This window comes from Eretmochelys imbricata, chromosome 3 (assembly GCF_965152235.1).
Source record: "Eretmochelys imbricata isolate rEreImb1 chromosome 3, rEreImb1.hap1, whole genome shotgun sequence".
Classification (NCBI taxonomy): domain Eukaryota; kingdom Metazoa; phylum Chordata; order Testudines; family Cheloniidae; genus Eretmochelys; species Eretmochelys imbricata.
In genome coordinates this window covers 73,104,894-73,249,072 of record NC_135574.1, presented here as the reverse complement: position 1 = coordinate 73,249,072, position 144,179 = coordinate 73,104,894, and the positions used below count along the sequence as shown (strand labels likewise).

Sequence of the window (144,179 nt, the reverse complement as noted above, 5' to 3'; positions counted from 1 at the left end):
TTACTGAGGCTATGTACACACTACAGCTTATATCGCTATAAGGGGGGGAGGGATAACTCAGTGGTTTGAGCTTTGGCCTGCTAAACCCAGGGTTGTGAGTTCAATCCTTGAGGGGGCCATTTAGGGATCTGGGGCAAAAATTGGGGATTGGTCCTGCTTTGAGCAGGGGGTTGGACTAGATGACCTCCTGAGGTCCCTTCCAACCCTGATATTCTATGATCTATGAATCTATGATCTAAGTTACATCACTCAAGGGTGTGAATAAACCACAACACTGAGCAACATAAGTTACACCGACCCAAGTGCCAGTGCTATGTTGGTGGGAGAGCTTCTCTTGCCAACATAGCTACCGCCACGCCCGGGGGCTGGAGTAATTACGTCAACAGGAGAGCTCTCTCCCATTGGCTGAAGTGTAGCCAGAGCCGAAGTCTTTACACGCAGTTTCAAATGGCTTTCCAGGCCCAAGTCCTTCCTTCTTGGGATTCCACAACCTTCCTTTTGGGGCTTGTGCTACTCTTCTCCCTGGTCCGTTTAAACTGCCCTCCACTGGTTCCACCTGGGCTAGCAACAAACAAGAAACAGAACTCAAATCAAACCCTTCAGAACAACAGTCCTTCCTCTCTGCTGGGGTGCAGGCTTCCACAGTCCCTCTGCACCCTGGAACCCAGGTCATACCATCAGACAACCAATCTTCCCCTAGTATATCGAGGATTTCTGCAGGAACCTTCCTTCTCCCTGCAGCAATTCTCATTATGAGAAAAGAGGCAGCTTATATACTCCTCTCTTACACCAGACCTTATCCTGGTTGGCTGATCCTTGCCCCACCCTGTACAACAGGACACCCAGTCCCAGGCCCTGAAAGAGCATGTCTGCACTGCAATAAAACACCCATGGCTGGCCAGTGCCAGCTGAGTCGCAGGGCTATAAAATTGTGGGGTAAACGTTCCAGCTCTGTCTGTGAGACCCATCCTCCTTGTAGGGCCTGAGAGCCTGGGCTGCAGCCCAAGCCCCTCTAGCCCATGTCTGCTGACACAGGCCAGCCATGAGTGTTTTGCTGCAGTGTAGACATATCCATAGTTAGCTGGGTTTCCCCAGACGCTGTTACCTCAGGACCACTTCCTCTCCCTCAGCATTTGCTCCAGAACTACTGGAACAGGGATTGGCTGACAGCAGTCCCTACTACCTCTTAAGGAAGTCCGACCAACTCGTTACAAAGATCAGTTTTTTAAAAGAAGTTTTTAAAAGATAAAACCAACGTCTATATAAAATAAAAATATTCCCAGTTTGGAAATAATATTTCAATAGACACAGTTTTTTAAAACCCCCACACAAATTGAAAGTCTCCTGCCATTTTTGGAAGCCAGAGTAGCCCTGTGCTGTAGCACAGTAACCCATATAGGGTAGTCAGCAATCCTTTACATCAGTGGTTCTCAAACTTTTTTTTTCCACGTACCACTTGAAAATTGCTGAGGGTCTCGGCGGACTACTTAATGATCTTTCCAAATGTTGTTTGTACTGTTAGCTAACTACTGTAAAGTGCTTTGGATAAAAGTGCTACATAAAAAAAACGCTTTAATTAACGTTTTTTTATGCTACAAATAAAAGCACACAACTCATATTTTAATATCAGTAGTCTTACCTTTCTAATGTGATGGATGTGCCCTCTCCCCCCCGGCCATGGCAGCCCCAGAGCTGGGGAAAGCTGCCTCTTTCTCTGGCCATCGCAGCCCTGGCGCTGGGGAAAGTCACCTCTTTCTCTGGCTGCCGCAGCCCTGCATATCCCAAATTCCCCCCACCCCCTCTTCTCACCCCACTGCCCCCTCCCACCTACTCCCTATTCCCCCACCTCACCTTACATGTGGATCTTCTCCAGGGTCCAGGCACCTAATTAGTGGAGCCACACCTGTTTTACATGATTGGCTATTCTATGCCAAGGCTAGATTGGATTGATGGTGTGGTAACAGCGTGCAGCACAATCTGAGTTCCTCTGGCTGGGAACTAGAGAGTGTCAAGGAACTATAAGGTCCAGATGTTCCTAACAACCTGATTTCCCTTTGTGCTATCACTTTACTGTCAGGAGAAAGGGCTACAACTGGAAACTGAAATTGGAAAAAACTAGAAAAAAAATGGAACTGAGTCTATTTTCCTCATCAATGCTGAGAGAAAATAATAATGTACACAACCACACGGGACAGTAAATTAGACCCCAATCCTGATAACAGTTGCGCCCCCGCTTAACTTTATGCACAGGAGTAATCCCTTTGCAGTCAATAGGGCTTTTCATGTGCATAAAGTTAAACTAATGTGTAGGTTTTGTAGGATCAATTATATTATAATTATTTTAGTTTTAATGAATTAAGAATTTGTTTGTATCTTAAGCAAGGAAATATATTTTTGTAATTATATACTTTAGCTTAACAGAGTCCCTTGATATTAGTGAGTGTAGTGGGGCAGCTGCCCCAAATGGCATGGAAGGGGTTAGAGCAGTGGTGGGCAACATGGTCCGCAGGCCGTATGTGGTACATCAGGGTAATCCACTGGCAGGCCGCAAGACAGTTTGTTTACACTGACCATCCTAGTGGCCGCGGTTCACCATTCCCAGCTAATGGGAGCTGCGGGCGGCTGTGCTTGCGGATGGTCAATGTAAACAAAGTGCCTGGCGGCCTGCCAGTGGATTACCCTGATGGGTTGTGTGCGGCCACAGGTTGCCCAGCCCTGGGTTAGAGCAAGCCAGAGAGGCTGCACAAAGTCCCAGCCAATCATGGAAGGGCTTATTGGGAACCAATCAAGTGGAGGCTTGAAAGCAGCCAATCAGGGCCAGGCTGGGCTCTATAAGAAGGCTGCAGGGCAGCCTCTTCCTGGAGGCTAAAGGGAGAAGAATTGCATCTTAGAAAGAGAAGCACCTAAGACAGAGTAGGGCTAAGTCAGCAGAGGCTGGTGATTGCCAGACTGAGGCCCTGACACAAAGGGGTAGAGAAGGTGCTGGGGCTACGGGGAAGTGGTCCAGGGAAGCAGGCAGTAGAGGAGAGCTGGAGGAGGTGAGTAGGTTGCTCCTGCTAGAGGGTCCCTGGGTTGGAGCCCAGAGAAGTGGGTAGGCCAGCCTCCACTTGCCAGTGATGAGAGTGGCTAAGTCAGACTGCAGTTTGCCCTTGGAGGAAGGGGCTACACTGAGGCCAGTGATAAAACCAGAAGCTTCTGGTGCCCCAGAAGGTGGAGAGAGAGCCAGAGGAGTAGGCACAGCCAAAAGGCAGTGTCCAGAAGTGGATGCCGTGGTCTGGGAGTGATGTGGGTCTGACTGTGAGGATGGTGGAGACCAAGAAAGTAATGGAGGGTGAGCTCCCCTAGCAAAGGTGTGCTGCTGAAAGAGCTAATTCCCTAACCAACCCAGAAGGAGGTGCTACTATGGTGAGTCTGACCCTGTTACAGTGAGTAATATCCTCCACTGAAGCAAACTGGGGCAGCTTCACTGAGCTATGCCAAGTTATACCAGCTGAAGATCCAATCCAATGTAATTTGAATTTTTAAAAGTAGTCCTCTTCTAACATGCTTGCTCAGTTAATTATCAAACCTTTTTATGTAGCTAGACTCTGCTGGGGCTTGTGTTGGGATTTAGATTTGAGGAGGTTTGGGGTATTTATTAGTGCCTTTTTAGAAGATTAAGGCCCTCAAGGCATTCATTGGATGGGCACTATTTTATTTTACTACAAATGTGAATGAATAAATAAAAATACATAAATTTACACAGCAATTCTTCACCAAGATATTTTAGTACCTAGCTGTCACATTGTTTACTACAAATTAAAGAGGTCATTACATTGCAGGAAAGCCATTTTAATCTGCTGGGTTTTAGGATATTCCTATAGAATTGCAGTGCACTTTAAAAAAAAAAAAGTTTCTCTAGCTGAAGTATTCTTTTCCTAACTTGCCTTTTCAAAATTAAGTGTGAAGTATGAAATAATAGGTGAATTTCAAAGGGCTTGGAGGTTCCATTTGGTTAAACATCCAAATATGTTAATGTTCCTTTCATTTTTTTCAAAGTCTTTGAGGTCTTTCTCTCTTGCTGCTTCAGCCTTTCATAACCCATTCTTCTGCTTTCCTTTCAACCTTACGAAGTGCTCATTTTATCAATTTTTAAAAAATTAACACCTATAGAGTTAAGGAATTTCAGCAGATGACTATCAAAGGAGCAGGAGTTCTTCTGCTTGTTCATCATTTCCCTCCCATATTAGTGTCAGTTCTATCCAGCCCACAATTTGAAATATGAACTGAAGTTTTCCTTCCTTTTTTAATTATATTCAGACTCTCCTTTGTGAGCAGGAGAAATTCTACCCCTGAATAGCTATGTGGCAGGGAATAATAAATGAACTCCTTTTATCAGGGGATTCCATATATCTACAAGATTGAATTCACTGTTATATTGTTGAGTCATGGAGGAGGACTTTGATAGCAATCTAGGGAGGAAAGGTGATCTGTCTGCTGTGAAATTTAAACATAAATTATAGTCCCCTTTTATATAGTATGGTTCAGGGAATTCACCTTCAGTCAAAAAGAAATCAACACTATAAAATGTGGGTAAATCTACATTAGGAGTGGGTATATTAATTGTCATCTGAATGTTGTCAGTGGGATGCACTGAACTGTAAAACCATAAGATATTTCTTGAATGGATTTATAGCTCACTAGGGGCTAACCATTACTACTACCCAGCTTATGGAAAAAGGATGAATTTTTGTGGATGGTAGGGTGAGAAATTTTATTTCATATAACTTTTTATAAATTTTATAGGTCAAAGACTTTAGAAAAAGGGTGCCTAAAGTTAAGCATCTAAATCCATTCTTTGGTGTCTAGAGGAACACTTTCCAAAGTACCTAAAATTTTGGAGCCTAAATCCTTTTCAAAAGTGACTTAGCGCCTGTGTACACTTAAAATGCTACAGGGGCACAGTGGAGCCACCGTAGCTTCATTGCTGTAGTGCTTCAGTGAAGACACTACCTACACAGGTACAAGGGAATCTCCAGTTGGCATAGGTAATCCACTACCTCAAAAGGAGGTAGCTGGGTCTATGGAAGAATGCTTCCATCAGCCTAGCACTGTCTACACAGGGATGTAAGTCGGTTTAACTATGCTGCTCAGAGGTGTGGAATTTTCAAACCCTTGATGCAGTTATGCTGAGCTAATTTTCTCATGTGGACCAGGCCTTATGCACTTAGTGTCATATTTTCAAAGGTATTAAGACATCAAAAGATGCATAAAGGTGCCTAAATAACTTTAAAAATCTAACCCTAGGAGCCCACTTCTACTGAAAGCCAACAAAAGGCTCCTAAGTGCCTAGTCACTGTTGAAAATGGGACTTAGGCTCTGTCAAGGCTGAATCCCCACTCTGTCACTCCAAGTGTAGAAAGTGGGGGGGCCCCCAAGGATTCTAAAAATTAATACTGGCCACTCCAGGCTTGTATTAAACTCCCAAGGTTACAGCTTTTCTCTGACCTTGGTTTGGTAAATGCTGCCACCACCAAAATGCAAAAAAAAAATCCCTTAGACCCAGGAAGGAGCACTTGAGAATTCCTCCCTGTGGGGTACCCTCAGACCTTTCACCCCACCCCCACCTCCGGGGAATAGCTGAAAAAGAAAACAAAGGAAATTAGCTATTGCCCCCAGCTAATCAAACAGCATATGCACAAACTTCTTAGGACACCAAAAATCCAATCCTGTTCTTAAAAAATAAATTTTATTAAAAACAAAGAAAGAAAATACATCTGGAACTTAGGCTTTTGCTAGATTTTGGAAGAGCAATTCCAAAAACTAAGCACCCAAAACAGCTTTCTTGGGAGTTCAGTTTACAGGTTACAAGCAAACAAAAGCATCTGGGGTTAGCACAGAGGAGATCCACAAGCCAAAATAAAATAACTTGATCGTGTCTACCTAAACATTCCCTATCCAATGAGTCCTGCTAGGTATGTAAAATTTTTCATACCTGGTTCAAACCTTACACAGCATTTCTGCTTATAGCATTGCTGCTCCGTGTTCCTGCAGCCCAGAGAACAACAGACAAAGGGAAAGTTTCTTTTAACATTTTAAAAAGTTCTAGCCTTCCCATTGGCTCTTTTGGTCAGGTGCTCACTGTTTTTTTCTTTACCTGGGGGAATTTAACCCTTTACAAGTAAAGCAAGTAAAGGACATTTACCAAGAGGGATTTTATAGCTGGCTGGCTGGGTGTCCATCAAAGGGAGCTTGCCCCCCTCTTCCCCACCCCCTCCTCCACCTTTATTTATCACAGGCTCTTTGGAAAATTTTACTAAATTGGAGTTTGGCGGTATCTTCTGAGACTATTGAGAGTAGCTCCTGATTTTGCCACTGTACTTTTCATACATTATTTTCCAAATGGGTTGATGACTACTTCTGAGCCTGTGGGCTCTTTGTGGAAAGTTCCCCTTTACTATTAACCGTCTGTGGTATGTTTGGTCACCTAAGCCTCGCTCTAAATAGCAGTTTCCATCGAGAACTATTTGTTTCCATCACTGTGAGCAGCGTTTTGTTTGTATGAAGGCTTGGGTGGCATGGGTTGGCTTGGGTGTTCTTCATAAACTCCCTTATTTGCCATTCTCATGTTTCAAAAATGTCTGTCTCCCAATCGGAACAGAGGGAAATAAATGCGGTGCGCAAGGATCCTCATATGGTTTATATGAAGCAAATGTGGTTTGTAGGGGGAAGAGGGGACCTGGAAAAGGGGTGCCAGTGGAGTGAGAACACTTGTCCCCAGAGAAGCTACAACTGCTGTAGAGGAGTTTAGGGAGGGAATGAGCATGAGGTGGATGCAATCCACCTATGCGGAGGAGAGAATCAGGGCTCTGGCTGATTTTTTTTTTTTTTTTTTTTTCAGCCCCAAACTAGGTTTTTCCTCCTCCAGGGATCTGAGGAACATCTCTCTCAAGCTGTGTGGGAAATGGCTTTCCCATCCCATGAAAAATTTGAGATTTCCAAGATTTTCCTATTCCACAGCAGGACAAAACCAAGACCTTATGAATGTTTGCAGGACCAAAGTTTTGTTGAACCTGACCCTTTCCTAGAAAAAGCTTGGGTTTCAGTGGATCAACATTTTCCAACAAAAGTTTATTTGAAAAATTCCCGACCAGTTCCCCTCTCTTCTCTCTCTCTCTCCTGGTTTTCTCCCTCTTCTGCTTCCTTCCTATCAGTACCATTTTTTCTCTTCCTCTCCTTTCTTTTACTTTTGCAGAAGCAACAGGAGGGCTGGCTGCAGTCACCATTATTCTCCAGCAAGGATACCAGGGTGGAGCTGATCCATGGAGTTACATGAGTGACAGTCTGTTTTTTATCTGCTGCATCTCTGGAGGTGGCACTGTACAAAGTGGTGGGGTATTTTTTTATTAATAGGATGGGACTGATGACAGACTTGACATTGAATTGGTGACAAGTTGAAAGATAACTAGGGAGTGGCTTGGATGTTAAAATGAGGGAGAACTGTGAAAGAAAATGTTGTCTAGGGGATGATAGGTTGGGAGTGGGATATTTTCAAGAACATTTTAAAACTTGAATGCATTGTTGGGCAGAAACACCAACAAAAGTAATTAACTTTGAACGAGATAACAGAGCTTATTAAGAATTTATTCATCTCTCCTGGGGGATGTAGTGTCATTCAATGGAGATTTCACTGCAGCATTAGTACAGTGGAATCAACAATGCCTTGAAATTCATGTTTCTGGACATCACAAGGAATTTTAATTAAATTATGCTAATATGTTATGTTAGGAAAATAAGTCACGTAAGGCTTTGAGGTGGTGGTAGTGTGCTGCTGGGCCAGAAAATGTGAGGAAGGAATTGTCTTGTGGTAGGAATAGGGGATTGGAAGACAAAATGAAGGAGAAGAAGAAGAAACAACAGGAGCTGTCCTCAGGGTGAGGCTAGCAGCTGCAAATCAGTATTGGGAACCTCCTGGGAGTGGAGCCAGGAATTGCTATAGGGAGCAGGACAAAGAATCACCAACAGGTTGCATGCTTACAAATGGGATTATGATTGGAGTTTGGGCGATGAGTCGTTGAGACAACCTCTCTATTAAGATGTGGTCCAGTGTTTTCAACTGCATTACAAAGGTGCCCATTAGCATACTATCTAGGCACTGCCTTGTGACCAGTTTCACAAGCTTAATTATGAGATCAAGAACCTCAGGCCCCAATTCAGGAAAGCATCATGCTCCATGAAAGCTCCTAAGCATGTGCTTTGACTTCCAGGGGACAATGATTAACACTAAACATGCGTTTATAGACTTTCCAGACTAGATATGGTTTAGGCTTCCCTTGTGAAAGATTCACAAGATATCTGGGTTCTGCTGCTGGCTGTGCTGCCAACTTGCCCTGTGACAAGAAGCAACCGCTCTACTTTGGAAAAAGGAGAGAAATACATTTACATAATACAAGTGTTTTGAAGGATATGGTTCTGATCCTGCAAATACTTGTGCTTAATTTAAGCATGGGAGTGCTCCCATTGACTGCAGCTTGACCACTCATATGATTCAAGTTAAGCACCTGCATAAGTGTTTGCAGGATAAGGGCTTAAATCATTAATGCTGTGAGATCCTTGGTTGAAAGGTGTTGTAAGTGCCAATTATTATTATAATAGTGCACACTTGGGCCTATTTTTGCTAAAAAGATCTCCTGCAGCGCATTCCACATTTGTTCACATATATATTTTATCCTAAAGTGTGTGTGGCTCTATAGTATGGTTATCTGAAAACCCAGTGTATATCCTGAAACCCAGCTGAACTGCAATGCACAAATGACACGCTCAGAGTGGAAAATCTCTGCAAAGATTCAGGTTTTAGCTCTTTAATTTTTTTAAAGAGGTTCTGAGTAATAAGTGCCAGAGCTTGTGGGAAAGAGGATGCTTTTTAAATCAAATGAAAGATAAAATTTTTCAAACACAGCATGAAATGTGCTTTGGCAGAGGAAGCTGCAGTTGAGAAGTCACTATCTGGATGACTGAGCTAGTAAAAGTAGTCCCGCAGGAACAAAAGCGGGGTGTATTGAATCCAAATATTTACCTTCTGACAGCAGTTGCTCACCTTTAATAAAAATGAGTATGTAAGGGTGTGATTCACAAAGGTGTTTAGGGACCTAATGCCCATTGATTTCAATGGCAGGCTCCTAAATACCTTTGTGAATCCTATCCTAAATATTTTTCTTAATGTTCTGGTTCTGAGCAATATCTAGTTGAATTTCTAAGCAACAGTTGTTCTGCACTTGGGGCCCAGTCCTGCACCTTTAAGTCAATGGGAGCTTTGCCATGATTCCTGTGAGTGCAAGACTTGGCCTTGTACAATAATCTGATATCTTGAGGCACTTCTAAATAAACTGTTTTGGGGGTAAAACAGCCATTGTGGATTTAATTGATGCAGCATATGGATTACATTGCAATATATTTGTTTGACAAATTATAGATCTAATGAAAAGGCACCTGATTGCTCATGTTTCTCAGTATGACTTCATTTCAGTGCATCTGAGGACTAATTAGATTTGCATTTGGAGACAATGAATGGATAGTGGTGCAAAGCTTTAGGGTTCACGAGGTCAAGAATCGGGTTTCAGAGTAACAGCTGTGTTAGTCTGTATTTGGAAAAAGAAAAGGAGTACTTGTGGCACCTTAGACTAACCAATTTGAGCATAAGCTTTCATGAGCTACAGCTCACTTCATCAGATGCATACTGTGGAAAGTGTAGAAGATCTTTTTATACACACAAAGCATGAAAAAATACCTCCCCCCCCACCCCACTCTCCTGCTGGTAATAGCTTATCTAAAGTGATCACTCTCCTTACAATGTGTATGATAATCAAGTTGGGCCATTTCCAGTGCAAATCCAGGGTTTAACAAGAACGTCGGGAGTGGGGGGGGAGAAGGGGTAAGGAAACAACAAGGGGAAATAGGCTTGAATAGAGACTGGGAGTGGCTATTTCCCCTTGTTTCCTTACCCCCCTCCTCAGACGTTCTTGTTAAACCCTGGATACACATTGTATTACAATACACATTGTAAGGACAGTGATCACTTTAGATAAGCTATTACCAGCAGGAGAGTGGGGTGGGAGGAGTTTCATAGTCTCTGTGTATAAAATGTCTTCTGCAGTTTCCACAGTATGCATCTGATGAAGTGAGCTGTAGCTCACGAAAGCTTATGCTCAAATTGGTTAGTCTCTAAGGTGCCACAAGTACTCCTTTTCTTTTTGCAAATACAGACTAACACAGCTGTTACTCTGAAACCTGTAAAGAATAGGAGTGTTTTGGGGTTTTTTCAAACAGCAAAAATTACAGATGCTTTTTTTCAAAACATATCAGAAGTAGCATAACCTCTTCTATGTTAGGAGAGCACAGGGACTGCAATTTTGCCCGGAACATGCAGAGACACCTGTGAGTAGAAGGCTCCTTCAGTCTTCCCACCCATTCTCTTGTCTCTTGCACAGAATTCAGGTATAGCTTGCCTTGAGTTATTCCACGTGACACTTATTCTGGATAACTCCATTTATTTCAGTGAAGATGTTTCAAATTCACACCAATGCAACTGAAAATAGAATTTGGTCCCATTATGTTTTGCCATTTGCTACTGGGGGAATTTTTTTTGCATATCTATATAAAGATCCTTCAAGTGACATGAATGTTCATCTGTAAAGTAAATCGAGCAATCAAAAAAAGCAAGTATGTACATTAAATTATAAACATTTCATTCATCCTTTGAGAAACACTTAGAGGCTTAGGGCCCTCTGAAGATAACATACACCTGCATTTTCAGAGGTGACTAATTTTGGGTGCCCAACATGAGCACCATAAGGAGGCCTGATTTTTTTTCAAAGGATGGATGCACAGCACTTCCAGAAAAACCATATATGTGCCCAAATAGTTTTACTCACTAACCTACTTCTCAGTCTTCATATTGGGAATTCTGATGACATTCTGAAGAGAATCTTCTTCCTCTTCCTTTGTCTGGAGGTTGGTCAGGACATGCAGGTGAATGACTGACAGATGCAGGGATGGATTTATGCAGGAGGCCACAGCTTTATTAACTTAACACTGGGGGAGGGATGTTATCCACCCACCCTCTCCTAGGCCAGGCATTTAATTGGGTCCAGTACAGGGCTCCCACCCTATAACCAATAACTTGAAGTAAACCCTCTTTGGTTTACCCTAAGACTCGGCTTATTTCTGAATCCTCTCAACTTACCCTAGTTCTCCTCCCTCCACTTCCAGTAAAAAGGCTAACAAGTAACTCAATATGCAAAGTTATCAGGTTTTCCTGTCTCCTTACAGAGAAAAAGTCCACCAGAAAAATCCCCAGTCTCCTTTACCTCTGGAAGCTGTCCCTGTTGTCCTCTAGTCACACTGGACAGCACAAATTTTGACAAACTCAACATTACTATATTTTGCCCAGCATTAAATCCCTGTTCTTACTCCTTCTTACCTAAACTGTGCTTGCAAAATACAACCCTCCAAATCCCTGGCCAATTTATCCCCATAGGAAAAAATTCCTTCATGATCCCAAACAGAGACCTGTCAAATGCACAGTACACTAGAAACACAGCCCACCTACAGGGAGGCAGGGTAGGACATCAATAGCAGCAAGATAACCCCCAGATGCCTGGGAAGGCTGTAAATAGAAAGAAGGGGGAACAAAATAGCCAACTGGTTCCTCTAATCCCTACATGGATAGCTTTTTATGGGAGTTAGACAAGACTCTTCTCCTCCTCTAGTCATGCTCCCATGTGTATCATGAGGGACAAGGCAGGGCTCAGCTCCAAAATGTCTGGGCATGAGCTTACCCCTCTCCCAGGAGTTGGCCACCCCCCTTCTGGTCCAGCCAAAACTCTCACCACTGAGAAAGGGAAGGGCATTTGTCCAGCCCCTTGGGTGCCATTGGAAACTGCTGTGAGGGAGTGTGCCTGCCTTGTGAACGCAGAACTCTGCTGAAACACCTCAAACACAGAGGTGTCCTGTAGAATGGTAACCAAGTCACATGTGACAGCAAACCAAGATATTTGTCACAGATATAACTGGAGCAGTAGTTAACCAATACCTGACATTTTGCTCTTTGAAGATATTTTTTCTTAAAGTCATTTTTGCTTCTTACGTCTCTTTTAAGCATGTGCAGAATCTCATTTATGAGACATGCCTGGAAAAAGCACAGTCAGACAGCACAATTTTGGCTAACATAGGGGACTGAATCAGGGCTACTGAGTTTAAAAAAATGACTCTCTATAGTTTGAGCTAAAGAGCCAGCCTCTAGCACTGGGGCCCATAACAGATTCACATCCTCTGGGAATTGTGCACTGACCACAAACAAGGTACAGCAGAACACATTGTAACAGGTGCTCCCTATTGTTTCAGGGACAAATGCTACTTGTTTTACTCATGTGAGTGTGTTCAGAGGGACTACTTGTATGGATAAGGCTGGGAGGAATTTCACCCTTATTGTTTTCAAATGTATGATCTATGGAGATATAACACCAAAAGCTATTGTTTAAAAATATATATTTTAAACAATAACTTTTGGTTTGGATTTCCAAACATTCTCAGCCTAGGCCCTGCCCACCCCAGGCCCTGCCCTGCCTCTTCCCACCCCCACCCCTGAGCGCACCCCCCCCTTGCTCCGCCCCCTCCCTCCCAGTGCCTCCTGCATGCTGCTGAACAGCTGATCTGTGGTGGGCAGGAGGTGCTGGGAGAGATGGGAGGAGCCACTTGGCAGGGCTGCCAGCAGGCCAGAGGCACGGGGGGGGAGTAAGAGGCATAGGTGCTGGGACGACCGGTCATGCTGGTGCTGCCACACGCCCTGGCTTGAAGTGGTTGCTATCAGATACAGGGTTTACAGTTTGGTTCAGTGGCTCTCAGCACCCCCCACTTTACAAATTGTTCCTGCACCACTGGTGGGAGAAGCTGATGGAGGGGCGGGTAGGTGCTGAGCACTCACTCTTTTTTGCAGGACCTGTGGAGCTGGCATCTGTGGTTCTCAGCACTGGATGAAGTCTGCTTCCATTGCAGTCAAGGACAGTTTAGGCCAACGCTGACCGCTTCTGAAAACTGTACCCGTAATGGATAGACAAACAACAGAAGAATTGTTTATTGGCCCTGATCCAAAGTTGGAGACAATGAAAAAACTCCCATTGATTTCAGTGGTCTTTGGATCAGGCCTTTGAGGAGAAAACTTACAAGAATAAAAACAGAGAAAACAGACATCAAAAATAATCAAGAACTATAGTAGACTTAGAATGTTTCTTTTTATTTTTAATATACCTATTACAATTTGTTAGGCATATATAGAGCACTATTATTTACATATCCAGTGTTTATCCTTTGGGGTGAATTCCAGTGCTAAATAAATAAGCCATGAGTTGCTTGTTAACCATGTAGAAAACAAACTTCCACTAGAATGATTTCACATAATGATGATGTCCTTGATATGGTTACAGTTGCTTGTAGTTTCAGACAGTAGATCTCTTCAGATTGCAGTCAAATGGTGTATAAAATTATAAACATAATTACAGATAATCAGAAGAAAATTATAACAATACAGCAAATTAAAAACAATACTGAAAAACCATCAGCCTCTACATTTTTCACAGTCATTTCAGAATGAAAGTATAGTCTAAGGGCAACAAAGTGATACGTTTTGGTAAAATCCCAATCATGAAATATCTAGCGCCATTTAAGATGTAACCTTTGGGGAAAATAAAGGTACTTCAGTTAGTAATTATTAAACATAAAACACATTTTAAAAGGCCTTCTTTCTGTCATGGCTTCTTAAAAAATGTCTGCATCTCAGGATTATTATTATTTTTACTGAAGTTCCTCTTCAATTATCACAATTTTATTTATATATATATATACACACACATATAATAGATCATACCATCGACACAAGGAACACAATTATCTGGGATCACAAAGCAAGGGTCCAAATCAGTTCCCATTCAATGTTATGCATGTAAACTCAAATAGACAGGAACTGGACTTTGGCCCAATCTTGCATCAAGGTCTGTAAGCTCAGAGCCCTGCAACCGTACAGAGTCCTTTAATCTTCTACTACTAGTATATGGGTGCAGGGTCCCATGCGGATATGTCCTAATGAAGGATCAGAGCTTTAAATCACACAAATAATGGTAGGTTATTTCTCATAATTCTTGTCAATAATATTTTGGAGGTCAATCCTATGACCTGTCATCAAATTGTTTGAATATCTGGGATATTCAACTATAGCACAAAGTAGTGGATTCTCCAAGCTACATAAAAAGACAGAGGATTGAGTTAATAATTGTCAAGCATTTTTCCTTACAATTTTAACATTCCCACATTTATGTTGGTAAAGAACTGGCTTTCTTTACTTGTTGTATCATTTATTATTAGACAAGACATTTTAGATTTTAACTGCACTGTAGTTTGTCAAATGAATTGTTTTGGATTTTAGAAGCACTTTTTGCTACAGATTTCAGCCTCTGGCCTTTTTAAGACACCTGTCTAACTATTAAAAATAATATTTTAAAGCAAAACTGATGTTTGATATAAAGTAACAGTTGTGTTGTTGTAAACATGGAAAAATATTCTACAAAAAACAAGTAGAAAAGTGATTTCTGATTTATGAATATGGTTTATATAAAAATGCAAGTCACTAATCTGTATGCTAAGAATGGTCCTTGCTGGGCAGTGTTGTGATGGTACATCACATTTTCACAGTTTACATTGACACAGTCAGAACCATAATGTGATGACATCCTTAGATCAGAAAAATATTATTTTACGAACTGTACATTTGGCATCTGTTTTCAATTTTATACATATATAAAAGTGCAAAATACAATATGTTAATACAAGGTTTTGCAAATCCTATTAAAAACTTCTGAATTTTTAACCCTTCTGCTCAGTCACTGGAAACAGTTTGGCACATTAGGACTTTTGTTTAGATAGAAAACATCTCCCTTTGTTGCTGTCACTCTTTTCACTGCATCTTTAAATAATTAAATTACTCCAAAGGAATTAACCTTTCCTTTCCCTGCCTGTAACGCTTGAGTGATTAAAACATAGCAGTAAAAAAAATCATAGACGCTAGGGTAACATTCACTCAGCAATATAGAATAGACATGTCTGACTGCTGATTTCATCCACTGTCAGAGGACAGTGACAATACAGCATGTTCTCCAAATACTGACTGCCAAAGTGGTTGGCTGAATATGGTCTCCAGAATCCCTTAGAACTTTATCCTAACTTCAGATGTGCAAGTGCTGGTTAACCCATATATCTTTAAAATTCTGCTATTTGGCATGCCCATGTATTTCAGATTAAACCTAAATCCCAGAAGTGAAATCTGAGCTCCACTAAATAAATAGCCAAACTCCCATTGACTTCAATGGGGACAGGATTTCACCCAGGTCACTTTCCATGGGGTTGGATTCATGGAAAGAATAACAAGTACATATTTTGACTACCAAATGACAACAAATAAAGTGTAAAATTAATTATTTAGAAATATTAGAAAAGTAATGAATAATTCCAATAATGATGGACACTTAGTGTGTGTAGACTGGCACCATACTTTATCAATACTAGTACTGGATTAGCTACACTGGAGACTGAAATGCTCTATTTAATCATAAAACAGTCATAGGTAGAAGCAATGCAAATTACACCATCTTTCTAATGACTCTATGCTCTGATCTGGAGAAAAAGCGCTAGGGGAGACTCCATTCAGTCCTTGGTTTCTTAGATTAATTGTGCTAATTGTATGAAGATTGTTGTGACACGGCCATGGATGCAGTAGGAACTGGACTGAGGTCACCATATAATGTACTGGAGGTTGTCAACCAGTTGTCAGAACAAAAAAAAAAAATTAGCAGGCATAACATAGTACTGTCCCAACAATTTTTTCTTAAACAAATAGGTCTTCTCTGGCTTTTCTAAATTACCACAATTAATAAAGATCTATTACTTTTTCCCCCATTTTCCATGTCTTGTCCGCAACTCAGCCACAATTACTTGACAATCATCCCGCAATTCAGTAGGGCCTTACTAATGGGGTTCCAATATTTCCAAGAGCATTATAACATGCGTCATTCTGTGGCAATTATACCATAAACTCAAACCATCACTGAATATAATTATTTAATCCATTTACAGGCATTTCTATAGCTCTTACAAACACATCTAACAAACTGCCTTTTCATGACAGGTTTCAGAGTAACAGCTGTGTTAGTCTATTCGCAAAAAGAAAAGGAGTACTTGTGGCACCTTAGAGACTAACCAATTTATTTGAGCATAAGCTTTCGTGAGCTACAGCTCACTTCATCGGAAGCTTATGCTCAGATAAATTGGTTAGTCTCTAAGGTGCCACAAGTACTCCTTTTCTTTTTGCCTTTTCATGCTGATTTTTTCTAAAGCTAGAATCAGGAATTAGCTCTGGAACTATTTGTTCCAACACAAATAAGAACTCTATTTATCAGTAACAGTCATACAACAGTCCTCCTCTTCTTTTAGTCATACAACAGTCATCCAGTCCTGAATTCCCTGCTTAGCTAAAACTCCAGTTGGAGTCAACAGGCTATTTGGCTATGTAAGCCATGAAAGATAATGCTGAAATAACTACTTTCTGTGAAACCTACCTGCTCTCTTTGCATTCATCCTACCAAAAACTCGTATTATTTAAAATCAGTCAAATTAAAACACAGCCATGACTGTTAGTCTTAATAGTAACTAACAATCTGCAATAGGATAAGATCCTGATCCAGCAAAGCACTTGAGTATATGGTTAAATACAAGCATGTGAATAGTCTCATTGAAGTCAGTTAAGCACATCGTAGAGGGCCCCAATTCAGCAAAGCACTTAAGAATGCACTTAACTTTAAGCACATGCTTGAATCTCTTTTGAAGTCAACAGGGCTTAAAACTGTACTTAGGTTTTTTGCTGAATGGAGTCCACAGTGCTTTGTTAGATAAGTTCCTAAATCAGGAGTACCTTCAATGAAGTCACAACTTTTGAAGTAATACAAGAATTAGAGCTGATCATGTCAAAAATGAAATATGCATCAGTTAAAGTTCACTCCCCAAACCACAAAAAAGAAGCATAAATGATTTTTTGTCTTTTAATCCAACAAAAGACACAACAGGAGCATTATTAGCTAATCATCGGCAACATTTAGTTCTTTAACTGATGATCGTCAATCTGCCACGTGAGCCATCTGCTCCAGGTAAAGGAAGAAGTGGAATGGAATTACATACTAACTTTTTCTAAAGATTTTGCTTTTAGAAACCAATGTTTATACTCAGTGACACTGACTAACTTTTCACTATGTATTAAACAACACTACCAGTTCTATGTATTCTCTTCACACATTACATACCAAGCCTGAAAACCAGGAATTCCTACTCCATCAGCACAATACTCACTTGTCTGTGTACACAGTACTCTCAGTACGTGGCCTCAGGACAAAATGCAGAGACAAAATTTCTCGATACTTTAAATGATTGCTTCTTGGAGCAGCTGGCACAGGAACCCACAAGGGGAGAGGCAACTCTCGATCTAGTTTTGAGTAGAGCACAGGATCTGGTCCAAGAGCTAACTATAACAGGACTGCTTGGAAACAGTGACCATAATATAATAACATTTAAGATTCCTGCTGTGGGAAGAACACCTCAACAGCCCAACACTGTGGCATTTAATTTCAGAAAGGAGAACTATGCAAAAATGAGGAGGTTAGTTAAACAGAAATTAAAAGGTACAATGACTAGAGTGAAATCTCTGCAAGCTGCATGGACACTTTTCAAAGACACCATAACAGAGGCTCAACTTAAATGTATACCCCAAATTAAAAAATACACTAAAAGAACTAAAAAAGAGCCACCGTGGCTTAACCATGTAAAAGAAGAACTGAGAGATAAAAAGGCATCTTTTAAAAAGTGGAAGTCAAATCCTAGTGAGGTAAATAGAAAGGAGCATAAACACTGCCAAATTAAATGTAAAAATGTAATAAGAAAAGTCCAAAAGGAGTTTGAAGAACAGCTAGCCAAAAACTCAAAATGTAATAACAAAATGTTTTTTAAGTGCATCAGAAGCAGGAAGCCTGCTAAGCAACCAGTGGGGCCCCTGGACGATCGAGATACAAAAGGAGCACTTAAAGACGATAAAATCATCGCAGAGAAACTAAATGAATTCTTTGCTTCAGTCTTCACAGCTGAGGATGTTAGGGAGATTCCCAAACCTGAGCCGTCTTTTGTAGGTGACAAATCTGAGGAATTGTCACAGATTGAAGTGTTACTAGAGGAGGTTTTGGAATTAATTGAGAAACTTAACAATAACAAGTCACCGGGACCAGATGGCATTCACCCAAGAGTTCTGCAAGAACTCAAATGTGAAATTGCGGAACTATTAACTATGGTTTATAACCTGTCCTTTAAATCAGCTACTGTACCCAATGGCTGGAAGATAGCTAATGTAACACCAATATTTAAGAAGGGCTCCTAGAGGTGATCCTGGCAATTTACAGATGGGTAAGTCTAACGTCAGTACCGGGCAAATTAGTTGAAACAATAGTAAAGAATAAAATTGTCAGACACATAGAAGAACATAAATTGTTCCGCAAAAGTCAACACGGTTTCTGTAAAGGGAGATCATGTCTTGCTAATCTATTAGAGTTCTTTGAGGGGGTCAACAAGGGGGATCCAGTGGACATAGTGTAGATTTCCAGAAAGCCTTTGACAAGGTCCCGTACCAAAGGCTCATACGTAAATTAAGTTGTCATGGGATAAGAGGGAAGATCCTTTCATGCATTGAGAACTGGTTAAAAGACAGGGAACAAAGAGTAGGAATAAATAGTACATTTTCAGAATGGAGAGGGGTAACTAGTGGTATTCCCCAAGAGTCAGTCCTAGGACCAATCCTATTCAACTTATTCATAAATGATCTGGAGAAAGGGGTAAACAGTGAGGTAGCAAAGTTTGCAGATGATACTAAACTGCTCAAGATAGTTAAGACCAAAGCAGACTGTGAAGAACTTCAAAAAGATTTCACAAAACTAAGTGATTGGGCAACAAAATGGCAAATGAAATTTAATGTGGATAAATGTAAAGTAATGCACACTGGAAAAAATAACCCCAACTCTACATACAATATGATAGGGGCTAATTTAGCTACAACTAATCAGGAGAAAGATCTTGGAGTCATTGTGGATAGTTCTCTGAAGATGTCCACACCGTGTGCAGCGGCAGTCAAAAAAGCAAATGGGATGTCAGGAATCATTAAAAAAGGGATAGAGAATAAGACAGAGAATATCTTATTACCCTTATATAAATCCATGGTACGCCCACATCTTGAATACTCCATACAGATGTGGTCTCCTCATCTCAAAAAAGATATACTGGCATTAGAAAAGGTTCAGAAAAGGGCAACTAAAATGATTAGGGGTTTGGAACGGGTCCCATATGAGGAGAGCTTAAAGAGGCTAGGACTTTTCAGCTTGGAAAAGAAGAGACTAAGGGGGGATATGATAGAGGTATATAAAATCAAGAGTGGTGCGGACAAAGTGAATAAGGAAAAGTTATTTACTTGTTCCCATAATATAAGAACCAGGGGCCACCAAATGAAATTAATGGGTAGCAGGTTTAAAACAAATAAAAGGAAGTTCTTCTTCACTCAGCACACAGTCAACCTGTGGAACTCCTTGCCTGAGGAGGTTGTGAAGGCTAGGACTATAACAGGGTTTAAAAGAGAACTGGATAAATTCATGGAGGTTAAGTCCATTAATGGCTATTAGCCAGGATGGGTAAGGAACGGTGTCCCTAGCCTCTGTTTGTCAGAGGGTGGAGATGGATGGCAGGAAAGAGATCACTTGATCATTACCTGTTAGGTTCACTCCCTCTGGGACACCTGGCATTGGCCACTGTCGGTAGACAGTATACTGGACTGGATGGACCTTTGGTCTGACTCAGTACGGCCGTTTTTATGTTCTTATGTCTCATTTGTTCTTTAAAAAAAAAAAAAATTGTCCCTGGCAATATCGTGCTTAAATTTAATGTACCTCAGCCAAGCTGCTTGTTCATTGTGACTGTGATCCTCTCCGGATGACAAGAAAAGGGCATTCAAAGAACTGGCAACCCTGGGTTTCTTAGGAATGCGGATGCCTTATGGCATATGAGCTGTAGTGACTGGGACATGAAAGAAAAACTGCTTTTTAAGAAGGATCTAGTGACTGCACTGACTGCACTGATAAAGCATCCCACTATGTAATGTTTTCCACATTGATGAAGGGGAGAACATTGATAGCTCATGGTAAGATAGGAAGCCTAAAAATGTCCAAAAGACAGCCTTGTAATGAATGAGTAAGGCGTGCAGGGGTATGGCTTGAAAATGAAGCAATGTAAAGGATGTGCTTATACTATATAACATTGTATGAAAAGCACATGTTTTGCCTCTTCTCTCTCTTTTAAGCTGGTACACTGAAAAATGTATTTTCAGTGCACAGAAAATAAATGACTGTTGGCGTAACTGGAAACTATTAAGCATGCACCCAGGTTATGGATGACTGGAAGATAAAAGATGCCTGAATGCTTGAATTAAAATCATTGATAAAAATGTGGAGAGTTATCTGGCCAGTCATTTTTCACTTCTCTTTTCCTCTAACACTACCTTCTTCCACCAAATCCTCTAAAGCAGTGGTTCCCAAACTTTAACAACCTGTGAACCCCTTTCACTAAAATGTCAAATCTCGCAAACCCCCTCCTAAAAATGAATATTTCCAGGGATTTTCTCCTTTACCTGAGTATAAATTATAAAAGCAGTGATCTTGGAAATATAGTTTGTTTTTATGACATGCTTATTATACCCTATTTATTATTAATTATTATTTATCATTACAGTATTTTTATTACATTATGAAAATGGCAACACTCTTCCAGGATCTCACTTTCGTAGCTTGTACCACTTTGAATAAGCCTGTTATAAGACAAGGCTCCTATGTTTCATCAAGGAGTATCAGATGTGAAACAGCATGAAGGTATCTAAGAAGCCAACTCAGAGTTCCTCCTACACAAGCATTTAGGTCTGAACAGTCCAGGCAAACAACACATGTTACAACAAAGCTTAAACTTGTTCTTCATAATAATTTAAAAAACAATACTAGCTGTCTATTTAATTTTAAAAACAGCAAAAAATATCCACCTCCCTTTCCATTTCTTATAAGGAGTCTTGAAGATTAAATCTCCTCAGTGTGATAGATATGCTTGCTTTGATCTGCTTAGCTCTTGGAAGTCCAGGGGCTCCGGGCTGCTGGCCCCATGCTGCCCAGGGTTCCTAGGGACATCTCTGTCTGCCATTGGGGAATTTTTTCCCGAGAACAGCACTGTTCTGTGGAAAGCACTAATTATAGCATTAATTGACTGATTTCTTGGAAGCAATTCTTTAGAGTAATCAAGTTTGCATCTAAAGAAAAAAACTTTCACTTCCAAAAGTCAAGATCCACCATCCCAAAAAAGCTGTCATTGTCTGAAAGGAGAGGCACCAACAATTACACCTGCTGCATCTGCATTTTTCCATCCGAATGGAATTGGCTGTCACCAGGCATGATATTAGGAAGAAATATTTCTAATTCCAACCTCTTAGAAGTCGATGAAAGAATTCTCGATAACTTCGATCACACTATGATTAAACCGTTAGACTCTTCTATTAAAGCTGAGATGTCAAGCAGCGCCACTGGGATTGAATATGACAATGGTTATAACAGATGTACTAGCAGCACAAGTGTGCTCCTTAGCTTATTTTAATTTGTTGACCGGTTTTTACAAAGTGGTAAACCTGATTTGAAGCTGGATTTTCATCTTTTGTGGAAGAAAGAAAACTCAGCAACAAGGAAAAAAGGAAAGGGAAAGAAAAAGATCCAGAAAAGGGTAAAGCAAATTTGTTGTTATTGTTAATTAAAAGAAAACATACATTATTAAATATTTTTGGTGTATGGCCACACATCCTACCATGTCCTGCCAGACTAACTCTAGCCCTTTGGTATGGTAACTTAGCAGGCAGAGAATTCTATAAATCTCCACAAAGGATGGAGTGTTTCTGACAGGAGTAATTCAATAAGAGAAAAAAACATTTGCTTTTTTAAAATAACCTGGTTAGCCAGTCCCTTGAAAAATAAGTGACCAAAAGAAATCTCCTCCACATGAGAATTCTTGACAGTGTACATTCAGAAGAAATAGAAAAGAGACCAATTCATCAATTTTCTTCATGTTTCCCCTCCAAGAATGAACACAAAGGGAAAGAACTAAACAAATTAATGCAGCACCCCTGGTGATCAAGGCTCAGAGCCACCACATGCATTGTGGCAAGATCTTATTTAAAACAATAAAACCAAACTGTGTACACCTATATGTGCAATTATATTTAATGGACATAGCAAGAATACTACTGCCAGCAAACAAAAAAGTAATTGTGCCTGATTCTGAGATCTTTGTCAGCGGAATACTCATTAACATCAGTGGGTACTTTGCCTGAGGTAAAATGGCAAGATATTAGGTAATCAGAAAGGAATGTTAACAAGCTCTATGGTTGTAATTGTGAAATCCGACCAACTATTTGTTAAAAGGCAATCACGTACACAGCAGTGTACAATACACAGATATAGACAGTCCCTGCCCCAAAGAGTTTACAGTCTGCAGTGTAATAGAAACCTTAAGCCAATTTTAGAGCATACTGATCAGGTCAGACTCACCGAGCACAAGAGTTCTGTAAAAATATTAAGCTCTCAAGTATTTGTCAAACTACAGAGGAGACTTGGGCTGGTATGGCCTAGCCTGAAACCCTCCCTCCTGTTTGCTCAAAAGGCCTCAAGCCCCTTGCCTGAAGCCATCTCCTTGGAGTTAAGTGATGACTTATTTCCTCATGATTTAAAGGAGGGGCTGTATTGTCCTTGTTGGGTTATTTATGGAGTGCCTGGCTTATCTATGTCCCAGCCTCACCTTTCAGCAGAGCTGGCAATGTATTAGGATAGCGTCACTTTTTAAAGACTTGTGTATATTTTTTGGCTCATTTAGCTCTTTGTTAGGTTTCTCTCTGATTTTCTCACTAACACTCAAGACACCGTGAGAGACCTAATCTGAACGTGAAGGATTGTGTGAAAATACACAAAAGATACAAACTTAGGCCCTGATCCAGCAAAGCACTTCAACATATTCATTACTTTAAGCACTAGAATAGTCCCACTGAGCCTGATCCAACTCTGACTGATGGCACTACTCATGGGCTTAAAGTTAAGCATGTTCTTATGTGCCTTGCTAGATTGGTACCCTATGGTTTCTGTAGCAACAAAACATACACCTTCTTGTCTCATCATTATGGCTTCTTGTTGTTAATATGACAAGTACATCAGCTGAGTCCTGAAGCCAGGGGACTAGTTTTGACTTGATATAAGGGCTTTTAACATGTAAGACAACTTCAATTAGCTGAAAAGAAATAAAAGACTATGTACAGTTCACCAAGGCATAGAACCAGTCAATACAAAGACTCTCAAACTTCAGAATCAGCTGGATCTGGTCACAGATTATTTCAAAACGGTATGGCACATTAAAATGCTGTGAATTTACTTGCCTCCTAAAGAAAAAAAAAAAGATGAAAAAGTGTCCTGGTTTTTACCTTGTAATAGTAATTTGTACACTATAGAAATACCACCCATATATTTTACACGTGGGTGAGTTCTCTTTTTAGATAGTAACTTTCTTTGAGGACTGGATTTCATTCTATCAGATTAATGCACAACATGAGCTGTCCCTTTATATTTCATACTGCAGTACTGGTGAATTTAGGAGATTCACAGTATGCTATAAGTAAACCTTTTAAGACTTAGCAATAAATGGGCATAATTAAATATTTGAATCATGAAAGCAACTTTTGAACTCTTAGGTAAAAGATCAAGTCTAGTTCATAGTTCTATAACCTTTTCATTCAGTGTTCCATGTTATGTTCTTAAGTTTACAGTTCTTTTACACCATTGAGCATTTGTGTTCCATCTTCGATTACAAGGAGGTAACACAGAAATTAACATATCATTCACCCAATGTTTACCATAAAAATCAACTGCTGACATAGGCCCCACTCCAGCAAAGCACTTACACCCATGCTTAAAATTAAGTACGCCCTTAAGTGCTTTGCTGGATCAGGGCCTTAAATATTATTCAAGCTGTACTTTTTCCTGATGTAAGTTTTTATATTTTCTTCCTTTTTCTAAATTTTTGGGTTCTTTCTTCATGCTTTATTTCAGCTGCTGACTACTTTTTAGATTAAACTAAATCTAGAGGGATGCTGCCATTCTGTTTAGGCATAGTCCAAACTTTCTGCCTCTGATTTACTTTCATTTAAGGATGTTAAGTTTGGACCAGATCCATAACCAGTAGCTGTCAATGGAACTGTGCTGATCTACACCAGTTCAGAATCTGGGCCTTGAGTATGTTCCCTTAAAGTTCTCCTTCAACAATTATTTCTTTTCAGGTTCTTATACTACAGTATATCTTATACAGTTAGTATATTCAGATGTACATAGTCAAACCTGACTGAGATCATACCAAAATAAAGGGGCTTGAGTCTAAGAGCTGTCTACAAGTCAGTGGGAGCTGTGGGTGATAAGTACATGTTGCCATCAAGAACTATGTACAGTGGCTTTATCTTAGTACAAAATACATCTACATTATTAAACCACCAGATCTATGATTATCTATAGTATTGGGAGTTTTAATCCTAGTTGCCGAGGTTACTGGATAATGAATCCAAATAATGCACATATTAATAGACATATTAAAAACAATAATGACAAAACTGCATTTCAGAATTTGCTATGATAGCACACATAATACTAGGAACATATTTATATTGAAATCTTGATAATATCCATTGTTCTGATGGGTACTTTTTAAAAATACCTTTCATACTACGTACTTTCAAAACAGCAAGAAAAACCCCTAAAAACAAACTGAGCCTTTGTTCGACCTAGAGCAGGTTGAATAATAATCTAATGTATGTAATTAGTTTCACAATTTTTTTCTAATAAAATATTCAATCAATATTTCTTCACATTATTCACCCACTTCAGGATGCTATCCAGCTGTGATTAAAGTTCAATTAAAGTTGGAACAGACTTTTATAGAGTTGGGTGAATAATTTGCAAATAATCAGAATATATAAAAATTGCAAAATCTTCCAATTTTTTTTTTGAATAATAGGCATATCCAGTGGAGCCTGTACAGCTGTATCAGTAGGATGTCTCTTGCAGTGATTGTGGATGGAAGACAACCAAAGATTTGGTACACAGACCGGATATCAGCAGAGCTCAGAGTGACCAATCTGCATGATAGCTTGGCGTACAACCATGAGTTTCGGAAGAAGGCTATAAACATCGCTGACCCCGAATAGAGAAGTGTTAAAAAAGAAGAAAAAGAGCTGAGCATCTAGTTATAAAGATGAGTGTGATCAAATGAGTATATTGCAATTTATTCAACTGTATTTAAAGTAACATTACCTGTGACCCTGATTCAAAAAAGGACATGCTTAAGTTTAAGCATGTGCTTAAATGCTTTACCAAATCAGGGCTTCAAACACTAACTTGGGAGCTTAATTTTCTCAATTCCTCAGTACTCTATCTTATGGAGATGAGAGCAAATCCATATATTTCCAAGGTATCGTAATGGAACTAACTGTAAGGGGAATACCTTTTTCCTGTTTAAAGCCCAAAGGCTCTCTTATATTGTGATAACTTTTTAAAGCTTATTTATAATACATTTTTTCTGAATCCATATACCCTATAAACAGGAACCACTTAAAGTAATGCAGTGTATTCAATTCTAGAGTGTTCTTAGAATTTAAGAGAGCAGAAATTAAACCATGACAAACATTATTGTCTTTTGAAATGTTACACAAATTTCAAAGTAAACCATTTCAAACTAAACCAATTTCATTAAAATTCTCTATGATATCTTAAGATGTCTTCATTTTCCACACATGTTAAATAGCTCATCTAAAGTAAAAAACACAATGTTAAAAATCACTACATCTTGTGTAAGACTGGGACAGATAATCGACTGAAAACGTGAAAAAACCCTTGAATAAAAACTAAAGTAAACAATAAATTATTCTTCAGTGCACATAATTAGCTATATACAGTATAATTTAAAACTGAGTATTGATGACTGCTGATGCTGAGCTTTTAAAATCTCTGACAAACATAAATAATATACCCCAAGAGGGGACAGCTGATAAAAACTGACATAAAACACAGATTTTTTTTTTCCTTCCCACCTCCACTTAGGCTACAGATTATGTCAGTTTCTTTGAAAAAATGCACAAAAAGGTAAAAAGTTCAATTCCAAAACCATTTTTCTAAATTCCCAATGGACTTGTACTCCTGATGTCTCTTTACATGGTCACAAGCAAGGCATGCATGTGATTCCCAGAACCGAGGAAGATGCACTGAGAAGTCTTTCCTCCAGTTAAAGTAGCTAAGATACAGCTTATTATTTTTGTCAAGCATTAGAAGATATTCTGCTAGCTCTCTTGGGGAGAGGAAATCTTCCACATGAATGAAAGAATCTGCTGGAATATAATTCTCATAGTTTTCTCTGGATGGGCCCAATACAACTGGTACAGATCCAGCCAGAAAAGCATTGTAAAGTTTTTCAGTAATGTAATCTTTGTGGATTGAGTTTTCAAAGGACAGGTAAAATTTACAAGTGGAGATAGTTGGAATCAAGTTTTTATCATTCACATAGTCTCCAAATGCTTGCCCATAGGTATGGATTTCAGTATATTTGCTTAGCTCATTATAATACTTGACTCGAGCATGCTCGGGGTTCCAGTTACTTACAACCCAACATACCAACTTCTCTTTGCTTGGCACTTCAAATGCAAATGGGCTTGTGCTAACCTTCATGAAGCCATAAGGCACTTGAATATCTGAATCACGCCGATAAGTCAGGGTCAGGTTGAACAGGTGTTCAATGCCACTCTTTTGTGGAGTGTGAGTTGGAGACTCCAAGTTCATCCAAATCCATTTCTGGAATGGCGGCCTAGCTTGCTGAGGTAAATTAGTGAGATCCCAGCTGATGTCTCTGTGGTGAATAAGGACGGCATGAGATCGGTTATATAGTGAGCGGTCAATAGTTAGATGGCACCCCTGGATGTTGAACATTGTTTGACAAGATGCAAGATCAAATGTCTGTCCAAATGGCCAAACCCAGATCAGTATTGTTGTTTCATTAAAATAATTGCTTTTGGTAGAAAAGAAGCTCTTCATTTTCAGAACTGAGCTGGCTGATTCTATGGGACCAGAGATCCAGCTGTTTGTTGGTTTGATGTAAATAAGTAAAAATGCCATGAAACAACCCAGCACAATGAAAATAATTAAAAATGGCCGAAAAATGCCTTTGGATGTTGATGTCATAATTTGTTCTGAAAATAAAAACAAGAGGTGTTAATTGTGTACAAGTGTTCCATTAAAGCAATCACACATCAAAATGAATAGCATTTTCAATATAAAAGCCATAAAACTGTGTGGATTTACCCATGAACTTCCAAAGAATTTTCAGTAAAAAGGAAATACCCACACACACACGACAAACAGTGGCACACCACCTTTGCATTTTGTAAGCTAATTTAAATAAACTGAAAGAGTGTTTAGGGGTTTAGATGCATGTGACTACATCAGTATAATCTGCTCTGCCAACTGTATGCCTTTTAACTTGGTTCAGTATAGAGAGTGTAGGCTGAGACTGTAGGCTCAGTCCAGGAGAAAGCAGACAGTCAGACACAGTTAGTTCCTGGACTCCCCTCCTGTTCCTGGGTGAAGAATAATTAATTTACTACACTCCTTTCTGGGTATAACATTCTCCCTACCATGTGTTCAGCTGGCTGTGCTGATGAGTATGTGTCAGGGGCTGTGGGTCCATGCACTTCCCAACAACTTACTCATGGGGGAAGGGTAGACATTATTGCAAATGCAGCCCCTGCCTGATTTCTAGATGGGATGAACATCCATACCTACAATTAAGTACAGCTAGAAAAAGAATCCAGGAATACTGGCTCACATTCTCGTGCTCTAACCCCTAGACTCACATCATCCCTAAGTAAGGGAAAACACGTGATGATGAGATGCCACATGAAGGCTAAATTGTGGTTTTTGTGCCTGGGTAGGCAGCAGTGCAGAGTTACAGTGCCCTAGGAATACCAGAGAGATTGTGCCCCTGTGATATGCCAGTTTTCCTGTGTTACTCCTTAGATGAGGGGATGAGCAGTCTACTCTGTCCATTACTATGGAGTTCATTGCTCCCCATGGTGCACCATATGGGCCCACGTCCTCCCTGTCTCCTTTCTGGAGTCCTGTTCCCCATGGGAGGATGGGGAGATGGAGCAACCATTCAAGGTGGAGTGGCTTGTTGCTTGTCCCTCTGCTACTTAGTGTAGCCATAAAACTTGAAGGCATTTGTAAAAATACATTTATTTAGTAAATTGAGAAAGGGAGATTGCATGACAGGAGAAATGGAGAAGTAGTCAGGTACCCAAGAGGTCAGAAGGCATCCCAAATATACATGCACACTGTAAATGTCTCATTCTGCAAAGCAGTTTGGTTACAACAAAACATTTTCATGGCTTTTATATATTTCTGTGACTTTAAGACTTTGTTATGAGCTGCTCTCACAAAGTTTACTATGGAAAGCCCACATCAGAGTGTAAAAACGCCATTTAAAAAAAAATATTCAAAAGAGTAGAAAGAATTTGAGAAACCTTCAGGCCTCTTAACCCAGTTTGAAAGCTCTCAGTACCTCACCTGTAAAATAAATATTTAAATACAGCATTAACACATGACAGGAAGTGTTTTAAAGATCTATTAATACAACATGCCTTTGGGTGAATTGTGAGGGTAAAGAGTCATGTGTAAATCTGCAGTTCAGTTATAAGAAAAACTACTTGTATGAATATTATGGGTGTCCATTTAACATACATCTTTCATCCCAAGTCCTATAGCCTCACTTGTGGCCTGAGGACAAATAGATTTTTTTTCTTTTAAAAAGGCAGATTTTTTTTATTCTCACGACTGTGCTGTGACATAAGCCTGCCCATTTCACTGAATCCACTCTGCCACACTCGCTATTATGTACCATAAATGACACGGGCTAGCATATGCTCCTCCCCTCTGCTTACATTAGCAGAAACGACCCTTAGTCAGCAAACCAGCCCTGGAGGGAGCAGAAAGGAGCTCCTGCGGTCTCCATGCCATCTTCTCTTCTTCTGCTGACCCATTTATGCTCCTGTATCAGGATCTGGCACTTGTAACATGCTGGCACCACTTGCCTGAAAAACACCTTATCCTGTTAGTAGGTAGCATTTCTGTTGTGAAGATGCTACAGGGGTTCTGCTGAGTCCCTAAGGCAGGGGACTCATACCTCACTTGGTATAAAGGAAGCAGGAAAGACTCTCAGAGAGAGGTGATCTAGAGTGCAGGGTGAACCATTCTGAGGAAGAAACCCTAGGCAGGGGCAAGTCTGGGGAGAAGATCTGAGGTAATCTCCATGTTACTTTATTGTTGTTTTCTTTGCTAATAAATCCAAACCCGAGGCAGGGGGTTAGTACATAAATTATGTTTGAAGAGCAGGTGGAAAGGAGGTGGAAAAGAGGAGCAGCCACTCTTCATGATACCATCCCTTACTGCTCCAGTAGCTTTCCAACTGAAACTCTGATGGGGAGTTAATGCTACCTTCCACAGATACTATGCATAGATTTGTGTGAATCTATCAGTGGCAGCATGGCTCCTGAGGAAGCCCTGCAGCAAAGAAAAAAATCAGAGAAGTCTCCAACAGGATCCCTGAAATCCTCACAGCCCTAATCTCTGCATAGTAGTGGCAGATGGAGTCATTCGAGTCCTTTCTTTCTAAGTGAACCTAGGGGGTAATGTTGGGCCTTTGCTCATCTGTTTCGACAGCTCTCTCATATGAAAATCCACAGGATTCCATTCTGTCTTGCCTCCTTTTAAGGTGTGGCCATTAAGGTGGTTTATGATGAAACATAGTATGCAATGTCTTTAGTACATAGATAATGCCTAGTTCTCCATCTTCTGATCTGGTTAGTCCAGCTGAAGAACGTATTTGGTGCAAACGGAGACTAGGGCCTAGCTGGCTCAGAGTCAACCCAGACAAGATGAAAATCATGCTTGTAGGTTGGGAAAAGCTATTACTGCCTGTGGTTATTTCAGTTTCCTTGACTGAGGGAGTTTTCCGGCCATTTCTGACAGAAATTTTGCAACTTTGGGATTCTATCAGAATTTACTTCTGGATATCTAGGTAACACGAGAGGCCAACAATACTTTTTTTTTTTTTTAATCTGTTACTGGGTAGAAGGTTGTGATCTTTTCATTTAAATGTGGTCCATGTGGGTTACATCTGTACCATGCTAGTCAGAATACAAGTTGCCTACTTGCTTAGCAGCATTTCCTGAAGGAACTCATTTCATTTGTGGCGCTGTGATCTGTACTGGGCCTCCAGTTTGTTTTGGGGGATGATTCAATGTGCTGGTTTAAATGTACAAAGTCCTAAATGGTATAAGACCTAGCTACACCTCTTCCTCCTTTCGATAAAGGCTGTTGAGATCAACTGAGGTGCTTGAGTGAATAACAACCTGCTTTAAGGGCATAAGGGGATGTATTTATTAATACAGATCGATGAAAGGGAATGAACAGAGTTCATGACTTTTTTGTTTTGTTTTGTAATATTTGTTAATATTCTTAATGTACACACCCTTTCTCCTTGTGCCCTTCATAGTGTGAAAGGATAGACAGACATGTTTTAGAAGTCTATCTACCTAATAAATGAATATTCTTAAGTATTCTGAACAGAGAGGTAGCTGGGGGTTAAGGGGTTGAGTTCAGGTAGCAAGGTGACCTCAGTTCTTTTCCTGACTCTGCCACTGACTGGCTTTATGAACTTGGACACTATATAAGTCACTTCATCACTATATCCTTTTCCTTCTGTAAAGGGGAATAATTGTGTTGATTACTCATAATTTTGAGTGAAAAGTGAATAAATGCAAAGTTTTGCTACTGTTATTTATTATTATTTCTCAATTTCTTTGTGATAAAATTGCAATCTAAGCAAATGACAAACATTATGAAACACTAGTAAGTGCTAGGCCATCACAACAAGATGAAATCCAGACACAAGGGGAAAACCAAAGAAACGCCATAATTTTTTTCCCCATTGAGAACCAAGGTTTTTTCAAGGTGACTTATGGGGTTGCAATGCCAAATACATTATTAATACAAGAGCATAGCTACCTGATAAGAAGAATCTTAAAACAGGAACATAAAAGGAAATGCCTTATCTTGGTTTGGCAAACATATGTTAACAAGTCACTCAATAAGCATTAATGAAGTCTTATCAATTTCCAGAAAAAAGGAAAAAAACTACAAGAGAATAATCAAAGTATAATTCCTCACAGGGATGAAACCGAAGGAGCAAAATCATTTGCACTCTACCACAGAGTTATTCACAGCTCTAAGAAAATTCAGAATGGTTTATAATGGAAAATAATGTCCAATGATTGTACAAGAACATAAATAACCAAAAAGGTAAAAACATGACCTAAACACATAAACAAGAATGAAAACTAGAACATTTTCAAACAAAAACAAGTATCCTTTAAATCTCTACTACATACTGTAAAACTAGGAGAAGAAAAAAACAACCCAAAATCTATACTTCAAAGAGAAAACTCTCAGTTGACACCCAAGGGCTGGTATTTCTTGGAATGCACATATCAAAAGGAAGAGTAAAAGAGCAGGAATTTCCAGCATAACAAGTTGGGAAATATAAAAGCTTAACAAAAGAAGTGGAAATCACCAAGAAGTAGAAATTTTATATAGGAAAAAAGAAGCTTTTCTGCAACAAACAAGCAGAACATTCATCTACGGGTATGGGTAAGTACTGATAGTATAATCTAAAATAGTCTGAAAGAAATGCTATATTAGTTATACACACATACGTACTCTTAGAAGGTAAAACAAAGTAGGGGTGATTTTGTTTCATTTTCTTTTCTTTCTGATTTTCCTTTTATTCTGACTACTTATTATCCAGCCTAACATACATTCGGGTATATCTAAGAACAACTGTCAATATCTCATTAAATGGAAGCATTTCTACACATACCGTGGTTAGTGAACTGCACACAGAAGATTAACAGATATTATACTCAGTTTCTATAGACACGAAATGCTTGCTATGGAAAACTACCTTTTAAGGTTAAATATTTCCTAACTTATTCATAGAATCATAGACTTTAAGGTCAGAAGGGACCATTATGATCGTCTAGTCTGACCTCCTACACAACACAGACCACAGAATCTCACCCATACACTCCTGTAACAAACCCCTAACCTATGTCTGAGCTACTGAAGTCCTCAGATCATGGTTTAAAGACTTCAAGGTGCAGAGAATCCTCCAGCAAATGATCCGTGCCCCATACTGCAGAGGAAGGCGAAAAATCCCTAGGGCCTCTTCCAATCTGCCCTGGAGGAAAATTCCTTCCCGACCCCAAATATGGCGATGAGCTAAACCCTGAGCATGTGGGCAAGACTCACCAGCCAGACACCCATAAAAGAATTCTCTGTAGTTACTGGTCTTTTTTCCTCCAGATATGTGGGATAACCAAGAGATATTAGTGATGTGAAATTCAAATATTCAATTTTCATTTTGGTTATTGGACTTTTACTGTTCCAGAAGTATGTTACTTTCAATGTACCACAAAACTGTAAATAATTTATATTGTTCAACTGTTTTCTTAATAGGTTATGTAGAATTACTTACAGTACCTTATAATTGTAATTTGCTAAGTAGTCTTTCCCTCATCTTCAGGGATATATTCCTTTCTTGTTTCTGGTACAAGCCCACTGTACTTATGAGGAAGTAGGAAGCATTTAAGAAGGGAGTGTGGAGGGTGGGGAAATTGAAGAGCTCTCACTCATTCCTACTGTAGCAGTAGACTTGGCAGAATCTGATTTTTTTAAAAATAATGTTGATAGATAATATCTGTGTATTTTTAAGCTTTTTTATTTTTACCTGTTTAAATTTTCAGTCGTGCAAAACAATGCATTTAAAGCATTATGTTCAATTTTAATCTCGGACACTGGTGACTGAATGTCACAACAAAACAGTTGCATTTGAAGGGTAGAGTATCTATCTTCAGGTGAATTTGACCTAAAAATAAAACAGAAACCACTCAGATCAGAATTCTTCAGATCACGGACACACACTTCAGTCCTAAAACACTCTGAAAGTGCATCAGTCCAGGCTTCCTTGACGGCAATAAGTCAGTAATGGAAACTGGAAGATGTAATAAAGATTCAATCAATGCCTCCTTAATCTTGACAATGTAAAATAAATCCATTTCCTTTTTGGAGGCTAAAGTAGAAAATGTTACAGAAAAGCGGAACTTGCTGTGAAATAAGAAAATATCTGGGTGGTGAAATCCTGGTCTCATAGAAGTCAATTGCAAAACTGCCATGGACTTTAATAGGATCAGAATGTTACTCCTGGTACTGAATGCAACACTGCATTTGTGATTAAAGCTCCTTTAGAAAGGAAATCCCAAGGTAACCAAAGATCATGTGAGAGCAAAGAGGGAGAGTACGGGGAGTCTCAGCAGGGGAAGAAGGTACAAATCCTAAAAAATTTACCGGGTAACTACTGCCTAAACTGCTGGTCATGGACAAGAACAGTGACTTAGATGAGAGATGCCACTGAATCCCAATGCGACATGCAGCAGGTACAGCGTGCAATGGAGGGACTATTATTGCCATAATGGCAGATGGGAGCAAGAGAAACAGAGCACAGAATTCAGTGAGACAAAAGGGTGACCTGATGTATGGGAAACAAAACCTTTTTATTTTATTTTTTTATACCTCACCCTTTTAACTCAGAGCAGGCTCAAGGAAATGGCCATCATTAAACAATCCTTAAATTATGAGAGAATCAAATCCAGCAAAATTGAAGATCACTTACAATATTTAAATATTGTACATATATTCTTGGATAACAAATCTGCCTTAAACTTCTGAAAAAATTCCAGGAAAAAAGGAAAGGCAGTGACTCAGACTGAGACTGTTAAGCAAATCTGTCCAAATATGTTGCACCTGATGACATTTTGGGAGGTAAAACAGTATTACTTAAGAATCATGCATTATAAATAAATTTGTTTTCCAAATGTTGTAAATAACAGTTTCAATTATTAAAAACAAAAGCATTTTTAAAATCCACTTTAGGTTTTCACCATCGATGCTCTTTGTTTACTTTTGGCATTTCTCAAGTTGGACAACAAAATCTATGAAGTCAGCTTCATTTTTGTTTATGGTCAATTTTACGTTCAGGTTTACAGTGCTTCCAGGTTTGGGACACAGACATGACAAAGAGATGGTTAATTGTTTAAAAACAACTGTTTTAAACTGATTTTTAAAATATACAAATGATGGAAAACAGGATAGACACATTTTATGTTCTAAAAGCTTTTTTTTTAAATAAAGCAAACACATTAAATTCTGTGCTATACTAGAATGGATACTGATTCTTGAATTTATTATAAGTTAGGAATCTTCCTTTCCGTACCCCTGGTTTTTAGTACTGTCATATTTCTATTCCGATCTGTTCTGTTCAGGTCCTTATTTTACCATGATTATCATCTTAGTCTCCGAGTCCCTGTGATAAATGAAGGGGAGGGTAGCCCCCGTTTATGAACACCCAGCCAAGGAAAGGTCAGCCTTCATCACCCATGTAGGGTTGTATGAATTTAATGTGCTCCCTTTCAGACTGTGAAATGCACCAGCCACCTTCCAGAGATTGGTAGATAACCTTCTGGCTGGATTTGGGGAATTTGCAGTTGCCTACCTCAACGATGTGGCTATATTCTCAGATTCATGGGCAGAACACCTGGAACACCTCCAAGCTGTCTTCCAGCACATAAGGAATGCAGGATTAACCGTTAAGGCCAAAAAGTTTCAAATAGGCCTAAACAGGGTAATGTATTTTGGACACCAGATGGGTCAAGGTACTATCAACCCCCTACAGGCTAAGGTAAATGCTATCCAAAATTGGCCTGTCCCTAAGTCAAAGAAGCAGGTCCAATCCTTCATGGGCTTGGCCGGGTATTACCAAAGATTTGTACCAAACTACAGCCAAATTGCCACCCCACTGACAGACCTGACCAGGAGAAAAACAACCAACTGCAGTTCAGTGGACTGAGAAGTGTCAAAAAGAAAAGGAGTACTTGTGGCACCTTACAGACTAACAAATTTATTTGAGCATAAGCTTTTGTGAGCTACAGCTCACTTCATCGGATGCATTCAGTGGAGTACTGAATGCATCCGATGAAGTGAGCTGTAGCTCACGAAAGCTTATGCTCAAATAAACTGGTTAGTCTCTAAGGTGCCACAAGTACTCCTTTTCTTTTTGCGAATACAGACTAACATGGCTGCTACTCTGAAACCTGAGAAGTGTCAGAAAGCCTTTAACCAGCTTAAGACGGCCCTTATGTCTGACCCTGTCCTGAGGGCCCCAGACTTCAACCAACCGTTCATCATAACCACAGATGCATCCGAGCGTGATGTAGGAGCAGTTTTAATGCAGGAAGGACCAGATCAACAATTCCATCCTGTCATGTTTCTCAGCAAAAAACTTTCTGAGAGGGAAAGCCACTGGTCAGTCTCAGAAAAAGAATGTTACTCCATTGTGTAAGCTCTGCAGAAGCTAAGCACATACATTTGGGGACGGCGGTTCCACCTGCAGGCTGACCAGAATGCACTGAAGTGGCTTCACACAGTCAAAGAGACTAACAAAAAACTTCTTTGGTGGAGTTTAGGTCTTCAAGACTTTAATTTTGAAATACAACACATTTCAGGAGCCTCTAACAAAGTGGCTGATGCACTCTCCTGGGAAGGTTTCACACAATCAGCCAGGTAAAGATGTCCCTGCCTTCTAAGTCAATGTAGTCCTTGAAATGTAAAAAGTACTGTTTAGTTCTTCATGTAATTATTAGTAAAATTAAAGATGCATGAATCCTATTAACTCTGTTTCCTAAACCTCCAGGAAGAAATCCCAGCTGGTGGGGACTCAACCTGAACCAGGCTGGCCAGCACTGTCTGTGATTTGGGGTGGCGGGTGGGTGATAAATGAATGGTTGGGAGTAGCCCTGTTTATGAACACCCAGCCAGCCAGTTAGCTGTAAAATCCCTCTTGGTGTCTGTTCTCTGCTTGCTTTACCTGTAAAGGGTTAACACGCCCACAGGTTAAAGAAAAGGAGTGGGCACCTGACCAAAAGAGCCAATGAGAAGTCTAGAACTTTTAAATTTGGGAAAGAAACTTTCCCTTTGTCTGTTGTTCCCTGGAGAAGGAGACACAGAGCAGCAATGCTGTGTAAGGCTTGAACCAGGTATGAAAATTCATCTTCCATACCTAGAAGAAATTATTTGGATAGGGAATGTTTAGTTAGATACAATCAGGTTTATTTTTTATTTTGGCTTGTGGATCTCCTCTGTGCTAACCTCAGATGCTTTTGTTTGCTTGTAACTTTTAAGCTGAACTTCCAAGAAAGCTATTTTGGGTGCTTGATTTTTGGAATTGCTCTTTTAAAATCTAGCAAAAACCCAAGTTCTGGATGTATTTTCTTCTATTTAGTTTTTAATAAAATTTACCTTTTTTAAGAACAGGATTGAATTTTTGGTACCCTAAGAGGTTTGTGCATATGCTGTTTGATTAGCTGGTGGCAACAGCTAATTTCCTTTATTTTCTTTCTCAGCTCTTTCCCGGAGGCGGGGTGGGGGGTGAAAGGGCTTGAGTGTACCCCACAGAGAGGAATTCCCAAGTGCTCCTTCCTGGATCCAAGGGTTTTTTTTTGCATTTGGGTGGTGGCAGCATTTACCAAGCCAATGTCAAAGAAAAGCTGTAACCTTGGGAGTTTAATACAAGCCTGGAGTGATAAGTATTAATTTTTAGAATCCTTGCGGGCCCCCACTTTCTGCACTCAGAGTGACAGAGTGGGGAGTCAGCCTTGACAGCCCCTTACAGAAGTACATTAGAATAACAACTTATATATTGTTCCAGAATTGTGTTTGAATCAAAGGGATCTGTAATATCACTCCACCAAGACGGAGGAGGGATGTTATAATTATTTATATTACCCGAATGCCTCAGAGCTCTATTGTGCTAAGTGCTGTACAATCATAAAACAAAAACAAAAAACAGTCCCTGCCCCAAGGAGCTCACAGTCTGAGACAAGAGACAACAAAACATAGGTAGATAGGAGTATATGTTTATACTAATTCCACTATATTTTAGTGTTTTATAGAGGTGAAATTGCTCTGTTTGTGTGTAATTGGCTGGGTGCATGTGAGGGGATCTGCACATGCAATTTGCACCCTTTGTACTAGTGAGAGTGGCTGTGTTGGAGGCAAAATTCACTCCCAGGTGAACCCAGGAGGCTGCTCAGGAAAGAGGTTCAATCAGCTCATCTCCTGTTGGCCTGCTTCAAGTGTCTCTGAGACCTTGTAGCAGTGCTGGGGTTATCATCGGCTTGCAGCAATTTGCCCCTCCTACAGCAGACTTACCACCACAGTGCGGGGTTGCAGCGTGTATTCAGTCAAATCAGATGAGGAGCACATTATACAAACATAAAGAAGACACTATCCCTGCTGAGAAGAATTTGTAACTCAATTTTTATAATTCATACTGGAATAAATAATGGCATACAGGAACCCAGTGCTACAACACAGGTGCAGATACTGTGGTGCTGGGAGCTATGCAAGTACACAAATAGATGCAGTGTTCTTGTACTCATGCTGGTCCCAGGATATTATTGGAAACAATTTTTTATTTCAGAAGTTGGAGAAAGCTACTAGGGGAGAAGCTGTTGTAGATTTGATTTTGACAAATAGGGAGGAACTCATTGAGAATTTGAAAGTGGAAGGCAGCTTGGGTGAAAGTCATCATGAAATGATAGAGTTCATGATTCTAAGGAATGGTAGGAAGGAGAACAGCAAAATAAAAACAGTGGATTTCAAGAAGACAGACTTAAGCAAACTCAGGGAGTTGGTCGGTGTGACGTACCTCTCTGGTGTTATCTGGATTGGTGATCTGCTAGGTCATTCTAATCCTTGACTCTGGGAGCCAGCCTTACCCTGCACTGCTGTGAGAACTCCCGCTCCTGGGCTGTTCATGCACAGCCTCTGGCATGTAAGTTGCTCATTGGATTGTGTATCCGAATGACACTAGCCAATATCTCCGGTCCCAGACACAACCCTAGGAACCTCCATCTTGCAGTGTCCAGTTATGCCTGCTGGATGCTGGAAGCTTATATGAGTTTGTCAATTTAACAAAGAAATTGATATGTACCAGGCTTGTTATTCCAAGGGGAGTCTCTGACACACTTCAAACCAAATGCACTGCTTCAGGTAGGATAAACAAACAGATTTATTAACTACAAAGATGACTTTTAAGTGATTATAAGTCAAAGCATAACAAGTTGGATTTGGTAATATGAAATAAAAGCAAAACGCATTCTAAGCTGATCTTAACACTTTCAATGCCCTTACAAACTTGGATGCTTCTCACCACAGGCTGGTTGATTGCTCTTCAGCCAGGCTCTCCCCTTTGATCAGCACTTCAGTCGCTTGGTGTGATGGTGTCTGTAGATGTAGGTGGAAGAGAGAGAGCATGGCAAATGTCTCTCCCTTTTATCATGTTCTTTTTTCCCTCTTGGCTTTGCCCCCTCCCCTTCAGAGTCAGGTGAGCATTACCTCATCACAGTCCTAAACTGGCCAAAGGAAGGGGGAGTGACTCACTCTGAGAGTCTAGCAGATCCTTTTGTTCCTGTGAGGCTGGGCTGGGTTTGTCCCATACCTGCCCTAATGAGGTGTGAACTGCCTCTCTGCTCTTGGAGAGTTTTTTCCTGGGCTTATTTTAAGCTATGAGGATACATTTTCAACCTCCTTGCTACATACATGAAATTATAACCTGTAACATTATTGTAACAACAATACTCAGTGCATCATGAGCCTTCCAAAGACACCCGACATGACAAACTTCATATTGAATACCACACAATCATTTTACAAGGATGAACATGGGGGTGCTGGGTGTTCCCCCAAGGTACAGAGCAACACAGTAGGTAAGATCCCATGGGAAGCATGTCTAAGGGGAAAAACAATTGAAGACAGTTGGCAGTTTTTCAAAGAGACATTATTAAGGGCACAAGAGCAAACTATCCCACTGGATAGGAAATATAGGAAGTATGGCAAGAGAGCAACCTGGCTTAACCAGGAGATCTTCAATGATCTAAAAATCAAAAGACAGTCCCACAAAAAGTGGAAACTAGGTCAAATTACAAAGGATGAATATAAACAAATAACACAAGTATGTAGGGACAAAATTAGAACGGCCAAGGCACAAAAAGATATCAAACTAGCAAGAGACACAAAGGGAATCAAGAAAACATTTTAAAAATAAATTAGAAGCAAGAGGAAGACCAAGGACAGAGTAGGCCCGTTACTCAATGAGGGGGGGAAAACAATAACAGAAAACATGGAAATGGCTGAGGTGCTTAATGACTTTTGTTTTGGTTTTCACCAAGAAGGTTGGTGGTGATTGGATGTCTAACATAGCGAATGCCAGTGAAAATGAGGTAGATCAGAGGCTAAAATAGGGAAACAAAAAGTTAAAAATTACTTAGGACTTGTCTACACTGGCAATTAACAGCACTGAAACTTTCTCACTCAGGGGTGTGAAAAAATACCCCCCCCCAAGCGCATCAAGTTTCAGCGGTGTGAATTACCAGTGTAAACAGTGCCCCAGTGCTGGGAGCTATGCCCCTCGTTGAGGTGGGTTTTTCAGAGCACTAGGAGAGCCCTTTCCCAGTGCTGTGCTGCGACCACACAAGGCATGTTAAAGCAGTGCCGCGGCAGTGCTTTAGCGTTGCCAGTGTAGACTAGCCCGAAGACAAGTTAGATGTTTTCAAGTCACCAGGGCCTGATGAAATGCATCCTAGAATACTCAAGGAGCTGACTGAGAAGATAATAGAGCCATTAGCAATTATCTTTGAAAGTCATGGAAGATGGGAGAGATGCCAGAAGACAGGAAAAGGGCAAATATAGAGTAAAAAGGGAAATAAGGACAACCAGAGGAATTACAGACCAGTCAGCTTAACTTCTGTAACACAGCTGCAAAAAAGGCGAACATTATTCTGGCATGTATTAGCAGGAGTGATGTAAGAAAGACATGAGAAGTAATTCTTCTGCTCTACTTTCTGCTAATTAGGCCTCAACTGGAGTATTGTGTCCAGTTTTGGGTGCCACATTTGAGGAAAGATGTGGACAAACTGGAGAAAGTCCAGAGAAGAGCAACAAAAATGATTAAAGGTCTAGAAAACATGACCTATGAGGGAAGATTGAAAAAAATGGGTTTGTTTAGTCTGGAGAAGAGAAGACTGAGAGGGGATGTGATAACAGTTTTCAAGTACATAAAAGGTTGTTACAAGGAGGGAGGAATAGCTCAGTGGTTTGAGCATTGGCCTACTAAACCCAGGGTGGTGAGTTCAATCCTTGAGGGGGCCATTTGGGATCTGGGGCAAAAATTGGGGATTGGTCCTGCTTTGAGCAGGGGGTTGGACTAGATGACCTCCTGAGGTCCCTTCCAACCCTAATATTCTATGTTTCTATGAAAAATTGTTCTTAAAACCGCTGAGGATAGGACAAGCAGCAATGGGCTTACATTGCAGCAAGGGTGGTTTAGGTTGGACATCAGGAAAAACTTTCTGTCAGGGCAGTTAAGCGCTGGAATAAATTGCCTAGGGACCTTGTGGAATCTCCATCATTGGAGATTTTTAACAGCAGATTAGACAAACACCTGTCAGGGATGGTCTACTCTAGATAATACTAAGTCCTGCCATGAGTGCAGGGGACTGGACTAGATGACCTCTTGAGATTCCTTCCAGTCCTTAATAAACAATAAACAAGGTGAATTCAGTAATATATTTAATTGGACCAGCTTCTGTTGGTGAGAGAGACAAATTTTTGAGCTACACAGAGCTCTTCTTTAGGTCTGGGAAAGGTACTTCAAGCATCAGAGCTAAACACAAGGTGGAACAGATCGTTTTAGCATAAGTTGTTAGCAAATATTCTAAGGGACAATTCAAGGTGGAGAGGCCCGTTAACACCTCTGAAGTCAGAGGACAAAAAAGGGTGGGTTAGTGGCTTAGGGATTGTTGTAAACCCTAAATCCAGTGTCTCTGTTCAGTTCATGATTTTTAGTGTCTAGCAGTGTTATGAATTTAAGCTCTCAGGCTCATCTTTTGAAAGTGTTGTGCAGTTTTCCTTTGAGGATGAGGATGGATAGGTCAGATATAGAGTGATGGCTTTGTGAAAAGTGTTCCCCCACAGGTGATAGGGTGTTCTTGTCTTTTATCGTTTTCCTGTGTGAATTCATTGGAGATCATAGTGATTGTCTGGTTTCACTCATATAACTGTTATTTGGGCATTTAGTGCAGTGGATGAGGAAAGTGAACAGACACACATTATTATTACAACAATCTGTTCGACCTTGCATTTAGCTGTGATGCTTGGAGTATCTTTCCCAGGCCTGAAGAAGAGCTCCGTTTAGTTCAAAAGCATGTCTTACTCACCAACAGAAGTTGGTCCAATAAAAGATATTACCACACCCACCATGTCTCTCTAAATAGACAGATAACACACACTCTTATTAGTACACAGTTTCCACAGATATGTCCATCCATCTTTAAATAACTGGAACAAAAAATGATTAGTTTCAAGTTACTAATGTTTTGTAATCCAGCCTCAGGTCACCAGTGACTAAAAGTTTTACCATTTGATGAATGCTTGAGATCCTCTGTGTAGGGAGTTGGTGTAATCAGTTCTAACAGATAAACTTTCACATCACCAAAAGCAACTGAATAATTCACAGTGCTCGAGTCCTGTTTGGAGGCTTACTGATAATGCCAATAATTGGTGTATGTACCCAGGAGACAGAAATAACCTGTCACATCTATATTACAGAACAGGATTCAGGTCAGCTAGGGTGCCTGAGGAACCCATAGGTCTGTTGCCTATGTTGTTTCTGTTCTGTGGACACACATAGGTCTGTTACTTCCAGTGGTGTCAATGTGATACCTGTATCAATTACCAGCTTCACTAAAAAAGGAGAAAAAATATTTACAAATCAGATAATGAGCATTTCTAAAAATTGAGTTACTTTGAATTGCTAGTGGAGTAACTAAGTACAGAAATTATCTTCCAGGCTTCCAAGAATCCTGTACTGACTGGAAAATCTGGTTTTTCTGGTATCCTACAGTTCATTTTGAAAAGGTTTCACAGTTTACAGGAAACATTCCTGTGGTAATGGGCTTTGTTTGAATATACAGAGTGAGCATTTATTCACTGTCCATAAACATTTTAACAGAAAGTAGAAGATTATTTAGGATTCCTGGTGTAATCTGTGATCAACAGATACTGTTACTTGACTGGAATTCTACATTAAGCGCATAACAAATGAAATGTGTGTGCCTGACAAATATATTTTTAGATAGATTACCTTTATTTGCTGATAAAATTAAAATGAAAGAAATTACATTTCAGCCTCTCTTGAAGCAGCCTATTATAATGAACTGAATAGTAAAAGTGAACAGGAAAGCTCTAATAGGATCTCAAAGATTTCAAAAACAGAGTAAAATATAGTAATCTCCCAGACTTATGGAAAGATATTTTAAAATGTCATTTGGTGTGAGTACGTAAGACAGTTTTGCACAGCTGATGAGTTGACTGTATCATTTTTCTAGCTAGACTATTCTTCTACTGGAGAGACAAGGTGGGTGAAGTAATATTTTTTATTGGACCAACTTCTGTTGGTGAGAGAGACAAGCTACCAGTCATCAGGGCTTTTCTTCACGTCTGGAAAAGGTACTCTGAGCCTCACAGACAAATGCAAGGTGAATCAGCTTGTTCAGCATAAGTAGTTAGCACATATTCTAAGGGACCATTCAAGGTATTGAGATATTACATTGCCACTCCCATGGAAGGGTAATTGCTTAAATGGGGTGCTCCTGTTTGGTATATAATTTAGATTTTGGAATAACAAAAGATTTACAAAACCAGAACAATAGAAATGTTTCCATTACAATTATCTTTAAAAATTCAGTGGAAACAGTTTTGATTTAAAAAAAAAAAAATCCCTGCAGCGTCCAGATTGTGGTTCTGTGTTAATACATGACAACCTGAGAGTGATATTTACTAGAAAGGCTCTATAAACTACAGTGAAATTAACTCCCAAGAGGAAAGAAATACAAAAAGAAGATAAGAATTTTTAAATTAATTCAGTTTTAAAGTTCTGAGGCACTGGGGGTCCTAGTTCTAAATAGGTCTCCAGTACCTCTGATGGCTGCAGGCTGCTTCTGTTCCAGCTACCATTTGGTCCACTAGAGGACATGAGAATGGAAAGCATTCCACCACCTACAACTATAGCAGCAGCCATGGTGAGGACCAGGCCTGCTAGCCACTCCCATGCCTGCCTGGATGATAGTAGTTTGGGGCATCAGACCCAAGAAGCTTGCACTCCTCTCCCCTCCCTTCCCCCACAACACTGCATCAGCCACTCCTATCAGCAACAGGACCAGAGGGGAAGCCTTCATCTTCCAGCCAGCTGACACCTCCATCATCCTTTCAGTCATTTCCTTTGATCTCCTCACCTACTCTGCTGCCTGCCTCACTACACTTGTTTATAATCCACCATAATCCACTTTTTCTCTTTCCTCACCACCTCTCGCCAACAGAAGTTGGTCCAATAAAAGATATTACCTCCCCCACCTGGTCTCTCTAAAGACAGTTTAGGTGAGTTTGAATAATATTTGTTTTGGAGCCACACATCCATTCCACCATAAAGGATCTCAGCACCTTCACGTAACTTGCATGGCCAATTTCACTTTCATGCACATTGCAGATATGTATACAGTATATACCATATCCATACATTGACCTGCAACCTTGAAGTACTGTTGTATTTTTTTTTTTAACACTGCCAATTGTTAGGCTTGTAAGGATTAGATTTTTAATCAGTAAATGTTGGTAAACATCCATTTCATTGTACATACAGAAACTGGTGAAAAATATTTTCACCGATAAAAATAGAAATGTATAGATACGCAAAGTAAGAAAAATACTGCTTGACAACTTATTACAGTTTAATTGAAGGATATTTATTTCGTATATTTTGAGATGTGATGTTGACAATGTGTTTTAATAGTTATAAATCTTTTTAACTTTTTGAAATCAACATCTACTGACATTAAATAATTATTGTCTGATCTGTCATGTTCTCCTATCTCCCCATAATTTCCCACAACTGTGAAAATTTAAATAGCTAAAAATTGAAAAAAATGCTTAAATATAAACATCAATATCATACGTTGAAATTAGAAAAAAAATAAAAATTGAATTCTGCTAATCCTACCCATAGTTCATATTCAGACAAAACTTCTATTTAAGATCGTTCTTATCTCACGTTCTTTTCACATGAGTGTAACTCCTTGCTACTCAAGCTGAACACACTCCAAGGAGAGAGGTGAGGGGATATTTTTGAAGCAGTTTCTTCCGTTTTTTTGAAGCACTTCTGTTTTTTGAAGCAGTTTCTTCTGTATTTTTGAAGCACTTCTCTCCCTCTACAAAATATGTGCCTTTCAGTTTTAAATGATTTTAAATGAAACTAGCCTTGAATCAACCAGTAGAAAATATTGATAAAAAGGGTATATTCAACTCCTCTTAAAGATTATATTTTGTTATATTAAAAAAATAATGACATACCTTAGGGGGTAAGATTTTTTCTATATCAAATGGAAAATGTTTTGATAAAGCCCATTTGAGTGTATACTGCACTGCAATATAATTATTTAAAAAGCCCTCTTTCTATTTGCCAAAAACAATACTCAAAATAAACACTTCTTTAAAAACCCAAACTTTCTTCATTAGTTCACACCATACCCTGGCAAGAGATGAATTTACAATTCACATTTCCAAACAACGAGGAGTCCGGTGGCACCTTAAAGACTAACAGATTTATTTGGGCATAAGCTTTCGTGGGTAAAAAACCCACTTCTTCAGATGCATGGAGTGAAAATCACAGACACAGGCATAAATATATATTGGCACATGAAGAGAAGGGGGTACCTTAAAGTGCAGAACCAACATTGAAGGCCAATTTAGTCAGGGTGGATGTGGTCCACTCCAAATAATTGATGAGGAGGTGTGAATACCAAGAGTGTGAAAATTGCTTTTGTAGCGGGCCATCCACTCCCAGGCCCTATTCAAGGCCAAATTGATGGTGTTAAGTTTGCAAATGAATTGTAGCTCTGCAGTTTGAAGTCCGTTTTTGAAGGTTTTTTGTTGAAGAATGGCTACTTTAAAATCTGTTATTGAGTGTCCAGGGAGATTGAAGTATTCTCCTGATGTTTGATTTGTGTCCATTTACCACTTTATGTAGAGACTGTCCAGTTTGGCCAATGTTCATGGCCGAGGGGCATTACTGGCACATTATTGGGAGTGGACCACATCCACCCTGACTAAATTGGCCTTCAACATTGGTTCTCCACTTGTAAGGTAACTTTGTCCTCTTCATGTGCCAATATATATTTATGCCTGTATCTGTGGTTTTCACTCCATGCCTCTGAAGAAGTGGGCTTTTTACTCACAAAAGCTTATGCCCAAATAAATCTGTTAGTCTTTAAGATGCCACCAGACTCCTCATTGTTTTTGTATATAATTGAGTAGAGTTGTAAAACCATCCAAACTCTAGTGTCCCTCTTCAATCTAGTGTCTGAGTGTGATGCTTTGTACCTTGGGGGAACACCCAGCACCCCCATGTTCATCCTTATAATATGATTGCGTTGTATCCAATACAAAGTTTGTTATGGCGGGTGTCTTTGGAAGGCTCATGATGCACTAAGCATTGTTGTTACAATAATATTATAGTAATGTTATAGGTTATAATTTCATGTGTGTAGTTATGAGGCTGAAAATGTATCCTCATGGCTTAAAATAAGCCCAGGCAAAAACTCTCCAAGAGCAGAGAGGCAGTTCACACCTCATCAGGGCAGGTATGAGAAAACCCAGCCCAGCCTCACAGGAACAAAGGACGCTGGCCTCAGCAGCAATAAAAGGATATGTTGGACTCTCGAGTGAGTCACCCCCCTTCCTTTGGCCAGTTTGGGACTGCGATGAGGTAATGCTCACCTGACTCTGAAGGGAGGGGTGCAGGGGGGGAAAGCCCAGAGGGAAGAAAGGACATGATAAAAGGGAGAGACATTTTCCATGCTTTTCCTCTCTCTTCCACATACATCTATAGTCACCACTCCAAGTGACTGAAGTGCTGATCAAAGGGGAGAGCCTGGCTGAAGAGCAACCAACCAGTCTGTGGTAAGAAGCATCTAAGTTTGTAAGGGAATTGAAAGTGTTAAGAGCAGCTGAGAATGCGTTTTGCTTTTATTTCATTTGACCAAATCTGACTTGTTATGCTTTGACTTATAATCATTTAAAATTGATCTTTGTAGTTAATAAATCTGTTTCTTTATTCTACCTGAAGCAGTGTATATTTGCTTTGAAGCATGTCAGAGGCTCCCCTTGGGATAACAAGCCTGTTAAATATTAATTTCTTTATTAAATTGACAAACTCATAAGCTTGTAGCATCCCATGGACATAACTGGACACTGCAAGACGGAGGTTCCTAGGGTTGTGTCTGGGACCAGAGATATTGGCTCGTGTCATTCGGTTGCACAATCCAAGAAGCAGCTTACATGCCAGAGGCTGTGTGTGAACAGCCCAGGTGTGGGGGGTTCTCAGAGCAGTGCAGGGTATGGCTGGCTCCCAGAGTCAAGGATTGGAGTGACGTAGCAGATCACTGGTCTGGATAGCACCAGAGGGGAACGTCTCATCTGGATCAGTAGAAAAAACAGTATTGGGTTGTGGAGAGCCACCCAATTTTAAAATATCTGTAGGGGAACCGCAGTACTAAAAAGTGTGAGACCCACAGGTCAAAACTGACATTTCTTGTTTCCACATTTCCTGTGAGCTCCTCTTCTTCAGTGTATCAGTCAGAACACAGAAGACTTTGGTCAGCCTAAACTGTATGAATGCAAGTTAAACAGACTTTTCAGCCCAGATGCTTAAAGGTATTTAGGTGTTTAACTCTCCCGAGGAGCTAGGCAGCTAAATACCTTTGAGGATCTGGGTCTTAGCTCTTCTGCTTGAATCTTTCTTGATGCTTTGCATGTTTGTACCCACATCTGGAATAGGCCACCCAGTTTGTGAATTACTGTGGGCACTATATATATTTTGTCAGGAAAAGTGCATTAACACCAACAAGCTGAGTGAACCTTGTATTTCATGGTCCTGATGAGCAAACTGGAGTCCTGCAGTACAACAAAATGAAGAAGCAAAGCAACAGTCCAACAGCAGCTAATGTATTCTCTACAGACTGGCTAGACGAGACATAATGGTGTATTGGATAATCATTGACTGCTATGTACTGTGCGCTACTCATCCAGAGAAGAAGGAAAAAGTGAACATGCTTTGGGCAGTTAACCCTTATTAAGCTTCACAGTCTCTCTTAATAGCAAGGAAATACTCTGCTGCCCAACTAAAACAAAACAATGGAAACAAAGGTACATAGAGAGACAGAAACAAGTTCTCTGATAAGACTGTAAAAAGGTCAAGCCCAGTCAATCACCTTACAAGGTATTAGTTATGACCTGACAGAAAACATGACAGACTGAAGAGCAAACATTCACAGGAATATCCTGGCTTATATTCACTGCTTGAGAACAAAACACAAAAAGTGATAAGCAGTGAAGAGCCCTTCTTAGTGACTGAGTATATTTCTTTCTTCAGCCATTGGGGAGAACAAGAAATCCCCTCAATCCTGATTTAGCATGAGGAGTGCTGCAATAACATATCACATGGATGTCAATAAGAAAGGGGAAACCAATAAAACAGACAGGTTGGGAAGTCGTCTTTGTTACTTGTGAAATCTCCACACCATGGACTGGATTCACCATGGCCCTGCACTCTGTGGAGTCAGTGAAGAGTGAGTGTGAAATGACATCAAATCATAATGATATTGTTTTGTATTTGCTTTGCACTCACGCTGCACTATGAGAGATGCCGGGCAATGGTGAATCTTGGCACAAAAAATTGGAGTGTGTTACTAAAATTTACAGGTGACACAAAGTTGGGAGGTATTTCCATTATGGAGGAGGACTAGAATATCAGACGAGAATATCTGGATGACTTTGAAAACTGGAGTAATAGAAAAGGGATGTGATTTAATAGTGCAAACGGCAAGGTAATGCATTTAGGGACTAACAACAAGAATTTTTGCTATAAGCTGGGAACATATCAGTTAGAAGTAACAGGGGAGGAAAAAGACATGGGTGTATTAATTGAATACTGGATGACTATGAGCCGCCAGTGTGATTCGCCTATGAAAAAGGCTAATGCAATCCTAGGATGCATCAGGTATTTCCAGTAGAAATAGGGAAGTGTTATTACCATTATGCAAAACACTGGTGAATGCTCTGTGTGCAATTCTGGCCTCCCATGTTTAAGAAAAATGAACTCAAACTAGAACAGGTGTAGAAAAGGGCTACTAGGATGATCAGAGGAATGGAGAACCTGTTTTATGAGAGGAGACTTAAGGGACTTGGCTTGTTTAGCCTAACCAAATGAAGGCTGAGGGGAGATGTGATTACCCTCTATAAATACATCAGAGGGATAAACATCAGGGAAGGAGAAGAGGTATTTAAGTTAAGGGCCAATGTTGGCACAAGAACAAATGGCAATAAATAAGGCTTGAAATTAGACAAAGGTTCCTAACCATTAGAGGACTGAAATACTGAAACAGACATCCAAAGGGAGTAGTGGGAGCAAAAACCTATCTTGTTTCAAGTTTGAGCTTGATAAGTTTATGGAGGGGATGGTATAATGAGGTTGCGTACAATGGCATATGGCCCATCTATGACTGATATTAGCAAATATTGTCAATGTCAAAGGATTGGGACACTAGATCAGGAGGGATTTGAGTTACTACAGAGATTCTTTCCCAGGTGTCTGGCTGGTGGGTCTTACCACATGCTCAAGGTCTAACTGATGGCCATATTTGGGGTTGGGAAGGAATTTCTCCCCCAGTCAGATTGGCAGATACCTGGGGTTTGTTTTTTTTACCTTCCTCGACAGTGTGGGGCCCGGGTCATTTACTGGCTTGAACTAGAGTAAATGGTGGATTCACTGTAACTTGAATTCTTTAAATTAGGATTTGAGGACTTCAGTAGCTCAGCCAGAGGCTATGGACCTACTACTAGAGTGGATGGGTGAGGTTCTGTGGTCTGTGATGTGTAGAAGGTCAGACTAGATCAGGGATCGGCAACCTTTGGCAAGCAGCCTGTCAGGCCAACGGCCCACGCCGCTTCCCGCAGCCCCCATTGGCCAGTGGGAGCTGCGATTGACTGAACCTGTGGACGTTGCAGGTAAACAAATAGTCCCGGCCCGCCAGCAGATTTCCCTGACTGGTCGTTTGCCAAAGGCTGCTGATCCCTGGACTAGATGATCCTCATGGTCCCTTTTGGCCTTAAAGCCTCTGAATCTGTATGGTAGGTCATACAGTCTACAAAGAAATACATACTGATAATACATAAAAACCAACCAAGGATAAGGGCCCAAGCCTCACTCATGCAAATGGTCCCGTTGCAAACACAAAACATGTAAAAAAGCAGAAAATGTGTAGATCCCCCCTCCTGCCCCCAAAAAGTTTGTCAAAATATTGTAAAAAGTCTAACATCAGAATGAAGTGACTAGCAAACATGGGAACAAATATAGTGACAAACCAATTTAAGCATCTGATACCTTTGCCTGCTATGTAGTTTTAAAGTTAGTGACTGGCACAATCACAGTAATTAGGAAGTTTAAAACAGTAACACAGAAAAAGAATGAAATCTAGACAGAAATCCAACCTTTACTAACCAAGCTCAAGGAGAATTGAAAAGGAGGACTTGTGGCACCTTAGAGACTAACAAATTTATTTGAGCATAAGCTTTCGTGAGCTACAGCTCACTTCATAGGATGAGTGTTAATTTGAACATTCAGAAAAACAAAACAGAAAGAAGAAAAAAAAAAGACTTGCATATTATTGGGTGACAGCTTTGCATCAGTGTTGGCCATGTGAAGCAAAATAGATGTGTGTGAGAGGTGTAGTAAATTAAAATGCAAATGTACTGAAGAAAGCAGGCATGACAAAACAAAATCTGTTTATAAGATTCAATGGTCACAAATCGAGAATGCCTTTAGGAGGACAAGATGCAGATACATCACTCTAACATGATTGAATTTTAATATATGTCAAAGAGACTTACAGCCCTGAATGCATACTTTTATATATCATATTAATCTAACTAAATAACAGTGGCAGCTATGGTTTTGAGCTACATAAGGAAGCCTTGCAATTAGAAGCAGGAAAAAGCTATCTGGACCAACATATTAACTCTTTTTGAAGTTAGGTTCAATCTAGGCATATTATTCACACACTTTTTTCATTTATTGTCCCCATGAACCTATTTGATGTGTTTATTATTTTGGTGGTTTCCAGAGTCTCCAGACTTCGACATTATACCTTCTCTTTTTGAAGCTTTTCCCAATGTGCAAAAAAATGCAACCTCTACAAACTATCAGACCCTTTCAAAGATTTGTATTAGGTCACTGTCACAGATTATTTTAACAAACATCAGGGCTAGCCACCTCTTGTTTGCAGTGATTCAGCCAGATCCTCATGGAACGCCAAGGTCACACCCTTTGTTGCTACTTCCTGGCTTGTCTTGGAGTAAGACAAGGATTTCATTAAGTATTGTAGTTTGGGCTTAAAACGTTCTCACTATCCGCTCTGCTTATGTATATTTCCCAATGTATATTTCTTCTTTCTTTATCCTCCCATACCCTGAGGGTGCCGGAATCTTTGTAGAAGTTTGGGGGGGCAGGGACAATTCCAAAGTGCAGAAAAATTCTGCAGGGGACATGAATTCTGCACTTATGTTTCTTTTGTTAAAAGTGGAGGGGGGCATGACCTCTTGGCCCCCTCGGTTCTGGCACCGGTGCCTCAGATGCATAAGGTGTACCCCATTTTTTGTCTTTTATGTCAGTCTTGTGCTAGTCTACCATGTTAATGGATTTGACTTCTTTTTCTATTTTTCTGCATAATGGATTGCTCTACTTAGAATTTTTGATGTTGCAAAACACTCTTTCCAATTGATTCTGAAGATCTTCTACAAGCATTTCCTTTGGAATGAATTGATCTTCTTATCAATTTCTGTTGTCGATTTCCATTACTCTGATCCACAAAGGAGAACAGACATGATGCTGGCATTAGAATTTTGCATTTTTCTGTCAGTGCCAACCATACTACTTTTCTAAATCTTTCCAAGTGTATGTGTATGAAAGTTGTTTGCTGCTTTTCATATTTGTTGCTTGACATCTAGTTTGGTGTCATCATCATTGCACATCACACTCTCTAGACAGGTAAAATAACTTCTTACTTTTGGGACATTAATAGCCATATATTTAGTCTTCCCTTTGTTGATGAACAATCCAACTTGTTTTGCTGTGTTTTCCAAATGCTTGGGTGTTTTTTTTCTGTCCCCCATTAAGCAATGTGTTGACCTAAGCAGAACAGTCACCAGCAAAAACTAGGTCATCCAATTGTGCTTTATCGTTTGTTCATAAAATTCCTCAATAGCCTTCTGCAGTTACTTTCCTCATAATGACAGGTTTCAGAGTAGCAGCCGTGTTAGTCTGTATTCGCAAAAAGAAAAGGAGTGCTTGTGCCTAGTCTCTAAGGTGCCACAAGTACTCCTTTTCTTTTTTCCTCATGATATAGTCAATAGTGGAGATCTAATAAACCCTTGTCTTACTCCAGTTGTCACTAGAAACCATTGGATGATGTTGTCACCATATCTGACTACACATTTGTCATTACCATATAGCTCCTTGATTATTCTAATTTTTTTGTGTTGGTACTCCATAATAGGTCTTCAAAGATTGGCTCTGTGTATGTTGTCAAAATGCTTCTAGAAATTTATAAAAATTATCACAAGAAGTGCTTGCCACTCCACAATTTGTTCTATAATTTGCCTGAGATCAACAATATGGTCTGCACATGATCTTAAACCTGCTTGTTCCTTTCTAAATTGAAGGTCTATTTGTTTCTTGATATGTTCCAGGATATGTTACACGTGATTTTCCCAGATACTCAGAGTAATGTGATTCATCTCCCGTCATTGCAATTTGGCAATTTTACTATAAGGTCTCTCTTCCACTGGGCTGATTCTTCATTTCATATTCTATCCAAAAACACAAGGAAAGTCTGGAGGGCTATTTCATGACTTGCTTTAAGCATCTCTGCAGTAATGTTATCATCTCCACCTGCTTTCCCATTTTTGTGCTTACTGATGGCTTTTCTAACTTATTCCATTGTAATATTTCTTATGTTAATAATCACACTTATACTGAATGCAAAACAACTTTTGGTAATGTGACTCCAAGAGACAGTAGTTATAGTACACACCCTTAAAGATCATGCAAAAACTCAGAGTATTACATAGCTATTTACAAGGCAAAATCGTACTGCAGGAAATGACTCTAAATTAAAAAAGAATGAATAGTTAATTACCATACTGAGATTTCCCAGTTACAGACGGTCCTGGATACTCAGAGCCGTTTGTTTTAGAAAAATTAAAAATAGACAGCACTGTTAAAGCTCTCAGCCCTCTCTTTTTACAGGTGTTATTTCTCTCAACCTTTCTCCTCCATCAGGCATTTCTCTCAGTGTCTCTATCTGTCCCCTCCAGGGAAAGCTGAAATTTGGGTGTGTTTTTGTTCTCCTTCACTCCTCCTTATAACTTATCAGCACTCAGTTATCCACATTCGCACGTAGACTTAGTTTGATCCCTGCCTAGGAAACATATCCTTTATGTCATTTAAAACAACACCCTATATACACATGCCACCAGCGTACCAGAACTGATATATAGTCAAGGCCAGGTCAGCTAGCATACTGGGCAGGCCATGTATTTTTGAGATGGAATCCTCTGCCAGTTGCCTCCATCAAATCATTTTTATATCATTGGAATGCAAAAAAGCCCTACAATTATCCCACTAATAGCCATCTCCCAACACAAAGTTTCCAACCCAGATGACATTTGATGACTGTCCTTAAGCTAACTGTCATCAGAATTTTTTAACAGGGGCAAAATAGCATACTTTCCCCTAAACCTTATTCTTGGAACAGCTGAAATTTTGGTGGAAAATGTATAAAAAAATTAAACGGGGGTAGATGCCTAGCATGGAAAGTTTCAGCCCAAATGGTTAATGTTTGGCAGAGTTATAAGCCACTGAAAATAGATTCTTATAACAGTTAGAGTCAAGCAACCTTAATAATAGGCAGTGCTACCAGCCCCACCTTTAATAAAATACATTTTTTCACCATCAATAAAATATTTTTTTCTTGCCCCTAAGACTGATGGATGGTCTGACACAAGGAGAGAGTTTCATATGAGGTTAAGGAACTTAATTTTCTCAATCTTTAGAGCAGTTTCTTTTTGAAAGGGGAAATTCTCTCTGGTGTGAGGGCCACCAGAAGGCCCATGCACAATAAGTCCCTTTTATGCACTCAAAATAGGGTGAAAACCCACTGCACTACCTGAATTTCACTCACCACACCATTCCTGAAAATATGTATGCATCTTCCTAACTTTAAGTATGTGAGCAGTCCCATTTAAGTCAATGAGACTACTCACGTGCTTAACGTTAGTGCATGTCTACACTTACCTCCAGAGCGATTGATCCAGCAGGGGTTGATTTATCGCGTCTAGTGAAGAACACTCTCCTGTCAACTCCGGTACCCCACCGGAGTGAGAAGCATAGGCGGAGTTGAGAGGGGAGCGTCAGCAGTCGACCTACTGCAGTGAAGACATCATGGCAAGTACACCTCTACACCGATATAACGAAACCCGATATAACACAAATTCAGATATAACGCGGTAAAGCAATGCTCTGGGAGGCGGGGCTGCATGCTCTGGCGGATCAGTGAGTAATGAGGACCTCATAGAGGAAATGGTTGTAGGGGATAATCTTGGCTCAAGTGATCATGAGCTAATTCAGTTCAAACTGAATGGAAGGATTAACAAAAATAAATCTGCAACTAAGGTTTTTGATTTCAAAAGGGCTGACTTTCAAAAATTAAGGAAATTAGTTAGGGAAGTGGATTGGACTGAAGAATTTATGGGTTTAAAGGTAGAGGAGGCCTGGGATTATTTTAAATTAAAGCTGCAGAAGCTATCGGAAGCCTGCATCCCAAGAAAGGGGAAAAAATTCATAGGCAGGAGTTGTAGACCAAGCTGGATGAGCAAGCATCTTAGAGAGGTAATTAAGAAAAAGCAGAAAGCATATAGGGAGTGGAAGAAGGGAGGGATCAGTAAGGCAAGCTACCTTATTGAGGTCAGAATATGTAGGGATAAAGTGAGACAGGCTAAAAGTCAAGTAGAGTTGGACCTTGCAAAGGGAATTAAAACCAATAGTAAAAGGTTCTATAGTCATATAAATAGGAAGAAAACAAAGAAAGAAGAAGTGGGACCGCTAAAAACTGAGGATGGAGTGGAGGTCAAGGATAATCTAGGCATGGCCCAATATCTAAACAAATACTTTGCCTCAGTCTTTAATAAGACTAAAGAGGATCTTAGGGATAATGGTAGCATGATAAATGGGAATGAGGATATGGAGGTAGACATCACCATATCTGAGGTAGAAGCGAAACTCAAACAGCTTAATGGGACTAAATCGGGGGGCCCAGATAATCTTCATCCAAGAATATTAAAAGAATTGGCACAAGAAATTGCAAGCCCATTAGCAAGAATTTTTAATGAATCTGTAAACTCAGGGGTTGTACCGTATGATTGGAGGATTGCTAACATAGTTCCTATTTTTAAGAAAGGGAAAAAAAGTGATCCAAGTAATTATAGGCCTGTTAGTTTGACATCTGTAGTATGCAAGGTCTTGGAAAAAATTTTGAAGGAGAAGGTAGTTAAGGACATTGAAGTCAATGGTAATTGGGACAAAATACAACATGGTTTTACAAAAGGTAGATCGTGCCAAACCAACCTGATCTCCTTCTTTGAGAAAGTAACAGATTTTTTAGATAAAGGAAACGCAGTGGATCTAATTTACTTAGATTTTAGTAAGGCGTTTGATACGGTGCCACATGGGGAATTATTAGTTAAATTGGATAAGATGGGCATCAATAGGAATATTGAAAGGTGGATAGGGAATTGGTTAAAGGGGAGACTACAACGGGTCCTACTGAAAGGTGAACTGTCAAGTTGGAGGGAGGTTACCAGTGGAGTTCCTCAGGGATCAGTTTTGGGACCAATCTTATTTAATCTTTTTATTACTGACCTGGGCACAAAAAGTGGGAGTGTGCTAATAAAGTTTGCAGATGATACAAAGCTGGGAGGTATTGCTAATTTAGAGAAGGACAGGGATACCCTACAGGAGGATCTGGATGACCTTGTAAACTGGAGTAATAGGAATAGGATGAAATTTAATAGTGAGAAGTGTAAGGTCATGCATTTAGGGATTAATAACAAGAATTTTAGTTATAAGCTAGGGACGCATCAACTAGAAGTAACGGAGGAGGAAAAGGACCTTGGAGTATTGGTTGATCATAGGATGACTATGAGCTGCCAATGTGATATGGCTGTGAAAAAAGCTAATGTCGTCTTGGGATGCATCAGGAGAGGTATTTCCAGTAGGGATAAGGAGGTTTTAGTACCGTTATATAAGGCACTGGTGAGACCTCACCTGGAGTACTGTGTGCAGTTCTGGTCTCCCATGTTTAAGAAGGATGAATTCAAACTGGAACAGGTACAGAGAAGGGCTACTAGGATGATCCGAGGAATGGAAAACTTGTCTTATGAAAGGAGACTCAGGGAGCTTGGCTTGTTTAGCCTAACTAAAAGAAGGCTGAGGGGAGATATGATTGCTCTCTATAAATATATCAGAGGGATAAATACCAGAGAGGGAGAGGAATTATTTAAACTCAGTACCAATGTGGACACAAGAACAAATGGATATAAACTGGCCACTAGGAAATTTAGATTAGAAATTAGACGAAGGTTTCTAACCATCAGAGGAGTGAAGTTTTGGAATAGCCTTCCGAGGGAAGTAGTGGGGGCAAAAGATCTATCTTGCTTTAAGATTAAACTCGATAAGTTTATGGAGGAGATGGTATGATGGGATAACATGGTTTTGGTAATTAAATATTCATGGTAAATAGGCCCAATGGCCTGTGATGGGTTTTAGATGGGGTAAGATCCAAGTTACCTGGGAAAGAATTTTCTGTAGTATCTGGCTGATGAATCTTGCCCATATGCTCAGGGTTTAGCTGATCGCCATATTTGGGGTCGGGAAGGAATTTTCCTCCAGGGCAGATTGGAAGAGGCCCTGGAGGTTTTTCGCCTTCCTCTGTAGCATGGGGCACGGGTCACTTGCTGGAGGATTCTCTGCTCCTTGAGGTCTTTAAACTACAATTTGAGGACTTCAATAGCACAGATATAGGTGTGAGGTTTTTTTTGTAAGAGTGGTGGGTGAAATTCTGTGGCCTGCGTTGTGCAGGAGGTCAGACTAGATGATCATAATGGTCCCTTCTGACCTAAATATCTATGAATCTATGAATCTATGAATCAGTGCGTCAGGCTCCAACACGCTGCTCTGAGCGGCGTGTTAAGGGTGCTGGGCTGGGGCCGAGGGGTTGGATAAGGGGCCGAGGGTCTCGGGGGACAGTCAGGGAACAGGGAGCAGGGGGGGTTGGATGGTTCGGAGGTTCTGGGGGTGGGACGGTTAGGGGACGGGGAATAGGGGCATTGGATAGGGTGTGGGAGTCCCGGGGGGGGGGCGGCTGTCAGGGAGTGGGGGTGTGGATAGTTGTCAGGGCAGTCGGGGACAGGGAAGAAGAGGGGGTTGGGTAGAGGGTGGAGTCCTGGGGGTGATTAGGGATGGGGGCGGTTTCTGGGGGGGCGGTCAGGGGACAAGGAGCAGGGGGGCTTAGATGGGGGTAGTCAGGGGACAAGAAGCATGGGGGTTGGATGGGTCAGGAATTCTGAGGGGTCAGTCAGGGGGCAGGAAGTGACTATTAATAACGGAAATGCTCAAGGCCAAAGCAAGTTGGATATAACACGGTTTCACCTATAAGACGGTAATATTTTTGGCTCCCGAGGACCACATTATATTGGGGTAGAGGTATAGCTCTAAGTACGTAGACTTCAGCTATGCTATTTTCATAGCTGAAGTTGCGTAACTTAGACTGACTTAGCTCGCCACCCCCACCCCAGTGTAGACCAGGCCTTGTAGGATTAGGGCCACAGGGCCAGATTTACAAAATTAAGTGCCCAACTAGCTCACACACATTTGTAAGTCCCACAAGGCATCTATTTGCATCTTTAAGCCCCTAAATACATTTAATAACCTTTTATTAAAAATGGTTGTACTGCATCCTATACTTGCCTTTAATATGGATACAAACTACCTGAAATGTATAAAATTTTATAGTATATCACTGCAGCATGTATATAATTTATTTATTTTACAAAATTTAAATACAAAAAATATGCACATTGAATCTTTTTTTAACTGGTTCCATTATGTCTGCCTGAACTAGCTTATTCTTAGCAGGCCTGGAAAACTGATTGGCAACTTGAATAGATCTCCATATTCTTCTTTTATAAAGCCGGTAAGAAATTAAAAATATGTTTCCATCATACACAATTCTCTATCACTTAATTTCAAATCCAACAATCATATAATTTTCTTCATCTTTGTGTACATATCTGAAATATCCTTATAGTTATCTAAAAAGTTTGTTTTAAATTTACTGCTCACTGTTTCTTTTCATTCTAACATTTTTTTTTGCTTGTTTTCTATTTTCCCAATTTATCCTAACTCCCATTTTTTCATTTTCCAGAATTGATCTGTCTTATATTTCTCTTCGTTTGGACTGGAATTGGTCTTTCATACAATATGTTTTTATCATAACAGATCATCATACAACAGAAAACTTCCCTACACAAACATACAAAGTACAACCAGCATTCCAATAACTCAGTAGTCCTATTGAATTGCTGCTTACATGTGTATAGTTTAGCATGTTTATAAACGTTTTCAGTATTAAATCTGAAACCAACAATCATTCTATGTGGATAATCACAATTTGGACAATCTCATTTTAACTTGTTTATTATTTCATTGTATATGGTCCCAGTTGCAGGTTTGCCTGAGTAAAGTGGCAAAAAATGGCTTTAGGGCAATATTGTATGTTGCTGTTTTGAATCCTTTGAAGACTATGTAGCTATATATATGGTTAAATATAATAGATAGCTAGAACAGTCCTGATAAAAGCCAACAGCAGTTTTGCTTGAGTAAGGAGTGCGTGATCAGGATTATTCACTGGCAGACTGGAAAGTACCCAAGGTTACAAAGCTTTCTCTTAGGCTCTGAAATGGAAGAGGCACTAAAAATAATCTGTGGGAAAGGATGGAAGTACCAATACCTGAGATTTATTAAAATTATTGTTTTAGAATTTGAGACCTTTAAAAATATGATCCTCTGTTGACAGAATGATGGGTGGAAAACGTATATCTGCATTCCAATCAAATTCTGATCTTGTGCACATATGCATAACTTACATTGGTGTCAATGGACCAGACCTGAGGGCAAAATGTGTACCTCAGTGCTGTTTTCTGCTCTCTGCTTCCTGTTACCTTTCCCTCGAATGTGCGATATGCCACAAATGAGTTGTCAATGCCATTGCTAACACCGGGAAAGTGACATGCTGTTGAGTACTCCTCTCTCTTGCACCTAAGAAGATTAAAAGGTGTAGAACAGATTTTATATGCAAAAACTATTTCTTCGGGAGAATTATAAAATACTTTAATCCACTGTATAAAATTTTCCTCAAAGTGAAATGCTCATAATGTGGCAAATATGCAGTGCTAATCAGTCCTGTCTGATGTGTTAGTCGGCTTAATCTACACTAGTGGAGATGCAGCTTATAGCAACCAAAAAAAAAAAAAAGTACTTGTGCCAGTATAATTGCATCAACACTAGAGATCTCACTCCAAACCAATCTTATTATACTGGGAAAAGTTTCTCGAGTAGGCCTGGCCTGAGTATCGAAAGTACTCCAGATCAGTCAGGTGAACATCATCTATAGCATAGAGCACAGTTGCCTGATATTCTGCTCCAAATGCGTCCTGGAAATCAAATTGTTCAGGTGCATTTACCTACATAAACCAAGATCATCACCTTAGTATTTTGGCCAAAAGTTAAGAAGATATGGTCAAATTTTAGTCCCATTGAGGTCAATGATCATTTTTCCACTGACGTTACTGAGATCATGATGTGGCCTGTCTACCAGTCCTCTAGGTCCTAACTTTCTTTTATATAAGTGATATACATGCCATTTTTAAACTTCCTGATAATAAGACAGATTGAACCTAAGAGTGGCCACAGTGGGTCAGACCAGTGGTCCATCTAGCCCAGTACCCTATCTTCTGACAGTGGCCTGTGCTAGATACTTGAAAGGGAAAGAACAGAACAGGGCAATCATCAAGTGATCCATTCCTGTAGTCAAGTCCCAGCATCTGGCAGTCAGAGGCTTAGGGATACCCGCAGCATGGAGTTTCATCCCTGACCATCTTGGCCAATTAATGGACTTATCCTCCACAAATTTATTTAATTTTTTTTAAATCCACTTTTGGCCTTCACAATATGAGTTCCACAGGCTGGCTATATGTTGTGTGAAGAAGTACTTCATTTTGTTTGTTTGTTTGAAACCTACTGCCTATTAATTTCATTGGGTGATTTCTGGCTCATGTGTTATGTGAAGGGGCAAACAACACTTCCTTATTCACTTTCTCCGCACCAGTCATGATTTTATATGATTCTATCATATCCCCCCTTAGTTGCCTCTTTGTCAAGCTCAAAAGTCCCAGTCTTTTTACTCTCGCCTCATATTGAAGCTGTTCCATCCCCTTGGTCATTTTTGTTGCCTTTTTCTATATCTTTTCCATTTCTAATATATCTTTTTTTAGATGGGGTGACCAGAACGGATACAGTATGCAAGGTGTGGGTGTACTATGGATTTATATAGATTTATATGGAAATATCATCGCACCATATGATATTTTCTCTTATTATTTATCCCTTTCCTAGTGATTCCTAACATTCTGTTAGCTTTTTTGACTGTTGCTGCACATTGAGCAGATGTGAATTATCCATGATGATTCCAAGATCTCTTTCTTGAGTAGCAACAGCTAATTTAGACCTTGTCCTTTTGAATGTATAGTTGGGATTATGTTTTCCAATGTGCATTACTTTACATTTATCAACAGCGAATTTCATTTGCCATTTTGTTGCCAGTCACCTAGTTTTGTGAGATCTCTTTGTGGTCTGCTTTGGACTTAACGATCTTGAGTAATTTTGTATCAACTGCAAACTTTGCCACCTCACTGTTTACTCATTTTTCCAGATTGTTTATGAATATGTTGAATAATACTGGTCCCAGTACAGACCCTTGGGGGACACCACTATTTACCTCTCTTCAGTCTGAAAACATTTATTTCTATCCTTTGTTTCCTACCTTTTAACTACCTACTGATCTATAAGAGGACCTTCCTTCTTATTCCATGACTGCTTACTTTGCTTAAGAGCCTTTGGTGAGCGACCTTGTCGAAGGCTTTCTGAAAGTCCAAGTATACTATATCCACTGGATCACCCATGCCCACATAGTTGTTGACATAGTCAAAGAATTCTAGTAGATTGGTGAGGCATAATTTCCCTTTACAAAAGCCGTGTTGACCCTTCCCCAATAAATCATGTTAATCTGTGTCTGATAATTCTTTACAATAGCGTCAACCAATTTGTCTGGCATTGAAGTTAGGCTTACTGTCCTGCAATTGCCAAGATTTCCTCTGGAGTCTTTTTAAAAAATTGGAGTCACATTAGCTACCCTCCAGTCATCTGGTGCAGAAGCTGATTTAAGAGATAGTTTTCAGTGGGTTAAAGCAGAATTATACATGAGTACAAAAGAGGCTAAGATCTGATCTACAATAGATAAGACCTGTCAAAATCTCCATAAAGACCATCAAAGCCTTCTTTCCCAACATTTTTGGGAATGTAATGTTTCTACGGCAAAAGAAATTTCATCCGCTGAAAACATTAGTTAGATTAATTTACCCTCTTCAGTCAGGATCTGATCCAATGCCCACTGAAATCAAGTTGTAAGTAATTCCTCCTATAAAAGTATTCAGCTAGTGCTGGGTGAATAACTTATTTTTCAATTCGGTGGCTAAACTGAAAAGAAAATCAGAAAAAATAATTTTGGGTTCACCAGAAACTTAATTTTTTTGCATTTTTCAGCAACCTAAAAACTAAATAAAAAATAAAATAAAACAATAATAATGAATAATAATAACAATATTAATTTTGAGTCAACCCAATTTTGAGTCATTTTGTTCAACCAAAAATGAAATGTTTCATTTCTTTTACCTCTAAAAAAGTAAAAATAAGTATAATTTGAAACAATACACTGTTTTAGATCCAAAAAGGCAAAATTAAACTTTAAAAAAAAATTTTTTTTGGTGTTTTTTTGACTGAAAGAATTCATCAAATTTGACACAAAAGCTTTCAGTCAACCCAAATCTGCACTTAAAAAAAAAAAGACATCTGAAAAATTTAGCCCAGCACTACATACAGTGATGGATGGTAATTTCTTAAATGCCTAATCCATTTCTTTATTTCAAACTGTTCTTCCCCTCTCATTTTTAAGAGATAAAATGGACAGAGGTCTATGCTGATATCAAATTAACAAACACTTTTTCTTCCTTTATTCCCTTCTCTAAAGCTGTGTAGCATATAAAATAGGGATGCTGTAGCCTGTTAAGTAAAGGGTGAACTAGAGGCAGACCTGCTTAACATTGTTCACAGTGAATAGTCCCATTGATTTCACAGTGAGGATATGCATTTGCAGGATGAAGGCTTAGGTACTTCAAATTTCAAACGGTAATTAGAAGACATACCTACATATATCATTGCTTTTATTTCAGCAATCTGTTTTCCCATTTGCTTCAGTTAAGTGTTAGGTCTCTTTCTCCTATCTGTAGTAATGGAAGTAATAACCCAACTAACCCTAATTTAGCCATTTCTCAAAATAAAACTGATGCCACATCTGCAACTATGCCACATCTGCAATAGTGATAGAATAGCACAGAACAAATTAAGCATTTGGACTGGACGGAAAACAAGAATTCTGTTTCTTGAAGTTTCAAAATTTGTTTTGTTCTGCATTGCAACAAAAACGAGAGTTTTCAATTTTTTTTTTTTTTTTTGTAAAAAATGAGTGTGTGAGAGAGAGAGAGAGAGAGAGAGAGAGAGAGAGACCCACCTGAGAATAGCCAATAATCCTATGGTTGGTCTCTCTCTGTCACTCACTCACTCAAAATTAAATCCTGGACTTGAAAAGCCTTTCCAACAAAAGTTTAGTTGGAACTGATGCATTTCCACAAAAATATTCATTTCTGACAAAAATTTCCTGACCAGCTGTATTAAGCAGGTAAAAATCTCCTGAAGTCATTATAAAACCAGAACAACTAACAAGGGAACAATCCTAAAAGGTTGAGATACAGTAACCCTGTAAAAATCACATACACAAGGAATGAGAATATAGAAATTGAAATAAAATAATTTTCCCCAAGGAACTCATGATCATACATATTAGGTACATAAACATTATATAACTCACGGAGGATAGATCCATCAGTGGCTATTAGCCAAGATGGTTAGAGATGCAAACCCATGCTCTGAGTGTCCCTAAACTTCTGACTGCTGGAAGCTGGGATTAGAGGACAGGTGATGGATCACTTGATACACTGCACTGTTCTATTCACTATCTCTGAAGAATCTGGCACCGGCCACTATTAGAAGACAGGATACTGGATGGACGATTGGTCTGACCCAATACAGACATTCTTATGTTAACTCACTGTGTTTACCAGCCCCTTCAATTTAAGATAATATTAATTTCTAAGCCTGAATCACCTGCATATGAAATATAAAGTTTCATGCAACAACATAGTATGACAATTGATCTTGGTTTTCTTATAAAAGAGACATATACCTGGAAATCCCAATGAAAATTAAATGTCTTATGTTTAAAGTTATTTAGAGGAGCCTTACCAGATAAATTTCCACATCCTTCCCTCTGGAGTTAGGGTGACATGGTCATAGTGAACTGCATTGTTAAGCAGATAGGCTACCATGTACAAGTTGGAACTGTGGGTTTACCTGAAGATATGAGTTGCAATAATCAAACCTGGCAGTCATCTGTGTGCAAATCACTTTAGCCAGGTCTGTATCTGGTAGGATGGAGCATAACTTTCTGGTCAGTGACAGATCAAAATGGGTTTTATTTACTGCCATGGCTATTTGGGCATCTAGTAGCTCTCAGGAGTCCAAGAAGACTCCAATGTTGCAAAGAAACTTGACACTCTGAGGCAGATGACCTTGACAGTAGAGAATATCAAAGGGAAGGCAAGAGCTTCCCTTTTCCAGCCAACCTCATCTTAATCAAGCCTGGGCTCAGATTCAGTGAGCTGCCCTTTATCCAGGAGTTCATTTGGAGATGGTTCCCTTCCTCCCTCCCTCCCATTTTCCCAACCTCATAAGCTCACAGTCTCCATGCCCAGCCAGTCCCAAATCCACTGAAGTTCCCAGTCCCCAATAAACTTGTTTATTAAATTAAATTAAATTATTAAAAGAGGCTAGAAACTTGATGGTAGTTAGTGAAGTCTCTGGAGCTAAATGACAGTTCCTTTAGTACTGGTCAAACTAGTGCATATAATAGAGTAGGTGGTAGATTCCCCACAACACAGGAGATGTTGACAAACTCTGTCAGAAGGAATCCTGGGTGTTCTTTTGCATACTTTTCCTTTAGGACACCACAGATACGGGGTGGGGGGGGGGGAGGGAAGCGGTGATCTTCTCTGTGAAATAAGAGGATAAATTCTCATATTGGGAAATACTGCATTCTGAGGTTGAGTGGATGCAAACAGGGTTTCTGCTTTTAATGCATTCCATGCTGTATATACACTAAAGCACAGGACCATCCACAATATATTTTCTTCCCCATAGCCGTGGAATCTATATTTAAATCTCTTGTGCTCTATCTTCCTACCAGTGATGTTACCAGCACTTTTTTTTCTGCAGCTGCTCAGCTGTCTAGTTCCTTAAAGGCAATTACTCCATGCTTTGCATTTGTGGTCAGGGCAGCCTTTTCATTACTTCTTTCAAACTATGTATGGTAATCTACCGCTAAGCACAATATGGAGTAAATTTTCCTAGTGGTGCAAGGGCATTTAATGGTGCAGGTTTCATTAACATCCGCTTAATCCTCGTAAAACACATTGAAAACTTGCCCTTAAGGTTTCCAAAAACTGTTCAGGAAAGCAGCTGATTGTGAGGCAAGGTGAACTCACAGCAAAACACTTACCAATAGTTTAGACACCTTGATGCTACTCAAGAGGATTTCTCCTTAATTCATCTGATTCTTTCCTGTCAAGTGACAATCACTTACTTTCCTCTATCTCATTTTTGAGTCATTGGCCGAAAGAATCTGACTTAGATCCCTCTCAGTATCACACTGTCTCTCTCTTTCTGCAGCCTCCGGCTTCATTCACTGCATACTTTCCAACTTCCGCACTGAATGAGGCAAGGGTTCCAGTGGAAAAAATAGTATGTGATCATGTAATTAAAGACTTTACTATGTACATTAAAAAGAGGGCAGAATTAAGGCTGACAGCAACTTTAATTCTGTTATTTCCTAACTTTGAGTATTTTGACTTTGCAAACAACATAGTTTTTGTGGGGTTTTAGGAATGAAATACTGATTTCTTTTAGTGGGTTAGAATTTGTCTGAAGACAGTGGGGTTCAAGTGAGATTTAAATGAAGAAAGGAATAGTCCAGTCTAGACTTAAATGATTCAAATAATGGAGCTTGCACAACTGCTCTAGGGATATTATTTCAGAATCTACTATCCTGGACAAGAAACTTTACTGGGAAATATATCCGGGAAGAAGAAAAAGAATATAGGTATAAATGGCACGTAGTTTAAAAAAAATTAGCATGTGATAAAACACTCCCCTACATAGGCAATATCACCTTATTTGTAAATTATTTAGTTCAAACTCTAATCCGATTACTATAGTCAATGATTTTTTGTCCAACTCCATCACAGTTCAAAGTGATGCTGCCATCTACCACCTAAGTCCTATAGACTATTTGGTGCAATCTGTTGCATTCCAAAAACAAAATAAATGCTCTTCAAAAGTATCCCTCAATGACAGAGCAAAAGAGACCTATAAAGAATGATTTGCAAAGACATGGAAATCTCCCAATTCCTCTGTCAGATCAAATATTGGGCCTGATCTTCCTTGAGGGTTGTGAGGCCCTCTCTTATTAGAATCCATAGCTCAATTCTCATTGCAGATTCTACTAGCAGATTGTCTTCAGAGTGGATATTAGTTTAATTTCAGTTTATTAATTTCCGTGCACTTAAACTGTCCTGCAGCAATATATACCAACACTGCTTTTCTTACTGTTAGTATTCTGAAAGTACATTTGAATTTGTAACTCTTGTTAAAATGAAGTGTGAAAACAAAAACACGCAGCCAATTGCAAATATAAACCCATTTTAGAGTCCTAAAGTACTTGGGATTTTCCCCCCATAATTACCACAAATTTGAATGTAGTGTAAAAATTGCAACAACTATTGGTCTCAGCACACAAAGCTCCATCCTGATTTGAACAACTGGACCTGTAGGCTTTTAGAGCAACAATGGCATACTAAAGACAATGGTGCCTGCCATCTGTTACTTATTGTCCTCAGACTCTTGGCATATTAGCAATGTATGTCTCAGCAAATTTTGGGCACCCATGGATTATCAGGTGCTTAGAATAGGACCTGAAAAATACTTGTGACACAACCAATTCAGCACTATTGTGTAACTTTATTTGAAAGAGTAAAGAAACATAAAAGGATAAGATTAAAATAGAACATCAAGCAGAATACAGTGTTTCTTAACAGAGATGAGGGATCTTTGCTTGGTTATCAATTTCCACGTACACCGATGAGAATAGTAATCATTTAATGCAGAAAGCGATAAGAAGTAAATGTTATGATTGAAATTTCAACCAGGAAAGTGCCCATGGCAATCCACTAGCCTGTATTTGCTGCAGGAGGAACTGGAACTCCTGACCATGGTTCAGCTATTCTCATGAGATTGAGGCTAACATGCAGGCAAATATGACAGGCATGTTAAATTCATGTGTGTCCTACAAGGTCCATGACATCTGGCAGCCCTGAAGAGAAAAATGGAAACACTTTGAAATAGGAAAAGATTATTGAAAAAACCACGAAATTTGGCACAAGGTCTAATGGCAGATTAATACTAGAGCTGGTCAGGAGTTCATCGAAGAAATGTTTCCTGATTTGTGGAAACTGAAACTTGTCACGAAACATATCAGTTTCAACACAAGTTTCACTGGGAAGGTGTCTCATGTTTGGAATAGAATTTCTGGTCACTACCAAAGAGAATGCCCCCAGAACAGTCTAGGGATTGAGGAAGACCCAGGTTTAAATTTTTGGTTTGATTCAGGGAGAGACTTGAACATGGATCTCCAACAGCCAAGGTGTGTGCCCTAACCCCCAGGCTACTGAGGGATGTTTCTGTCTAATGTGGTTTTCTGGTGTGGTTTGTTTTTTTGGAGGTATTTTTTTGCAAAAGTTTTTGAAAGGCCTTTTGTCCTGATGCAAAATGCGAATAATATTAGACATCTCAAAATTTTTCATAGGACAGGAATTTCACACCCAGCTTTAGTTTTTAGAGCCAGAACAGCAATAATAGAATCGTAGGACTGAAAGGGACCTCGAGAGATCATCTAGTCCAGTTCCCTGCACTCAAGGCAGAACTAAGTATTATCTAGACCATCCCTGACATGTGTTTGTCTAACCTGCTCTTAAAAATCTCCAGTGATGAAGATTCCACCACCTCCCTAGGCAATTTATTCCAGTGCTTAACCACTCTGACAGTTAGGAAGTTTTTCCTAAACCGCTCTTGCTGCAATTTAAGCCGATTGCTTCTTGTCCTATCCTCAGAGGTTAAGAACAACAAATTTTCTCCCTCCTCCTTGTAACAACCTTTTATGTACTTGAAAACTGTTATCATGTCCCCTCAGTCTTCTCTTCTCCAGACTAAACAAACCCAATTTTTTCAATCTTCCCTCATAGGTCATGTTTTTCTAGACCAGGGGTTCTCAAACTGTGGGTCGGGACCCCTCAGGGGGTCAAAAGATTATTACAGGGGAGTGGTCACAAGCTGTCAGCCTCCACCCCAAACCCCACTTTGCCTCCAGCATTTATAATGGTGTTAAATATGTAAGGAAGTATTTTTAAATTTAAAAGGGGGGGGGGGTCACACTCAGAGGCTTGCTATGTGAAAGGGGTCACCAGTACAAAAGTTTGAGGAAGTTCTAGATCTTTAACCATTTTTGTTGCTCTTCTCTGGACTTTCTCCAATTCGTCCACATCTTTCCTGAAATGTGGTGCCCAGAACTGGACACAGTACTCCAGTTGAGACCTAATCAGTGTGGAGTAGAATGGAAGAATTACTTCTCGTGTCTTGCTTACAATACTCCTCCTAACACATCCCAGAATGATGTTAGCTTTTTTTGCAACAGCGTTACGTTGTTGACTCATATTTAGCTTGTGATCCACTATGACCCCCAGATCCCTTTCCGTAGTACTCCTCCTAGGCAGTCATTTCCAATTTTGGATGTGTGCAACGGATTGTTCCTTCCTAAGTGGAGTACTTTGCATTTGTCCTTATTGAATTTCATCCTATTTACTTCAGATCATTTCTTCAGTTTGTCCAGATTATTTTGATTTTAATCCTATCTTCCAAAGCACTTGCAACCCCTCCCAACTTGGTATCATCCACAAACTTTATAAGTGTACTCTGTATGCAATTATCTAAATCATTGATGAAGATATTGAATGGAACCGGACCCAGAACCGATCCCTGCGGGACCCCCTCGTTATGCCCTTCTGGCATGTCTGTGAGAACCCCTGATAACAACGCTCTGCGAATGGTTTTCCAACCAGTTTTGCACCCACCTTATAGTGGCTCCATCTAGGTTGTATTATCGGTGTGTATTACTATCGAATGTATGCTTCTTTTGGTTCTGAAGAGTATTTAAATGTCATAATTAATCTAAGCAACAAACAAACAGCAACAAAGCAAATTAAGCATTTGTTTTGGTATGATAAGAACAAATCTGTTCTGTCTTATGGGAGTATGCAAGATGTAATGAAAGTAAATTTAAATATTACTGAAGCACTAAGAAGAGATGCTGCAGTTAAGGGTTTTATGGATGTTTTATTTGAATAGATTTCTTATTTTATATTATTCTAAAAGAGTTTGGAGCAAGAAAAATGCAACATAGCGTTGCTCATGCAGAAGCATCACAGCCAAAACAGGAGGAGATAGTTACCTCTCTTTAAGGTTCTGGTTGGAATGATTTCTGCACACTTGGCAACCAGAAGGATATTGATGAAACCAAGAGATCTCAGGAAATGGCAAGAAAAGTATTAGGGTGCCGGAGGGACAGATATATGCAAAAGATTAAAAATGTAAAATCTGTAGCCTTGTTAAGCAGTGATTAAGGGTAGCAGAGGGCAGGGTAGAGGAACGGGGTTCAGTGAGAGGCAGCTAGGGTAAACATGTACAACCTGGAGTAATTGGATAAATAATCTATGACAAGTATCTGAAAAAATTTCTTCTTAATTATGAGATCTATTAATAAGGGAATTGGTGGAAGACCCATTACTTATGAATAAAGCACTGGAAATATATTGTAAGGAAAAAGTGGCAATAACAGAATGGTAAAAGGATGGATTAGAGGACATAAGATTTTCCGCAGCTAAATTTTTATTAGTCCTGCTATGAAATAAGTATTAAACTGGACCCAGGGGAAGATGTAGAAGATGTGCTACAGGCTCCTCACCCAGGCTGGAGAAGCAAGGATGATTTGCTATTTTCTGAATGAGTAGGGGAAGGAAAATGAACAACAATTTTAACAGAAGTAGGCAAATAACTCTTCACTGTTGTAACCACATATTATCATCAACTCAGTAAGATTTTGCTGACGTGAAACAAAAAGGTGAAGGAATTTCTGGTGAGCAAATGGTGATCTCAAGATAAGGATCTGTATGTCAATATGAAATACAGCACTTGGGCTCTATATCTCCATGGGACAGAACCAGAGGAAGGTATTCTTTTTCTTTATATCTTGGAATGAAACTTGGGGGGTGCTTCGATGAGGGTAAAGCACATCATGTTTTTCTTAGCCTGCTTGCTAATGAAGAGCTGGCATTACTACCCTGGTCTTAGGATTTCTTGCCCATCACTACTATGAGTGGGACATGGACAGTAGGAGAGGGGAGAAAAGCCTCACCACAGGATTCTGGCTAACCCAGTGGAGTTACCTTGAGATATCATGGTCCAGATCCTCAGACCCTTAGTTCCCTGTGCACCATTCCAGTAGCACAAGGGAACAGACTGAGCTACCATAGCCAGCTCTATGCTAGCCCTTCCAACAGATGGCCATCCTAGTGTGGGCTCGGGGCTGTCTTGGGGTGGGTCCAGGGCATGACCAAGCAGAGGGATCATCATCCACCCATACAAGTTAGAATAGCCTGGAGCTGTTTAACTTCCACCAGCGTTGGTTCAGCCCCCAGATCATGGGGGGGAAAAGAGAGTGGCATAAAACTATCTATGCCCCTATCCCCCATTTGCTACTCTGACACACCTGGGGTATAGCCCCATGTCTAGTATATCCAGGGTCGGAAGATGAATGTGTCTGGGAAAAACCCTTGAGCTAATTCCCTATAAGATATTCCTTGAGGTCTCTTCCTCTAGAAAAGGACCTTCATCTCTGCCAGACTAGCTTGTTTTTATTTCGGCAAGGAGCAAGCAATATACATATCAGGTAAAGGGATCCCTTCACTGACTATTGAAAAGCAGCCATTTTGGACAGGGGCTGTATCAGTGGGTTGGGGTGGGATACAGCAGTTGTTCAATGGTGTACAGTGACATTTTGGAACATTCTATGGGCCAAATCCTGCGACTGACACTCAAGCAAAGTTGGCAGTGACTTCACTGGCAGTTTTAAATAGACTAAGTGATTCGACCCTATGGGAGGATGTAAATAGCGATGTTATGTCCAACTGAAACCAGAGAGGGAACTGGGATAGGCAATGTCACCATCCAAGTGGAATTTGACTAGGACATCAGCATTAATATCCTAATTCTAGCAAAATGTGGCATGGGATTTTTGAAATATAACAGTCAGGACATAAGTCTTGCCCAAAAGATGGTGGGCTAAATTCTCTTCCCAGTTACACTGGTTCAACCCCATTGACTTCAATATGGTTTTACAGGTGCAAAGAAGTACAGAATTTGGCCCAGGATCTTCAGCCACGCAATGCCACCTAATAAAATGTATTCTAGTCTGAAATGGAGAGAAGCATGACATATACTGAATTGCCAGCATGATTTCCTGCAGCACCTTGGGTATTATGACAGCTGGAAAAAAATCTCTCATCATGAAGCAAAAACCTACATAGTTTCTAATAGCCTGTACCCCAGCAAATGAATAATCCCATTCATTTTATGTGTTGTTTAATCTAGCAATATACAATTCTTGTTGTGCTACTGAGCCATTTGAAAAAAAAAAATGAGCTAATTTTGCTTGGGCAACTGACAAGAGAGCAGCACTTTCCTCAAGCTTCATTTTGTTTCTAATTTATTTAGCTATGAGGCAGGCAAGGTAAGCCTTTTCTAGTTTATGTAAAGCTAAGAAGAAAAGAAGAATTCCACATATTTTAGAGACTACCAGATTTAACATTTGCATTTGATTTGCCATCCATAAAAATATTTTTAATAGAAGGACATCAAAGTTTATCTCTCTAGCTACCTTTGTCAGGGCTGACAATTTTATTGCTAGGTGTTGCCAGCAAAGAGCTTCTGAAATTTTTCCAGTTATCTTCTCCACTGCCAGAGTCATTACATTTGAGATGAAAGGCACTAGAGATTGTGTTGTAAAATCTAAATTTAAAATCTGTATGCACTGACAAAAATCAACATGCTATAATAGTGGACAAATTGCTCTTAAACCCTACATTTATTATGGAGTAGGCTTACCTCAGTGTAACAACACTGAAAAATAAAAGGATTCTTGATTCCTAGGTGAAATATTAAGGGTGCCCTGAAAGAGTCCATATAGTTTGCTGCTCTTCCTCTGAGTAAATAAGTTCAATTCACATAATAAATATTGACAAAGATTATCCTTTCCTCTTGTGCACTCTCTTCCCTTTTCCCCGCTTTTCACCTTCCCAGCTCATTCCTTTTCTGTTATCTCTTCTCCTCTTCCCTATGGCCATTCCCTTTTTGAGGCACTCCCCTTAAGTCATCCCTCTTATTTAACTGCAGTCTTCTCTCCAACCCACCCCTATTCTTCTCCCATCGTTCTGTATTTCCCCTTCCTCTTCCTCCCACTTCCAATCAGTGTTGACGCATCTCCCCCTCACTCCACTGAGTGTGTATGGAAACTTGCTTATGTCTGATAATTCATCAGGGTCTAGGTTTCCAGAAAACGTTAATGTCTGTGGAAGAAAATACAATGGAGCAGGGGAGAAATGTAACGTATGAGAGAAGGAGAGAGGCAATGCAATATGGCAGGGAAGTTGATGGAGAGGGAGAGAAACTGGAATTCCTGAGCATTGCTTAAGTATCAAAAGATTAATAAACTAAGGTTGATAGAAACATTACAGTACTCTTTATGGAACAGTAATATGATGAGAGAGGCATGGAAAGATCATGTTAGGTAGAGCTCAATCAAGACAGACAGGAAGGATACAGTGTCATACATGTGTTACAATAAAAAAGTAGGAGGAGTCAAAGAGTCATAAAAATCTTTGTCTCTTTTTCTTGTGGTCTTTCCGCTACTTATTTGAAAGCCAGAGACTCACTAAAATTCAGGTCTCTTTTTGGTTGAAGGGACCAGTCTATACTTAAACATTTTTTTGGCCATCAAACGCTGCACAGAATATTCACTTTCACCACAGGCATAAATAATTAAGACTGTTGTAAACTCTCCCAAAAAGAGTGAGCCAAATGCAAATTGTCAGTAAGAATTTATAAAAAAAATAAAAAAAATAAAATCAGTTATTAAATACCTCCCCAAAAATATGGGATTTGGAGCAAAGCCAAAGCATGTAAGTTAGCAGGCCAGTACACTGATTTACATTCCCAGCAGTTTTTAGAACAATATTGTGTAGCTAAGCACAAATAATACACAGAGCTGTCATGAAATTGATTCCAACTGTGTATGCTCAGAAGCCAGGTTAGTGGCATGCATTGCTTTTTTAAATGTCATTTAAACACATAAAGGTATATGTCTTTATCAAAAGATGTAGAGGATATCATACTTAAGTTTTCTGGTGAAACATGGTTCCTCTCTGTAGAAATCACCTGCATTGTAAAAGGAACAAAAACACTGTATTTCATAAATTGAAATTAATTGCACATGGCATAAAAGATAGAAACATCTTTTAAAAAGAAGTTGTGCAAATGACCATCACAGCCTAGCGCTTTAAAAAAAAAAAAAAAAAAAAACAACTCTGGCAAAGCAATTAATGATAACAAGAATTACCCTCATGAGATAACATGATCATAAAATACAAAGGGAGGGCTGAGATTTATTCATAAAAGGGAGTCAAAAAAGCAAACAGAATGTTGGGAATCATTAAAAAAGGGATAGATAATAAGGCAGAAAATATCATATTGCATCTATATAAGTCCATGGTACAACAACATCTCGAACAGTGCATGCAGATATGGTCGCCCCATCAAAAAAGATATACTGGAATTGGAAACGGTTCAGAAAAGGGCAACAAAAATGGTTAGGGTATGGAACAGCTTCCATATGAGGACAGATTAATAAGACTGGGACTTTTCAGCTTAGAAAAGAGATGACTAAGAGGGGGATATGATTGAGATCTGTAAAATCATGACTGGTGTGGAGAAAGAAAATAAGGAAGTGTTATTTACTCCACCTTATAACACAAGAACTAGGGGTCACCAAATGAAATTAATAGGCAGCAGTTTAAAAACAAACAAAAGAGAGTATTTCTTCCCTCAAGGCACAAGTGGAACTCTTTGCCAGAGGATGTTGTGAAGGCCAAGACTATAACAGGGCTCAAAAAAGAACTAGATACATTCATGGAAGATAGATCCATCAATGGCTATTAGCCAGGATAGACAGGGATGGTGTCCTTAGCCTCTGTTTGCCAGAAGCTGGGAATGGGTGACTGGGGATGGATCACTTGATCATTACCTGTTCTGTTCGTTCCCTTTGGGGCACCTGGCATTGGTCACTGTCAGATGACAGGATACTGGGTTAGATGGACCTTTGGTCTGACCCAGTATGGCCGTTTTTATGTTCTTGATATCCAAAGAAATATCTAATACCTTTTCGATTAGTGCTATGTGGTATAAATGTAAAATATAGTTTGTTATATTGGGCCTGTTGGCCTTCATCTTGTGTAATCATTTATGCTAATATAAAGTGGCTTTGAAATGCTACAGAATGGTATAGGGTTTGTGACAGGGTCGGGCCGGATGGCTACAGGAGAGTAATCCTATTGGGATCCGGGAAGTGGGCGGGCAGCCTAAGAGGGGGATTCACAGGACCTGGACACCAAATAAATCTGGTGGACAACTAATGAAATAACAGGGACAGGAGTGCGGTCAAAGGATCAAACGAAGGGAACCGGATGGGGACACCGAGCAGAGAACCCCGGACAGCACCCACTGCTCCTCAAAGGCGTCAAGGGACTCAATGGATGCCGCCCAGAGGAACTCTGCCCGGATACGTGAACGGACAGAGGATCGGAAATAGGCCCCACAGTCACAGGAGACTCCAATCGGCCAACAGGAGAGTAACAGAAGGCAGATATATTAGCCCCAGGTTAAGTAGGTCCCTTTTCCCTGGGTAAGGTAACAGGGAAGGTTCCAGAACAATCAGGAACCTTCTGGAGACAATTAAGACAAACATGCTGATTAGAACACCTGCAGCCAATCAAGAAGCTGGTAGAATCTATTAAAGCAGGCTAATCAGAGCACCTGGGTTTAAAAAGGAGCTCACTTCAGTTTGTGGTGCGCATGTAAGGAGCTGGGAGCAAGAGGTGCTAGGAGCTGAGAGTGAGAACGCAGACTGTTGGAGGACTGAGGAGTACAAGCATTATCAGACACCGGGAGGAAGATCCTGTGGTGAGGATAAAGAAGGAACATGCCAAAGGGTAACCAACAGAGAAAGAAACCACTCACCCAGCAAAATTAAATCTTATTGGGTATACTGTAATGTACTCTATATATGATTGTTCTTTTCTGTTGTTCTTGCTGTTTGATTCCAGTGCAGTGACAACTATAAACAGTTCTTAGTAAAACTGAACGCTGCAAATGTACCATATTTGACTGCATATATTTTGACAAATAAATCCTTTATTCAAATTAAATGTATCAACATTCATGCGCTGTGTAATATTTTACTATTAATCATAGTTATTGTCCTGCAATATCACCAGTATTTTATAAATAATTCAACTTCAGCCATCCATGTAGATTACAAAAATAATGTACAGTTTAGATATAACTTTGGGATCAATACTTCTGAGACTGTAGAATCCTATCTTTGTATGAATATGACATGAAGTAAGCTAGTAAACCATGACTGGATGTGCTATGAAGTTTTATTCACTGTTTCATTCCAGTCTAGTTGAAATCTCTGAATCATTCTGATATCTAAAACTTGGTCTCACCCCAATTACTGCCTGATATGGAAAAGAAAATCAACTTGCTCCCAGAGAAGCCTATGGCAAATCTCATTTGCTTCAGTGGTGCAGCATCAAGTTCTAGTGGCTTTACAGTAATAAGTATCTATTCAAAATCATCAACATTTCAGTTGACCTTAACTACGTTAAGAGATATTCTCCATAGACATATGTGTAATGTAACAACGTGTGCTGTTTGGATATGAAAGCAACGTGTGTTTGGTAATAATGTGTTGTCTGAACATGAAAAAGTATGAGGCTGGTGTTTACATTGTGTATTTGAGTGTGTCTCTGAGGAATTGGGCTGTCTGTGAACTGTGGCTGATTATATGTGGGTAGTTATGATTTTAAGGTGGGAAGGCATGTAACTTAAAGCTGGTGTGGATGTGACTGTTGGTTTAAATGATGATTTTCTGAAATTTTAGTGATTATGTGGGAATAGGGGTGCCTATGGGGATAGGTGGTGTGGATTTCCATGGGGGGGGCATAAATGGTACTAGTAGGAATGAAGAAGCCAGTACAGGTAAGAATCAGTGTGAGTATAGGATTATTAAAGGAGGAATGAGACTTGCCTCCTGCAGCATCAGTGAATGGAAGTAGCTGATGGATCTGAGGCCATGTCTTTATTAAGATGAGGATCAAAATAATAAAGTCCCATGATTCTTCTCCTGGCATCTGTTCATTTTGCCAGCACAATTTTTGAACTGCAGTCAAGCAGCATGGAGGACCTAGCATTAAGTACTATGATCATGGCAGTCATTAACACTAACAGCATGATGTATATGCATTTTGAGCTGTGCAGCCAGAGCATATGCAGAAGTAACTCCTTCTTCTCCTCCATCATTAAACATATTGCTACAACAGCAGCAGCATTATGAAACAGAGCCCAATTCATCTGCCTTTTCATAAGGAACTGCCTTTTCCCTTCAGCGTCCTGTGGGATGGAATGTAATTAGGTTGATTGAAATGGTGGTCCCGGTATGGTGTATTCTCTACATTGTGCAAGACATTGGAATGCTGCGGTACAGTGCTTGACCTTTGGAGTAAATGGTGCTCTGCATAGCTGCTTGCCTCTTCAATGACTGCATCATGTCCTTTTCAGAGCAATGCACTCGCTCTCAAGGGCTATCCTGTCCCTTTCAATCTTTTGAGAATGTCTCAGGAAACCTTCCCTCCACAGCTCTGTCTTCATGGCCCTCTGTTGTGATGAATTGAATATTTCATGGAACAGATTATCTCAAGATTTACCCCACTCTGCTTCTGAGATTTGACAACCTCTCTGCAGGCAATAACTTCCTTCTTAGCACATTACAGGTGCTGTGGGAAATCAGAACACACACAAGTACTTATTGTCCCACTCCTCATAGTCTCCATGACAACCACAAGAAAACATTTCTCTTCACACAATTTTGGAATGCCACTTCCATCTTCTCTTCCTACTCAGTAGTTCCTTTCTGTGTGGTAAGATATTATCTAATGTATTCCAATTTATTATTTGGGCGGGGCGGGGGGGGAGAAGCAGGGTGGGTGGCTTTATGGGTGCCTATGATTTTTTCTAACATTGTTTGCAAGGTTGGATGCCTCTTCTGGTGGCTGGGAAGCAGTGAGCAAGTTAGTAATTGCATGTGCACCTCTGCAGGCTTTCTAGACATTGGAGGATACAATCCTGAGACAAGTATCAGAGGGGTAGCGGTGTTAGTCTGTAGCCACAAAAACAATGAGAAGTCTGGTGGCACCACAAGTCACCAGGAGACAGAGCAAGGTCCTGTTCAAAAAGGCTTTGCACAAACCAGAAAGGTATGCATCACTGCTATTTACCAGGATGGTTTACCCACAACAGGTTACATGAGTGGAAGGGGAACACTTATTACAGGGGCACCAAAGACAGCTGCTTTGCCATCCAATGCTCATACCAAAATTGAGCATTATCTTTGCCTTAAGTTCTCTCTTGTGAACTGCAAAATTAATAGAATTCTACATCCAAGTGCATTACAAGTGTCTTAAAATATCTATGCATTCAGATATGCCTCTGTAGCCTGATTTGGGGCATTGACCTCATGAACTCTAAACTTCTGTAAAAGCTAAGTGCACTAATGAAACTGTGAGCCAATGTACCTTTTCTAATGATTCTTTTAATCTTTCTGGAGCTACAATCAAGGTGACATATGCAATGTGTTGCTTTTTTTTTTCCTTTCTTTCTTTTTTTTTTTTTTTAACTCCCATGGTGCTGATAGCCTAAGCCAGGGAGGCGGTGGGGTGGGGACCATGCTGGCTAGAGGAGGGAGGAAGAGAAAGAGAAGGAAGCAGCCTGTTAAGGGGTGAGAAGAGGGCTGGGATGCAGAAAAGGTGGCTGATGTTTGTGAGAGTTCACATTGCAAAAAAATTGTAAAGGTTTAATTGTCCAGCGTGGATGTCATTTTGAGTAAGATGCGGGGGCACCATCATGGCTACAGGGTGAAGGGAGGTGAGCAGGAAGCACATTGGTATGGGAGGGGGATTTAGACATAAAGAGGGTTGCTGGCGGTTGTTGGATTTGTGGGATTAGATAAAGCATCATATTTGGCCGCAGTAAGTCTCTGGTGTGGACTCCATGTATAGCTTGCTTGGGTGGGGATGAGGGGGGTGTTTAAATGCCAAGAAGGTGAAGGGAGGCTCAGCCTTCTTCCCAACATAGCACTGGACAGCACCGACCCAGAAAAACTAGTTTAAATCTCCCTATAGAGTTGTATACTATAGAATATGATACCTACCGCCACAGCTCCTCTCTACAGCAATGTCAGGCAGGGTGCTGACAGAGTTCTCCTCCACAGCTGTTTCTGGATGGCTCTCCACAGGGGGTTCTTGTGGATTGTCCACATCTGTCATGTCATAGAATTCCTGGCTGTCTTCTTGATTGGACCCTATGGCATGTGAGGGGTCAGAGGAGCAGTCGGAGGTTTGTTGAGTGCTTGCCATTCTTTCTGCAGCACTATCTCCCACAGCCACTTTGGGTTCAGTGGTAGCATCACTTGCAAACATGAGGTCCAATTCCTCATAATATGGGTAGGTCATGGGAGCATTACCAGAGGTCCTGTTATGATCTCTTGTCCTCTGGTACTTCCATTGGAGCTTCTGTATTATGACTCAGCTCCAGGAACGTCCCTTTGCCTTCAGTTTCTTTGAAAGTACCCTGTAGATGTTTGTAGTCTAATGATTCTTATCCAGATGGTATTGGGTATGCCTGTCTCAGAAGAGGGCAATCAAGTCCAGCACCTCTGCAGGGGTCCACACAGAAGCATGTGTGTGCATGGGCATAAGTGCTGTTATAATGGGCATGTGAACACACTACCGCCTGGCATCAAAATGCCTACCTGCATTTAAACAGACAGGTTTTATCCCTCCAGAGCAGTGGCGGGAAGACAGGTACCCAGACAGGTTGACCTGCTTGTGAAGCACTGCAGTGTGGGATACTAGTTGGAGGACTGCCAGCAGCATAGTAGTTAGAGAGAACTCACCCTAAAGTGGAGTTATTCCTTTTCCAAGGAGGAATGCATACATTGCATGTCCTACTAGCATGGATATAAATAACAGTGGAGATAATGAGGCCCTGCTTAGGCAAGTAGAGACATGACTGTACCCTACATGGCTTTCTGCACACCCCAGCAGTGCCTCTCCCATCTACACTGCTATTTTTAGCAGTGCAGCATCCTGCTGCCTCCCCACTGCCAGAGTCTTTCCACACCACAGGGAAAGACTCCAGAAGCAGCAAAAGGCTCTGGCATAGGGGAGGCAACAGGAAAAGGCTCTGGCAGCTCCTTTCAGTAGGGAAAGGCTCCAGCAGCAGGGAGCTGATGGAGTCTCTCCACTGCAGGGAAAGATTCTGGCAGCAGGGAAAGGCTCTGGCAATGGGAGGTAGCAGGAAAAGCTCCCCTCTGCCAGAGCCTTTCACTGCTGTGTGTAACTACACACCACAGTGAGGATACAGCCTATTTTCCACCGCAAGTGGCATGCAGCACAGACATACCTTATGATGCAAATTGATCACTTTGAAAACAGGTTCTGACACAAGGCACTTTAAGGTAGAGTAGCTACAGTTAGTGAGATGTATCATCTCCATGCAGAGAAGACATGAAAAGTTTCTTCTTTTGAGTGAAGGCCCTGTGCTTAAGTGCTTTGCTGCATTGGGACCTAAATTAGGTTATGATGACAGAATGGAATAGCAGTTTTCATATTGGCTTGCAGAGTCTGAAAAGTAGCCTCTCTTTTGTTTGTGGTACTATGGATGGCTAGCTCAGAGGAGGAAGAATTGATAACCTCAAGTATTCAAAGTAACCTGCTCCTCAAATTCATAAGATTTGTTTAGATATGAGGTTTAAATGATGTGATTGTAAAAACATTGACAGCTAGGCTACAGCACTCCCATAAAGCAGCACTCATGCTAGAGCAATGGTGGGATCACTTCAGAAAATTCTCAGTGTAGACAAAGCCCTAGGGTGTGGGCTTTTGGATTACAAATAAATATGTCAGAAATGCTAGCTGAACTATGTTGAATTCTATTGAGCAATTCCATAGCATGCTGGATCCACTTGTATACTCAATGCCGCTGGTTACACACCAAACTGCAGATCCTCTTAATCATGAGGATAAATGCACAGCATCAAACTTTTCTACAACAGGAATATAGAGATCATCATGATGCCAACAACATGACAACCAGTGTTAAAATGAAATCTTCTTGCCCCACACAGATGGTGCCTTCACTTTCCAGATTAGCTAAATTCAGTTAGCTAATCTGAACAATTGTTCCAGACAGCAAATGGTTGGCTGGCAATTTAAATGAATTCCTGTAATTTCTTCCATAAACCCCTTTGTAGAGGGAAAGACCTCAAACCTCCTCAACATTATATTTCCACGTGTAACTCCTACTTCACTTGCTGAACAAGATAAAATGAGATTTATTGTTCCACCAGGGCAGTAATAAAGCCCAAATTTTCAAAATAACCATACATTTTGGATGCCTGCATTTATAGGTGTCCAACCTTGGTCCTGATTTTCTGGAGTGTTGAATACCCATACTGGTTTTATTTGGAGCTGTTGGTACCATACAGGGTGTCTCAAATAGGATACTCAAAGTATGAGGCTCCTAAACTCACTGGCAACTTTTGAAAATCTTAGCCTAAGTGTATTATCACTTTTCAATGCTTTCTCTCATGGATTACTACTTCACAATATTAGTTTTTTTTTCCATATTGTGACAAAAGTTCCTCCTCTGACTTTGTGGGTCCTGCGCTTATTGGAGGATTTTGCTCGCCTCAGAGATTCACGGCAGCCCTCAGTTCGGCCACTTTCATGGCTTAAATCTGCCGTTCACTCAGATAACCTCATCACTGGCCAGCATAGGGAAGGAAAAAAAAAAAAAAGCAAGAACAATCCCCGCAGTTTCTGCTGATCCACCAGGTGGGTCGGGGACCAGCTCAGAGAACTTCACCTCTGGTGGAAGCTCCTGTGTTGGGTCAGGAGTTGGTAGGTTTGGGGGGGACCCGGGCCCGCCCTCTACCCCGGGTTCCAGCCAAGGGCCATGTGGACTGTAGCGCTCTAGAGTGCCTTCTGGAACAACTGAACGACAGCTACAATTCCCTGGGCTACTTCCCCTTGGCCTCCTCCCAACACCTTCCTTTGTCCTCACCACAGGACTTTCCTCCTGATGGCTGTTAATGCTTGTACTCCTCAGTCCTCCAGCAGCACGTCCTCTCACTCCTGCTCCTTATGTGAACACCTCACTAACTGGAGTGACAACCTGTTTAAACCAGGTGTCCTGATTAGCCTTAATTCTAGAAGCTTCCCAATTAGCTACAGGTGTCCTAATTAGTCTGCCTGCCTTAATTAGTTCTAGAAAGTTCCTGAGTGTTCTAGAATAGGCCCTGTTATCTTACCCAGGGAAAAGGGACCTGCTTAACCTGAAACTAATGTATATACCTTCGACCACATTCTTGTAGCCAGCTGGCCTGACCCTGTCACAATATGTATTCAGATTTTCCTAATGATTAATTTATTTATAAAGTCCACCAAAACATAAGATTCCCTAGACACATGTTCAATTTTTAAAAACACTTCACAATCACATTGAAGAGGATTGCCACAGAGGCTGTATACATTGTTGATTGGTAAAGCTGGTGGGCTTTTTGGCATGTGGAAAAAATTGGGAAAATCATGGTTATGTCTGGGTGTGGGGTCAGTCTCAGTATTAGCTATAAAAGACCCAAAAACCACAGCATTTTTTTTTTCAAATCTATCAACATTTATAAACTGAGTAAATGTAATATGTGTTCAAATAGGGAAAACCCATATTTCACATACATGGCTAGATTCTCTCTTGCACAGAGTGAAGCAGGTGCCCAAACAAAGGAGGGGCACTAGGGAGTCAGTCCCAGCCCTGACACAGTTTATAGCTACTTCTGGACTTTTATATAGGAGTGCTTTAATGGACCCTATGCCAGTGGAAGACTGTTCTCTGATCCCACATGTCACTTACGGCAAGAGGGGCGAAAGAGGCAGCGTTGCAGGGCCTGCCTGTGGCCCAGATGCATTGGCAGAGAGTTCCCCTATGCCAGGGGAATTCTCTGTTGGGTATTTGCAGACGGATTGCGACCCCTTTGCTTCACTTCAGGCTACAGCCTCTTGCCCAGAAAGTTAACACATTTCTTATAAAGATGATATTAAGTGATGTTCTGAGAAAGCATGTTATAAGTTACATGGTTTTTATAGATCTCCTGTCATCTCTGAACACATCTTCAGATAAAGAAAATGAACACTCTGGAGAAGCACTGTTTGCAGGAAGGATTTAGGAAGTAAATATTACATCCAGGTCACTCATTTAACATTCGGAAGATTCTCTCAACTATCAGGGCTACATTTGATGAAGCCATATGCAGTTTTTCTTGTTAAAAAAAGGTAAAGGAACTCCATAGTGGTCCACTAAGCAGCCAAAAACTTTCTTGAAAATTGTGAAAAGCATGAAATCCTCTATAAACCATGACAGTATGACAAATAGCTAAGCTTAGTGATTGGTGACAAGCCAGCCAAGCACAATATAATCTCCCCCTCACATACAGACATTATTCTACAGGTAATCCAAAATGATGCAATCATAGATTAGGTTGGTTTTCTGAAGACTTTTCAGCCTAAAGCTCAACCTATTTTCTTCACCAAAAATCAAAGGTAGCGGTAATTTACAGTACCAAGTGTTCAGAAAAAAAAAAAAATCAAAGAAGGGTACACATAGCTAGTTTCCCCCTGAATACAACAGAAGAAATATAATTAGATCTAGTCCATATCATAGCCAATGCATGACTGTTCCCTGAATCTCGGTTTTCCACAGAACTGTGTTTATTGTATAATGGAACATTGAAGACACTATTCCATTCGCCAGAGAAACTTTTACATTTTTTAACACACCCCCGCCCCCCCAACATCTATACAAGGACTTTAAGGCTATGCTGCTCTTCTTAACTGTGTTTTTTTTTGTTTCGCTTGCTACTGCATATTCTCCTCTGCTGTGCATAGTCCTGAGGAATCAGGACACAACTTCTCTATGAACCGTCCAGTTAGAGGGCCACAACAGTTCTCTTCAACACACTCCAGGGTTAGAGACATGGCATTTAGCATCTGACCACATGTAAATATATTGGTTCTAACTCTGTAGTTCATACTTGACAAAAACTATTCATTTCAAGGGGAGTTTTATTTAAGTAATTTGGTCCATTCTAAAGAACAGCTACATTATTGGCTTGATAATATATTTCTAATTACTCATTACCTGCATGTTTTCTCATTATGAAATCCAGCTTTTTCTATGTTTTACAGAGATGCAAAAACCCCACTTAGGTTCATAACACCAGGCATCTCCCGAAGAGCTTATGAGAACCCATCAAAAGGGCAGAAAACGATGGGTCATGGAGCACCTATAATACAGAACTGTACAACTACAATACCTATGCAACTATAATACAGAAATGAAAATATTTACTGTAAATAAATCTTTTCTACATTGCAGATTTTATAAAAATCAGCAAAAAATGTACTGTGGATATTTCAAGCAACAGGTAAACACAACAACAAACAGCAACACTCATCTGTAGAGGGCATGGGAATGTGAAAATAAATTAAGGTGATTCTATAACCAGCCTCTTTTGTTATAAAATAAATAGTTCTGTGATAATACATTCTCCAGTACTTTCTCTGGTTTAATAAGGCTTCCACCAATTCCCTTGAGAAACTACTCTAAAGTTTAATTTCACTTTTAAAAATTTTTTTCTGCTACTCAGTTCATTTACTTTAATGTCACCCTTTTACTCTTAATATAAATCCTCGGCGTATTCTAAATGATTCCGGGTTTTTTGGTATTTACATCCTCTTAATATATTTAGATGGCCACTGTAACTGCTTCTCATTCTTTTCATTATTTGAAAAAGCCATATGCAGTTTTTAGTCTTAATAAATCATCTTTCCAGTCCCTTAATCATTTAGGTTGATCTTCTCCAAATTCCTTTCAATTTGTTGTCAGTTTTTTTTGGTATTAAGGAGTTCACGACTGACTGTATTACAGTATCTTAGCTGTGGTGTCACCATTGCATCAGAGAATGGACTTGTCATCTTGGTCCTTCACATACTGCCTTTATACATGCAGCCTACAGCTGCAATGGCTTTTTAAAAAAAGCATGCTTTGCAACTTCCCATCTAATTTGCAGCTCATACATCTCTTTTCATATTACAGTTTTCCAAGAATTACCTTCTTACTGAGCAATCTTGCAAGGCTGAATCTCATCTGTTGTCTCACAAGATCCTGTTTTTAAATTGTTCTGTCCCTCTTGTCAATAGCAACCCATTCCCATCTGTGAGGTAGATTAATCTACTTCCAAATCTTTAATAGAACTATTAAATAAGATTGCAGTTAACAATTCCTGAAGCAGTGGACTGTAAACTTCCGCAAAATACACATTTTTTATTATCCTTTAGTTTTGGTTCATTAGAAGTTTAATTATCTGGATTGAAAACCTATCATGACAAAGATAGTAAACATCTTGCCCTGTATTTTCTACATTGTTTTTCTGTAGGTTTTCAGTCTGATTATTATACCTTTTTAACATATGCTGAATAGAGCAAAAAGCTTTAAGACTGAAAAATAAGCAAAAACTTCCTTAGACTAACTTACATGGAGGTCAAAGTTCATTTGGACCAGACACAATGTCAGTGAGAACAAGTTCTTCCACTGACAGGGTAATGACTTTTCTTTTGCTAGTTTCTATGTAGATATTAGCATTGTACAGATTCCCACAATATACTGAAATCTCTCTACAGAAATCCTGTCATCCTGCCCTATAGCAGGTGTACTTCTAAGCAGCTCTTAATCCACACATCACTGATACAGTGCACCAGAACAAGCTTGTAGCATTTCACTTGCACTCCTATAAATCATCTATCTGAATCACAATGGCTCCTTCAAAGCTGACATGATTTCAGTGATGGTTACGACTGTACATCATGGTAAGAGTGTAATTTAAAATAACCCCCTTGCTGGTACAGTAGCCACTTTTACTGTTCTTTGAGATTTCTTGCCAAACATAGAAACAAAACAAAAACAGCCTAGGCTAAGGTCATGCCAATGTGTTCTGCACTGAAACAGCTGAGATATTGTATTCTAAATTGGCAGTCACAATGAAAACAAGAATAAACTATCTTGAGCTAATTTAAAGATATTTATTCAGTTTCAAAACAGGTGTTTGTTAGATTTTAGCTGTTTTCATGTACCTTCACTTAAATTTCATGTACTATATGGTTCTGATTAATAAAAAACGATATAGTTTTGGTGCAGATGTACCAAGGAAATTGAATCAGTTTTCACCAAACAGCATCCTGTATGTAAAAGCCAACTAAGGAATACAAAGAGTTATTAGAATTCTAGTGACCTTTCAGCCACAGATTCCCAAGAGCTATTTTACAGCTAAATTAAAGATAGCACATAATATGCAAGGTCAGATTGTGCTCTTCTTCACACAGTTTCTCTGCACCAGATACTAATTCGTAATTTTATTCATAAAGAAAAATGTCACTTCTCTGTGCATCAACATGTGGTTGAGGTTTATGAAAGTAAGGAATAAGGAATTCCAAACCACAATTAAATACTGGCCTAAAAATACCCCTATTTATTGTTCACAGAAGCTGCGGATGCAAATTGACATCATATTGAACAAGAGATTATATAAGAACTTGAATGTGAGATGTGGTGATCTCTTTCATCTCCCTCTGACATTCACTCATCCTCCATCACTGGTTTAGTAATCTTGTCATAGTATTCTGAATGAGTGCAAAGTTGCTGAGAGGGAGCCTTATATATTTTCAGTCCAAATGTTCAAAACCACTAGGATTAGGATCAAAGCAAGAACACTAAACAGAAAATAAAGGAAGGTAAAAGCAAATCCTGACTAAGCCAATGAGAAGGAAATCCAAGGAAAAGAAAGCATTCACTGATCGCATACAGCAACACGATTAAGTCATACCCATAAAAAAGCCAATCTCATGACAGTAATTGTTTCCAATTCCTTGAACAAAACATCCAAAACTGAACCTATAACATTCTAGCCCAAGGCGTAAAAAAATAATAAATATCCAGACTTGGATCTAGAAGACTGAAGCCCAGAATAGAGACACCCAATTACCTTTTGTGTGGAGACTACTGGAAACTCTGTATGCAATGGACTGATGATGATGATTGAAACAAACTTGTCAGGTCACATGTACTTGACAGCTCAGTTTCCATCCGATCTGTAGTAATCATTATTTGTTTCCAAACTAGCAGTCCAGCAACAGACATTGACCACTTCATAGATTTTCTTTTAAAGGCCAGAGATCACTGTGATCATTTAGTCTGAACTCCTTCATGACAGAGGCCACAGAATTTTGCTCCGTAATTTCTGCATCGAGTCCAATATTTAGTGATTGAACTAGCTCATATTTTTATATTTTTAGAAACTAATACGGATTTTAAAATTTCAAGTGATGGAGAATCCACCTCTTGTCTTCATAAGCTGTTCTGGTGGTTAGTTACCCCCACTAGTAAAAAAAAAAAATTGTACCTTATTTCCAGTTTGAATTTGTCTAGCTATTGGATCTAGTTATGGATTTGCCTACTACATTAAACAGCTCTCTACTATCAGATATGTTCTCTCTGTATTGGTACATACAGACTTTGATCTTCTCCCTGATAAATTAAATAGATTAAGCTCCTTAAGTATTTCAGTGCAAGGCATGCCTTCTGCTCTTTGAATCATTCTTGTGCTTTTCTCTGACCCTTCTCCAATTTTTCAGCATCCTGTTTAGAAGTGTGGACACCAGAACTGGAGACAGTATTTCAGCTGTGGACTCAACAGCTGCAATCACAGGGAATCTAAAATCCCTAGTCCTACTTCATATTCACTTCAAGAGGTCAAAAGGAACTGAAAGGGGCCAGATGCACTCTGTCTTCTCCAAGACCTCTCCGTGAAAGTACTAAAACAGGAGAATAGAGTTTATATAGATCAAAGTAAACAGCTGGCATTTTTTGAGATTTGTCTGATGACTCTGAACACTAATCATTATGGAAAATAACCTACCTGAAAACCTATCCTAATGACACCTAAAGATGACCAGGTACTTTGGAATTCTTTCTTACTGTCAGAGCAGGAAGCAGCTCTATTGAACACTTTGTGGCAGGCAGGCAGATTCTTTTCTTTCCCTACCTGTAACTGGGATCTTAGAAAGTTCTAAAATAAAATAAAGTATCATAATCAAAACAATATCTTCCTATAAAGTGGGCAGAAATGTGGATTAACTATTCTGATCATGGCTTGCCTGTCATAAAACAAAATATAAAGCTAGGCTTAGAACTTTTTTAACAGATCCCCAGAGAAAGGAAGTGGCCAATTTATTTTAACAATACTCCCCCTTACATATGAAAAATAATCCTAATTCATGAGGCACAAAAACTTTTTTTCAGACCTGGAAGTGAGTTTTTTATATTTGCCCTTCTCTGTGTTAGTCAGGTAATTTATCTACAGTTATAAGTATAGATGACAGGTTTCAGTACTTGCAGACTAGATGACCATTCATAAAAGCCACATAACTAATTGATGCTCTCACATAGGGTAGAATTTTTTATTAAGTGCTTAGATGACCTAACTGCTCCCATTGAAGTCAATGGGAGTTTTATCATTGATGTCAACTGAAACAGAGGTAGCCAAAAATTGAATGCTTTCAAAAATCCCAATTAAAGTTGCTTGGCTTCTTACATGTTTTTGTCCATGTGTTAGGATGGCATGTGTTCCAGCTCACCAGAGGTTATGCCAGTTTCACTTGTACACAGGAGCCAACCAAAACTTGGCAGCATATGTCATGCACAAGTGCCATCTCTTCTTCTGGAAGTCCTTTCCCCGTGAAAGCAGTGTCACACTGTTGTCACACGCCTCTTTACAACTAATTGCACCTAACTTCTTCTGCTGTTAGTGGTGAAATAGAACATCTGAAAATGGAGGAAGGGATTATTATTATTTTTTTTAAACAAAGCATTACATGACTAATAACTAAGACTAATACCAGTTGGCTCAAATGACTTAAATGAAAGACTGGATAGGTCAGAAGACTGAGAACGAGATACTGAGTTATTCATCTACAGGTCACCAGCATAATCTCACCCATATTGGTATTGACCAAAAGCCCTTTTACTTGGACAGCTACTGAATGGCATATGTTCCATTCACCTCCACCAGAGGTACTTATATGACCTCCATTACCATAGTAGTTGAGTATTTCACAATTTTTAAATGGATTTATCCTCACAACACTCCTAGAAATAGAGAGATACTCTACTCTTATCCCCATTTTACAGAATGGAGGCACACGAGAAGCTAGCTGACTTGTCCAAGGCCAGACACAAGGTCTCTGGCAGAGCAGGGAATTGAACCTGGATCTCCTGAGTTCTAGGCTACTGCTCTAACCCCTGGACTTTCCTTCTTCGCTAAGAAATTTTTAGTAGTCTGCATCAAATTTTCAATTAATATGTTACCATTTTAGAAAAACCCCTACCTTCAGAATTAGCATCCTTGGTAGCTGTCTAAACAGAAAGGAAAAAGATTAAAAGAGCACAGAAATCTAACATTATTTAGATTGCAGTAAGTACATTCCAGACTCAGGGTCAGACATAGCCCTTGCCCTGAAGGGCATACAATCTAAAAAGGCAAAGACAGATGAAAGGTCGAGGAAAGAGATAGGACACATAAAAATGACTGCAGTGATAACTACATCTTATTAAAATTACATGTGTCTTTTAACATAGACATGCCCCCCACCTCTTGCCCCTGAGCTTCTTCCACAGAAGTGCCTAGCTTCAGGTCCAGCACCTTCACCCCCTTCCTGACCAACATGTGGCTCCTATCACCCTGCAGATATGATCAGTTCACTCACAATATAAATAAATACACTAAATAGGCAGATAGGTTAATTAGCTAATTTCCTATAGGTGTCATGGAACAAATGGGTTTTAAGAGGAACACGTGATGGCTTTGTGGACCAGCTCTGGAAGGGTGTTCTGTCCATAAAAGATGGCAAAGAATTGTGCAGAGACAGTTGTGGGCCTAGAAGACAAAAAAGGCTTTGAGATTGACATCACTGACTAGCAACGGCGATGACGGAAAACCTTATAGGAGACAAGAACGGCTGTGTGCACTGGGTTGTGAGGTCAGGATGCTTCCTCTTTCTCAGAAGATCCCAGGAGTCTGGGAGGAAGTGGTGCTGCTTGACAAACCCCACAAAGATAGATGATGGGACGATGCTTGAACACCACTGGAAAGGAGCCAACAGGAAGTAGTGAAACAGAGGAGGTGGCCACTGTGCTGCTTCGTGGACACCAACTGTTAGCAGGAGGAACCCAGAATGCAGCTGAATTTCTGCAGTCTGAACAATGTGCAGTTTTCAAGAAAAGCTTTCCCTTCTGTGGGCTTTTTGAACAGGAGAACAGAAAATAGCTGTAAGTCTCGAGACATTTATCTCCATTCCCTCCAAAGTCTTTCCTCTAAGTAGCCCCTGAGCAATTAGTACATTAGTAAATTTAAGTCGTAAATAATCGTTGAACCTTTCATTTCCATGATTTGCATACATAGATTCACAAACCCTTGAAGAACCCTTTCCTTTCTTACTTTAACTTTCCAGTCATACCATCTGGCTCTGCATGAGGGTAACTTAAATCATTCATTTTCCTTCTTATGCTGACCTTGAGTTGACTTCTTAAAATTTCACACAGATGATTAAATGTAACTGCAGTTATTTTCAGATATTCTAATATCTTTAATTGCAAAAATTTCAGCCCTATTCCTTTTTAAAGTTCATGCAAGAGGTTTTATTTTCAAATGTGTCCATGTGAAATTTTTCTATTTCTTTTGCTTGTGCAATTACTATACTACTATTGTGCATTTAAATCAGGTATGTTCACAGTAGAAATGAGTGAATAATAGAATTTTTAGTTTGGAGGCAAACTGAAATATCCGGGGTGGGGGAGGAAATCTGTTTTTTTGGGGGAGAAAAATCTGGTTTTTGAACCATTTTTTCCACATTGAATTGAAAAATTCAAATAAAATTTTAATTTTGAATCAACCAATACATTTTGAATGGTCTCTAAACGATTTTTTGTTTGTTTTCAGTTGACCAAAATATTTCAGTTGATTCTAACCGCTGCATGCACCCCCCACTCCTTTTTTTCCTTCATTTTGATCCACCCATTTTGGGTATTTTCACCTTTTTGGTGCATGTGTTATTTATTTATTGAAATTTGAAATCCAAACACTGTTTCAAATTGAAAAGTTGAAAAAAAAAATTCAAAACGGTCAAAATGAAACTGTAAGATTCCACCCAAATTTTGTAAATTGTTTTGGGCCCCCTTAAATGCATTTTTTGGCAAAAAGAAAAAACAATTTGTAAAAAAAAAAGTCACTCACTTGTATGGCCACTTGTATGTGAATGACATGTCCATTTGTGGCATTATCCTACAACTGCGGCAAGAGCATACACACGTCGCTCAAAATCAAGTCTGTAGTGTTAGCAGTGACTAACGCTCCAAGAGCTCAAATGCATAAAGCACCATTCCACTGCTTCATACTATGTTGGGAAGTTCCTGAATCTTTGCCATATGCTGATGAGATCCAAATTCAGTAGGCCTGTAAAATTACTGAATAAAATTCAAATGGCATGTGGATATTTTGTCTCAATGACTGAGTGTGCATTGTCATTTATACTCACAAGATATTATAAATTAATTAAAAGACCATCTGAAAGCCCTCAGATAATTTTCAGAACACTTGTGTAGCAATACAGCTGTCCCTGGCACTCTGCAAAGATATTTTAATTTGGAATTTTAATTGTCCCTATTAATTATACTTCATTAAAATTGAAAAGGAAATATATGGCCATATGCTCTGCTTATTGACACCACTGGACCAACCTACCAAAGTCAGCAGGATGTACAGGGGGTAAGTCATTGCTGAATCTCACACAAACCCAGTATCTTACTTTTCCCGAAGTATGTCAATTTAGGGCAAAGAAACAGCACATTTCCAGCAGTTGTCACATGCAAAACCAAAGCCATAAAATACAGACCCACACATACTATGTTAGCCATTAATATTCATATTGTTCCATAAGATTCCATGAAAAATGTTAGAGGATGCATCCCCTAAACCAGCAGTTCCTCTGTCTGCACATATATCAGGGGATCTACTGGAGATAAAAGGCATCTCTGAAGGTCCCCTGTCTCTGCACTGCTGCCCCTTTCTCCAACTTCCCTAAGCCCTTGAAGCAAAGCACAGCTCCTGTAGGAGTCATGTTGCCTGGGGCTTCCTCAGCTCTGGCTCCCACTAGACCAGCATCTCTCAGAGCTAAGATTCCACAGTCCTGAAGGGAAAGCGGTGTAAATTACTGGAGACTTCATCTGCAAGTCTTGTCACTGATTCGTCTGCAGAGTTCTTGGGTTGGGGGTGATGGATAATGGGGCAATCCTTGGGAGATTTGGAGTTTTTTGGCCAAAATTTATTTTTCACTGAAAAATGCAGATTCAGGTTCATTGAAATATTTTGTGAATTTGTGTCAATTCTGCCGAATTGTTTCAGTCAAAACTAAAAAAAAAAGTCACCATTTTCCCCAGGGCAGAGCCCTAACCATGGGGCTATAGAGTGTGTGTGTATAGTTTTAAAAAAAAAACAACAACAAAAAAACCCACTGTCTCTGACCCAGTGACTATTTTGGCATTTTATACAAAGTGGAACAGCTTCAAAAGGAGATTAGGAGAAAGCCCCTCCTTAGAATAGCCAGTAGCCCGGTGGTTAGGCCACTCCGCTAGGAAACAGTGAGACCTGGAGTCAAAGTTCCTTCTCCAGAGTGGGAATCTGAACCTAGGTAACTAATGTCCCAAGGAAATGCACTAACCACTGGGCTTTTGGATATAAGGGCAGTGGTAAGGGCACCCTGACCTTGGTTTTGTGAATCTAGTCCCTTAGAGAGATTAAAATGTCTGAAACAAAATGTTCCATTCAGCCTGAAAAAAAAAATTTCCCCACTTCTTTGATTTGTGGAAAAAAAATTGATTTTAGGTCATCCTGAACCAAATTATATTTTTTTTCCCCTGGAACTGCCAGTGATCTGGAAAAAAAAAAAAAAAAAAACGTATTCACACAACTCTACTGGCAGCCCCCTCTCTCTGTCCATGGAGGGAAAACTCCCAGAGGGGGTGGCCGGGTGGTGGTGGGGGAAGGGGACAAGGGGAAACAGGCTGCAGAGCCAGCACTTCCCACTTACGCTTTCCTCCAGCTGGAATCCATGGGAAGACCACTCTCCATTTACAAGAGCGGAGGGAAAAATTTTGACAATTAAAGATTAAGTTTTTTAAAAGAAAAAAAAAACTTTTATTTTTATATAGGACACCAAGAGCCAAAGAGAGAGGTGGTTGTGTCCAGTAGGTAGAGTACTGGTCTGGAAATCTGGAGACCTGAGTTCCTATTCCTGACTTTGCCACAGAACTGCTGTGACCTTGGGCAAGTTACTTTACTACTTCCCCTCTGTTTCCCCTCTCATTCTTTGTCAGTCTTGTTTATTTAGATTGTAAGTTCTTTGAGGGCAGGGACTGTCTCTTACTCTGCATTTGTATAGCATCTAGCATAGTGAGATCCTGGCCATGATTAGGTCTTATAGACATTACTGTAATACTACTAATAGAGAATTAATCCAATCAAGTCAAAACCACCAGAATGGATGTTAAGGGACCTCACTGTAAATTATGTATAAAATTCTATTCAGAAATATGCTGAGTTTATTAGTATTTTATACCAGCCGAAAAGTATAAGTGCTTCCCAGCAGACATAGAAAAAACAGTCCCTGCCCTAAAGATTTTGTAGTCTAAACTGGAGAAGTAATTTACAAGTAAAGGTGAGACACAGGGAGGGAAGAGGGTGACAGATACAACAACAAGAGATTGGGAATGTTCAGTCTAGACCTACGCGTGTTTTGGTGGTTCTGTGATTTTTAGGGCTTGAATTTATACCGTAAGAAAGGGAAAGCATAGAATGGTGAAAGTTTTTGATTCACTTCTTGTGAGCATTGTGGAAGACATTTTTGTTACAGTATTATAAGCTCTTTGAGGGCAGCAAAACCTGGTTCTTATGCTGTCAACAGTATCAAAACCAGGAGTTATACTGAGCATAAGTGGGTGGGTCTGCAGAAGAGGTAATACAGCCTGGAGCTCTGTTTCTTTTCCTAATTAATCTGCATAGAACTGGTGTGTGGGGAGTGGAAGAGAAGGGGTGCAATGCAGATTATCTTCTCCTAATCCAAATCCACCCCATGCAGAGGAAGCACACACTTCCTTCAGGCACTGATGCAATCATACCATTCTTGCTGGGCTCTCTCTCATGGTATTTTTAAGGTAGGTAAGGGGATTTAAGAGGTTAGGAAGGGGAGAGATGACTAGCTGAGGCAGATATGTTCCTGAGGTTGAAATCAGTGTACACTGTAAAAGGTCAGGAAAATAAAATATTGTGAACAATCTTTATCATGTATTTCATTAGGCTTTCACAAAACACGATTAAACTTAGCTATGTATTATTCAATGGACAGGACTATGTACTGGTTAAGGTTTCAAGTTTTAAAAATCAGGGTTGGGGGTTAAGGTAGAAAAAAAGCTGGACATTTGGGGAAAAAAAAGCACAAAAACAGCATTATATTTCACTTGCTTAAACCAAAAAATTGAAAAACATTTCATTTTAAATTACCACGGAAAAGGCTGAGGCCAAACAAGAGACAGCTTAGCCCAAAGAAATATTTAGAAATTATTCATGCCTGAAAAGCAATGTTCAGAATGAAATGTTCTGCTCAGTATTAACTACTAAGCTGCTCATGCAATACTATAAAACCAACTAAGGTTCATGGAAGCTCCTGTACTTTATTGTTTTTGGTTAGTCCAAGAAGAGATATGACATACAGAATATAAAATGGATTTATCCTTTACTAAAACCAAGGAGAGACCCTACAACATGCAATCAATCTACTCTAAACAGAAGACAGAAGAGAAATGAATCTTGAGCGACTAGAACACATCATGCACAGGACTGCTTTAAATTTGGTGCCGGACTGTAGAAATCCCAAGTTTCCCGTTAACTCTCATTTGTTTGCCTCAACTAAGCAGGAGATTAATATTTAAAAAGTAAGCATGCATAGGAGTACTTTCCCCATATCTCTGGCAATCATATAACAAAACTGGTTGACAAGGCCCAACTGTGTTTTCAATAATTTTTCTCAGAAGTTATCAGCACCCTGGAGAAAGACTGAGAAAAATGAGCAAAGGAGAAAGAGAGAAAACAGCACAGGAGGATGGGGAGGATGGAAGAAGACAGACGGACAAAAGAATGGAGAGTAGGAAAAACCAGAAGGAATGGAGGAGAGAGAGAGATAATGAAAATATCAGAGAAAAAGGAAGAAGAAAACATTTAAGAATGTTACCGTCTTGGTTTTTATTTTTTTCTTCCCTTCGCTTAATAATGAGCCTTGAATGGGGACCTCAGATGTAGGAGAATAATTTTATTTTTTTCAAGGCAGCTTTACAACATTATTATTTTTACAACACAATAGGTATGAAGGATACTACTAAAATAATGGGTGCAGGGACCTCTCTTTAATCTAAGTGGCATTTGAGAGAAATACAGGAGAAAAGAATTAAGCTTAGCACCTCAAGCTGATCCCAAACCTAATTCTTCCAGGATCTGATCATGCCTTCGATGGAAGTTGAGGACATTTACGTGATAAGGTCCTCATTTACCAGCACTAAGTAATTTAATTCTAACCTAGCTGTCTGCATATTGTACTGATTCCTATGTATTTGGAGTGTGTAAGAACAGGGTAATATCCAAATAACCCTGTTTACTGAATATATACAACACACAAAGCTTAGCTATTTACAGTGTGACTCTGGTTGGGTCCTGCTGGCTTTTGAAACATAAAACACAGAAACCACCACTAGAGGCTCAAACTATTTAAAGGAATATTACCCTATTCTTGTACACTACAGTATTTAACTTGCATTAAGAAACAGAAGCAGAAACAGACCAAACTGTCTAACTTGGAATGCATCTCATTATACCACATAGAATCAGAGAGAGACAGTATGCACAAAATATTTTTTTCTTTAAAAACAAAGATTGTAGGATATTCACTCATCAAAAACATCAGAAGATGAATGAATCTGTGAAACAAATCAATTTGAAAGAAAGACAAATTAGAGGTATTTTAAGGTGTCTTTGAAGGTCCCCTATTGCCTATTTCCTTCCCCTGTTCGGGTCCTGTTCCATGCTAACCCTCCTCACAGCAAAACAATGCTGAAAGTAGTTGATTCTGGAAGGCATCAATGCTGCACCAAGTGTCAGTTACAGGAATTCACTCAAGAGCTATGCAAAAGGCCCCGATCAGTCTCAAGGACTCTGAGCATAATAGAATGCTACCAGAACTCCATTGTAGCCAAAGGAAAAGTTAATTTTAAAGGTGAATGGCAAATCAGTTACAAAATAAAATCCCTTCCCTTGAATGGTACAATATATGCTGAATTCTCCCAATAACCCAACTAAAAAGCATTCATTTGTTTAATTTTTAATTCCTAGGTACTGCATGTCCATCCTCATTCTAATCTCCTTAGAGCTTCTACTCTGATGCGACATGCCAGCAAGCACTATACTGGTGGAATCACATCAGCTGCAAGAGTTCTTTGGAGTAGGGTGCTGCTGATGGCTTTAAGCAAGTTCTGGGCTGTTTTAAAAACACTCTATATTGTCTGCATTTTTTATTTTACAATGGGATATAAGGTATTAAATGTGAATTGCAAAGAAAAAAAGTTATGCACTTCAGTTCTTCTTTGTCTTGTGTAAAACATCCTAAGCAATGAAAACAGCATTCTTTTAATGTCCTTTTCGATGGATAAATAATCTAATTTTAATAAGGGATCCCCTTTAATCTTGGGTCTAACTTTAAGTCTCTGCACCAAAATTAAGTGTGTAGGTTAATGTCCCTCCAATTGGATCTTAATGACATGCACTCCATTTTTTTCATTTAGATCACTGCATTCCTTAACGAATCAATAAATCATTCAGATCCCTAGGGAATAAGCTATTAAACCAAAATCTAGTTGGCTACCAGAAAGGGAAACTTGAGTGTTCAATCTGATAGTAGAAATGGATGCCTTCCAACAATTAATGCACAAATCTACTCCAAAATCATATTGGTGATAAGACTTCACAAACTGCTAGGGTGATATCATTCATTCATGACAGTATGTGTTCTCCCATTCTCATTTATTTTATCCCAGCTGTTTCTTTTAGCGGATACAAGTGAAACCTATCCTACACTGCCATCTCAATAGTCCATCAGCTTGAGTAATAATTACATGTTGTTTTATCAAATACCAGCTGATTATTATGAATACCACATCCCAGAATGTGCCACACAGACTAGTAAAAAAAAAAAACAAACAAAAAAAGGACAGCACCTCTTGCCCTGAAGAACTTACAATCTAAATGGAGATATGATAAAATGAGGGAATACAAAACAGGGGTAGGAGACAGGGTTCTTGTAAAGGTTCAGACTCCCCCTGTGGCGCCTCCTGCTGGTAGTCCTCGGGAATTAGCTCATTCAGCCACTGGAGAGCCCTCTGCAGGCCAGTGATCCACCTTACCGCCAGCCCCCATGTCCCTCCCAGGACCCGGTGCCCCTTTCTCTGGGGTGGTGCCCCCTGGAAGTACCCCCACACTCATGTTCTGGGTCTCCCCATCTAGGGAAACCCCCACCCTCTAACCCCACCTCACCTCAATCTGGGCTACTGCCAGTCCCCACTTAGCCCCTTGTATTGGGGGCAGACTGCAGCGTATACACCACTCATCATAGGCAAGGGGGTTCTGGACCTGCTGCCTCCGCCTACCCATGGGCTGCCCCTCTACAACCCTGCACCTATTCAGCCTGTAGCCTGAGGCTTTCCAGGCCGGAGCTCCCAGCTCCTCTGGCCCTTCCCCAGCCCTGCTCCAATCTAGGTGTCCTGCTCAGCACCTTACAGCCAGACCCTTCTCCCGCTACGCGCAGAGGAGGACTGACTGGGCTCCTGGCTTACGGCCTCTTTTAGGACATTAGGAAAAACTTTTTCACTAAGAGAGTGGTGAAACACTGGAATGCGTTACCTAGGGAGGTGGTGGAATCCCCTTCCTTGGGAGTTTTTAAGGTCAGGCTTGACAAAGCCCTGGCTGGGATGATTTAGTTGGGACTGGTCCTGCTCTGGGCAGTGGGTTGGACTAGATGGCCTCTAGAGGTCCCTTCCAACTCTGTTATTCTATGATTCTATGATTCTCTTATACGGGCCAGCTGGGCCTGATTGAGCTGGCCACAGCTGCGGCTGCTGGCTGATTAAGGGAGAGGGCTGGCCTGGGAGAGGGCTGGCCTCAGCCCTGTCAGGGCCAGAGTAGGTAACCACCCCGCTACAGTTATGAATACAAAATTGGGCTAGCTCAGAGGTATAGCACATATGGTTTTGTTTTAGGATTAATGTGAATAATGGGGATAGGCAAACTTTACATTGAGATGGGGACAAGATACAGAGTAGAGAGGAGGTGATGAGGTCTGGAAGAGGACTAGGAACATGGCTCAAAAAGAAAACTAGGGTAACAAACTGGTGAAATAACAAACACTTAAATGACAAATTCTGCTTGAAGAAATATGTCCGCTGTGAAGAACGGAAGGGAGTAAAGGCAGGTCTGCTGGGGAATGTGTGTGCGTGTGTATGAAGGGATGGGGTAGTGGGTAACAGTTTTGTCCTGGTTGGAGACACGGGCCTATATTCACCCAGGGTACCAAGGCTTCCATTCCGCAGCAGCAGCAGCCGCCAAAAGAGGCTGACATGAATGCTGGAGTCCAAAATGGGAAGACCAAAATGTCCTACTGATGGACTAAAGGGAAAAGCAGGAAGAAATTAGATATATATTATATAGTTTTAAAAGAAAATCAAGCACAGGATTAAGGCCTGAGACATTCACTTGTAGGAAAAAAAGAGATAGTAGGTTGTGCACCCCATTTTCCTTCATGAGAATCTAATTCATTCATTAAGTATAGAGCTCCACCCTATAAGTCTCAAAATGTGCACCACAGACTTTTTAAATGCATGCTACAGATATGAAAGGAGACAGGCAACAACAACAAAATAACAGAGTAGGGAGTTTGGAAAGGTACGGGATTCTTCTGCTGATCATCTATAAAGTTTTCTACAGCACTTCACTTTTAGGATTTTGCACTTCTGATATAAATAAGTTAGACAAATAAAAAGCAAGATAACACCAGCTTTCTTCAGAACAGAGGTAAAATTAGGTCTCAAATGTGTGATATCACACTTCATGAGACACAGGTAAGAGGTAGGACTAGAAGGCACCGCCATTTATCTGTTTGGGATCTGGATTTTTGCTTTGTAAAGTGGGGCATCAAATCCATCTGTTCCACTGTTTTCAAGCTCTCTGGGTTAAATCTTTGCCCCAATGGGAGTTTTACCAGTGACTTAAAAGGAAGTTGGGATTTCAACCTTTGTTCCTGTGTAGGTTGCAAGTTTTATTTTGTGACCAATCCTGCACATGAACTATTCCCTCTCCCCCCTCCCCCAACACACACACACTTTCTGATGAAGTCCAATCTATTATGTTGTAATCCATATAGGTTTCCATAAGCAAATTAGGGAAATGTAGTCTAGATGAAATTACTATAACGTAGTTAGACAACTGGTTGAAAGACCGCACTCAAAGAGTAGTTATCAATGATACACTATCACATTGGGAGGGTGTATTTAGTGGGATCCTGCCGGGGTCAGTCTTGGTCCAATGCTATTCAATATTTTCACTAATGATTTGGATAATGGAGCGAAGAGTATGCTTACAAAATCTGTGGATGACACCAAGTTGGGAGATGTTGCAATCATTTTGGAGGACAGGATTAGAATTCAAAATGACCTTGACAAATTGAAGAACTGGTCTGATAACAAGATGAAATTCAATCAATACAAATGCAAAGTACTTCACTTACAAAGGAAAAATCAAATGCACAACTACAACAACATACGGAATAATGGCTTGGTGGCAATGTGGAAGAAAAGGATATGGGGGTTATTGTAGATCACAAATTGAATATGAGTCAACAATGTGAAAGGCTAATATCATTCTGAGCTGGATTAACAGGCGTATTGTATGCAAGACCTGGGAGGTAACTGTCCTGCTCAACTCCGCATTGGTGAGGCCTCAGCTGGAGTACTGCATCCAATTCTGGGTGCCATACTTTAGGAAAGATGTGGACAAATGAGAGAGAGTCCAAAGGAGAGCAACAAAAAATAATAAAAAGTTTAGGAAACCTGACCTGTGAAGAAATGTTTAAAAGATTGGGCATGTTTCCTGTTGAGAAAAGAAGACTGAGAAGGGACCTGACAAGAGTCTTCAAATATGTTAAGGGCTGTTACAAAGAGGATGGTGGTCAATTGTTCTCCATGTCCACTATTGGTAGGGCTTAATTTGCAGCAAGGGACATTTAGATTTGATAGTAGGAAAAACTTCCTAGCTATAAGGGTATTTAAGGTCCTGAATAATCTTTCAAGGGAGGTTCTAGAAACCGCATCATTAGAGATTTTTAAGAACAGTTGGACAAACACCTGTCAGTGAGGTCTAGGTTTACTTGGTCCTGCCTTAGTGCAAGAGGCTGGACTTGATGACCTCGCAAGGTCCCTTCCAGCCCTACATGTCTATGATTTTAATGAATATTCTGTTGGAAGCCAGCATCATAACTGGAGAACAAATGTGCTCATGGTAGTCCATGCTGCGGAGGAGACATGCTGCACCATTCTGTACTAGTTGGAGTTTCCTAAGGACTGAAGGCTTCATACTCAGGAATATCATTGCTGTAGCCAGACAGGAGGTGACAAAAAAGCATGTATAACTGAGGTCAGATCATCATCTACCAGTATGGGAAGGAATCTCCTACCCAACTGGAGATGGTAGAAAATGTTACTCAGGGATGCAGCTGTGGGGAATCCAGGAGCACTTCTAAATTATGAACTGAACTGACCAATTGTGAGTGCATGTACTTTCAACCAAAGAAGACTGTGAACTCCTTTAAGTGCTTTCAGTCTCACCAGTATATCTTCCCACTTGCTCAGCTTCAACCAGGTGTTTTTCATCCATAAGTTAATGCTGCCCAAGCACTGGACCATCTAGCAGTGTGATCGTATGTGATATGACTAAATTCAGATAAGACTGATTGGTTTGGGGAAACAGCTAGATAATATGGTGAGGATGACATTCCACCCACCTTGTTCTGGATGAATGTCTACCATTTGTTAATTGAGTTTTCAGTCTAGAGGTACAGTTAAACCCCCAAAGGCTACTAAAGTATCATATAGAAGCAGTGACCAGGAATACTATTTTCATCTGTGCCTGGGGAGATGACTCCATTTCTTTCTGGCATGGACCTTGATACCACTATTCATGTCTTTGTCGCCTTAAGGCTGATTACTGCAATGCTCACTACATGAGGCTACACCTTAAAACCATCCAGACACCAAATATGGTGAGGAATGTGGCAGCTCACATGGTAAGCAGTGCATCTATTCCATTCTATTTTATATAGGTTCTTCTACTGCACTTGTCATCTTAGTATCTAAGCACCTTCCAGTACTTAAGCAACATGACTGCACATCTGTCATGTGTTGTTTGTTCACTCATCCTCTTGTCTGGGGGAGCATGATGGAGTGTTTTATTTTGGAATCGTATATATATTCACACATACACGCACGTGTTTATGTTAGAGAAGGCAAGGTGAAACAAGTGGACCTTCACTTAGAAAGGAAGCTTGCGAGTTTTGTGTTGGTCCTTAGTTCCTAGGGGATTTGGGCAAGTCTCCAAGAAAGTTCTGTCTCCTGCACAGATGAGCTTTCCCCTTTATGCAGAGAATTCCATTGTGCCAGAGGAGTAAAGTTGTCAACCACAATCTTCATCCTGGAGCTTTAGGTGATCTTTTAGATATTGTGGGACCAGGCCACTGAGCAAGTGCCTTGAAAATAAGGACCAATACATGGAACTCGATTTGATCTGTACTGACCATCTGTTAACTGGAATGTAAGGTGTTTTGACATATAAAACCCTAAATAGTTTAGGACCAGCCTACTTGAAAGACTTCCTTTCTCCCCAGGCCATATTGCTGCAATTGCAGTCTGCAGAGGCACCCGAGTTGGAGTCCCCTTACCATAAGAGAGAGGTGAGTACATTCTTTGTGAGGAACTTAGCTGTAGAGCAGGCTTCTGATCTTGGTCACAGATCTGGAATCTCAGCTGAACACACTGCAATGTCTGTCTTTTTGCCCAGACGCCTGAGGAAGGCAGGGCCTAACAGGGGTGACTGTATACAAGGTAAAGGCACACCTGTTATGTGAGGGGTGGAGTTTTGGAGTTTCTTGAAGTAGGAAGTCTGAAAGAAACACAAGCCACTTTTTTTCTAAATATGATGTTTTCCTCCGTTTCAGGAATAATGCTAGCTTCTCTCCCATTGGTGGCTTAAAGTAAGCTACCGTTGGAATCAGCTGTTCAAGATGTAAAAAGGTGGACTGTTGGGTTTATAGTAGGCTGCTAACCATTGTGTAATAGAAAAGTGTGAAAGCAGTATTGATCTTAGTGGGTTTTTTTAATCATAGTTGTAGTCTATAAATGTTAGAATTTTGTTATAACATAATTATCTGGTTTATGGTATATTTAGAACTTTGCAGTGTTACTGTCACTACTGTTATTTTTTACATTTACTAAAAGGTTGCGCTTCAGAGAGCACAGGTAATGCCTTCCCCTGCGGGAGGGTGGGCAACGTAAGTGGATGGTATGAGATAACTTTCTCTGCAGCCACTCCATGATCTGAAAATAAAGTGAGGGATAATTCCTTTCCTAGCCTCCATGCATCTTCCCGCTGTCAAGACTGGTTATGTGAGCTGTTTGCTAGGCTCAGGATTTGGGTACTAGTGTAATACAAAATAAGGAGTTTGAAGAGATTTTCGAAAACCCAGAGAAAAGCTTTGTGCCTGCAATGGTATATGGATCAGTGCTCCTTTGCTCCTTAATATACATATCCCCTCTTATCGGTCTTCACTTGTGCAATGCAAACAGCTTCTAGTGCTTTTTCCTGCTCATTGATTCCAACTAAGAATGGCTGTTATAAACCAATAAAGTCAGTAGCAGGCAAAAACCTATTTTTACAGATGCCAGGACAAAAGTGTTAATTAACTTAAAAGAGTAACAATTATTTTTCTTCTGCTCTCCATTTAGCTTTTCATGGATATTAATTATAGTTTGTCAAAACTGTATCTCTGAAATTACCTACTCTTCTGAAAGAGTTTTAAAATGAATCCTTTGTCTCCTATATCCTATAACAGAGTAGTAAAGTGCTTTCTCTTTTCTCCCTTATATAATTTAAAAACATAGAATCAATGGGATGTATTTAGGAAGATTTAGCATCCTTTTTCATACCTTCTTATACTGTGAGATGTAATTTTATGTAGCTATGTCTCTCTAAGAATGCAATTTTTGTGATCTAAGGATTCATAAATGATTCATAGATGGGTAATGTGGTGGAGCGGAAGTGAGCTGGGGAGCGGTTCCTCTACCCCCCCTCGTTACTTCCTGCGTTCCCCCACCCTCGCTAACCTCCGCTCCGCCTGCTCCCTGTCTCTCCCTCACCTGAGAGGGAGGGTGGAGAAGCGGAGCGGTGGCGTGTTCATGGGAGCAGACGGAGCAGAGGTGAGCTAGGGCAGGGGGTTGCGGAGGGAAGCCGTAGGAAGCAATGGCTGGCGGGAAATGCGGCACACTCGGGGGAGGAGGCGGGGCCGGGGATTTGGGGAAGAGGTTGAGAAGGGGCGGAGCCAGGGGCGGCTGGGCACGAAAAAAAAGCAGGCCCAGCCAAAATTTTTTTTGCTTGGGGTGGCAAAAATCCTTGAGCCGGCCCTGGTTGGAGAAGGGCCTTGGTGCTAGAGGGGGGTGCATGGAGCAGCACCGTTTGGGGGGCGGTCTATGGAAGGGCTGCAGGGCCCCACATCCTGTCTTGGTATAGGGGCCGCGCTGCGGCTGGTACCTGCGCTGTGCAGCCGCTCCGGAGCCCCGCGCACAGAGGCCGATCCGATACTGCCTTGCTCAGCAGTTGCGGCCGAGCTCTATGCTGCTTCCTGCCCGGCCCAGGAAGCGCGACCAGCTGCGCTGGGCAGGGAGATCAGGCACCATGTGACTGGGTGCCACGTAGGGCCGGGGAGCCAGGCCCCTGGCAGCAGCAGCCTCCACTGCTCCAGGAGCCGGGCAGGGCCGGCTGGTGCCATGGCTGGGGGCTGCCTTGGCTGGGGGCGTGCTGGGGCGAGCCCCCCGCAGTCTCTCCCACTCCTGTGCTGTGGGGTTGTCCAGTCTCCGCTGCTCGGGGGTGCTCATACCCCATGGCGAGAGTCAGGCAGACGGCAGCCTTTGCTTGCAGGGAGCCGCCGCCCCATATGCCGGGAGTGACCCCACTGATGCAAGGGTTGCAGGACTCCTACGCCACCAGCAAGCACCTGGGATGAAGAACGAGCCTAGGGAGGGCAGGGGGACAGGACAGAGCCTGTGGGGCAGGATGGAACCTGGGGGGCGTGGGAGGGAGCAGGACAGAGGCACATCCCTTAAATCAGAACTTTTTATAGGGAACCCATTGTAAAGATTTTTGCAGCTCATCACTGACTAAGACCACCTACTTCACATGCTGCCATACAACTTACAACACAAAAACAGACTCATGGGGAAGATGTGAAAAATAGCTGCAGCTTCCAAGCAGGCGTGATCTGGAGAAATGTGGGCAGAAATGGGGTAAAGTCAAAATTACTGTGTGTTCTGTCCTGGATAATCAATCAAAGTTACTACAGAAAATTGGCAGTAAGCTATTGCTACTTGAGCAGCAATAATTTGCTATCAACAAAAATCCTTCTCTTCAATGTGGCAAAACAAGTGTTTCCATGGATGAGTATAAGGGTAAACTGCAAATGGTGAGGGCATCTGGGCTTCATATCAGACTGTAAGATGTAGAAAAATTTCCACATGGCTTGGCCCCTGAGCCATGTTTGCAGTCGTACAGTTTACAACATTTCCCGACATAGAATCTCCATGTTTATTTTTACCTCTTCAACAGGTATTTGTCTTTGTTCACAGTCTGTTACTACTACAACTGGGTGGCAGGATATGGATCAATGTAGAAAGCTCAGTTGGGGGGTCTTAGAACTTTCTGCTCTTTTTCACTATAAAACAGATCATATGGCTCTAAGTCTGTTTGGTATGATATTAGATTCAGGGGTTGACAAACTGTGTACATGTACAATTAGTGGGGGGTGAGCTTGATGGTCCATCAGTTAACTTCATGATAATTTTGTGAGATGTTGGGATATGAATCAATGAAGTTTGAGAATCACTGCTGCAGATCAAAGCTGTCCAAACTGAGATACATGGAGCCCTTCCCACTGGACCACAGAGAACCAGACAGCCAGCTGATGCTGTTGGTTCTGCCCTCTTCTGTACAGCTTCAGCACACTATGGTGTACATTGATGAGGTTACTCCATTAAATGTTTTGCCTTTTCCTCTCCAACCAAGAAATACTACCAGAGGGCGATGAAGAAGCCATAAGGAGCCAGACCTGCAGCCAACACCACAGGAGCTGGACCAGCCACCAGTAGACCACAACTGCACTGAGATCTACACCCACAACTGCATTAGGATTTACTCCCACAACCACCACCACTGCCATCGAACCCACTGATGCTGGCCCAGGACCAGTTATCACCATGACAGCAGTCAGGGATAGGAGAAGGAGTACTGGCTGACTGTGATTAGATCTAGTAGAACTGAAGAAACAGGAGAGTGGAAGAAAACCCGATTGGATGGTAGGGGGACAGGAGAAAGAGCACCAAAGGGCAGGGAACCTGATTTGGAAGGAGGTGAGGAGAAGCAGCAGTGGTGGGTTTAGAGGAGGGTAGAATTTTAAGAGGAGAAAGGGGTAGGTGAATGAGGGAGCAGAGGGAAGGAAATAGGAGGCTAGAGCAGGAAACTGTAGGCAGAATGAGATCAGGGGCATGTCTGAAAGAGCAATAGCTGGAACAGAACAGAGTTTTGAGGGGGTGTTTATGGAGCAGATCATGGTCAGAGGAGTACTAATTTTGATTACCCCACTGATTTGCAAAGAATGGATTATGGGGTGAACTGACTGTGATAGTGTGTAGAATTGAATTAGTGGGAGGAAATTGATTGTGACTTGGGGAAGCTGATTAGGTATAGTGGAGAAATGAGAACTTAAGATGAATAAGAAACTGAATCTATACAGGAAGTTTCAGTTTGATTTGTCCATGGTAGTGAAGGAAATTATGTGGATGGTTGAGAAGTACTGAAGAATTGACTTTGAATGGGATGAGGAGGAGAGTTGCTTTTGGCCATGTGGGCAGCCAGTCCAAGCCCAGTGGTGGTGAGTCTCGGTCTAGTGTTGATAGAGAAGGCAGCCCACACTAAAAAATAAGCTTCAGAGGCCCCAGTGTAATTCTTCTATATACTATTGTACCTTGTCACATGAGTTTTGCCTCTTTTTTAAAAAAAAAAACAAAACAAAAAACCTTTTGGGGAACAGGAAGAAAGGAGATCATCTAGTTTCTTGTGGCGGTCTGGGGGATCATTTTAACTTTGTAAATCTTTACTAAAAGGAGTTTAAAACTTTTAAAATCATCTAAAAGTCAAACACGTCACATTCCCCAGTGATTTCAGCCCTAGGAAATAGAGGAAAAGCAAACATAGGGCTTTTAACATGGGTATTATGCATGCAGTACATATGTAATAAGTTAACCAGAATTTATGTATCCAATTAAAAGCATAGTGAATGTGTGCTTGCATGCCTAGCTAGCCTCACTCATAGGCCTACCTATCCCTTTTTATGCTCCAGTAGTAGGCAGGCAATACAGATGTGTCTCTGAAAATTTAGCTTATAGAACTTAGAAGGGACAATAGAGAAACATGCAATGGGTTACGAAGCAATAACCTTTTCATTTCAGACCTGTACAATATATTATGTCGGGGGGAGAATACATTTCCTGTACTGCATCATATGCCCTCAGTTGACCCATGGATCTGCCAAAGTCTATGAAAGTCCCACCACAGGGATGAAATTCTGGCCCCACTGAAGTACATGGGAACACTGACATATATACAGGAGGAGAGACTAAATGATCTAATGGTTCCTTCTGGAGCTAAATTCTATGAATTTATGAACCTTTAACATATAATCAGAGTTATTTAAATATTAAGAAAGACATGGGCATTCTCGATTGAAGATTTATGGAATATGAGCAAATTTTACTTATCTTTTATATAATATTGTCCAGTTTTCAGTGATCTGCCAGATTTTACTGGAAAAGAGAGACAACAGGCAGAAATGAACAGTAGCATCTTTGCTACAGGAAATAAACTAACTGGATTTTCACATTCTTTAGATTGCAAAGTTAATCAGGTGGTTGTTCAATTGGAGGGCTCCTTTTCACAACAAGGCGATATACAACAGGGTTTCCATCTGTTCAGAGAGGAGCAGAGCAGTTTTAATTTGGGTCAAAGCTGCTGTATTTAGCTTGAACATGGGAACAAGTGGAAATGCATTGCCACTACAGCAAAACATATTTATTCTACTGTGTAGTAGAAAATAGGAACACTGTGCATGGATTTAAGAAACTGAAGTTTAAAATATTAACAAAATATAAACAAAAACAAGGAAGCGGCTCTTAAAAACCAAACCACTTGGAAGTTTCAATAGCTGCCCTAGGAAGGGTACTTGCACAGTGCTGTGGTTGTTATACTGCTATCAAAGACCAGGGGAGTCATTATTTCCACACGTCTAGAGTGCTGTACCTCAAAATCACTCAAAAAGCTGGTTCATTTACATAGCAGTTCCACGAGGTGTCACAACCCAAGTGCAGTAGGTTAGCATGACTCTGCTCTTTAGGATAGGGTGACTAGACTACCACATTTCAAAGGGACAATGCCAACGTCCTGGGCATTTCCACTGAAACTTGGATTTCCATATGGTTTAAGTACAACTGGCTGAGGCAGACATTCAGCTTCACCTTCTCTGGCTTCTTCTGTAGTGCTGCGGTTCCTCAGCTGGCTCCCGCCTAACTTTCATGCCATCAGCTAGCCAGCCTCTCTCCCACTTCACACTTTTTATTCTGCCATGCTATGATGTTTCAGATTGTGCCATGAAATCTGCCATGGTACCACAGGAGAGAGAGGAGGCAGAAGCAGAAGAAGTCAAAAGAGGCAGACTAATGGGTAATATATTAAGTCAGGATAGAGGTAGCTACTGTACTTGACTTCAGCAGGAAGAGAACTGGAAAGGAACCACTTTGCATCAGCACAGCCCCAAGCCCTGTGTCAGAGGCATCAACGAACATCCTAAAAGTCTTATCAATGTTGGAGCTTACCAGAACCGGTCTGTGCTCAGGACTTTCTTCAGTTCACAGAAGGCCGACTTACACTGTTTGGACCAGAGGACCTTCCCTGGCTTACCCTTTTTAGATTGCTCCCATCACTGATCTATCAGAGTACTAAAGTGAGGGACAAACCTCCAGTAATATCCTGCCACCCCAATGAAGGATCGTACCTGTTTTCTAGTCTAGAGAGTAGGCCAGTTCTTAACAGCCTCCACTATGGCAGGCTTCAGCTTTACGCAGCCCCTCCCCAATCTGTGGCTGAGACCATAGGCACCAACTTTCCCTCTACCCAGTGGGTGCTCAACCTCCCCACCCCATCCCACAGCCCCACCTCTTCCCACCCCTGCACTGCCCTCACCCCATCCCCATTCCACGCCTTGCCTCAAGTCCCCGCACTAATGGGAAGAGGAGGCAAGGAGGGGGTGGGGGCGTGGGGAGCTTGGCTGCCGGAGGGTGTGGAGCACCTGCTAATTTTTCCCCGTGGGTGCTCCAGCCCCAGAGCACCTACGGAGTTGGTGCCTATGGCTGGGCCAAAGTAGGTTGTCTATCCACATCTTGTATTTCTCCACCTCTACAGTCAGGCCCGTTGTCTGAATGCTCTGAAGCCCCTTCCTGATGTGAGTCACACACTCTCTCCAAGGCTGACTGAAAACACAAATATCACCGACATATGCCAGGGCAAACTCCCGCAGCCCATTCAGCAACCAATTTACCAGCCTCAGGAAAGTAGCAACCTTGAGGCCAAAAGGTAGAACCAAGAACTCAAAAAGCCCCATTGGGGTTAAATGCCAATTTGAGTCTAGCACCGAGTCCAAAAGTAACCCGCCAATAACCTTTAGTGAGTTAAGTTGTGGTCAAGAAGTAGGACCCTCCTAGCTTGTCAGTATCTTATTCATTGTAGGCATGGGGTACACAGACACTGATAGTTCTAGGCTTTCTATAATTGACAGTCTAATTTACCCATCCTTCTTAGGTACCAATACAATCAGAGATGCATATGGACTATTGGATCATCCCTAATTCCAGAATGTCAGTGATTTTTTTCCCCCTCCAGGCTCTGGTCTGCCTTCCCAGTAACCCAAAACAGTGAATTTCTGATAAGTAGACAGCCAGTGAGGTACATCCAAGCTTACTGGAAAATATCTGGTGATAAACCTGCAGTACCTGTCTGATCTCTGCTTGCTGTGAGAGGGTTAAATGATCAGAGGGCTATGGATTCCAGTGAGGGGCTGGCCCTGTTTCTTCTACCAGACCCAGTGATGAGCTGCCAAAATCTTAACAACGGGTTCCCTCCTCGCCCTACAAGGGGGTTGTTGCCCACCCCCCGCGACTCCTTCCCCATCCAAGCCCCCCGTGTTCCTTGATACCCCCCCCGCCAAGGACCCCTGCCCCATCCACCCCCCTCACCTGTCCTCTGACTGCCCCCAGAACTGGGCAGGAGGGTCTCGTGGGCCACAGTAGTGGGTGTCCACCCCACCCCTAAGAGCCAGAGGCACCTGACGGAGGGCGAGATGTGGAGTCCCGGCAGTGCTTACCTGGGGTAGCTCCCAGGAAGCATCTGGCAGGTCCCTCTGGCTCCTAGGGGCGAGGGAGCGTAGCTGGGGGGGGAACGGCTGCTCCCGCACTGATTACATCAAAAGTGGTGCCTTAGGTGCAGACTCCCTGGGTACTCTGGGGCTGGAGCATCCACAGGGAAAATTTGGTGGGTGCAGAGCACCCACCAGCAGCCCCCCGCCCTGTGCCCAGCCCCAGCTCACCTCCACTCCGCCTCTGCCTCCTCCCCTAAATGCACTGCCCTGCTTCTCTACACCCCTCCCCCCGCCCCCCTGCTTCCCATGAATCAGCTGTTCGTCAGGAAGCCAGGGAGGACTGAGAAGCAGGCCGCGGCTTCCCGCTCAGGCTGAGGGTGGCGGAGGTGAGCGGGACAGGGAGGGGAGGGTGCACGCCACCCACCCCGGGTTACCTGCTGCAGCGCAGGCAGCCCTCTTCGCGCCCCCCACCCCCTGCCCGAGCTCACCTCTGCTCTGCCTCCCTGGGCCTGAGCAGGAAGCTGCCGCTTGCTTCTCAGCCTGCCCCGGCTTCCCATGCGAACAGCTGATTTGCGGGAAGCCAGGGGGGTGGAGAAGCAGAGCGGGGTGGCACATTCAGGGGAGGAGGTGGAGCGGAGGTGAGCTGGTGCCGGGGATGGGAGCTGCCCGTGGTAGCTCTGCACCCACCAAATTTTCCTCTTGGGTGCTCCAGGGCTGGAGCACACATGGAATCGGCGCCTAAGGCGCCATTTTTGGATGGTTAAATTTAGAAGCCCTTTTAGAACCGGTTGTCCCTCGCAGAACAACCGGTTCTAAAATGGTTTCTAAATTTAACAACCAGTTCTAGCGAACTGGCGCGAACCGGCTCCAGCTCACTACTGACCAGACCTATTAGTGGATCCTCTCTCTCCTCCTCACAGGGTCCGCACCCAGCCAGAGCCAGATTCTCTCTGTCAATAAGGTTTCATCATGTTTCTATCATGCATTCGGTGCTGGTGGGAGAGGTTAGACAAACTTCACTATACAATTGACCTCATTGAGCTGTCTGACTATTTTGAAGGGCCCCTCCAAGCAGCCTAGAATTTAGCTCTTCTCAGAAACAAGCACCATCACTCAGTCCCTTGTATCATGTGTCCAAGCACACACAGCAAAGGCTCCAGCAGAAGACTCTGAGATAGCAGGAGAGAGATTCCAGGGGAGACTACCAGAGAAATGCTGCCTGGCTGCTGCTCAGTGGTGTGACCTAGCCTCCAAGCCATGGAGGAAGGTGGGACAACTGCACCACACTAGAGATGCCATGGAGGAAGGACAATTAAAAAGATGTTGTCTGGAGTTGCATATGTTTTGCAAGACTGTTACCAGTCCAGGTGGAACTAGATGAGGGTAACTTGAGGGCTACTGGAAACTATGAAAAACCTTAAATGAACTGGACCCCAGAAGGAGAATCTTATTTTTGAATACCTTGGACTGTGTGGAGTTTTTAAAAAGGCCTGAGAAGGAAATGGAAGCAGGGGTGCTGTAAGGCCACTGCAGGCAACAGGGGTGTGTGTGTTCTGCAGGCAGTGATCCTGTTACACACCCCTTAAGAGTTTATTCTCCTATCCATTCCTCTCCATGTCAGCTTCTCAAAACCACCAGTTGTATCTCCTCAGTAACACCACCAGACCATTCAGCTGTGGCTACCTCCCTAGCGACATGTTCTCTATCACCCCCTTACCTCTGTGACATGAGCCTCAATCCAAACTTCAGCATCCCAAACCCTACTAAGTCCCTAAGCTCCTTCTTCCAGCTTGCAAAATGACTCCTGTCTGCTGTCCTCCCTCATCTCGAGTGAAATGTTGTGGTAATTGGACCTGCAAATTTTCCTTAATTGTGAGCTCAACTGTGAAAAGTATGTGAAATTTCATAAGATATCACAACATAACAATAAATATTGATGGGAAAAGGTACAAAAGGGAGACAGAAAGACTGAAAAAAAAAGCCTACTGATATAACTCAAGTACTGTGTTAAATCATACTTAGTAAACAAGAAAAATGTGAAACCAGAAATCAATTAACCAAAATAGGGGTGGTGGAATTGAAGCATAATTGGAGGACAAAATAGTGAGGGGATGAGCTACCCTATCCCCCATTTCCTTTGTGGGTCCTTAAAGAGAGACTTTGTGAAGAAAAATTTGCAACTGTGGCAAGCTTCACCATCTGGCTGCCACTGCCACCATCTCCTGGGACCCTAGGCCTTCATTATCTTGATCCTAAGAGATGTCCTGTCCAAACCGGGACATAGAGCAGGACCCAGATGACATTACCACCTCTATCGTCTCCAGCTGAATCCCAACCACCACCTTGGATGAAACAGGATTGGACATTAACAACGACAGCTCCAGCCCAACTCAGCTAACGTCTCTTTTCCCCAAAAAGGACAGTTAGTACGGTTTTTGATACCATATAAACAACTGTCAAACAAGAGGTTTTTTTCCCCCCTTTCTAAAACCTCTCTCCAGCTAAAGCGAAAGGGAAAAAGGGGTGATGACAAAATGAAGCCTTAGTTAATACCTTACATTTCCAATGCTTTAACTGATTTTCATTCCTTTCTGTATCTTTAATAAAAGACTAAAAGGATTTTAATGGTGCATTTGCCATGGTACTAAGCAGGCTGAGGTCTCTGTATACCAAACCTCAAACCTTGTTCAACACTGTTTAATGTTGGACAGTGACTGGGTTATGTTAACACTTCTTTAGCCCATATAATATTCCATCTAAATTAATACAATGAATCCTTAAAAAAAAAAAAAAAAAAAAAAAAAAAGATGTTCCCCGTTTAGGAGTCACAATTTATAGGTTTTATTGGTGCACATACCTGTCCCAGACTGGCTTCTGAAGAGAGGAAAGTCTTATTTACAGTGAAACAAATGTTACTAGTCACTTGATAACAATACTCACCTGTCCTAGAAGCTAATACAATCTCAGTTCTCATGAGAGCTGCTCTGTATTAATCATACTACATTATGCAGTCATCTGTTATAACGGTTAAGAAAAGAGTGATGGCCATTATCAACAGCTTTCACTATATATCCATGACAGAAAGACCTTATTTTACTTGAAAATTAGTTCTTCTAAAGATTTTATTTGTATTTATAGAATTGATTCTTTGGATTGGATTTGAGCAGCATTTAAGTATGCTGCATATAACAAGTATGGAATATTAGTTCTGTGCAAACTAGCAATAATTCAGTTTCTCTGCTTTCTGTGTGTACATAGAATCCCAACCTCCTTAAATCAACACAAAAATGTGTAAAATCATCATTAGCGAGAATACAAAAAAATAAATCAAATGTTTCTGTACAATAGGTAGGTTAATTACCTCTGCTTTTCCCACATTTTTCAATCTATTTTAAGATCTTCTATCATAGGAAGGGATTCTGTCATATATTACATTCTCCCCTATTCTCAAAAGAAATAAAATTGATAATACCTTTTTCTACTAAGTAACAAATGAAATCAATGTGATGAGATGTTAAACTTTTCACACTTTCATTTATTTTTTCTAATACAGTGTGTGTATAGTTTTACACATACAGATAGTAAGCTGAGGTCACTTGTTTTTTATAAAATATTTATAAATTCATCAATTAGTACTTCAAACATTCATTTATATTGTTAGATGCTATTATTATGCATTTAGCTTTAAATCATTTCAATAGATTCTGCTGCATTAGTTCTCCAAACGAATTTCCAAAGTGTTCAATTACTTCCCTAAATGTAGTCTGTCTTGTTTTGGAAGAAAGCCAGTTTCCCACTCTTTGCACTCTTGTTCATACTCTCCGCAACCACTTGTTCCAATGATCATGAAAAGAGTCTCTCTTTCATGACTGCTTCAACAGTGAGCACTCTTTTCTTGTTAAAAAAAATTCAAGCTTTTCCTAACAAAAATTAAACTGACATCTTCATTATACTGCACATTTTGTTGAGCGAAGAACCTTCAAACAAAGAAAGATTGTCTAAGGGACCTGTTCAAAGTAGGTACTGCCTTCTTGGGACTGGAAAAAAAAAATTAGCTACTGACAAGCGGGAGCAGTATAACAGAACAAAATGGAATGCAACTAACTGTGCCTCAGATTTCCAGAAAGCCAGAGCAAACAGTTACAGTCTCCAGCACTGACCCTTTATGGGAAAGGAAATAACGATGTGGAATATCAAATAAGAAAAGGAGACAGGTCAATTTAGATCATGTGGCATTTCGTTTTCTTAACCTTCACTAGTAAGATTATTAAAAACTGACGTATGGAGATAATAACCAGGGACTAAAAGTACCATAACTTAAGAAGGCCATTTAATATGCACTGGCTTGGTTCCTTCTGATAGGAGTGCTAGCAAGACTAAAACCTTTACAAAAAATTACAAAACCAGGTAAAATATCGAGAGAGAGAGAGAGAGTGTGTGTACACACACATATACAATATACACACACATATCTTAATTACTGATTTACACTATTCAGACTCTAAACACAATTTGAACCTCAAATGTAATAAGAGCAGGAGTGCTTGTGGCATCTTAGAGACTAACCAGTTTATCTGAGCATAAGCTTTCGTGAGCTAAAGCTCACTTCATCGGATGCTGTAGCTCACGAAAGCTTATGATCAAATAAATTTGTTAGTCTCTAAGGTGCCACAAATACTCCTTTTCTTTTTGTGAATACAGACTAACATGGCTGCTACTCTGAAACCTCTCAAATGTAATGTGGCTGTTTATTTAAGAATAATGTGAACAATTTCCTATCTGCTGTATTTGGCTTGAAAAACAGACAGGAATTATTTTTATTACGTATTTGTTTGATAGTGTGGTCAGTCCTGCTCAAGGCATCTGCAGGGACACTCCTGGCTGCAAGAGGTTTGAAGAACAAAGTCTGATGGAGCCAAACATAATCCCTTTTATTAGATTCCCCCCCTTCATTCCTTTAGTCAATCCAGGATTCTGCAGGCATTCATATTCAGAACACAAGAACCTCCTTTGTTGGTGACTTCCCTATTCACCAAGTAACTGCGCTTTGACTACAGGTTTTCCTAAATCTAAGCATAGTCAGGTTCTATAGTTCTTTCAGAGAAACAGCTGTCTCTCCATAATTAAGATTGAGATTCAGTTATTGGTAACAATCCTATTTTAATTCCACCTGCTTTAACTTGGCAAAAACTAAATTAATTTGCCTCACAAAGAGGATTCCCTTTGCAGAAAGTTTGAAGATAACAGAGTAAGACATTTGTCAAATCTGAAACGTAACTTTTGGAATGCTATACCTCAAAAAAATGGTTTGACCTAGAAAACAAAGGTTTAGTAACTTTCCATAGCAAGGACTGATGTTTTTGGTTACATTAATATGTTCACTGGATTAATTCTGGAGTTACCCGATACAGTTTCTTCAGACATCAAACACATGAGACTTACTAGCTTAGCTGTAACAGAGAAAAATCAGTCCATATAACCTGTCGAATTTAAGCTTCACAGCACCAGAGAGACATTGAAACCAACAGCTTAACTGGTCCTGCAAAGCTTATAAACTCCATAGGAGCCTTGGTACTAGCAAGTCTCCCCCGTCCCAGACATGGTGGCTCTTTCTGTGCATGTAAGGGTTTGTATGCTCTGCAGATCCAGAGAGACATCCATGATGAACAACATGTGGAATACTCAAGGTCAGTGTGAGGAGACAGTGCTGGGACACCGCCCTAACCCTTCTCACCACTCACTTGTTTACTTGAAGAGCCACCATGCTATTTGTAAGATAAAAGGCAAGTAACTTTTCTCAGATGTGTATATGTTTAGGGGATATGGAGGAAGGGAGTATGTGGCCCACATATTCAGAGTAAAGAAAAAGTTGATCTCTGGCCTTTTTGTAGAGTGTAGGCTCTCCACTATTTCTCTGTCTTCACCAATATTTGTAACTTCTCCATATTTAGTATCATCTGAGATTTTATGAGAGTATTCCAACAGTATTCTTGTCAGCAAGTTAAAGAAGTATGGGCTGGATGAATGCACTATAAGGTGGGTAGAAAGTTGGCTAGATTGTCGGGCTCAACGGGTCAATGGCTCCATGTCTAGTTGGCAGCCGGTGTCAAGTGGAGTGCCCCAGGGGTCGGTACTGGGGCCGGTTTTGTTCAATATCTTCATAAATGATCTGGAGGATGGTGTGGATTGCACTCTCAGCAAATTTGCAGATATACTAAACTGGGAAGAGTGATAGATACGCTGGAGGGCAGGGATAGGATACAGAGGGACCTAGACAAATTGGAGGATTGGGCCAAAAGAAATCTGATGAGGTTCAATAAGGATAAGTGCAGGGTCCTGCACTTAGGACGGAAGAACCCAATGCACAGCTACAGACTAGGAACCGAATGGCTAGGCAGCAGTTCTGCGGAAAAGGACCTAGGGGTGACAGTGGACAAGAAGCTGGATATGAGTCAGCAGTGTGCCCTTGTTGCCAAGAAGGCCAATGGCATTTTGGGATGTATAAGTAGGGGCATAGCGAGCAGATCGAGGGACGTGATCGTCCCCCTCTATTCGACATTGAGGAGGCCTCATCTGGAGTACTGTGTCCAGTTTTGGGCCCCACACTACAAGAAGGATGTGGATACTCTGGAGAGAGTCCAGCGAAGGGCAACAAAAATGATTAGGGGTCTGGAACACATGACTTATGAGGAGAGGCTGAGGGAACTGGGATAGTTTAGTCTGCAGAAGAGAAGAATGAGGGGGGATTTGATAGCTGCTTTCAACTACCTGAGAGGTGGTTCCAGAGAGGATGGTTCTAGACTATTCTCAGTGGTAGAAGAGGACAGGACAAGGAGTAATGGTCTCAAGTTGCAGTGGGGGAGGTTTAGGTTGGATATTAGGAAAAACTTTTTCACTAGGAGGGTGGTGAAACACTGGAATGCGTTATCTAGGGAGGTGGTAGAATCTCCTTCCTTAGAAGTTTTTAAGGTCAGGCTTGACAAAGCCCTGGCTGGGATGATTTAATTGGGGATTGGTCCTGCTTTGAGCAGGGGGTTGGACTAGATGACCTCCTGAGGTCCCTTCCAACCCTGATATTCTATGATTCTATGAGAGAGATTAACAAATTCTTTACTCCCTCATCCTGATTATTAAAATCTGATTCTCTTCTGAATTGTAACTCAGTAAAATCACACTGAATTACTCATAGGTCTGTTCTTTTTGAAAATTAAAACTTATACCTGATCTCTTACTGTCAAAAGAGAGGTTTCAGAGTAACAGCCGCGTTAGTCTGTATTCGCAAAAAGAAAAGGAGTACTTGTGGCACCTTAGAGACTAACCAATTTATTTGAGCATAAGCTTTTGTGAGCTACAGCTCACTTCATCAGATGCATACTGTGGAAAGTGTAGAAGATCTTTTTATATACACACAAAGAATGAAAAAATACCTCCCCCCACCCCACTCTCCTGCTGGTAATAGCTTATCTAAAGTGATCACTCTCCTTACAATGTGTAAGAGGCATCTATGTGAGAGGCATCCACCTCCTTCCCTGGCCTACCTGCAACTGAGCTATAGGGCCCTCTTCTTATACTTCCTGCTCTGCCCCTCCACTTCCTGCAAGGGGTGGGGACTGAGCGGGTTTGGCTGGGCCCACATTGTAAGGAGAGTGATCACTTTAGATAAGCTATTACCAGCAGGAGAGTGGGGTGGTAGGAGGTATTTTTTCATGTTTTGTGTGTATATAAAAAGATCTTCTACACTTTCCACAGTATGCATCTGATGAAGTGAGCTGTAGCTCACGAAAGCTTATGCTCAAATAAATTGGTTAGTCTCTAAGGTGCCACAAGTACTCCTTTTCTTTTTGTCAAAAGAGAGTTTTTACTGTTTTTTGCAGAGAGTCACAGCAGCTAATTCTGTTTGAGCTGGATTCACTTTTCTTACTGCACATCAGAAGAATTGCTTACTGTGTTAAACTCTAGATGTATGGAAAGCAACAGGTGCATAAAAGTGTTACTGAAGGCATCATTTCAAGAAATTGGGGTTGTACAAGTGTAAATAGGGCCTAATTTGGAATACAAAATCTTAATACTAGCAATAATGCATAAGAAGGAAAGAACCCAGATTGCATACAGATCTCATGGGGAATTTGCACTGGCAGTTAAACATACTTTTGGGCATATTTGATCCTGACACCATTAAGAGAAAGTGAAAACAGAACCCCATGATGTTATTTTACATAATTGCTTTTCAGAGTAAAGTCACAATTTAAATAAGATCATAAAACAGATTGTTGCAACACCTCCCTCAACATTTTTCCACAGTTAGTACAGTACCATTTTTCAACCACCTTTATGGACAGCCTCTGAGCTAGTTTCCAATCCTAATAACAGCCTCCCTGCCGAAGCGGATTTAAATTAATTTCTCACTTAAATTTTTTAATTTAAAATATTTTTTCAATTAAAATAGTGATATGTTCTGTAATTTAGAGTCATGCTGCATCAAATTTTAGTAAAATCTAATGTATTAAGTCTACCACAATCCCTTTATCCACTAAGTTTAAAGCAAATAAATAATTACATTTGCCTGGAAAGTTATATTCTTTATAATCTGTACTGAAGCCAAGTGGCCTCCCTCTGGAGCCAGGAGGGAGGAACCATCACACTCCCCCTGGTGGGCCCAGCCAAACCCGCTCAGTCCCCACCCCTTGCAGGAAGTGGAGGGGCAGAGCAGGAAGTATAAGAAGAGGGCCCTATAGCTCAGTTGCAGGTAGGCCAGGGAAGGAGGTGGATGCCTCTCACATAGAGGCGAGCCCTCTACAAAGTCCAGGACCAGCTGCAAACCAGACCAGCACCACTGCTAGGGTCCTGGGCTGGGACGCGGTGGAGTAGCGTGGGCCTGGGTCCCTCTACCACTACCCCACAGCTGGGGCTGGCTGCGTACTCACCTTAGGTCACAAGGCTTGTACAAGACTGTTATTGCTTGCTCCAGTCATGAGGCTGAGGGCTACAGAGTATAGACTATTTGTTTGCTCTGCCCTGCGCAGAGGGCCGGAGCCCAGACTATTGTTGCTTGCTGAAGTGAGGCAAAGTGGCCTCCCTCTGGACCCAAAAGGGAGGAACCATTACATAAGCCCATTGCTCATCATCTCATTACCATATGTATGTTTACTGATTTATCTTGTAATCTTTGTTCTGTTATTTTACTAAAAACAGAAGTTAGACTCATGGGACTGTAAATACTAGGATCATATTTCTTTCCTTTTTTTCCCCCCAATCACAACCACGTTTTCTTTCTTCCACTCTTCCAGTACCAAGGCAAATGTCCATAGCTTTTCAGAAATAATTGTGAATGGTTCAGGTATTTTGATAGCTAAAACTGCTATGATCTTAGGACTTACGTGATCATACTACATGATTCACATACAATCAAGTTTTCCAAATATTCCTTTTCCTGTTCTTTATCAATAGTTATTTTTACAAGTTCTTCCATCCAATACTAATTTTCTGAACTTCTTTTCTATATTTTTCTTGCTGAAAGCATATTTAGCAAAGGTGTTCTGTACTTCAGACTTTTTGGATCATGATTAATTTCATCTCCTGTCCCTAGTACTTAATAAATATTTGTGCAAGCCCTCTTATACCTCTCAATCTCTTTTGTAAGCATTACATCATTTTCCTTTTTTCTGCCCATATTTTTTTCCACTGCAAATTACCTGATTCCAAATATTATGGTTTGGTCATCTCTCACCTTTTCCATTTACAGTTCAGGTTTCCTTTTATCCCCATGTCGCTGTACAGCGCATCATGATGCCAAGTTGCCTGATCATTAAAATTAACCATAATGCCTTGGCACTTTTTGAATTTGAAGTTCACTGCTATCACAGTTGTATTTAATAACTGATCTGAACCTTCAATAATAAAAAGGATAGGTTTTCTTATACAAAAAGCCCTAACTCATTAAGTAAATTCCTACTCATTTTTAAAAAAAAAAAAACGGAGGGATAACCAGGACAAGATTACACTGAAATGCTGCCTTCTGGATTATGATTGCCATTGTAAGCGAAATCAGAGATCAGATATGTACATACTCGAAGGTTACATTACAAAATTAAGGGTCCAACTTACACTAAGAAATTATGGGAAATGCGGTCACATCTTAAATGGATCCTTAGCCTGCGCAAATAATGTCCAGGTAAAGGCAAGAGCAAAAAAGAAAACAAAGAAAAAAAAATCTTTCTCCCTTGCATCCTTTCAGCAGGTTGGGTGAGCTAAGAAGGAAGGTTGGTATGGTCCATGTCCCCTCCCCATACCAGCCAGTAGAGCTTACTGGCTGTGGAAGGCAGCTTATTTGTGCCTATGGGAGAGTGAAGTATATACACTCCACCTCCACACTTGGAAGGCTTTGAGAAAGATTGACTTGAATGGGTCTACTCACATGAGTAAGAATTACATGTGTTAGGAAAACCTGAAGAATTGGACCCTTCATTAGTCCTGTTTTATTTTCACCAGTATCAGACAAGACCATAGGCCAGTTCTGGAGCTACACAGATGTACACCAGCAGAGGATCTGTCCCATTATGTATAGTGCCTAAAAATACTTTTTAAATTACATTTTTGTGGCAATAAAGTAATAAAAAATCATATAGCACAAAGATTTTTTGCACAGTCTTCTAAAATATATGCTGACCTGATTTTAGTGGTATTTTCTAAAATTGCACTGTTGATGTGAATATATGTCAAGAATCAAACCCAATGTGTTTTGCAGAATTGAGTTATAAATCCTAAAAGAAAAACCTAGCTTATGATTCAATAACCAACAGTCTTAACCATAACCATGCAATTGATGTAATTAGCATTAAAGACCTAAATCCAGTCAAGCAGAAATTCAAATTTACAGTAAATACATTTGTTTACAATCTAATCCAGTTTCATACAGCATCCTTATACATCTACACAAAGAGGAAGTAGCTTTCTGATCTAATGAATTTGCATATACTGAGTTTTGTATCTTGCTTCACCCATTAAAATAGTCATTACTAGTCCTCAGACTTACGACACAATTCGTTCCTCAGAATTGCGTTGTAAGTCAAAACATTGCAAGTCAAAACCACTTTTCCCATACAAGTCAATGGTATAAAGGGGGGATTGGTTCCTGAACCAAGGCTTGATACACTATTTTCACCACAATAACCCATCACAATAACCCAGATTTTTGTACTAAAGGAATTGTAGATGACTAATGTAGCAACATCAATGTATTAATTTGATAAACAGCATTCAAACAAACATAAAATCACATATGCTTTGACTTTCCAGAACTTTTTGAAGGGCTCTTGGCTGGGGACTTCTCTGAAGTCTGGGCTGCAGGTTTCTTTGGAGTCTTCTCTGCAGTCTTGCTTGTAAATAACTTTGTGGTCGCGTTACAATGAATGGACTTGGAAGGGGGTCCCTTGTGGCCTCTTGTCTGATTGGCTTCCAAGGTGAGGGTAGCTTGTTGCCGGATACCCCTGCTGCTTGTTTTTGATTGGCCCCTGGCCCTGTGCTCAGCCAATCAGAAAGCTTGAACAGTGAAATCAGTGATTGGATGAGGCTCAGCATGTGATGTGTGCTATTCTCCCTGCCAGCTTTCATCGTAAGGGCGAAACAAGCATCGTAGGGGTGAAACAGGCAGTCAATTGAAAAGCAATGTACATCTGAGGACTCCCTGTATTTGCATGTAATTATGAACAAGAATTGCCAAGTTCTAGAACCTACAGGCAATTGTTCTGTGGCCAAAATACACTGAAGGGAAATCATCAGAACACTACTTTTGATTTCTATTACACAATATATAAAATACATGACAACTAATCACTGTAGGATATTCTGGATATGACAGTGGTTATTCATTTTGCTTTGTTTTTGAAAAGTATTTTCCTCATTAGGAGTTGAGCTAAGCAGTGGCTTTAACCCTCAGGCTTGAGTAGTGAATGGTGCCTCAGGCAGACACTGAGTTTCTGGAGAGCAAGAGATGCATAGGTACTGTTACTCCCTTTGAACGTGAACAACGTATGATTTCACTCCCTTATCCTACAAGTGTTGGTCCTCTGGCCAGCTGGGGTGGAAAGAGCTGGTGGAAAGTCACGTGCTGGAAGTATTCATTGGGAGGCCTACTGCCTATGTTCTGGGTTTGCAAATCTCCCTAGACAGAAGAATATGTAACTGAAGTTACAGGGATGAAGTGTATTGCCTTCCAAACCAGCTGACAATGTCTAGTGAAAAATTATTTTCCTGAGGAACTTCTGTGAACTACAAACCCAATGTAGCATTTCAGGAAAAATCTTGAGACCAAATTCTAGTCTCAGTTACATCATCGTAAATCATACGCAACCCCAGGGCTACTAGTTTTAAGTCCACCCCATGGCACACTGTCAGAATTATCTTATGAAAGGACAATAGCTTGAGCTATAAAGGAATAGGTTTCAATCTGTCTTCCAAAGGCAAGTGCAGGTCACCTATACTACCTATTTATGCAAAGTTAGTCCCTGATCCTGCAATAGGCACTATAGGGGCAAACCCTTGCACCTACACAGAGCCCCAGTGGAACGACCAAAGCAGAGCCTATTGCTAGACTGAGGTCTGAGTTAATAAATGTTCACATCACTAATGCTGAGACAGTCAAACAGGAGACATGGTTTAGGATTTTGGTCTCAAGAGCTACACTGTAACAGTCTCTATCACTTGTTATACTAACAGATGTGCAATTACTTAGACATGGTATAAGTTTTATTTTGACTAGACTATTTTATCTTCTTGGACATGTTTCCCTCCCACCCATGATACATTAATTTGGATTTTCTGTGAAATGCATGTCAGTCTTATGAGTTTTATGTAAGATCCATTAGAAAAAAATTAAATCTGAGAACCATGGCTGACTTTAAACAAGATTTTTTCCCATCAAGGAGCATATAAAAAAATCAACTGGAGTCCCAAATTTTCAATTATAATCTAAAAATAAAATAATCTGGACAAGCATAGGTATATCAAAGGTTTAAAGTACAAAATGGAAACCAATCCTCAGATTTTATATAATCATGAAATCATTGGTCCTTACATATTTTCATTTTGCAATTGAGAAAGCTGAACAGGTACAAAACAGAAAATGCTCATGATTAAGGTTATTTGTACTATCCTCAATACATTAAAAGGATCTTAATCTAGTTTTCAAGGGCTTAGCTGCTAGTCACTTTGCTGATGTAAAAAGGGTTAACAATTTAGAACTATTGTATCTTTGTAATTAAAATAAAGCTGTTTATGGTGAGATAATTAATAGACAAATAGACAGTTCCCACAGTCACTAATGCTTAGAACTATAAAAACATCCAAAACACAAGAGAACAGTAATTTAGAATATTATATTTTATGGATTAAAACCAAAGTGAGCACAATAAACATGAAACACAATGCGAGAAATATTAATCGGTGCCTTGTCTTCATAGGTGAAACCGAAACAGATTCTTTCTTGTTTTCAGTTGAAGTGGGAAACCATTATGTAAGAAAAGGTACTAAACAATGCCAACTCTGTCCCTTCAGAAGGCTAGAAATGAAAGCTGTGTATCAACAGCAACCAACTTGCCCAATTTCCAAGTAAAAAAGTGATAGTCACAGGAAATAATATTCCAATAAACAGGTCTCCAATGGGTGACCTGTGGCCACATGCAAACCTCCAACTCTTCAGAGCACAGATATAATACTCAGAACTGTAGTGGAAACTTATACATTTTTCACATTTTGCAAAACAGCTGTTTCTTAAGGTAACAGCTGAACATGCAGTAACACACTCATTGGGTCTTGTTCTTTTCCTAAGGTAAGGCCTGAACCTACTTCCACTGAAGTTAGTACAAAGCTTCCAGTGACTTCAGCAGAAGCCAGATGAGGTCCCAAACAGGGGATGAGGCATGCCCAGTACATACTGAAGATACTGAAATGCATTGCACTATATGGAATGTACAGTAGAATAAAAAGTACAATGGATAAGTCCATAAAGTCCAAAGAGCAATAAGAAAGAAAAGCATCCAGAGAAACAAAGGCATACCGTAAAGCATCATGCTTGACAGAGAGAGCAGCAGCAGCTCTGGAAAATATGCAGCTCAGCATCAAATCATAATGCATCTGCTTCCCTATGACAGTCTCCTTGCCCCATCCCATAACTGAATGATATTTGGGGAAACCCAAAGGTTTAAAGAGACCTAACTTTATATACCAAGCAGGAGAGACTGAATTAATTCGTATCCACACTTATAAATAATGTCATTGAAGTCAAAAGGACTATAGTGAGTAAAATTTCCTCAATTTAAGGGTGGCAGAATTGGGCTAATTAAGATTTACAGCCCAAATTTGCTCATTTTAAGTGTAAAAAGTTTGCTTTCTAAATAGTAGTCCTGCACATCTGGTCTGAGCTCTGAAAGCCAAGTTGTGTTCTTCCTAGCTTGCACATTATTCACAAGAACTGAAGATTCTGTAGGCCAAATGCTGCCTTTGTTTAATCTTATATGACTTCAATGTATTCAAACTGGTGTGACGAAAGAGTTTAGCTCTGCAACTGGAAAATAGTTAATACATCTGTTGATTATGTGCAAAACAAAGATTATCCAGCTTCTCTTTTATAGAGTAAAACTTACACGAGTTCATTTGGCCCACACATGGCCATCTACACCACATAAGCCCCATCCCAGCTGCCATCCATCAATACACATTAAATGAAAAATACTTTAAAAAGAGTTAAGGGTTCAATTCCAGCTAATGGAAGCAAGAAAATTCTGAGGGAAGGCTTGCACAATGCCCTGGACCAAAATCCTCTTAAATATTGCATAATATATTAAAATACAAATGTGTAAATTACATACACTTACTAAAAGTATTTCAAAATTAGCTATATGAACTGTTTGGTTTTTTAATCAAAATACTATCATGAAATCTCTAGAATAGGCTCTGATCCTGCAGTCCACACGGGTGGATCCTTATGTCCCTACAGTGCCCACTGAAGCTCTGTACGAGCACAGCGTTCTATCTCCAGGGATATTATTGTAGGATCAAGGCCATTAATAGTCTTCACGGACTTCAATGGAAGTATTTATGTAAAGGATGAGTATGTCCTAGGGGCTAAAACACTGGACTAGGACTCAGGAGACAAGATCTTTTCCTGGCTCTACCATGGGGATGTTGGGCAAATCACTTCAGCTATGTGCCTCAGTTTCCTCATCTGTAAAATGGGGATGAGGATACTGATCTCCTTTATAAAGTGCTTTGAGATCTAAATTACAAAAAGCTCTGTATAAGAGGTAGGAATTATTGAGTAGTGACTATTGGCATGAAATGAAGAGCAGGCCCTTCAAATTCAATAATTCTTTATGATTTCCTCAAAAAAACGATGTCTGTTGTTGTTCAGGGGAAACCATTCATTTGAAAATCATATGTTCTGAAAAATGTGTTACTTGTAACTTTGGCAGGCACAACAAAGATTGCTCCAAATGAAAAAAGTTAATGGGAAAGACTGTCCACTTTTTCATTTTGTTTACTTGGTGTATTTTACAGCATTTTGTGCATCATCTGTTTCAGTGTTTTCCACTTATAGTCAGTTATTTACTCAAAAGTTTCTGCCCTGCCAAAAATATAAAAATAAAAAATAATACCCCTTATACCAACAGAGGAACAGAAAGAAAGAATTAAAGGATTTTTTTTTTTTAAATGCCAGAGTATGCTATTTAAAAGAGCAGGCCATCAGAATCTGGAGTTTTTTTAATTTGATCAATTTTTTAAAAACCATTTTGACAATGTCCCTTTGAAAGCTTTATTGGGATTTTCAAAACAAAAACATTTCATAGTGCTTTTCATTTGTAAATGTCAAAGCACTTTAGAAAGTCAGTATGCATTATTATCTCCATCTTACAGACACAAAGGTTCAGATCCTCAAAGATTGGTTTCAATGGAAGTTAGGAGCCAAAATACCTCAAGATTTTAAATAGTTCAGTATAACCGCACAATAATATAATTTTTCCATTATCTTCACAGCCTCCAAATCAGACTTGTAAGAGGGCCCACATATTTGCTTTCTGTAGGAAACAACTTCCGGTAAACTTGGACTCCTTTTATCTCCTATTTAAACCTCAGTTTATACAGTGAATGAACCTCACTAGCGGTAGCCTCTGATGGTCATGGTCATTTTTGACATTAAAATCCTTTGGGGATAATGGCAGAAGAACTAAGAGAAGACAGATGTTCATGTTGTGTTGACACTTTGCTGCTCATAATAGGTACCTTTTCTCCCACTCCGATCGGCTTCCAGCTCACAGTGACAGATCAAATTGGTTTATCACAGTGATCAGCTTGCCTGGTTTCCCCTCCACAGTTGTTTCATGGGAACATTGGTAATACCCCTAACTTTGCAGACTTTCAGATGAAACACACTAGAGAAATCTGATGACTAGGCATTTCTAGCCAAATTGTCCATTTCTAGGAAAAATTTTCCATCCAAATGTGAAGCTCTTTTCTTTAAGCAAGGACCAAATTCCACTGCAACCAGGTAAACTACACCTGCCTCAGAGACAGTCCTCAAGCTGTGGCACTAACACCTCTGAGTCGTATTTAAATGACGCCATTTCTGTTGGCAAAAAAGATAGTAGCCTTACAGAAACTGACACCTGCTTTATACAACCTTTCATTGGAGACTTGAGTACATTCCTCTATGGCCCTGAAGCTCTCGGAAATTTCCACTGAAAGCAATACTGATATTTCATGAACTCTGAAAACCATTCTGATTAGAAACAATGCGATGGATCTCTCAATTTTTTTGTGTGTTTCTCATCCCTTATTTTTGATATATTTGCCTGAAAAATTGATCTTGGTTTTCAAGAATTCATCAGTTCTTGTATATTTGTACAGCTCAACAGTACAACCACCCCCCCCACACACACACAGAAAGCATTTCCCACGATGAATTCCCTCTGAACTGATTTGGAAAGTAAGCATAAAAATGCAAGAAGCATTTCTGAATTAACTGGTGGCAGAGATCTTCTTGGAAAGTGGGAGTTTTATACAAGAAATTATGTTTCTTTAATACTAGCACAACAACAAAACATTCATGTTTAATACAGTAAAAATTAATAATTTAACCTTAAAGTTCTGTACATAACTAAGAATGCAGTATTCAATAAGAGTACATTTTTAACCTCTATGATCTCACAGCTATGGACTGATTATTATGTCACAAATAGGGTTCTAGCTTCAGGTACTAAATATGATGCAGAAAAAGATGAGCTCTTAAAGAAATGAAGATGCAGTTTATTAGCGATAATGCAATGATAATAAATGCAGAAAATAAGATATACTAATGGATTTGTGCTCAAATCTAATATTTTGGAAAGCTTCCCAAGAAAGATAAACTGTTTTTTTAAAATCATTCAAATTTTTCACAATAAAGGATCAAGTACATCTCTGTAAGAATCCCTCAGAGCTCTGACTCCACTCTCAGCCTTAAAAGAAAGCACCCTTGGGCCTCAGGCTGTTTATTAATATAAAAGTGGGCTTTTCAAGACCTGTTCGTAACAGTTCTGGTACCTAGGAACCCCCCGGGCCAGATCCTGAATAGGTGTAAACTGGCATCACTTTACACCTGCTGAGGATCTGGCCCCAATCTACAAGTTAATGAAGTGCTTGCCTGGCAATTCCATATTTTTAAAAAGTGTTAAAGTACTGCATCATCCCAGCAGATATTTCAGTCTCTCCATTTCCAAAGGAAACTGTGAGTTGGACATGAAGATCAACCAGGTCATAGGTCCCCGACCCATCTTAGTAGCTCCCCAGGTAACTGTTCTAGCTCATGTATATTTAAAAATGCACATCAGCAGCCCATACAAACATGTAAAAAAATAAAAAGGCATAGGCCCAGAAGTGGATTTAAAAAGCAAGTGCTATGGGAGGTAGCCAGAGCCAACGGACAGAGGATCTGTGAAGAGCTGGGATCTGGGTTGACCATACAGGAACCGTGAGGTAATTTCCAATGAGAAAGGGATGCATAAATATAAAGCTATCTTTTACAATTTCAAAAAGGTCTAATTTTCAAATTGTTACAAATTGATTAAATGACTTGCAAATCACTGAAAAAAATCTCCCTAAAATTAACAACAAATTTTAGATTAAAACTTTTCTCTTTGGGCTTGGAACATGGGCCTTAACATACTTATAATTAAAGTCAGGTTAAAACGCTAAATTAACAGAGTTACAGCTGATGCCTTTGTAAGTGTTTGCTAAGTGCCAAGAGTGTGCTTAGTGTATATAAAATGCCTGAAACAGGTTATAGTATAAATACAATTTTAAGGGTCACAACATCTGATAGCTTGTTCTCTTTCATGGTCCCCATTGGACTACTCTTGCAACAGACGTTAGTGCTCTTGGTAGACTCCATCTAAGAACAATGATGGCTCAAAGGAGGTGGAGCGGTATCATCACATTAAGAAGGATGAAAGTATATTTCATCATTAATAAGACAGATTATGAGGAATTCACAAAGGCCTTTTGATACTACACGATTCTCAAGCAGCGAAATGCTTGTTTTGTAAAAATAAACAATATAATAATTAGATTAAGCTTGTCATTGTTTAGATTGCAGTAAGACCTGGAGGCCACAACTGAGCTGGGGCTCCACTGTGCTGTACAAAACCCACTCTTCTCTGCCCTGAAGAGTTTACAATGTATACAAGTGAGACAGACGAAGGGCTAGGAAAAGGAAAGGTCAAGTCACTTCGGACAAGAGGTCTTTCAAGAGTTAATATCTTTGGAAATGCGGCATGGATCCACCTTAGTCCATTGTGTAATTTCCTGAACTTTTGTCTCTGACTGAATTATCCTCTAACAAACTGAAGCAAATACGCATGGCACTGTGGGCAGACTTCACTATTACTCACTGTGCTAGGATTAGGAGGATAACCAGAGGCCCTCAGTTTCCCAAGCTAGCAAACAAGCACCTTTTTACACACTAAATTCACTTAAAGTTTTCATATCTGTAGCTATAAATGCTTTTAACTTTAAACTTTTTATTTCTCTGAATTCAGCTTTTGCAATCAAAGCTGTAAGTCACCACAGATAAATGCTAGTGAAATCTGAAAACTCACCCATTCCTGAGGGAAATAACCTCCTACAAGTAAAATCACTGAAGATACAATAAAGAGCTGTGAGAAATGCAAGACGACAGAGCAGACAAGGTCCTGTGAGGCAAAGAGAGGAGACAGGTAACAAAGAAGCTACTGTAGAATGTGCTACTGTGGACATGAGGGTAGAAGGATGAGGAGGAGCACATGGATCAGCATCTAAGCAGCAGAAGAAATCACTTTAAATTGTAAGGAAACAGAGAGAGTCTAGACATTCTTGTTCAATCACACCCTTTAGTTTTGCACTCACAGGCTCAATCCTGCACTCCTGCATGATCCAGCAAATGGCTTATACAAGTATTTAATTTTAAGCATGTGAAGTCAATGGATCTATTCATGTGCTTAAAGTTAAGCATGAGCTTAAGTACTTTGCCAAATCAAACCAGAGTGTTCAGCAACTTACAAAATTGAGCCAAGAGAGCCTAACCCTATTTCAACTGAACAGACCTTATAATTATTTATCATTATACCATTAGAACCCGTTTAACAGTCTCACAAACATGCATTCTTGGTAGAACGGGAGCTATTTGAACTAAAATAAAAACACTGTAAAAAGAAACATTATGTCTAGTTTTTTGAGCAAATGTCTGGGAACCACGACTCCTGGGTTCCATTCCTACCTTCACAATCATGACTTTGAGGAAGCCACAGTTTCTCTATGCCTCCGTCTACATATATGAAAATTAAAGACAACTCTTAGCAGCTGTGCAGCATTGCGCATGTTCAAAATGCTGTACAAACGTCATATCCTTTCAACAACCAGGTGAAAGAGGTTATTGTTTTCACTTTATAGATAGTAAATCAGATAAAGAATCATATCAATCCAACCAAATCCTGGAAGAGATGCGAAGCCCAACAGAAAGGGCTTTGCTCCAGGAAAGAAAAAAAAAAAAAAGTGGAGTCTCAGGGATACAATCTTGAGCCGCAGAAAACTAGGTTTCTCTGAAGAGCTGGGCTATTCACACAGACCAAGAGGAACAGAATATGTTGTCTATACCCACTGGTAAATTAGATTATTGTCCATTCCTTTAACACATGGAAGGTACAGAGACATGCTGTAGAGATATTCATGCAATAGAATGTCTTCTTACACTGTATAGAGTCTAAAGCTGGTCAGAGATTTTCCAGCCAAATATGCCAATTTGTTGAAAATGAAACATTTTGTGGAAATTGTCAATTTTGACAACATTTCATTTAGAAAGAAAAGCTGAAAAAAGTGTTTTGAATGGAAAGTTTCCAAACAATTGTTTCAATTGTTTTACTTTATTACATAATTAAATTTTTTAAAAAGGTCAAAAGTTGGAATTATTTTTTCTTTTTAAAATAAATTGGAAAAATTCAAAATTTATTGTTTTTGTTCCATTGCAGATCAGAACTTTTTTTGAAATTGCAGAATTTCCCACAAACAAAAAGTCAGGTTCCCACACAGCTCTGATAGTCTCCTCTTTGATGCATCCCACTATGCAACAGACCTACAGCTTTTAAATGTCTTTTGGGGATCCTGTAGGTGCACAGGAAACCCAGGAGTAGTTCCTAAATTATTTTTATCACTATATAAAAGTGAGGTGGTACAAAGCCACGGTTAGAATTCAGAAGTTCTTGGTTCCCTGTCTGTGCCCTCTTCTCCATTAGTCCACATTGCTTCAAAATGAGACAGACAAAAATACTGTGTTCTGGAGGTTATACAAACAATATTTGTAAAGCACTTTGGAAGTGTCAGATGAACGTGCTACAGAATAGAAACGGATGAACATTTTACTAACACTAACAGAAAAATAGCTTCTCAGCACTGTCAAGCATGGACTATATACCAATTTCATTATTCAGTTGTATCTTATAGTTAAGAAAAGGGTGCAGGGGTGATGTTGTTTATGATGCTCTGTGCAGGTTTGTATGACAATACCATTTTGATTATATCTTACAAACAATTAGTCCTTCTGGTAGGTTTAAACTCTACTGGACCCATTCACGCTTGTCAATATAAAAAAATCATCTTCCTAATTATTTCTCTGATTATATGAAATTAAATTACTCATAATCTCTGATCAAGTAATAGTTTTAAAACTCCCAAACCCAAATTAAATTGTGGTACTTTTCTATTTAGCTACAGTGTGCAATCATTTTGCTATTCTTTTCTATTGACTATTAAAGTGTCACTTGTTCTGCAGGATTTAAACTTCTGTTGTCTAGAGAGAGCTGAAAACTGCATGTAATTATTGTTTTTAATGTTTTTGTCTGTTATGATTACTGTGACGATATGAATATGCACTGCTGCATGCACTTCTCTATCCCAGGATGTCCTTAGAAACTATTTTTTTTTCATTTCAATTGGATTTTTCTGATGAAAGATTTTAAATAAATACACTTTATATAGCTATATACATACCACAATTACCAAACACTGTAAAAGTATTTTCATAAACCCCTCCTATAATTATTTTCTTTACTTACATATGTCTCTCACTACTTCCCTGCTTAGGAATCCTGGCAACCCAGACACCGTCACTTCTCCGTAGCCCAACAAATAAAAGCGTGGGGGCAAATTATGGCAGCCCCACAAGAGTGTGATGCACACTCTTCCTTGTCTAAGGAGATGATCAAAATTCACCCATGCCCTTAGAGATTAAGTAGTAGAGAGGACAGCCACAGGTGCCTGCAGAGCTCCAGGTCCCGGTGGATGGGCACGGAGATGGGACCTTAGTACTGCTTCTCATGAACTCTGAGCAGCAGTGCAGTGGGGGGAGTGCACTGAACACCTGTGAAACAGGTACAACAAGCGCAGCTAGTTAGCAGCCCTGAAGGCACTAGGCCTGCTCCTGGCTTTCACTGACAAAATGCCTCCCGGAAGTGGCGTTCAATTCAGACCCCTACAGACATAATATTTAAAATTAAAAATAAATTACCATTGGGCAAATACTATTAAGAAGAATGTTTGTTTTGGACAAGTAATTCCAATTCAAAACAGTCCTAATTAGAAGTTTTAGTATTAGCAAGTGTTCTGGTCCAAATGTGTTTCACTGAAGATGATCTTGTTTTCTTTCTCCATTCAGTTAAACAAGTTTTGTTTAAACACTCCTCTGTAACTTTGCTTGAAACGAATTAACGTGTGTCAGAGACAACTTGTGCTTCAAGTTGAACGTTTAGCCATTAAACTATGGGTATTTAGAGCTACTGAATAATAGTCTTAAACAGTTAGTTTACTAAAAATCTGCATTACCAGACAAAATAAAGCTTGAAATCACTATAAGATCAATTTGATAGCTTGTATTGTTTAGTTGGTGAATTTTATTTCCACACATAAATACAGGCAATAATAATCATTTGTTCACTAAGAAGTTTTCCCATTATACTTTAGTGGGAATAACCACCAATAGCAAATGTGATAGTTGAAATTGTAAAACATTTCCCATTATAAACCCCTACTTTCCAAACCTCATAATTTCTTATAAACCCTCCTTTTCTGCACTGAGATTTTCTTTCAGAGTAGCAGCCGTGTTAGTCTGTATTCACAAAAAGAAAAGGAGTACTAGTGGCACTTTAGAGACTAACCAATTTATTTGAGCATAAGCTTTTTTATGCTCTCTCTTTGCCCATGGACAAGAGAAGCCCCAATTCTGCAAACATGCACCTGTAACTTAATCCATACTAAAAAGAAAAGGAGTACTTGTGGCACCTTAGAGACTCACCAATTTATCTGAGCATAAACTTTCGTGAGCTACAGCTCACTTCATCGGATGCATCCGATGAAGTGAGCTGTAGCTCAAGAAAGCTTATGCTCAAATAAATTGGTGAGTCTCTAAGGTGCCACAAGTACTCCTTTTCTTTTTGCGAATACAGACTAACACGGCTGTTGCTCTTAATCCATACTGGCCTCAGTGAAGCCAGTAAAGTTATACATAAGCATACATATTTGCAGGATTGGAAAATTTGGGCAAAATCCTTTCAGTTGGTATAACTTCAACCCATTGTAATCATACTTGTGAATAGTACTAATGAATATATGGCTGAAATTTGAAACTTGGAATAGCCTGTAACTTCTCTCATAAATATAAAGGGAAGGGTAACCACCTTTCTGTATACAGTGCTATAAAATCCCTCCTGGCCAGAGGCAACGTCCCGTTACCTGTAAAGGGTTAAGAAGCTCAGCTAACCTGGCTGGCACCTGACCCAAAGGACCAATAAGGGGACAAGATACTTTCAAATCTTGGGGGGTGGGGGGGGAGGCGGCTTGTGTTTGTGCTCTTTGTTTACGGGGTTGTTCTCTCTTGGGAGTGGGAAAGGCCAGACAGAAATCTTATGAAATCTTACGAAAGCTTATGCTCAAATAAATTTGTTAGTCTCTAAGGTGCCACAAGTACTCCTTTTCTTTTTGCGAATACAAACTCACATGGCTGCTACTCTGAAACCTGTCATTAAAGATCAGGAAATTTCAAAAGTTAAAGGTAATGCTGGCAAGGTTAACTCGGATATAAACAAAGACAAATCTCATTTAATCAAAGAAAGAGAAATAACTACATATGTGCAGTATGATCAAATTTGTGTTCCTGGAACAACCTCTAATGTTTTTAATTCATTCCATTGAAACCGTGAAGTTCTCAGACAACAACATGCTTTAAGTTGGAAACAACCTATTTTGATATTGTCAGACTGAAATGTTTTGATTTTTCATTTTGAAATGGCTTTTCATTTAGAATTTTTTTTTTTTTTTTTTTACACACACAATAATAAAAAATTTTAAAGAACAGTCAAATCTGAAAAAGGAAAAGGAGTACTTGTGGCACCTTAAAGACTAAAATTTGAGTATAAGCTTTCGTGAGCTGTAGCTCACGAAAGCTTATGCTCAAATGAATTTGTTAGTCTCTAAGGTGCCACAAGTCCTCCTTTTCTTTTTGCGGATACAAACACGGCTGCTACTGTGAAACCTGTCAAATCTGAAAGAAAGTACTTTGATTTTGTCACAACAAAATACTTCAGTCAACCTGAAATGATTTTTTTGGCATGTTCTTTCCCAGAGAATTTCAAAATTTTCAATTTTTGTTCCAATTTGGAATGAAGCCAAATTCTGAAATCTTTAAATCCTTTTTGAAGTGGAACTTCCTTCCTCCACACAGTTCTAATTTGAGTCTTTAATCTCACAACCTTAACATTGCATTAAGAGCTTCCCCACTCCTCCACAGGAAGAAAAAAAAACAGGTGGGAGAGAAAATATGGAGATGATTTTCTTACACAGCCTATAAGCTTTTCTTTGTTTGTAGAGCTTGCAAATTCTTTGAGCCAGCAAGCACACACTTACCTGGTTGCAAACACATGGAATGCACAGCTGTGTTTAACTCCTTACTTTTACACTTCAGGAAGTTTTCTGTAATGCATGCTCTGTACACAATTGTATTATGTCATTGTTACGTCAGGGAAGAAAAGAATCTAATTGATAAGCATGTCCACTGAATTTATACCTATGGAGATTAGAACCTTATGTGTTCCTGCCTGGCAGTGTGGATTGTCTATATCCTTTCTGACCTTACCAGCCCTGGCAGCATAACTGGGTTAGTAAAGTTGTTGCCATTGGTAATTGGCCCATTATTGCACGGTGACCCATCTGAAGAGGGATCTTAGAATATTAACTCCCTATATGTTGTTTTAAACATTAACTGTACTCATTTCAGGGCCTGATCCGAAAGCTCACTGGAGTCAATAAAAAGACTCCTATAGTTTTGGTTTTTTGGGTGGGAGGGGAAGGAGGGGGTTACACATAATGCTTCCTATGACCCTTCCCCTGTTTCTCATACAGCCAATAGGCCGAAGAGATGTATTGTGGAACAGGGAAAACTACACAAAGGTAAACACACAGTTTAGCCATCTATCATTTCCTTTTTGCCAAACTGTGGTTTTAGTTGTAATTTTTTGTTTCTTCTGCATTATGCAACAGATGTGGGTAGAGGGAGAGGAAACAAGAGCATTGGAACTTTTGAATTTTAGCCCCACATCACCATGGATAGCCAAACCACTAACAGGTCATAAATGAAGCATAATGTGGTCAACAATAGTAAAATCAATAGAAGACCAAAGTATTTATTCCAGAATTGAATATCTTACAGTGCTCCCACTGACAGCCACACTATAAATTTAACAATATTCATTTGAAAGCTAATTTTTTTTAACTGAAGAGGAATAAATGTTTTTTTATTAATTCATTTCATTCATTTCTGGATTGTGAAGTACATAAATTAAGTAGATCCACAGTCTGCTCACATATTTCCAGTAAGACATCCTTGAATGATTGAATATCTCAGGAGACTGGTAATCACATTTATGAAACCTTTCACCTTTCACTGATTCAAATATAGCCAAGATGCAGCAGTGATGGAAAATCATTGCCATTTGAAAGCTGGTTGGTGGCTTATGTGAAAAAAGCTAGTTATTTCAGTACATTTCTTAGTGATCAAGGGACAGAACCTGCAAGATGCTCAGTACCCTCAACTCCCATTGAAATCATAGGAATTGAGAGCGCTCAGTACCTCTCAGGATCGGACCACAACTGCCCAATTATAAAGCTATCACCACAATTGGCATCTTTAAGGATAATATCAGCACAGAGGCCAACAAACAAGGGTTCAGTTCTGACAGAAGCTCAGCAAATTTTCCTCAAGATGCTGAATACTGGGCATACTGAATACTGTACTACTCAGCAGCTTGCAGGATCATGGAAAGTAAACAATATCCTCTTCTCTAGCATTGGACCCTACAATAGAGTTGAGGTGCACTGGTGGAATAATGTGGAATGTTTGCACTGCTGCTAGCCAGCATATATTTGTGTGAATAAACAGAAATTTTCATTTTTTATTCCTGCTAATCTGGCACTTTTCACCTGCAGTGAATATACTTAATTTAAAAGCAAAAAAATTAAGATAAAGATACTACAAAGAAAAGATTGTGCTTTTCCAAGGATCTCTTAATGAGAAGCTATATACTTTTGTTAAAGAATAGGCAACAAGCATTTCGATAGTCTAGAAATGTTCTATGGCAAGAAAAATTTAAAATATTTCAGAAAAAAATGCCTGATAATTGTCACAACTGGTTACTAAAAAAAAAAAATAAGAAAAAAAAAAGTTCCCTCTTTTCCTCCCCGCGATGGCTTTAAAAGTTTTTCTATCTATAAAATTTCTTTTACATAAAGACACTTCTCTTCACAAAGGATACATTTCTTTGTGGGAAAATGTACACCATCATTTCGCCTTAAATACTTATTCAGAATGCTTAATGTATCATATTACGAGCTTCCCAGAAGAAAGAAAACTGTCTTAATTAACAAAATGTAAAGAGAGGAAATTAAAACATTTAGATGTCATCTCACCTATATACATTTCTTCTCTGATGTCACATTTGATTCTATTAGTTTAGAACTTTGATAGAATTATTTTCAAACTTTGCTTGTTACAATGGCACAGGGCAGGTTTTGAATTATTTAGCTTACTACTGCATTCTGAAAGGAATTTTTTTTTTAATTCCATATCCTCTATGGAAAACTTGTTAAAAAGAACAAAATTCAATAACTAGATGTAAAAGAAAAATCACACATAACTATGCAATAACCTGACCTTAGAAAAAAGGTAAGGTCTTTGGGTATTCAGTGGACAATAAAATGTTTAAAGTAATTAAGACAAATAAAGTTATGCCTAGTTTGAATATACTTACACACTGAATAAAAGCAAGTTAAATACAATACATAATTTATTTTAAAAGTCTTTCAGATATATAAATATTCAAGATGTAATCCTGCCTCCATTGAACTCAATGGCGAAACTCCAACTGATATCAGTGAGGCCAGGATTTCACTTTAAGAGAAAAATACATACATTTATGAAGTCTAACTAAATATGTCAGAAATCTTCTGTTATCTAATTACATTAGCTCTACACTTTCTGCCTCTTAGATCCTGGTCCAATGCTCATTAAAATCAATGGGAATCTTTCCACTGGATCAGGCCATTAATGCTCTGATAATTATTGATTATCTTATTTTCCAACTTACTTTCTGTGTTTTCGTCATCTACCGTCCCCTAAATATTAGATTTCCCCCCATTTTCTTATTTTATGTTTCAGTTTTACCTCTATAAAAACTGAAATAAGTTTATTGTGTTGATTAATATAAAGTATCTTCAGCTGCAGTTCCCCCAAACTGATCACATTTGTCTTTCTGTTAATTAAATATTACAAATTAAGGGTATTTTTAAAAGCCTACACTTGGAAACAGCTGTTCTCCAGCCTGATTAAATGCAACAAGTCCCTTCATATCAGAAATGTAAAACAAATGCTTCCATTTTCAGAAACATTTTACTCCCATAACCTAAATGTAGTTTTATTGGTGTGACATAGGAAACAGTCATTCAAAGTCTTATCATTCCATTTACAGGGTCCAATCTTCCAACCTATATAAGCAATCTTTATTTACCAAAATTACTTCAACTGAACTAGTTGGGTGAGTAAGAACTATTTGTTTGAGTAAAGGTTTGCAAGATCAGGCCTAGGATATCCCAGTGTCATGCACCAGATAAATCCTGATAGCCATAGTAATGGAAATAAGAAAGAAAATCCTTTTATGTTGCAGTTCTTCAAGAGTGGTTAGCAGAAATTTACCATATAGCACTCGGTCCTGCTCCCATTAGTCAGTGGGAAATCTCAAATTGATTTCACTGGGAACAGAATCATGCCCATAGTTATCTTAGGAAAATTTACCTAGATTCCCACAAAGAATTCAGAGATTTTTTCCACCAGAAATTTAGTTTCTCATTAAAGGAATGGGTTTTTCTAATCATCATCTCTCTTCTATTAGCCTACAAGACCCCTATTTCAAGATTGGACTTTTTTTTGTTATAGATAATGGTTATTTGCATTACTGTTTGTTCTTTCATGTATTTATCCTATACACATATATGTAGTCTGTTTACACATGCATTGTACTCATAAGATCTACTCATGTATTTTTTCTAAAGAAAAGTAAAATGCGCTAAAAAAATGTAACTTGAACTAACATATCACAGACCCAAATACTATTTAATCCTAAAATGTCAGGAAAAAAATTCAAATAAATTTGTACTGCTGGAAAAATAAGAGCCATGTACCAATCCTGAAGCCTTTATTCAGTTATCATTCATAATTTTCCCACTAATGACAATGAATGATTAAAAGGAGGTTACTTCATGATATGGCCATGTAGCAATTTCATATCACTTTTTGACAACCATCTTAGCCAAATGCCACAAAATGTAAATGCTGTTTCCATATTTTTTTTTCTGAAAATAGGATAGAGTAAACTGAAATCAGAATAATAGCTTTTCATTTACAGCTGTCTGGAGCTTGAAGGGGGAAGGGCAGCAACATTAAAATCACCATTACTGATTACAGATTGACATCTCCATAACAACCCATAAATCTTATTGTTCTGAACTACCAACAACTTCCTCTCCTTACCTACAACAATATAGAAGTGATCAAAACTTACTGATGATTCTTGCACAGATTTCCTCACATACCACAAAACGAAAACGCATATTTAAGTGTATAGTACATAAATGCTAAATCAGTGGAAATCCATATAATTTTCCTTCCAAAATACTGTGTGCTATTTATGTTTAATGGTGTCAGAATCCCTTTTCCCATTTACAATCCAGAACTGCCTTGCTGCATTACTGAGTGGTATCTCCAGGAAAAAGCACATGTGTAACAGTTCAAATTTTGTTTTTTTTCCCCCTAAGTGGTAAAACACCTAAACCCCAAAGCAGGAATTATTGCAGAAAATGTCATGTTTCCTACCTCTTTCAATCTTCACAATTATCACAACATGTTCTGAGAAAGGGAGGGTGAAGATTTGCTGCAATTCTTATATTCATATTTATCAGGGTATTTTGGAAAGTGTCAAGGAGTTGCTCACTACTACTACAATAAGTACAATTATTTATATCCCTAATACTGCACTGAACCAGAGATCCTATAGAAAAGAAGAGGGAAAAGACTACTGCCATAACAACCCTACAACAGAGAACTGTTGGGATACTGATAGTTACTGCACAAGGTACTGTGCATCATTAAATATAAAAACAGAAAATGCATTTCAGCAACAGAAACCTGCTATGATTCTCCCTCTCTCCTCTGTACAGTGAAAACAAAACATGGACTTCTGCTGGCTGCATTTTCATTTTGGCTGAAAAGTTCATTTTTGCCCTCTCCTCTGTCCAAAGAGCCAGCACCCTACCTTACCTTCACCAAAACTACATTTAGATCTCCTCTCTCCAGAGATGTGTGTGTTGTACAGAGAAAAGGTCCACGGCTGAACTAGGCAAGTCCTGTAATCACCCCAACAAGGCAGCGGGTATTTAGGACCCTCTTTAAGAGGCATCATGGAAGGAGGAGGGAAAGGGACAGAAGAATGTGGGGAGAAGGCGATATACTGACTCGACTGAGCTAAACCTCCAACGCCGCCCCCCCCCACCAAGAAAGTTAAAGACCTTTAACCAAGCTCCAATATTGACAGAGTGACACCCCCACAGGAGAGGGCGCAGCACACAGTGATTCCAGGGTGTTAGGATGAGCGGTGGGGAGAATATTGTGGTCTCCGTGTTTCTCCGGGGGGGATGAGTGGGAGCGGAGCCGGGTCTAGGTCAGGCAGAAGGGGATGCACGGGCAGGGTGCACGCCCGGGAAGGGGGTGAGGCTCAGAGAGGCAAGGCGGCTCCATTGGGGGAGTGCGGGGCACGCTGGGGGGCGGGGGTTGCAGCCGCAGGGGCTGGCTGGGGACACAGTGGCTCCGGGCTGTGGGCGGCGGGAGGGGGCAACGAGGTGAAACGCTGCTCGCAGCCCGCGTCCAGGGGGCGCAGCAGGTGCGCGCGGTGTGGGGAGGGGGCTGCTCCGGCTACTCACCCGTGCAAGGCGGGAGCTGGAGGCGGCGCGGCGGGGGCGCTGCCCGCGGGGCCGCGGGGCAGGAGCAGCAGCGGGAGCAGGGGGGAGCGGCGGAGCCCGGGCTGCTCCTGGACGCGCTCTCGCTGCCCATCCCAGGCGCTGCCGCCGCCGCCGATGCTGCTGCTGCTGCTGGAGGAGGCGGCGGCGGCGAGGGAGACTCCGGCGCGGGCGCGCGCGCGCTGGTGGGAGATGGGGGGGAGAAGCAAGGCCGCTTGCTGCCCCCCCTGCCGGGCTCTGTGTGCTGCGATCGCCTCCCTGCGCGCCACCCCCACGGGGCTGGAGCGCACCCCACTACGGCTGGGGGACCATCAAACGCCGCCTGGGGGGGGAACCCGTTAGCCTCTATCACCCCCCTACTCCCGGCCACTCCGCGGGGAAGGTCGTTCCTGTGAAGGCCAGGGAGAGTCCTCCCCCCCACCCCAGCTCCAGGGCTAGCAGCAAGCCAGGGCTACCTAAAAATGCAATGAGGGGAGGAGGGTCCCCCCACCCGACATGTGATCACTGCGGCCGCGTTTGCCTTGACCCTGCAATCTGCCGGGGTGAGGGCAGCTTCACCTCCAGCCGCCCCACATCAGCCCGCTCCAGCATCATTCGGCTGGAAAACAAAAACGGGCATGCAGAAAGCACATAAGAAAAGGCTTATCCTGGGTCTATCTCTCTCCCGCATTTGTATGGGGGGGGGGGGTGTAAAAATGCCGTAGCTAAATGGGGACACCTGGGAGGCATGGCTGAGTGGTGTTGGGGAAGGATAATTTGATGATCTGCACGTGCTTTTATTATTATTTCAGGTAGGAGGGAGAATAGAGAGAATCGCCTACAATATGCCAGTAGCATCGACTCATACGATTTTATTTCTACAAGGCAAAAAAAAAAAGTGTTCTGGCAGGAAAAAATATATGGTAAACAAGAGCAAAACAAACAGAGTAAAATAATTACTTACTGTGTGTGAAATAAGCCCCACATTGGAGTAGTTCTTAAAATTAAAATAGGTCTTCCAAGGCAATTCATGAAACATAAAGGACTTTCATTGTTAACAGCAAATATTTATTTGAAATATTGGCTCATTAGCTGAGAATTAAAACAATATGAAGTGAAATGGTAAACATGAGGAATCATGTATGGCAGTGTAAACAAGCACAAATGCTGGATGTGAACATCTTCTCCTCCCTCACTGAACTCTTCCAGCATTATATAATGTTGCCAAGCTGCAACTACTGTACATCCAGGGAGAATATATCGTGATGATGAGAACATAGTGATATTTATTAGAGTAAACTGGAGTTGTTACCTGACAAGTAGTTGTTACAGAGGTTCATCTGTTAGTTTCTCATCTAGCTTCTCAGTAAACAACTTACTAGGCTCTCAGTACAGATATATGATTCCCCAGAGTCACTTCTATGTCCTAGATCTTTGTGAAATGCTTATGGATTATAACCTACTATGTTCCCTGCTCTGTCTTTTAGCAATAGACATACAGGTACTGACAGCTCCTGCTTGTAAAAGGAGCATAGGGGAAAGAGATTTTGGGTAGTTTTCCACATAACTTGACTACAGGTACTTCAAATGCAGCCTGCGGTACCAGGGTTATAGGATGAGGTGTGACCCACACCCCATTGAAAGGAGCAGAAATCTTTCCATTGACTTCAGTGGGCTTTAGATCAAGCCCATTTGCACCCACAGCTGACATTAATATACTCCAAGATTAAAGTGGCAATACCATTATTTTTCAAAGCAAAGCAGGATCTCGAGTAGGAATTCCATTGTCCCTTTCCTAGGGAAGAAATGAAAGGTGTTAGGACTCTCTCACGGGTGTCCTCTCAGATAATTGGTCAGAGGAATCCTAGGGCTTTTTCTGCTCTTACTGGGAAAGTAATGGCAAAACTCTTATTGAAGGAGCCTGTTCAAATCACCAGGTTACAAATCCTAGCCAGTTTCTATCCACTAACTTCTAACTGCCAAGTGCTGAGCACCTCAGTCTATTCACTCTTAATGCACTGGGAGCGGAGGATAGCGAGAGTATTGGGTACAAACTTAAGGCCTGATTCTGCACAATTGAAATCAATTGAAGTATACTTTGACCATTTGTTTTTCACACTGAAATTATTATCAAGTTGTTTTCTCTTTAGTTCTTTCATTCTCCCACCTGGACCCAGGCCTTGATCCTGGATTAGCGCCCTCAATGCAAGCACAGGAGTCCCCCCATATGGATACAGTTGCAGGACTACGGCTTTTGTGTGGTAGGTAGTATACTTCTCTCTCAAGGTACTGAGTATTGACAAATAGTCTCATTTTAATGGGAAGCTGGATCCAGGTTAAATCATAGCTTTGTTTATTAAGGATAAAAATATTTCCTCATCTTTTTCAAAGCTATTGCCATGGTCTGATTTCTTTGAATGAGAAGTTGTATCTCTTCATAAATTCCTTCATGGGAAAGGAGTAACCAAGTATTGTTGGAGAAGAAATTTAGCCTTTTGTGATTCTGCCATTGCCACATAATGTACCCTTTGCAAAACCTGGCTGCTGAGCCATCTTGCTCAAGCAGGAAATAGTTGTAGTGTTTCTGAGATGAATTCCAGAATATTTTCACACGATACAGCCTGCCAACAGTATTAGTCCATACAGTAAAAATATGGGTAGAGCTTTAAAAAATGGAAAAATATAGAAATGTGCACAATTGAAGAGACCAATACAAATGGGTAACGTTTAAAAGAGCAATAGAAACAGGTCAAAGTTAAAAAACAGGTAGAGGCGAAAGAGAATAGAAGGGGGCAGAGGTTTAAAAAGTAGAAACCGGGAGTGGTTTTATATTTCATCAAATACGGTTTAAACATTCAATTGCATATACTGTTAAACTAAGACTGCAGTCCTGAAAAACACTTATGCCAGCGGTTCTCAAACTGTCGGTTGCGACCCCAAAGTGGGTCGTGGTCCCATTTTAATGGCTTAGACTTGCTGGAGCTCGGGGCTGAAGCCTGAACCCCACTGTCCAGGGCTGAAGCCAAAGCCCGAGGGATTCAGCCCTGGGCAGCGGGGCTCAGGTTACAGGCCCCCTGGCTTGGGCTGACCCCTACATTGTCCAGGGCAGTGGGGCTCAGGCTTTGACTCCCCGACCCGCGACCCGGGGCAGTGGGAATCAGGCAGACTCAGGCTTCAGTCTCCCTCCTGGGGATGTGTAGTAATTTTTGTTGTCAGAAGGGGGCCGCAGTGCAACGAAGTTTGAGAACCCCTGATTTATGCACACAGTAAGTGTGCATACAGTCCCGCTTATTTCAGTGGAACTTATAGTTAGGGACATAAATAGGGCCTAAAAGAAAGGCCTAAGTGAGTCCAATCTGTATAGGAGGATGTCTGAGCCTGATTTCAGTGGGGGCCTGAATGGGTACAAGGGTCTGTTCACTTACATCCAATTTCAGAATTGGGACCTAAATGCATAATCCTGAAACTGTTACCCATACCCTTCCTCCTACTGTTTATGACACTCACTAGTTACATCTTGTCTTAACCTAGGCTCTGATCCTACAATTGGATTCACTAGAGTTGATGCCTGCTGCTATGTGGTACCTCACCAGAGTCAATAGGGCTCCACATGGGTGCAGAGATCTGTGCTCATGGATAAGGTTGTGGGATCACAGGTCTAGATTGTGAACTCTCCAAGGCAAGGGCTGTACCTTCTTTTGTGTTTGTAAAGTGCCTAGCACACAGGGCCCAGTCCAGATCGTGGGTTCTGGGTGTAGCTGGAATAAAATAATAATATAAGGCTAATATTTGAATCTGAGAAAGAGCGCTGGTTTCTTAGTATACATTTGTGGCATTGTTATTTTTCCAAGGTATATTGAACATCTTTAAATCTGAAGTATTAGGTTTCTATTTGCAGCAAGTTATAGAAGTTCTAGTGACTTCTGGTAAGACAGAAAATAAAGTAAAATATAATAAATTATTGTTACAAATGTCTTCAGTTTGGGGAAGGAGGGTTGCATGCTGTATTAGAGCTTTGATTTATACAGAGCATATTTTATTTTTCACTGGATTTTAAGGGGGGAGGGGGAAAAGATTGAACAATCCACAGTAAACTTCAAATTTCTACCGGGGCTGGGGGGGGGAGGGAAGAGGGAGGAGGAGACAGAGATGGAGATGGAGATCTCCCCCCCCCCCCCCCCCGCCCCAGTAGAGATGTAGCATATTTACAGATCTTTGCCAAACAGTAGAATGACATACCAAGGCAAATTCAGATTTTAAATTAAATGGCTTTGCACTATGATTAATGGGTCTGATCCTGAGAAGTGCTCTGCCATATCAGGCCAAGATTCAGCAAGGAACTTCTACCACATGCCTGAAGTCAATAGGACTACTTACATATGTTAAGTTAGGCAGACAAGGTGGGTGAGGTAATATCTTTTATAGGGCCAACTTGTGCTGGTGAGAGAGACAAGCTTTCTAGCTCCCACAGAGCTCTTCTAAGGGAAAATCTAATTCCAGCAGAAAACTTCAATACAATTATAGATTCTACAAAAGATGCAGTAAATCTCTTCAGTCCAACTCTCCAAGCAGATGTTTGAGTAAATAATAAAGACATTGGCCTTCTGGATAAATGGAGATAGATGCACTGCACAGAATCTTGATTTTTTTCCTTTCTGACTTTACCATGTGTACCAGTACCATATATAACCAACAACTGATGTATGTTCCAGCATGAATAATGTGTTAAAGTGACTGTAAAAATCTCAACAGATGTGTTTGTTTTGAGTATTCAGAGTAATATCTGCTGACTTTGGTAACAAAAATCCTTTAACTTTTTTTTTCTAAAAATACCCAAAACCAAACTTCTGCGAAGCCCGCAGAATCAATACAGCTAAGTTTACATGAACTGCAGATTCCATTCCATTTTGTGCATCATCAACAGAATGGGTTACTTAGTCCCAGTTGGTTTATGTCTGCAATGGATTTGCACAGATAATGAAATTCCATAAGTGTTACTGAGGGCATTTATATATAGCTGAGGTCCTATTTGGCTGGCAGTACCATTACTATTGGTGCCTGTGCAGGAGGGGAAGACACCCTATTTTGACTCTCAGAGCCTAGACTGGGTTCGCAGGCCTTGCAATTAGGAAGAACAAACATGTCTTTACATTTAAACTGAATACCCTTGATATATACCTAATTGAGAGGGCATAAACATGGAACTCCTTTTATAGGGCATTTGACATTTTTACAGTCGTTTTTTAGATTTTAAACTTTTTCCACCAG

The 144,179-nt window shown here is 40.3% G+C and overlaps 1 protein-coding gene across 1 annotated transcript; it reads right to left on the bottom strand.

Annotated features, from left to right (window-relative positions):
- Window positions 1–26,369: 26,369 nt before the first annotated feature.
- FUT9 (fucosyltransferase 9) lies at window positions 26,370–138,379 on the bottom strand. The gene is made up of 2 exons (XM_077811681.1): window positions 138,238–138,379; window positions 26,370–27,457 (listed from the first exon to the last, which is right to left on the bottom strand). The coding sequence occupies exons 1-2, from the start codon at window positions 138,377–138,379 to the stop codon at window positions 26,370–26,372; spliced, it is 1,230 nt and encodes a 409-aa protein (XP_077667807.1).
- Between the last annotated feature and the right edge of the window lie 5,800 nt (window positions 138,380–144,179).

What these genes read in the sequence shown, in the direction of transcription:
- FUT9 (XM_077811681.1), bottom strand. Translation starts at nt 138,379, where the DNA reads ATGATGCCTCTTAAAGAGGGTCCTAAATACCCGCTGCCTTGTTGGGGT. An exon ending in TAAATGTAGTTTTGGTGAAG is followed by an intron (nt 27,458 to 138,237) that starts GTAAGGTAGGGT and finishes TTTTATTTTCAG; the next exon opens with AACAAATTATGACATCAACA.